The sequence below is a fragment of the Protopterus annectens genome, chromosome 3.part1, assembly GCF_019279795.1.
Source record: "Protopterus annectens isolate FY-2018-M chromosome 3.part1, PAN1.0, whole genome shotgun sequence".
Lineage (NCBI taxonomy): Eukaryota > Metazoa > Chordata > Ceratodontiformes > Protopteridae > Protopterus > Protopterus annectens.
Window position 1 is genome coordinate 1618099273 of NC_056732.1, and position 144179 is coordinate 1618243451.

Sequence of the window (144179 nt, forward strand, 5' to 3'; positions counted from 1 at the left end):
GGGACCACCAGATTGGCTTCCTTTTTTTGGACGAGAGTGTCTTGGTTCTATTTGTTATGGCAAGTTCCATGCATTTGTGTATGTGTTCATACAGTGCATTGGTGTATGATTCTGCAATCGTGCAGCTATTTTCCACTGCCAAGAAGTTAGCCACCTCTGTTTTCAGGAGCCCAAAGTTGGCTTTAGAGAAGTTTTTCAGGGTGGTCACCTAAGCAGGGGTTGTAGGTGAGATGGAAATTTCCATGGTGATCAGTTTGTGGTTGGGGTTAACCAGGGAGGAATTGACTATAGGTGTGGAGCAACGGTCTCCCATGTTGGTGATAACTAGTTCGAGGATGTTGCTTCCTCTAGTGGGGGTCAGAATGAGCTGGTCCAGGGCACTGAAAATGATAAATTCCAGAAAGTGTTGGGCCTGTACATTGGTACTTGAATAGTTTTCCGAGTTGATGGAGGGGTAGTTGACGTCACCCAGTATGAGAGTATTGGGTTGGACCTTGATAGACTCCACGGTGCTTAGGAACTTGGAGTGAGATGGATATATTTGGGGTTCTGTAGCAGGCTATGACTTGTATTGCCATCTTACCCAATGTTAGTTGTACCTGAAGTATCTCTGAAGCATTAAGCTGGGCTACCAGTCTAGAGGTGTGCGTATCCTTTAGGAAGATGGAGACACCACCGCCTTTGGAGCTTCTGGCCATATTCTGGGTCCAAAAATCATGGGATGAGTTGTAGCCTGGGAGCACAGGGGTTCTTTCTGCCTCTTTAAACCATGCCTCCCTTACAGGACAGATGCTGGCATTCTCCATTTTGAGGAGAGCTTCAAGTGAGTGCATCTTTTTTTTTTTTTAAAACAGGTTTATTGTTTTAACATACAAGAAAAATATCATAACAATTTTATACATGTAATTAAAAATAGATATGATTATAACATTCAACAAAACAACTAAAGTATTTACAAAGACATCCACTACAATCAGATCAATTAATTAAACTAAAATACCATGCTATTGAAGTTAAGATTTTTTTAACAAATTTTGTAAATTATCCCATACAATATAATAAGATGTTTTTCTAGTTGTTCTTGACCTAATTGTGTTTATTTCCATATGGAACACTATATTCATAACATTTTTAAATTCATTGAACGAAGGAGGTATATCTGAAATCCAATTTCTGGTTATTATTTTCCTAGCCACTGCTAGAATAGACCATAACAAGGGAAGCTTAACCTTTTTAACACTTTGAGGTACAGGTGTGTTGAATAATATAAGAGATTTAGAAATAATGAAATTATCTGTAAAAAGAGCCTGCAAAAATTCATTAATTGACTTCCAGTATTCTTTCAATTTTATACAGTCATAAAACATATGAGCCCAGTCAGCATTAATTTCTACATTACATCTTTTGCATAGATTATCTTTATTATTTATTTTATTCATCATCAAAGGTGTATAAAAAGATCTATGTAAAAATTTCCATGTATAAAGTCTCCAGACTATGGAAGACGTAGTTCTATAGGCAGATTCCAATATATATTGTTTATCTTGTTGATTTGGTGGGTCCCCATTAATAAAAGTGAAATAATTCCAGTATGTATCTACACTGTAAAAAGTTTCTTGTCTGATAATTTTATGTATGTATGAAAGCTTACCTTTATCAGAAACTTTATGTTGTAAATTTAATATCAAGTAATCAATCAGTGTTGGAATAGATTCTTTAACTGTTATAGACATTAGATCTATTTTATTAATGAGATGTTGTCTAAAGGTCTGAACCTCTAACCAGCAAGTTTCTCTTAGATCAAATTCTTGTTTTAAGAAATCTAGATTTTTAACTTTATTATCAGATATCAACTGATACCAGTACTTTAGATCATTGTCTATAGCTAAATGAGTTCCTTCAGAAGTAGATGACAAAAGCATACCCTGAGTATACATTATAGGGAATATAATAAAATTCCATTCCCTATATTTAGGGTGCATGAATATAAAGTTATGATAGCTAATAATAATATTTAATAGGTAACAAACCATATGTTTAGGAGTAATAGGTGAAGTACAAAATTCCTTTAGTAACCATAACATGGAGTTATTTACAATTATATTTTTATGTGTTAAGGAGATTTTCATGAAGTGCATACTAATTAGCTCCCAGTAATCTTTCCATTTTGCAACATATGACTGATCTATTAATAAAGTAATAACTTTTACAATAGAAGAGATAGTATATAAATTAAAGTCTGGAAAAGAAATACCCCCTTGAGACCAGCTATTAGTATGTTTCTTTAATGCAATCCTAGGTCTATTAGGTGCCCATAGGAAATTTAACATTAGTGTATTCAGTTTCTTGATAATTATTTTTGTAGGTGGAAGTATTATTGATTGTATTAAGTATAAAATCTTGGGGAATATTATCATTTTAATAATTGTAAGTCTCTCCTCCATAGTAAAAAACATATTATTCCAGGAATTAAAAAGATTTTGTATATTAAGAAAACAGGTATTATAATTATTATATATAATAGATTTAATATCTTTAGATAGTATTATACCTAAATAAGTTATCTGACCTGAATTGGGTACATATTTAGTAAAATCACTAATGAGAATATTTTTTCGTGTATATATAGGTAATATTTTAGTTTTTTCTTCATTGAATATTAAACCAGAAATACTTTTAAAATTCATCATTTTATCAAATAGAGACTGCATAGAAGAATTAGATCCTGCTGATGTAATTAGAATATCATCTGCAAAAAGTTGAATTTTGGATGTAGTATTTTCATCTATTTCAAAACCCTCTATGTCAGTACTGTTTCTGATCAAATTAGTCCAAGGCTCCATTACTAAAGTGAATAATAGTGGAGAGAGTGGACATCCTTGTTTTGTACCTTTAAAAATGGGTATTTTTTGTGAAACATATGTTCCTACCTTAATATAGGTCAATGTTCCTTTGTATAAATGCTCAATTAGATTTACAAATGCATCTGAGAAGTTTGTGCACTTCAGTAAGGTAAACAGATAATCCCAAATTACTGAATCAAATGCTGAACTTATATCAAGACTAATAAGTGTTAAATCTTTCTTTTTCCTATTTGCAAAATCAATTAATGTTAAAGTTCTTCTTATATTATCAAAAGTATTTCTATTTACAATGAAGCTTGTCTGATCTATATCTATAATGCCGGGGATGATTGTCTTCAATCTATCAGCAAAAATACTCATAAACATTTTATAATCAACATTAAGTAATGAGATGGGCTGATATGAAGTACATCTAGTTGGATCTTTATTAGGTTTTAAAATTGGCGAAATAAATGTATATTGCCAAGATGGGGGGGGGGGGGGGGTTATTAACTCAGTTTGGGCCAAAATAAAAACTTTATGTATTAATGAATATGTACTTTTAGAAAGGATTTTATATATCTCTGGTATAATACCATAATTACCCGGTGCTTTGTTTGATTTAAGCTTATTTATTTGTGTAATAACCTCTGTATAAGAAATACTTTTGTCCAATAGTTTAATCTGTTGTTTATTAAGCTTTTTATTCATGTTATCCCTAGGTGGGCTGCTGCGTCTCCTTGGTCCTAAGGGTAGATACCTGTCTTTCTGCATCTTACTACACAGATTGTGCACCAGGGTTCCCATCCATAATTAACCTAAGAGGCCCTGTGGACATCTCAATATCTCCAGTATCCTGAATAGGACTCTACATCCTTAAAAGCAAGGACTGTCCTCCCTGATATTTGTTGAAACTTACTACACAGATTGTGCACCAGGGTTCCCATCCATAATTAACCTAAGAGGCCCTGTGGACATCTCAATATCTCCAGTATCCTGAATAGGACTCTACATCCTTAAAAGCAAGGACTGTCCTCCCTGATATTTGTTGAAACTTACTACACAGATTGTGCACCAGGGTTCCCATCCATAATTAACCTAAGAGGCCCTGTGGACATCTCAATATCTCCAGTATCCTGAATAGGACTCTACATCCTTAAAAGCAAGGACTGTCCTCCTGATATTTGTTGAAACTTACTACACAGATTGTGCACCAGGGTTCCCATCCATAATTAACCTAAGAGGCCCTGTGGACATCTCAATATCTCCAGTATCCTGAATAGGACTCTACATCCTTAAAAGCAAGGACTGTCCTCCCTGATATTTGTTGAAAGTATGTCCTATTACTGTATTAATTAAATACTACTCACCGGGACATTTGTTTTACCCTACCCAGGTAAACCAGCAGCCCCCCCCCCTATTTTAGTTTTGGCCTTTTTCCCCTCTCGGTCACACCTCTGTACTGCCTTTACCCTGACCTCCCTGTTTCCTGCTCTTCATACTTAGTTTACCTCCAGTTTCACTTGTCTGTTTTATTTCTTTCTTTTACCTGGCCACTAGGTGGCGCTCTTGTCATTTCATTCTCCTACTTTCACTATCTTTAGTAATTCCTACTGCTCTTCTTAATGTTCTAACCTGATTTTTATCTTGTTTTCTTTCTTTCTTAAACACATCTTTTTACCCTATACAGCATTTTATTACTAACCCCACACAAGTCTTCCCTACCTTTCTAACCCACCTTTACTTTTCCACCTGTTCTCTACCTCCTGACTGATTGTTTTCTGCTACTGGTCATCTTGTTCGTGGCCCCAGCCTCTTTCTGCCCGCCCTACCTACACACACTTGGCCCCCTTCCCCTCTCTTCTTATTTTATTTCATCTGTCTATCCCTCCCTTAACATCTTCTTACATTCTCTCTCTATCTGCCCATCTCCGCTACCTTCCTTAGTGTGTTTTCACTTCTCCGTGCCCTCCCCTTCTTAGCATCTGCTGCACAGATTCTTCTGTACCTTCCTAACCTCTTTCCCTTAACCTGTCCCCTCCCCCTCCTACTCTACTTCCGTTTCCATAGTATAAATTTACCCATCCCTCAGCCGTTTCCTCTCTATAGGTTATCCCTAGGTAGTGTGCTGCGTCTCCTTGGTCCTAAGGGTAGATCCCTGTCTTTCTGCATGTGAGTACTGTGTTTTTAAGCAATGTTGTACTGTTATCACGGCTGTTGTTGTTAATTGTAGTTCACGGTTTTTCTTTTGGGTTTACTTTACTTTAATTTACTGTTTGAAATATCAGTTGATAATGCTGTGTTTTATTATGTGGCAATAACTGTTTTTACCTGTGCTGCTGTACTTTCACCAATTACGCCACTGCAGAACACGTGGAACGCCATTACCACTCTGGGACCGTGTAAGCGGTTTTCCCCTCATCTCTCCTTCCTGCTTGGTCGCTCCTTTAGGGGATTATCTCCTGCTTTTTATCTGCCATTTAAGCGCTAACAGCGCTATTACTGGACTTATTCCCCTTGGCCTTTAATTATTTAATAGCGCCTTTACGTGGTATTTTTTGTGACGCCTGTACCATTCCCTTACCTCTTTACTTTACTAAGCATCCAGCCCAAATGGCGGCTTACTCCGCACGGGTTGTTGCTCCCATTTAAACCTTTGTTATTACACTCTCTAATAACGCTCCCATAACGCGCCTATGTGTATTTAGAGATTAACTTCTCTGCCTGAAGCTCTGTCCCATTCTGTTGTTGCACTGATATATCCCATGTGTTTCAACTCAGTAATTGAGTCATTTTAATCTGGCCATACACCCTAGCGCTCCATTGCCGCTAGTAAAAAGCGGAACCTTAAGGAGTGTCTTAAGGTGCCATCTGCAGCTTTCTTCTTAAGCTTCTTAATCCTATTTGTTTGGCCTTGGCCCCTCCACCTCCACTAGGCAACCCTATTCTCCTTGCTGCTACATTCCGGTAGTGCTGCCCCCCCCCCCCAGGCTAGACTCCACGTGTTCTCCCCACTGGAGCTCTAGTGCTGTAATACTCCTGTCTCAATATCTACAGGTGTTTATTAATCGTGTACGACGCATTTTGATCATTACTTAATGTATAGCTCCTCTTGCTGGCTTCTGCTTAGTATGTTATAATACTGTTTTAGATCTTAGATCTTATTCTGCTGATGTATTTTTGTAATGGCGTCTTGTGTACTAAGTCTATAGTCGCTGAATGAGTACGCTAAGATAAGGTCCTGCTCTCTTAGTATTGTATGCTGAAGTATACTGGTTTTTAAGCCTCACTGCTGTTTATTTAAATGGAATACTGCTAAATGTAATGTGCTTTGAGGAATTTTGTACTGGCATTTTAGTCCACTAAGTCTGTAGTCTCTAAGTGTGTACGCTAGAAATAGGGACTGCTCTCTGATACTTTGTAACCTAGTGAATGCTGGAATGTTCTGATTATTAGGCCCCTGCTGATGATTTAAAAGGGATTTTGCTAAATGTTATGTGCTTTCAATATCACTGAATAACCATTTCTCTCCCCTGTGCTTGTTACTCTCCTCTCTCTACCTATAGCTTACTACACAGATTGTGCACCAGGGTTCCCATCCATAATTAACCTAAGAGGCCCTGTGGACATCTCAATATCTCCAGTATCCTGAATAGGACTCTACATCCTTAAAAGCAAGGACTGTCCTCCCTGATATTTGTTGAAAGTATGTCCTATTACTGTATTAATTAAATACTACTCACCGGGACATTTGTTTTACCCTACCCAGGTAAACCAGCAGCCCCCCCCCCTATTTTAGTTTTGGCCTTTTTCCCCTCTCGGTCACACCTCTGTACTGCCTTTACCCTGACCTTGAATTGCTTATATATGAGCATTTTACTCATACTCATTATTGTCAATAGAATAAAATATTATATTTATAGAGATTGTTATAAATCATACTGTATAGTTATGCAAATTCTCAGAAACACTTGCATTATTGTAAAGAAAGCCATCTGTATTTTGTATGTCTATACTGCTGCTTTAAAATATATCACATGACAATTTCTTCCAGAATAGAGTTATAAAGTTATTTATGCTTGTCATTCAGATGAATTAAATGAGTCATAGTAATGTATATGTTTGGAACATAAATCTTTAACATAAATTAGTATGCTACAGTCAAGTAGACTTTCAAAAACACTCGAATAAATGTTTCATTTTCTATGCCTTTTAAAATAACACATTTACTTACTACAAGAAACTGCATCATTTAAAATCATTATAACTGACATATTTTATAAATTATAACATAGATACTTAAGTAATTATATAAAATAACTCACATTTAAATGTTAAAGAGTTCATTTTCCTTCACATAGTCGCATTTGCATCAGTTCTACTTCCTGGTAGAGTGTTCTTCCTGAATCTGCGATGTGTCAGTGTGATTTTTGGGTCAAAGGTCAAATTGACTGCTTTCAGCTTCTCTGCGTGAATTCTGAGAGTTGAAGCTTTTAAAACAACTCGAGGACACTGTTCACGAGATAGCCCACATCCCAGATTGTCTCCCTTAACATTTTGGCGGGAAACTTGTTAAAAACTAGTGACAAACATTCATTTAGCAGTGTAAATGCATCTAAACATGACAAAACAATCGCAATGTATTTTACAGGTTATTACAGCCTCTATATAAGTGAAATTAAGCCCAAAGTTACCAACAAGTAACAAAACTCAATATTTTTGTTCCGACTCAATTTTTATGCAAATCTTATTATTTACTGTGTCTGTATGATCAAAAGCATTTCTATATATTAATATGAAAAAAAATAAAGAGAAAGAATAAAGAAAAGAAAAAGAGAGTAGAAAATAAAAGAGTGTAAAGCAGAAATATAAAAAATGTAAGAGAAAGCTATAAAAAGTATATACAATGAAATATTACTTACTATTTATATTAATAGAATTAAAAATAAAACATATTATTTACTATTTTTTAGTTCTAATTATTATTAATTAAAGCATGACAGATTATTTGCAAACAAGCATAAGCAGTATAATCAAGAAAGTATAATTAGGAATAGCATTTGAAGAACATATAAACTTTTTACAAGGAATAAATATGTTATTATTCCATTTATCATATTTTCATTACTCTTCTCTCCCTGCCCTCCCCCACCATTTACCCACTACATAATCTAAATAGAATGTCATTGTTTAAACAAAGAAAAGAAGAAAAGGAGAAAAAAAAGAAAAAAAATGTATCAAATTACTAACCTTACTTCTCTTTTTCAGAAAGAGAAACAAATTGAATAATAGCTTGTTGTTAGTTCCTAAGATATTTTGACTGGTTATGAAACAAAACATTTCTTTGCACACAGAGAATAACTTTGATTAAATCTTTTTCAAAATATTTGTGGCTTTCTGGAAATGCAGGAACTATATATAAAAATATTAATAATGAAGTAAAATTATGAGAGAAAAAAAGAAAAAAAACATAGAACAAATCATTTGTTTTTTAGTCTCTTCTTCTTCTCTGAAGTCTTCCACGAAGTTTCAGTTGCCAGTCTCTTTAATGAAGAACTAGCCCATTCCATTTCCTCTATTTTATCCAAAATCTTATTTTTTTTGATAAACAGTAAAGCAGAGTCTAAGTCATCAAAAATTTTAGGACCATCAGGAAGGAAGATTTTTAGCTTGGCAGGAAACAGGAGGTATGTTTTAAACTGTGCTTTTTTAAGCTCCCTTATTAGTGGCAGAAAAACTTTTCTTTTAGCTATTACCAAGGAAGAATAGTCATTGTCAAAACGCACAGTTGTCTCATTAACCTTAACAGGAGCTTTAGCCCAAGCAGATTTAAGAACCATCTCTTTATCAAAAGATGATAGAAATCTAACTATAACTGATCTAGGATAGTTTTTGTTAGAGTTAGTATTAGCTATATATCTATGTGCTCTTTCGATACCAAAAGAGAATGCTTCTGGTAAGTCTAAAGTTTTAGGGAGCCATGTTGTTAAAAAAGAAGTAATATTGTTACCTTCAATATTTTCTGGCAGTCCAAAAATCCTAATGTTATTGCGCCTAGATCTATTTTCCAGGTCATCCAGCTTTGTTTGTAAATGTGTATTTTGTTTCAGCAGAAACTCAATGTTGATTTCCTCTTCTTGGATTCTATTTTCCATGTCATTCACAGCTTCTTCTATGCCTGTCATCTGGATCTTCTGTTGTTACAAGTCTATATGTAACAAGTCTATTTGTTTAGTAGTTTTTTCTATGAAGGTATCAATTTTAGTATCCATTTTATCCATCTTAGCAGTAAGTTGTTGGATTATAGTTATCAGAGACTGAAGTTCTTTCTTGATGCTGGTGTCTTGAGAATTTGTCTTACTGGAACTCATTTCAATCTGATAAACTGACAGGAAAATTTCCAAAGTGATTTCTGACAGGAATATTGTTAAAATGTCCTTTCTTTTTTAGATATAGTTCAAGAACTATATAAAACAAACATATTTAGAAAGAAAATTACTTCATAAATTAATTTTTTAAGTAATTAATTCCCGTTAGTGTAATGAAATTGGTGGAGCTGAAGAAATCTGCTGCTATCCTGTGTTCATCCTTGGCCACGCCCCCAAAGTGAGTGCATCTTGAGATTTAGACTTCTGGCATTGAGCAATATGACCCTCAGATTGCATTTGTTTGTAGTTGTTATGGTGAAATTTTGGTCATTGGAACACTGCCTAAAAAAAGGTACTAGAGGGGTGGCAAGAGCCTTAACCAGTACACAGAATCCCAGGGGTGACAGATCTCAGGCAGACAGATACTAGATCCCCTTAGAATGAAACCAGAAACTTAGCCAATTGTTGAAGTCAATTATTTTCTGCTCGTACTGTGGTATCATTCTTGGTGATGGTAGAATACTGCTCAGGGCTAGGGTCATACCTACCCGATCCACATAATCTTAGAGTTCCATCGCATCTCTTTTAATGTAGTCCAGGAAGGTACATCTCAGGTCATTCACATCCACAAGGACAATGACTAAGTCATATTTGTACTTGTTGTGGAGTGACCTGAGTGTACATGTTATGTGGAGAATCTTGGCACCTGATAGACAACTGACTGCCACCTACTCCTTGATCAACCTAGTGAGTGAGACATCAGTGTGCCTCACAATTGACTGTCCTATGATTAGTACAGTGGGCAAAGTGTTTTTTCCTTAAGGGCTTAGGTTGAGAGGCACACTGTGGTGATGAGCTATGCATTCTGGGGTTGGTGTTGTGTTGTGGTGGTGGAGTGCATTTCTGTCTCAGAGGTCTCTGTTGTTTGGGTAAGTTTTTATTCAGATCCTCCATGAAGGTGGGTGCATGGTTTGTGTTTCTATGTGTGGGTTGTGATGGTTGGTGTTTTGGAGGGCTGTGTGTTCTATGTAGTGAGTTGCAGGTGTTGACCTTCTCCTCTTGACCAGCTAGTCCAGTCTTGGTTGGAGTGTTCACTGCTTCCAGTTTGGTGATATAAGTGCATCTCTCACATGTATGAGTATTAAGAGGTATGAGGAGAGGGTTGTCTGTGTACATTAGACAGTTGTCACACTGACTGTGAATGCCCAAGTGCACCAGGTTAGCAGGAGAAAGCAGAGGAAATTGCCCTACAATCCTACCAGGAGGGGTGGTCATAGGTTCATAGGTAAGTACTAGGCTATCTGCCCAAGGGCATTTATAAGTCTAGCCAGAATGTGCTGGCTTTTGCCACCCCCTTAGATTAGTTCCCTGTGCCTCTGTGCAGCAGAGCCATTAGTTCCCTGCGCCACTGTCCAGCAGAGCCAGTGCAGTGATCCCCGGGGTAAATTTTCTGTTTCCCATCTACCCATCAAGGTTTCTCTTGAAGAGGCAGAAAGAACCCCTGTGCTGGCCTGATGTATATTGGAATCCTGTTCCAAAGCATGGGGAGTCTCTGGGATAGGAAACTATCCCTCCAGCATGTCCTATTTATCGTTGTGGTGAGGTTTATATCTCTAGCGCGTGTGGCTCTCTGGGATTTGTTTTTTTTTAGGTGGAGCATGTCCATCAATTCTGGGTTGGACATGGCCTTGTATGTCAGGCAGAGATCACCTCTGAATAAGTGGTATGCAACTGAGTACAGCTGGAGTTTCTTGAGTCGGGCTGCAGAGGGCATCTGTTTGAGGCCACTGATCCTCTTGGTGAGGTACTTTTGTGGCCTTTCCAGCTGTTGCAGGTGTCTTGTAAGGTACATCCCAAATGGGGCCTTGTATTCTATGATGAGTCTAATGAGTGATGAGTAGAGAGGCACAATAACCACTTTTGTTCTAGATATGAACCCTTTTGTGATTAGGTGGGCCACATAGAAGGATTTTCTAACCACCTTGGCAATATGATTATCAAAGGAGAGATTACTATCTACTTGGGTCCCCAGATCCCTTATTACATTTTCTGTATTTAGGGGACTACCATCTATGTGGTAGTTCACGGGTATTTTGTTTTTTTCCAAAGGGGATGACTATGCACTTTTTGGCATTTAGCTTGAGGCCATGATTTTGACACCAGGTATCCATCTCAGTGAGACCCATCTGAAGGGTTTCTGCATCAGCCAGAGAATCAATTATGGCCCCTAGTTTGCAGTCATCTGTGAACTTGGTCAACCATAGTCCTCCTATGCTTGCCTGTACCTCTGAGAAGTATATACCGAACAAGAGGGGTTCTAGGACTGAGTCACTTGTAACCGGTATAGAGTCAGACGTAGAGACTGCAACTCTCACCATGTGGGTTCTATCCATGAGCCAGTTTGCAACCCATCTCATGAAGTAGGGGTTTATGTTCAAGCTGGTGAGCTTGTCTATAATACTAGATTGGGGAATGGTGTTGAAAGCCTTTGCGAGGTCTAGGTAGGCTGTGCGGACCTCTTTCCCTCGTCTAATGCCTTGGTAACCATCTAGAAGAAGCCCACCAGGTTTAGGAGGCATGATCTGCCCTTAACAAAACCAAACTGGGTAGGGTCCAAGGTTTGGAGGTTCCCAATGTCTCTATTAATGAGTTCCATGATGATGCGTTCCATAGCCTTGCAGACCAGGCTAGTCAGGCTTATAGAGCGAAAGTCCCCGGGGTCCGTTGTGGCTCCACCTTTGTGGAGCGGGATAACTGTTGCTGTGCTCCACTCTATGGGTATGTAGCCTATAGAGAGGCTGAGTTTGAACAGTGTGTTTAGGTGAGGGGTTAGTTCATTTTGGAGCTCTTGTAAGACACAGCTTGGGACTCCGTCCGGTCCCATCGAAGCTGTGGTTTTGGCTTTAGATAAGGCTGTTTTAACCTGTGCATCAGTGATTGACAGGGCCCTACATTCTTCTGGTATGCTTATGGGCCCTTTAGGGGATGAGAGTGGGGTGAAGTTTGCACTAAACCTGTCTGCCAGAATGTTTGCAATATCAGTCGGTTCAATGTATTTTGTGCCATTCTGCACTAACTCAGAGCAGATCTGAGAGTTTCCACTTAGGTTCTTGACATAGCTAAAGAATGCTTTGTGGTTATCTTTGGAGTCATTGGCAATTTTTCTTTCGAAACTAGCCTTGGATGATTTAATGAGGGATTGTAGTTTCTTGCTGATACTGATCAGGAATGTCTTTCCTTCTTGGGAATTTACTCTTTTCTGTACTAGTTTTCTCCTTCTGTTATATGGCTTGTTTATGGCAGGGGTCCACCAGACTGGTTTCCTATTCTTGGAGGAATGAGTCTTGGTTTTACTTGGGATAGCATGATCCATGCATTCCTGCAGATGCTCATAGAGTGCCTTTGTAAAGGTTTCAGCAGCTTGGACAGCATTGTCCTTTAGCATGGGGGCTGTGAACCTTTCCACCTCGGTCTTAAGTAACGTGAAGTTTGCTTTTGAAAAGTTTTTTATGGTGGTTTCCTTGATTGGGGGTGGGGGCTGAATGTGGATATCCAGAGTTATTAGTCTATGGTCTGATCTAACCAGTGAGGGGGTGACCTCTGGTGTGGAACACCGGTTGCCCATGTTGGTGATGACCAGGTCCAATATGTTGTTCCCTCTGTTGGGGGTATTGACCAGTTGATCCAGGGTGTTCGAGTTTATAAATTCTAGGAAGTGTTGGGCAAGGGAGTAAATACTTGAGTAGTTCTCCCAGTTTATGTTTGGGTAATTGAAATCACCCAGTATTAAGGTGTTTGGTAGGACTTTCATATCTGCCAGTGTCTCCAGAAATGTGGAATGGGGGTCCTGGGCCATGGTGGGTGATCTGTAATAAGCTACAATTTGGATTGCAGTTTTGCCCATTGTTAGTTGCACAAGGATGATCTGTGATGCATTGTGCTGTGCCACTAACCTGGAGGTGTGGATATCCTTCATGAATATGGATACACCCCCGCCTTTTGTGTTTCGGTCCTCATTCTGTGGTCGAAAGGTATGGTATGAGTTATAGCCTAGTAGTGCTGGGGTGCTCTCAGGAGCCTTAAACCAGGTTTCTGTTACTGCACAGATGTCGATGTTCTCCATACTGAAGAGTGCCTTGAGTGCGTGCATTTTGAGGCTTAGACCTCTGGCGTTGAGTAGCATTACCCTCAGTTTTTGGTTACTTGTGCTATTAATGATGGTGGGTTTGTCTTTTGAGCCTTGCCTAAAAAGGCACAATGGGGGTGGCAAGAGCCTTGGCCAGTATTTGAAAGCCTAAGGGTGACATGTGCAAGCCATCTCTTGCGAAGCAACGTGGCTTGTCGAGCATGTCATCCCAGGCGGACAGATACTGGATCCCCTTTGAATGACACCAGAAACTTAGCCAGTTGTTGAAATTGATAATTTTTTTCTTTATACTGTGGCATCATTCTTGGTGAGGACAGGATGCTACTAAGGGTCAGGGTCATACTGGCCTGGGCTACATGATCAGAGAGCTCTTCCATGTCCAGGGAGGTACGTCTCAGGTCATTTACACCAACATGGACAATGACAGAGTTGTATTTGTACTTATTCTGGAGTGACCTGAGTGCTTGTGTTATGTGGCAGATCTTGGCACCTGACAGGCAGTTAACTGTAACCTTCTTCTTGTCCAGCCTAGTTAGTGGGACATCTGTATGCCTGACTATAGAGTCACCTATTACTAGTGTTTTGGGTATGTTATTTTGTGTTAAGGGCTGTGATTGCATAGCACACTGATTATGTGAAGTATGTGTTTCATGGTTGGTGATGGGGTGTGGAGGTTGCTTGTATGTCTGCTTTGGAGGTCTCTGTTGCTTTTTCAGATTTTTATTTAGAGCCTCCGAGTATGTTTTCATGTATTCATGTGTGTTATTTGCCGGTGTTGGTTTATTAGGTCTATGTGAGACTGGTGGTGTGTTGCAAGTATTACCCTTCTCCTCTTGACTATCAGTTCCAGTCTTGGGTTGAGAGCTTTGCCTTCTGTTTGGCTGTATAATTGCATCTCTCGCATATATTAGTGTTTGGTGGTAGGAGGAGAGGGTTGTCTGTGTACATGAGGCAGTTGTAACATTGCTTCAAAATGCCCAGATTCACCAGTTGGACTGGAGAGTACACCGGAAACTGCCCTTTGGACATGCCTGAATAGGTAGAGTAAGCTGTTTTTATGATTGGCTGGTGGGGACGAATAGAGAGCCTTGTCCTGCCGGACAGTATAGGGGAGTCTAGTGCTAGGGTTAATTAGTGCTTGCTATGAGTTTTAAGCAAGTGATTGGCTATGAAATGAATGGTTTGAGTGCTAAAGTTGAAGGTTTGTCTAGTTCCAAGGGAAAAATTGAAGAGTAGACTTTGTGGAGCCAAGAATAGTTTAACTCTAGCTAAATGGTGCTGCCTGGTGGACAAAACCACACAAATGCGGGTTTTATAGCAGGGAAGGGAAAGAGATAGAAATTAGCCCAAAATGGCTTATAAACTACTAACTTCCTGGCTGAAACCACTCCTCCAGGGACAGATGGGTGGGCGGTTGGCGTAATGGTTAAGGTGCTTACCTTAAAAACACAAGGTGCAGGGTTTGATTCTGACATGGGGTAATTGGCTAGGCTTAAAAATGGCTCATAAGGGCAGTTAGCCTAGTACTAACCTATGAACCTATGAACCTATAAGATAGGCTGCTCAAAGCTCCCCTCTCTCACAGGTGAACAGAGAAACTTCCTTCTATCCAAGTAAGATATGGGTAACACAGAAACTTGTAACTCAGCCCTGGATTCAGCAATAACCTGAAAATTGGACTATACTAGTTCAGAAAGGTGGGTAAAAAGTTTTTATTTTTTTTTCAGAAAATAGAGTAGATACAATCAAAACAACACTTTAAATGCATGGAAAAGGCTATCGCACTTTAGTGTGTAGCCTACAACAGTTAAACAGATTATTTAAACACAAAAATGATTTAATTCAAGTGCAGGCAGCAAATAAGTACAATATGTAGCAATAACAAACTTTTTAAATCACAGAGTCACAAAAAAAACTGGCATTTTAGGCGGAATTAGTTAAGACAGCAAGAAAAGCAGAAAAGTGATTCTTAATCACTCCAAAGTTACTCCTTTGTCTCTCTGCTGCTGTAGACTCTGCAAAACACCTGGAAGGCACTTGCTGAGCAGAATACAAGCGTAAAAACTGCGCAAATTAGGTTTTTATAGCAGGGAAGTGAAAGAGATAGAAATTAGCCCAAAATAGCCAATAAACTACTTACTTCTGGGCTGAAACCACTCCTCCAGGGACAGATAGGCTGCTCAAAGCTCCCCTCTCTCACAGGTGAAGAGAAACTTCCTTCTATCCAAGTAAGGTATGGGCAACACAGAAACTTGTAACATAGCCCTGGATTCAGCAATAACCTGAAAACTGGATTATACTAGTTCAGAAAGGCAGGAATCAAGTTTTTTTTCAGAAAATAGAGCAGATACAATCAAAATTAGCCCAAAATGGCCAATAAACTACTAACTTCTGGGCTGAAACCACTCCTCCAGGGACAGATAGCCTGCTCAAAGCTCCCCTCTCTCACAGGTGAACAGAGAAACTTCCTTCTATCCAAGTAAGGTATGGCAATACAGAAACTTGTAACACAGCCCTGGATTCAGCAATAACCTGACAACTGGACTATACTAGTTCAGAAAGGCGAGAAACAAGTGTATATATATATTTTTTTCCAGAAAATAGAGCAGATACAATCAAAACAACACTTTACCCAATTAACCAGTTAAAAAGCTTAAAACTGAGCCCTGTTCCAGCAGTCTTCAATCAGACAAGTTCTAACTGCACAGTCCTGCCACTAGGGTACAGAGAAACCTTCTCCAAAAAAGACGGCCTGGATCAGTGCACAAGTTATACAAACAAAGTTAGATCCAGCCGGCCTGAATCTAGTCTATGCTACAGAAAACAAGGCGTACCAATTTCTGAAAGAAACAGTTCAAGTAAGCATGCGCAATAAGCCTTTAACCAGAAATTTCCAGCTCAGAAGGGCAGAATCTAACCTCTCCTCCCACAAGAGTGCAGACCACAAACCTTCTTAATGTAAAATAACTGGCCTGGAGCCCAAGTGCTTAACCCAGAACTAATACACTTTTAGAATAACAGACACTGAGGCTTCAAATAGCATTTCCCAACTTAGAAGGGTGTACGCTACCTGTCCTGCCACAACAGTGCAGACCACAAACCTTCTTAATGTAAAACAACTGGTTTGAAGCCCTAGTGCTAAAACCAAGGGCTTTAAAATATCAGTTACAATTTAATCAGGCTACTAACAAGCAGTAATAAAGGCAGTAGAATAAATTCAACTGAGTACTTTTAAGAAGAGGAAAAAGCAAAATAAGGTAATAAAGTAGGAAGAAACACAAATACAGTAAGGCAGATGAAGTGCAAATTTTTTCTTTTTTTGAGATGGAGGAAACAGAGCAGATTAAGATACTATAGGGGAATATCCTTCCCAAGTGCTCTCTCTGTACACTGCAGAGGAGATGGGACTGGTAGGAGTATCCAAAATCAAAATATGATCTCACTGTACTCAGCTGAGTGAGCAAATGAGATGGGTCCGGAAGGAGTGTGCAAAAAGAGATTTACAGCAGGGGCGGGCAATTCCAAAGCCACCAAGATTAACACCACAACAGGAAATGGGGGGGGGGGTAAGGAACTAACTGCAGAGAGACAGAGACATAATATTTACTGAATCAAAGACACACAATATTTACTGATTCAAATCTTAAATAAGTGCAGAGAAAAATATATTTAAATCAGCTTGTGTCCAGTTGATATATGCAGATAAGTCTCAGTAGCCATCAACTCGATTTAAAATGATTACTAGAAACTAATAAGTACAGTTTCTGTTACTGCTGAAGCTCTGGATGCTGCAGACCTGTATTTAAACTATGCTACTCAATTTTAAGGTTAAGAACTCAGTAAGAAAAAACTCACGGTGAAGCACAGATTAATCACTTATATTCAAAAGAATAGCACTTGCAGTATGAAAAAAAACAGTTAAACAGTAATGAAATGTGGTAAAATGCAGTTAAACAGTAATTAATTGCAGTAGATAGCAATGAAATATAGTTAATCAGTAGATTGCTTTGAAACAATAACTCACAAATCACAACAGTAACAGACAGCACTAATAAAGCAGCGATTCACGAGAACACCGTCATCAATTTAGTGAGGCTACCAACAAGCAGTCAAAAATATGGCAAACAGCAAAATGAATTAGAAAGAAGTACATTTTTTTTTGCAGTAGAAAGTGAAGAGACAGAAGATAATGCGATAATTCAAGGTTCAGAAGCTAAAGGGTGGGCCTTTACTAAGTACTCACTATAAACAGTAGAATCAGCTTATATAATGTGACTGGGGGAGTGTCCAGTATCAACTTTATACCAGAGGCGGGCAACTCAAAGCCATCAGGATTTAACACCACCACAACTGGGTAGATGGGTGGGATAAAAAAAAACAGTTGTAAAGATTACAGAGATATGTAGTAAAGTGCAGAAAACAATTGAAAATCACTATCACAGCAGGGGAAATGGCAGAGGGCCAGTCTCTCACCATCTATGAGCAGCTTGAGCAAACAAGTATAACTGGTTTAAAACATTGCCTATTAAAGGCAGAGAAACAGAAACCAGCCCAATTATCCAATCAAAGATAACAGTTCTGCAGGAATGCTTTTAGCTAGATTAAACCAGACTGATTACTTTCTGCCACAAAGAAAAACAGCTAGGCCTCTCTAGACAAAAGATCTCACTACAAACTGAAGGGTCACAAACTGTAACAAATATCAAGCTCTATCAGACAACAAAGATAACAGTTTTGCGGGAATGCTCTTAGCTAGATTAAACCAGACTGATTACTTTCTGCCACAAAGAAAAACAGCTAGGCCTCTCTAGACAAAAGATTTCACTACAAACTGAAGGGTCACAAACAGTAGCAAATATTCAGCTCTATCAGACAACAAAAAGGAGACTAAAACAGTTGTACTGATTGCAAAAAACAGTTGTACAGATTACAGTGATATGTAGTAAAACAGAAGTGAAGAAAACAATTGAAAATAAACACATCTTTTTCCAATATCACAGAGCGGAAAAGGGAGAGGGACAGTTTCTCAGCAGCTATGAACAGCTTGGGCAAACAAGTATAACTGTTGTTTGCCTTTTGAATAAATTGTAAACCTGAGTTCATAGAATTGCATTCTCTAATTATTAATTTGAAGGGCTCTAATCCCTTTTTATAATGATGAAGGAGGCATCTTATATAGATGGCTTAAAGTTTTTTTTCATTTTTCTTACAGAGTTTGTCAATATGGAGTTCCACTATATGAGTTTAGTTCTAAATCTCCTAAAACACTTACATTGGATGGGTACAAATGACTGTATACATCTGTACAAGAGGGAATACAATTCAGAAGACTAGGTAGCAGGTAGATAGTTTACTGCAGAGTTCTCCAGTATTACTAAATTTGATAAATCACAAGCATTCTTTCTGGAATGTTCCCTGAATGCAGATGAGTTATTAGGGGCAACAAAGCAAGTAGGAGGTCAGAACAGGTTAGTCAGATTCTACTAGGAAGGAGAGAACAAGAATTGAGGTGCAACCAGGGGAATATTTGTGAGGATAACATTTAGAAAATTGCTACCTCTTGTGGGCATGGAAGCAGTTTAGTCAAGTGCATTGTCATGTATGAAGTCCACAAATCTTTGGACATATGCTTGTAGGTAGTATATAATTGACAGTTTAAGGGAGTATTTATTTATTTATTGACATTAGATTTATAGGAAAGTCCAACTGGGTAGGAACCTAATTTTAATGAAGACCTAGGGAGAAAAACTCTGAAGTATTACTAAACATTTTAAGAACAATAATTTTGCAGTCTTTAAAATAATACAAAAAACAAATACCATGTAAATAATTATACCAAATTAGACATAATACGAAAACATTGGTTAAGAGTAGATACAAGTTATAAGACAATGATCTTATAGTCAGATAAATTTTAGCCAGTTTAAAGAGAAATTAAAGGTAAGTTAATATAATACAAACAGGAACAGGAAGTGTAGATGAATGTATCCATAAGAAAGGCATTTGCTTTGATGGCTAATTGATTTTGGTATTCTCCATGCTGTGATGGGGGCATAAGTGAAATCTTGTGATTGGATGTAATGTGATCATTAATTTGGTTTAGTGTATCTAGATTTCAGACAGCCCCAGATGTGTTTCATGGAAATGTGGTTAGAAATAACTATGATGTTCACCCTTAGTTGCAAGTGGACCTGAATGCATGATAGATATTTTATCTGGGAAGAGAGGAAGTGTCATCACTACACTGGAGCCAGGTTACCAAAATTACATAAATTATTCTGTCTTCAAGGGAAATTAAAACCTCACATTCAGATATATTTTTATGGATTCTGGCATCCAGTAGAGCTAGCTTGTTATACAGATTATGATTTGCTATGTTGGAATGTCCATCAGGTGAACTCAGTCTAATGAGTCAGTATTGCATTATCAAAGGTTTTAGCCACAAAGCAAAATCTGAAGCAAGAGGGGTGCAGGCTATCCCTAGCAAAGTGTTAAGAGATATAGACCATTTTACCCCATACAAGCACACACCACACACACACACACACACACACACACACACACACACACACACACACACACACACACACACACACACACACATTCCTCCTAGGCTGACACCAATTTCCTAGCCAATAATAAAATGGATGATTTTATCCTTCACTGTAGGTGTCAGACATTTTTGACTATTGTTCAGTGCCAGGGCCTTGCTCTTTTCAAAAAACCTGAGTAGAGAGCTCAGCAATGCCTTTCTGCATCTCCAAATGGAAAACTACAATGTCATAATTATATCTGGGGTACTCTAGAAGTAAAATGGCCCTAAAGATATCCCTAATTCTAACAAAAGAGAGGTAGTGCACTTTCTCCTGTCCTTTGTCAACCTAAAACTGTTGTGTCAGTCTATTTAGCAGTGGAGTCATCAAGTCATCAGTGATTAAGACATTTATGGGATATGATACACATGTAGGGAACTTAAGGGTACAGGCTTGCAGTGTAGGTAACACCCAATGTAAGAAGGCAGGGCTTTGGGTGTGGCAATGTTTTTACATGGCTACTGTAAGCTAGTAGGGTGCCTAGGAGGACTAGGACAATTAAGAAAGGACTTCTTTACTACTGCAACAAATGTAGGCAAAATGTGGTGGTGATATGACAATACACTGTCATTGTGGGGCTGTTTACTGACTGTGAGTGGAACAGCAAGACTAGACAACAGTTTAAATAAATAAGCACACCTTTCTCATGCAGAAATAATATGCATTAGAAGAAGTAAATTGTCAGAAGACATGATTCAGTTACTGCCCTGCATCTGAAGATCACGTGCTGATTGGCTGTAGAAGAATGAAGCTAAAGGAAGCTGTAGGACTCCATGGTGGCAATTTTATTTTTGTCAGTTAATAACACTGATAACAGTTAATAGAATATACATTACATATAGATCTAAAATTATTGCAAAATAATGATGATTGAGCATATGCAATGTATAACCAACTAGGCACAGTAGTAAGGTGATGGGGAGTTATGAGTAAGATATTTTTCTGTGAATAACTGGCTACATCTGTATTTATGTATGAATAGTCTATATTCTCAGTCTCTGGAACACAACGAGAAAGCAAATAACTTTAATTAAATGTAACTGCATTCATATTTATTTATTTTATTTTATGTGTGTTTGTTTTCCAGGGTGAAGCATTGATCTCCATGGACCTTTTTCAGACTCAGTTCAGGAGCAGTGTTTGGTTATGTGACTTATTCAGAGTTACACACTAAGGCCACAAGGAAATCAAACCTTGCACAACTTAATTACAACAAACAGCTCATTAAAAGCTCTTTAATCCTCTAAGCCAACTGCCAAGCATAAAATAACATTGTTTGTATTTATTAACAACTGCCTGTGATAAAGGAATAGAAGGGAATTATTTGGTCAGATTAACACAAGGGGTAGCTATCTAAAAATACACTGAGTTTAAGAATACAACAGGAAAAGGTGGTTGAGTGATAAACATTTCACACTCAGCAGTCTGTTATGTGGCAAACCTGTTCATTTGATCATTCTCATAAAAATATTGACTTTGATTTATTTCCCCATAAATAAAAATACAAATCCCAGCTTATACCTCAGTACATGGATAATTGACATCTTATAATTCCTATAACTCACTAAGAAAGAGAGATCTTTATTATCACTACTTACTAAAACTTTTTAATATGCAAGGGTAATGACATAAAACACCGCAATCAAATAGATATTGAAATAAAATAAGAAAACATCATAATAAATGCAATAGTATATCATACGGCAGAAGCTGTTCAAGTGAGCTTTCTCAACAAAAAAAAAAAGAAACTCCAATTTCACTGTTTTGACCCACAGCGCTTTTAAATAATCTTCAAACAAAATATTACTTTGCACCTGTCTTACTTTAAATGCAACATCTTCGTTATTTACTTGTTCTCAAAATTTCTTGTCATCAAACTTACTTTCACTCTTTTCTCATTGTTCTGATTCATGTTTAAACTTAATTGTACCTACATTTATAACCACATTGAGAAGCCGAGGCTTGAAAATGAAGTCTGCCTCAATTTTGTTTCCTCTTATCTCCAATACTTTTACAGTGCATTCTCACTTATCTAGTTATTTCATAAACATTACTGAGACTATATATCCTGATGTTATTTCTCTTTTTTACTCATATTTCATGTGCACACTCCTCAGTTAATTGTTTTACTGCTATACCAGTATTCTATTCATCCTCTACTTTTGATAATGTTACCTTTCTCCTAACTAAATACAGACAGCACAGATTGCAGTGTTTTTCTTAAATATGCCTACAGTACTGGCTTTATGGGCTGTACTGTCCTATTCTAGCCAGTAGCACATAGAAGATAAACCAAATACAGCACCTGCAGTCTACTGTAAATTAATCATGGTACTGAATTTGTGGTGTTCACTGCTGTAATTAAGTGCATTAACTGTGAGAAAATGACTTCATCTGAAAGAAATTAAATAAATGCATGTTCAGCTAGAAAGATTTTCTCACATTTATTTATATCTTTGTTTTTGTACTCTCAGCACCAGGTAATTGCTGTCTAGGATGCCAACAGCTGGAAATGTGACACGTAATTAACTGAAAGTTATTAGGTGTTAAGGAGTTAAAGTCTTACCCTTGTCTCTGTATTTCTTATATCACACACTAATCTGTATGTTATCAATAAACCATGGTATACACCACATTCACAGTGTTGTTGTTGGTCTTTTCGGCTTTTCCTGGTTAGGGGTCACCACAGCGAAACTCCAGTCCGCTAATGATTGGCAGTAGATTTTTATGGTGCCGAGTTGCCAGCCTGATGCCCAACCTTCAGCGAATACATGCCCATTCACACATGTCTTTTGAATGCCACTTGACCGTGGGGAGGACATGCAGACTCCAAACACTTGGCACTCCAGCCGAGAATTGAACAGGAGAACCTCTTGCTGTGAGGCAACAATGCTACCGCTGCACCACCGCAGCTCATAACACATTCACAGTGTTAAGTTTTATATTTCAGCTTAATGATATGCAGTCACTCTGGTTATAGGTGTCCTTATTAAAGAAAAAAAAAATAGTGGCAAATAAGTATTTTCTTTCGATATTCACATCATGGCTGAATATATCTGTTATTGCTGTTATTTCACCTTTGTTCTCTTCCTGAGAAGTAAATAACTTGAATATATTTAAGGCTCCTTCCCCAGTAACATGCAGTAATGTTGCACACTACCATTTCAGGCCCCTCTGCTAATCCATTTACATTGGAGAATAAATCAAAGATCTGTACCCACAGTTTTCTACAAAGTTTCTGTGCAGAAAGAGAATGCCTGGTTGTTGTATATAGGCCACATTTCCAGTGAGACCTATGCTTTTTACTTCTGGACACGTACAGTTTTGAAAACAAGTATATTATATTTCTTTGGCACAAACTTTCTTTCACTCTAGTCCACTGGATATTTATAAGTAAGTCATGACAATTTATTAATACCAAACATGCATTATTGATGGCGATTAGCCTCCAGTTCATATTTAAACATAATAAACTCTATAGATGGGGTACGTATTAAATGATTACATTTTAGCTGAAGTCTTTGTTTGGCCTGCTTGATGTACTCTGCCTGAATATTGCTGATTTCTGAATGCATTTTATTTTGAATTAATGCTTTTCATTTAAGGTTTGGTCACTTCTATTGTGTATCTTATTCTTGTATTACATTTGTTTTGTTTTATGTTTTGTGTTCTGTTGGAGTTTTAAGAGGTCTTGGCTAGGGACATTTAGAAAAGTTAGCAAAAAATTCCTTTGCAAACAGTGACTAACATCAGTTAGTTAGTGGGAGATGAGAAACAGCATTCCTCTTTTAGTTAGAAATATCTCTGTTTAGCTGAAGTGTTTGACCTGCTTGCTGTATTCTGCCTGAATATTACTGATCTATGTCTGCATTTTATTTTTCCCTCCCAGCTGCCCAATTGTTGTGTTCTTAAACATGATGGCTTTTGAGTTGACCACCCCTATTACAAATCTGATTTTGGACACTCCACCCAGTCCTATCTCATTAGCTCATTCTTCTGACTACAGAGAGATAATTTGGGAAGGCCCGCCCCCATTATTTTCTCAATCTTTACTTATCTTCTCTTTTTGCCCTTCCAACTTAACCTAAAAATGTACTTTATTCATCTGCTTTTACTGTATTTCTGTTTCTTCCTACTTTATTACTTTATTTTGCTTTTGCTGCTTGTTCTTAAAAGCACTTAATTGCATTTATTCTGCTGCATTTATTACTGCTTGTTAATAGCCTGATTAAATTGTAACTGTTATTCTAAGCCTTTTGGTTTTGGTTTAAGCATTTGAGCTTCAGGTCAGTTGTCTTATATTAGGGAGGTTTGTGGTCTAAACTCTTGTGGCAAGAGCAATAGCTTACATCCTTCTAAGTTGGTAATTGCTGGTTGACAGCTTAGTGTGTCTGTTCCTCTAAAAGTGTCTTATTTCTGGTTTAAGCACATGGGCTTCTGGTCAGTTTTTTTTACATTAAGAAGGTTTGTGGTCTACACTCTTGTGGGAGTACATGGTAGTTTTTCCCCTTCTGTGCTAGGAATTGTTGTTTGAAGGTTTATTGTTCCTGCTTGTTTGAACTGTCTTTTTTTCTGAAATTGGTGCACTTTGTTTGCTGTAGCATAGACTAGATTCAGACCTGCTGAATCTAGCTTTGTTTGTATAACTTGAGCACTAAACCAGACCATATTTTGTCAGAAAGGGTTCCCCTGTACCCTAGTGACAGGAGTGTGCAGTTAGAACTCATCTGATTGAAGGTTGCTGGAACAGCACTCAGTTTTAAGCTTTTTTATTGGTTAATTTGTTTAAGTCAGTTTTATCTTGTTTGCTACATAAGCAAATCCAAGCCTTCTGCTGATCTTGGAAAAACTTAAGTAGAATTATTCACTGTATATTGCACTTTTGAAATGCATTTTTTACCATATCACTGCTTATTTGAACTGATTTTTTTTAATTGTTGCACTTTGTTTGCTGTAGCATAGACTAGAATCAGACCTGCTGAACCTAGTTCTGTTTGTATAACATGAGCACTAAACCAGGCCATCTTTTGTTGGAGAGGTTTTCTCCTGCACCCTAGTGGCAGGAGAGTGTGCAGTTAGAGCTCATCTGATTGACGGTTGCTGGAACAGGGCTCAATTTTAAGCTTTTTTATTGGTTAAATTATTTAGATCAGTTTTTGCTCATTTGCTTCTTAGTACCACTTTTGCTCATTGCACACTGCCACTCAGAGGTGGGTACTGTTGGTGGTTATAGAGGCAAATACTTTTGTCTACATATTTTTCCCTTAGTACCCTGCTAGTCCTCCATCAGTGAGTTCTTGTGATTGTCCCCCACTGACAAGTGATACATTCAACTAACCATCTGAGGTACCAACACAAATCCTGCCCACTAGCCCTTCGTATTTTTTGTCCAGTTCTCCTGTCCTCTACTTTACCTAGTCGTTCCTGTCCTCTCCCTATTTTCTGACCACAAGTTACATAGCATTATGGCTGTACAATTTCCCACTATTTCTCTAGCCAGCCTGGTCGACATGGGCATTCTGAGGCAATTTAGCAATTGCCTCATGCTCACTGAGAACCCACTTATTCTAGTCTACACAAATTCATTATGTGAGAGATGCATCGATATCAAGAACCTAGAATCCAGGCTCTCTCGCTCACCAGTCAGTTCTAGGGTTGCCACCCCTCTGTTTTTTTCTGGACTATCTGGAAAATGAACTGATTCTCCTGTAATCCAGAAAACACTGTACAAACTCCAGTATTCTGTTTCAGAAAGGAAATAGACTATCGGAGTTCGTAAATCAACTGATTTACTATTCTTTTTTACAGAAAAGCATAGTAATTCAGCCTAAAAGAGGCAGCTGGAATGGAAAAAGAGGGTGTTTCCCATCATGTGAAGTCATTGTGACATCACAAAATGGGTGGTATGTGGGTGGGAGAGGGGTGGGGTGGGTGGGGTTACTGGTGATGTGAGGGGTGTGGCTTTACTCCGGTTATAGCCACAACAAAAGGTGGCAACCCTAGTCAGTTCATTTGATACTAAGCAGGTTGTCAGCATGCACACCTCACCTCCTGCACCTACCAAGCCAACAGCACATAAACATACATATGCAGATGTCCTTAAGAGGAGCTTACCTAAACATCAGAGACCTCAAAAATACAAAGAAAAGCACACTTCATATAATTCACCCTCTGCAGAACATAGTACACATAATATAAACCACACCAGTGTCTCACCAGTAAAGCTCATAAGATATAACACAAAAACAATCATCTTAGTCATAGGTGACTTGGTTTTGAGAAACACAGATGTCTCTCTCACCAGACTAGATAAAGAGAAGGTCACAGTCAGCTGTCAGGTGCCAGGATCTGCCACATCACACATGCACTCAAGTCTCTCAACAGAGACAATGTTATGACTCCATCATAGTCCATGTTGTTGTGAATGACTTGACGTACCTCACTGGACTATATGAAGAGAGACATGACTGAGCTGTCTGATTATGTGTCTCAGACAGGTATGTCCCTAGCCTTAAGCAGCATTTTACCTTTGCCTAGGATGATGCCTCAATACAAACAACAAAATGATTGAATTCAACAATTGTCTTAGTTTCTAGTGTCATTCAAAGGGGATCCTGTATTTATCAGACTGGGATGAGATGATCAACAGACATCGATGCTTGGCCAGAGATGGTCTTCATCTGTCACCCTGGGATTTCGGTTACTGTCTAAGGCTCTTTTATAACCCATAGTGCCTCACTGGAAGCAGTCTTCACCCTAGAAGATGATGACATTTGTGCTATCACTGAGACCTGGTGTAAGGCTGCAAAGAGTACCCCAGCTATACCAGATTACATTTCCTTCCACACATTCAGATCACAGACTGAAGGCATGAGAACTAAAGGAAGTGGTGTGTTAATATTCATTAAAGATAAATACACCTCTAGATTGGTCGAATAGCAATGTTCCCTTGAATTACTTCAAGTGCAGTTGACTGTAGGTAAAGCCCCTCTTTAGGTCTTTGCCAGCTATAGGAACCTCTCCATAAATCAAGACATCCACTCAGTCTACTTGGATCTACTAGAGTCAATCAAGATATAACCTAGCACTCTGGTTTTGGGTGACTTTAATTACCTGTCCATAAAATGGGTAAATTATACATGTTCTATCTCACTTGCCTAAAGGTTCCTAGACTTCATTAACTCCAATGCCTTGGACCAGCTGGTTGACACACCCACAAGGGGCTCAAACATCCTGGACCTGATGCTCACCAACATGGAGGACCGCTGCACCACCCCCAGTATCTGGCCATCCATGGTAAGATCTGACCACAAATCAGTCTCACTAGAAATAACTATAACACAAGACCCCCATTTAGCAACAACTAGACTAAAACACTTCTCCAAGGCTGATTACAACCTCTTACATGACGGCATAAATAGCGTCATAGCCCCTCTCCCCACTGATGGAACAGGCACCTGTGCTGATTTATACACCAATGTTTTACACAAGCACGTGTACAATTGTATTGATTCTGCCAACCTGATAGAACCAAAGCAAGATCTTCAAGGAAAAACAAACCTGCCTGGTGGACAATTGTCATTAATAAGCTGTATAATAGGAGAAATAAATTGCTGTCTAACAATAGGAAGGAATGGTCTCAAAACTGGAAAGACACCCTCCTCAACTTAAACAAGCAAATAAGACTCCTAGTGAAGTCCTCTAAATCTAACTATGAATCAAAATTTGCTTCCTTAACTAAGGATAACCACAAGGCGTTCTTTGGTAAGATCTGTAACCTCAAAGGAAAGGCCCTGATTTGTGCTGAACTAATAGTTAATTTTACTACATATATAGAACCTGTGGATATAATAAACCTGCTGGCTGACAGGTTCAGTGAGAACTTCACTCCCCTGTCCCCACCACAAATACCACAAAGCATCCCTAACACCTGTCTCCCAACTAGTATCTCCAAAGAGCATGTCTTAAATGCCCTCTCCAATGCCAAAAACACAGACTCTATAGGACCAGACAACATCCCAGGCTGTGTTCTACATGGGTTAAAACAGGAATTAGCATCACTATTGAGCATTGTTTTTAATCACAGCCTGAACACTGGCTTTGTCCCAGCAGATTGGAAAACAGCTACTGCCATCCCTTTGCACAAAGGGGATGTATTCACAGACACTGGGAAATATAGACCCATTGGCCTGACCAGCCTTATCTTCAAGGCCAGTGGAGTGAGTCATCATGGACCTTATTAACAAAGATATAGGAAATATCTTAATGCTCGACCCCACCCAGTTTGGCTTTGTCAAGGGGACATCACGAACTGCTAAACTTGGTGGACTTCTTCAAGACAGTTACCAAAGCCCTAGATGAGGGCAAATCTGTGCATATAGCCTACCTTGATTTAGCCAAGGCCTTTGATACAATCCCCCACTCAGGTATCATTGATACACTCACCCAGCTGGATATCAACCCATATATTGTCAGGTCGGTTACAAACTGGCACACTGATAGAGCTCATACGGTCAAAATAGGGAAGTCCACCTCCTCCAGCAGACCTGTAACCAGTGGTGTTCCACAGGGACTGGTTCAGGCACCTTCATAATCTACTTCTCTGAAGTGCAGGCTAAAACTAAAGGAATGTGACTGACAACGTTTGCTGATGACTGCAAACTGGTAGCAATCACTGAAACCCCTAGCAATGTCAACATCCTGCAAGAAGGTCTTATGCAGACTGACTGGTGCCAAAGTAATGGTCTTAAACCTAATGCAAAAAATGCGTTATCAATCCCCTTCAGCAAGGGTGATATTCCTGCAAACTACAACATCAATAGCAATACCCTAAGCACACAGTCAGTGGTGAGAGATCTGGGCACACAGGTTGACAGCAACCTTAACTTTGATCACCATGTCTCCACAGTGGTAAGAAGGGCATTTCATGTTGCTCATCTCATAAATAAGGGCATTGTCTCCAGAACAAAAGAGGTTATAACCCCCTTGTACTCTTCCCTCTCCAGGCCAATAATATATTACAACGCTCCCTTTGGTATGTTCTTTTCCAAACACCTGCAACAATTGGAAAGACCACAAAGGTTCCTTACAAAGAAAATTCAGGGTCTTCAACATTTGTCTTATGTGGACGGAAATAAACCATTGTCACTTTACTCTGTGTTGTACCAACCTCTTAGAGGCAACCTGTGCCTTGCATATAGAGCAATCTCTGACTTAGTTTTAATGGAAATTCTGCACATTCACAAGTCAAATGGCACACAGGTCACTCTCTCAAAGGACCGTAACCTGGTATGTGACATCAACAGTACTTGCTGGAGAGACAGATTTGTCTCACAGAGTTTGTCCCACCTTTGGGACAAGTATCCTATTCATTTTAAACAATGCTCCTTATTGGCCCTATTTAAGCATAATTTGAACAACTGGATGGGTAATCAGATATTTACCCCAAGGGTTCCACCTGTGTCCCTCTTGTACAGGGGTAATAGGTATTGATTTTAGTGTCTACCTGAACCAGACACCCTTGGGAATACGGGTTGAACTTGGCTAGGCTTGTAAAGCCCTGGGGTCATTAGCCTAGTAACCTCCTATGATCCTATGATCCTATGATCCTATGATATACAGCTTTCTGTAGTGGCCAATTGACTGTATAGGTAGATTGACATAGATAGATAGACAGATAGATAGATAGATAGATAGATAGATAGATAGATAGATAGATAGATAGCTAAATAGATAGATAGATAGAAACACTAGAAAGAGCATTAAAAAGATCATGGAAAACCACAGTCTTTATTGTGTATTACCAGAGGCAACCTTTGAAGGAGGTTCATGAGAAATATGCAATGTACACTTAAAGACATACAAGTGTTCCAGCTATATCTTTAATACTTCTAAATACTCACTGAGCTTTTTTTATTCTTAAATCTTTATAAAGGAATTCTGGATGAAAAAGCCAAATTCTATTAGTTATGAACATGACATGTTTTAGCCATTTTATGGGCTGCTCACTTTAGCATAAGTGGATAGTTTGGCCATTTTTTTCTGAACCAAATCCTCAAATAAAAAAAAAAATAGTTAGAATAACTACAACATTTCCCCAAAGCAAGCAAAACCAGAAGCACAGAAAAAATTGCCAGACCAAAATATCAAAATAGACACTTGTGTACCAGAATCTTTACTGTGTAATACCTTAAACCACCTCTGAAGGAGGCACATGGTAAATATGGAAATGTCTCCCTAAGGGCAAACAAGTGTTCATGACTTCTGAATACCAACTTACGATTTACTTCTTTAAGTCTTATTCAATGGATTCAGGCCAATAAATCCTTACTCCATTAGCTATAGACATGGCATGTTTCACCTCTTTTTATGGGTTCATGAGAACAGCACACATGGCTAGTTTGACCATTTCCCGAAATGCAGTTATCTTTTAAAAAAAGTATGTACATAAAATTGGTGTGACTCCACAATTTTCATGGAAAAAAAGTAAACAGCATGAAAATGTTCCACAGATAAAAACACACAGGTAAAAACATCAAGAAAGTCCATGGCAAACTGAGCTTTTGCTACATAATACCTTAAATCTCATTTGAAGGATGCACATGGGAAGTATGCCAATGACCACTTAAGGACATAGAAGTGTCTCAGCTACTTGACATCTGACTTCCCAATGATGTTTTACTTTTTAAATCTTTATTCAGGCATCCAGGCTAATAAAAACAAATTCTACTAACTGCCGACATGACATATTTCACCATTTCTATGGACATATCAATGCAATATAAGTTTATAGGTTCATAGGTCCATGGATAATTACTAGGCTAACAAGCACAAGAGGCCTTTTATAAGCCTAGCCATACTTCACAAAAATCAACCCCTGATGTAGACCATTTGGCCACTTTCTGAAAACACTCAGCTAATAAAAAAAGCTGTACAACCATAACATTAGGGTGACTGCAAAATTTCCCTAAAACCAACATAAATGTGCAATCTTGTAACTGTCTAGCATTCAGTACAGAAGGTTACAGCTATGGACTGTAGTTTCTGTGATACAGGGTTTGATTCCCTTAGCCATCATTTCCTTAATGTGTGACCTTGAGAAAGTAATTTAACCAGATGAGGCAGTTGGGAATTTGGGCTAGTTGCCTTAATGGTCCCTGGACTATAAGCCTTATAACTACTTATTAACCCATCTAGTTTTGAAGAAAGACAAAACTATGCTGTAGCTCCTACAATGCAAAGAACATCATACAATAACTTGCACTAATCACTGATGGCCTGGAAATAATGGAAAATCATGTTTTTGTACAAATGATGAAAAGGGTACATCCCAGTATGAACTGTTAGGGGACTCCAAACAAGAAATGTCTCTGGAGGAAGTAAGGTTACATTGCACACTCCACCTTTATAAATAAATGCAGACTCACTAGAATGGAAGTGTAGTTATTTTTTTTTTTCTGCTGGGTGCAGGTAGAAAAATGGATAGATGTACCCATTTTAGATAAATGACACAGAGCATTTCATTAAAATTTGTGCAGTAGCTCTTTCTTACTCTCACATCTAATTTTAAGGTACTTCCCCACACTTGAAAATTAAATTTTTGTATTGAATAACATTTTTTTCTGGAATTAAATTCTGGGTACAACTGGAAGTGAAACTATTCCTGCATCATATTTTGTCTTGTTGTATCAGCCAAACTAAAATACAGATTTTCCAAATGTTTGATCCATCCTAGTGTTGCACATTTTACTCATGAAAAATAATTAGGACTATTTTAATTGCATGTTTTTAGGTAATGCAACTTATTCCACCAGCACTTATTTAGGAGAACCTGCAAAAATGAAGCTAGGTTTAAGATCAAGAAATATGTTAATGTTCAACAGGGTTTGTATGGAATATTCCACTGCAAAAATAAAATGCCTTGCAACCAGAAACCTACAAGCCCTTAACTGACTCCATTTATTGAGCAATGTAAATGCTTCAGTAGTTTTATGTAATGTTAATTTAATATTCAACTGATTATAATGTTGCTTTTCTCATTTAAATTCCTCCTATAATCTGTATACCTAGGTATACACTACATGGTTTACAAAACAACACGTGTGTGTGTGTGTGTGTGTGTGTGTGTGTGTGTGTGTGTGTGTGTGTGTGTGTGTGTGTGTGTGTGTGTGTATTTCTTTAAAACATTTAATTTAGAGGAGTATTTGGAGCCTTATGATTATTTTGTCTTACTTGCACCGATATTTAAGTATTTCAATCTGCACGTTATGTTATTGACTACTTGTATCCTATGTCTTTTTTTCATGAAGTAAGCAGTTAAAGAGTAAAAGATGTGTAGCAATTTAAAATCTAACCTTTTCACCAGTTTAACTCTTGCTTAGTGAGACCATATATGACAACTTTGAATATGGATAAGTTGCTTAGGATCATTTTAAACTAAGATATAAATCAGTCCATGAACTGCCAGAAGAAGCAAGGCAGGATATAATTAACTTCAGATAAGCTGCGGTGGTGCAGCGGTAGCGTTGTTGCCTTACAGCAAGAGGTTTGTCCATTCGATTCTTGACTGGAGCGCCTTCTGTGTGGAGTCTGCATGTCCTCCCTGCAGTTGAGTGGCGTTCGAAAGACATGCGTAGAATGGGTGTGCCTTTATTGAACATTGGGCATCAAGCTGGCACCTTGGCACTGTAAAAATCTACTGCCAATCATTAGTGGACCAGAGTTCTGCTGTGGTGACCCCTAACTGGGAAAAGCCGAAAGAAGAACAACAATATTCTGTTGCCTAAACCGGGTGAAATAATGCATCATATTAACTGGGCTAAATGAAGCTCAAGGCTTCTGCCTTCTGTCACACATCAGCTACACACTTTAAACTGCCGTGTAGTAAGGCAGAAGCAATAAAATTTTCTTTAACTAGGGAATACAGAATCAATGTTGGCTTTCCAGTTCGCATAACTATTTCATCTATTTAGAAAAACAAAGGAGGCAGAACACCATATATGGTAGAAAAACAGACAGGGATGTAAAGGTGCACATGTGCATACACACACATGCGGGCACACACACAGACACACACACAGACACACAGACACACAGACACACAGACACACACACACACACACACACACACACACACACACACACACACATAAACATATACACACACACACACACACACACACACACACACACACACACATATGAGTGCACATGCATGGACACAATGCCACACACACACACACACACACACACACACACACACACACACACACACACACACACACACACACACACACACACTCAGATATTGCAAGCATCAGTTCATTTTTGCATATTGCAGACAACTTCAATGCTAAGTATGAAAAGCTGCCACCATGCATGAAGTTTACTAGGCAGAATTGGTCACAGAAGTAGATTACCAGGCCTTTCTGCTATATTACACACGTAGTACTTGAACACCTAACCAATCCTCCGAAGACATCTCTGGGATGCTGGAGAAAACTAGATTACCCAGAGAAGACCCATGAAAATAGAAGGAGGACATGCAGAATCCATGCAGAGTGCACCCCAAACAAGAATTAACCTGCAGAGCCTGTTGCTGTGAGATGACTGCTACTGCCTATTGCTAATTTAGAGTACCACAATTATATTGAGTAACGTAGAAAGATGTGAGATCCTCTGGTAAAAACTCACATCGACACAGGAAGAACATGCAGAAAATACACAGAAGGAAGCCATCTGGGAGCAGAATCAGAAAACCAAGCACAGTAAGGTAACAGTGTTAATGATGCATAACCGTGTCATGATATGTGCTGATTATTGGCTGTATACATACTACTTTTCCCAACTAACTTCCTTCATTGTATTGTGCATTGTACATCTTTAGGGAGTGTTTATGTACAGTCATTTCAGATCCTTCACATTACACAGAGAAGAATATAACCTGTCAGTTCTTAACAAAGACTTTAGCATAAAGAACGGGTTTGTGGATACTTAATCTAAGAATCCACTGGTCCACTTCCGTATCTAAATATTAACACTTTATTAGAACAAAAATTGCACTTCTCATATTAGTGTGAAAATACATTCTAAGAATATGGTTGTCTTTGTGTGACAACTGCATGATCCATCCATACCTTTTAACATCTTTGTGCAAGAATGAAGAACAAAAGTAAAAATAATGGTTAGGGGGAATAGGTCCAAAATAAGGGACAATTCTTAAATATTAATCTAATTTATTTAACTTGTTAATAGAATAACATTTTACAATGGTATGTGTTTTATGCACAATAAGGAGTAAGAAACTCTTACGTCTGGCATTATTGACTGACTTTAATCCAAAGTGATTTTCCAGAAAAACAAAATTTTTATGACTTACATGGCAAAAGGCAGAACCAGGGACTTATGAGAGCTATGGGATCATGGGATCATCAAAGCTAAGCTCAGTGGAACACAGTTCAGTGAACACATTTTACTTTAATGTATGTGATGAAAAGGGACCAAATGTGTAAGTACCAGATAGAGAGGTCCTAACATCACCCATGTAGCTGGCTTTGTCAGTGTCACATTTAAATGGCAGTTGGTGCTTCTTCATCCAGCTTAGGCTATTGGTAAAATTTGTTTGGCAACTTGTCTTTTAAAGTAAGGTGGAAAGAATGGAAAAGGAATTAGCTATGAGAATATAAGAATGACAGTGAGGATGACATCTTTTAAGCATTCTGTGGGAATTCCCTCATTTAAATGGTATGAATCTGCATGGAGAAACACACATAGCTATTTTATAATGCCGATACTGGTGGCAATACTTGACAACATACAGAGTGTGTAATACTGGACACAAGACTTAGAACATGATGCAAATACAAACATTAGGTATGTGTGTGCGTGAATGGGTGTGCCTTCTGTGAAGGTTGGGTGTCAGGCTGGCAACTTGGCACCGTAAAAATCCACTGCCAATCATTAGCAGACCGGAGTTCCCCTAACCAGGAAAAGCCAAAAGATACTCTAGGGAAACTTTGCAAAAACACCTTCAAATATTGAAATATTAGAAAGCAGACTGTCAAACTGCTTACTTGCTTTTGTAATTGCATCCAATATTTAAATGCTGTTGTCTGTTGACCTTTTTCAGATAATACCTCCTTCAGAAATCAGCAAGTTGTTTGAACAAATCAAGTCTATTGCATGGATATTTGCTCAGAACCCTTTCTGCTGGTGATTGGTGCAATTTGGATTAGTAAGACATTAAATAAAAAACAGATTAATCTTGTCTCTGCATTTACTATGTGCAAACACTTAATTCTAGTTTTGAATATTTGCACATGCATATGTACCACTTCATTAATAACAATGGTCCAAGTGCGGGATACAATTTTCCTTCATGGATTGTTAATATTCTCCAGATGTGAAATGAGTGTCACTGCCACTTATTATGTGATCTAACAAACTGTAAGAGAAAAGCTGCCCTCTAAGCATTGAAATGCTGACTAAAGGCTTGACCTTTGCCAGTCGAACACCTCTAATAAATCTGAATTCATATGTGTAACCACAACTACGAGTGTAGCTAACTAGGCTAAATCTATTTTTGATGGTGCATCTCTACAATTCTATATCCATATTAAGTCTGAGTGCTTGTCAGAAGTCAGGATCAAACCTTGTACATTGTGCAGGGAAGTGAAGACCTTAATCATTATGCCAACTGGTGAGGGCTTGTTGAGTATAGAGCTAGAATTTCATTCTAACTCATTTCTAATATTCATATATTTCCATATCTCCAGTGGATAGAAAAATCAAGCAATAATTTACCAATAAATATGTGCAAACAACTGTTAGGAAACAAGGCACCTCTAGTGTTTCGAATATTTTGAACAAGTGACACCACGGAATCTTAACTAAGGTAAGCAATAAAGGGGGTTGCACAATGGTGTCAGTTAAGAGGCTGCCAACACCCTTGCTTTGACTAAGACGTATGTGGTCAATATAAGAGAGACTAACCAGTCTAATTGAGGTTGTTTTAGATGCAGGCAGTGAGGCTTTTGCTAGTGCCCTTGAAACTCAAGATGACAGAATTTACTGCTTGTTTATTTCAGAGCAAAATAAGTGATTGTCTGATCCATTAAAGCTTGACTGGTGTGGTGGGAGTATTTCTGCTAAACACTAAACAAAGAAATCTAGCTCTGATCATCTCCAGAACAGAAAATTAAGAACTGTTTTGCACTTGGTTAATCTCTGGCTTGTTGTAAGTAAAATAATTTGACTTTTTGTAAGTAAATGTTTTGTTTCTTTAGACTAATCTGCCTTTTTAAAAGTACCTAACATGCCTATGAGTCAGGAATAGTTTCAGTGAGAGAGAAATGACTTTAATGATTGGAGTTCTAGTTTAAATTGTATTATTGTTGGTTCCCTAAAGCTTTCTATCTCTGTCCCTGGAATTTAATGTGGTCATTAAGGCTTGATTGGGATTGTGGGAGTATTTCTGCTAAATAATAAATAAAACTCATTATTCCAAAGCTGCTAATAGTTTGGTGATAACACCAAAGACTTTGAGAGATGTTCCAAACATCTGAAGCCATCCTTGGCAAAACAAATGAAATTAAGTATTATTTTATAGGATCATAGGAGGTTACTAGGCTAATGACCTCAGGGCCCTTACAAGCCTAGCCAAGTTCAACCCATGTTCCCAAGGGTGTCTAGTTCAAGCAGCCACTAAAATCAGCACCCTAGTTGCCCCTGTCCAAGAGGGACACAGGTGGTAGCCCCGGAATGAATTTGCAATTACCCATCCAATCGTCCAAATTGCACTTAAATAGGGCCAATGAGGGGCTTTGTTTAACATGAATAGGAAGTTTGTTTCAAAGGTGGGGCAACCTCTGTGAGACAAATCTGTCTCTCCAGCAAGTTATATTGATGTCATATACCAGGTTATAGTCCTTTGAGTGAATGAATCATGTGCCATTTGACTTGTGAATGTGTAGCATTTCCATTAAAGCTGGGTCAGAAATTGCTCTATATGCAAAGCACAGGTTGTCTCTAAACAGTCTGTATGACAGAGTAAAGGGGTAATGATCTCAGTCTGCCCCCATAAGACAGATCTTGAAGACCCTGAATTTTCTTTGTAAGGAACCTTTGTGGTCTCACCAATTGCTGCAGGTGTTTGGAAAGGAACATACCAAAGGGAGTATTGAACTTTATTATTTGCCTGATGAGGGAAGAGTACAGGGGGATTATAACTTCTTTTTTTTTCTGGAGGTAATGTCCTTACTTATGAAATGAGCAATATAAAATGTCCTTCTTACCACTGTGGAGAAATGGTGATCAAAGTTAAGGTTGCGGTCAACCTATGAGCCTAGATCTCTCACCACTGACTGTGTGCTTAGGGTATTGGTATCTTGTAGGAAAATCACTCTTGATAAAGGTTCATAGGTGTGTACTAGGTTAATGGCCCTGGGGCCTTTCAAGCCTAGTCCCAAAATATTTCCCAGGCACCATGGGGCCCGATGTTAACTCACAAAGGGGATGATAATGCATTTTTTGCATTAAGTTAAAGACCACGACTTTGGCACCAGTCATTACGCAACTCACAGGATGTTGATATCATTAGGGGTTTCAATGATTTCTCCCAGTTTGCAGTCATCAGCAAACTTTGTCAGCCACAGTCCTTTAGTTTTAGCCTGTATTTTTGAGAAGTAGTTTCCAAACAGTGGGGATCCAAGAAATGATCCCTGTGGAACACCACTGGTTACGGGTCTGCTGGAGGAGGTAGATTCCCCTATTTTGACCATATGAGTTCTATCAGTGAGCCACTTTGCAACCCATCTGGAAAGATATGGGTTAATACCCTGCTGAGTGAGTTTATCAAGGATGCCTGAGTGGGGGATTGTGTCAAAGGCCTTGGCTCAGTCTAGATAGGCCTTATGCACATATTTGCCCTCATCTACTGTTTTTTTGACTGTCTCAAAGAAGTCCACCAAGTTTAACAGGCATGATCTCTCCTTGACAAAGTCAAAATGAGTGGAGTCAACATTTGGAGAGTTCCTCTATCTTTGTTAATATGGTCTTTGGTGATTCATTCCATGGCCTTGCAGATAAGGCTAGATAGGATCATGGGTCTATAGTTCCTGGGGTCTGTGGATGCACCCCCTTTGTGCAAAGGGATGACAGTAGTTGTTTTCCATTCTGCTGGGATGAAGCCAATGCTTAGGCTGTGATAGAAAAGCGTGTTCATTGGTGATGCTAATTCATGTTTTAACCCATGTAGAACACAGCCCAGGATGTTGTCTGGTCCCATAGAGGCTGTGTTTTTGGCCTTGGAGAGGGCATTTAAGACCTGCTCCTCTGAGATAATATGTCAGGGATAGGTGTTAGGGATGCTTTGATGTATATGTGGTGGGGACAGGAGAATGAAGTTTTCACTGAACTTGTCAGCCAGCAAGTTTGCTATATCCACGGGTACTATATATTGTATTTAGTACCATTAGCTATGAATTCAGCACAAATCTGGGCCTTAACTTGAAGGTTATGGATGTTACTAAAGAATGCCTTGTGGTTGTCCTTAGTTAGGGAAGCTAATTTGGCTTTGTAGTTATCTTAGGAGGACTTCACTAGCAGTCTTATTTGCTTGCTTAAGTTGAGGAGGGGGTGTTACCAGTTTTGAGACAGCTCCTTCCAACTCTTAGATGACAATTTCTTTCTCCTATTGTATAGCCTATTAATGGCAGTTGCCCACTAGGCAGGTTTGTTTTTCCTTGAAGATCTTGCTTTGCTTCTAACAGGTATGGCAGAGTCAATACAATTGTTCAGGTGCTTGTATAAATAATTGGTGTATAACTCAGCATAGAAGTCTGTTCCTCTATCAGTGTGGTGGTGGGGGTGGCTATGAAACTATTTGTGCCATCACGTAAGAGGTTGTAATTGACCTTGGAGAAGTTTTTTAATCTAGTTGTTGCTAAGGGGAGGGCTCTTGTGTTATAGTTACTTCTAGTGAGACTGATTTGTAGTCTGATCTCCCCAGGGATGGCTGCACACTGGGGGTGGTGCAGCCGTCCCCCATATTGCTGAGCACCAGGTCCAGGATGTTTGAGCCCTTTGTGGGTGTGTCAACCAACTGTTCTATGACATTGGAGTTAATGAAGTCCAGGAATCTTTGAGCAAGTGAGTTAGAACACATATAATTTACCCAGTCTATGAATGGGTAATTAAATTCACCCAAAACCAGGGTGTTTGGTTGCATCTTGATTTACTTAAGTATATCCAAGAAGGCAACGTAGATGTCCTGATTTATGGAGGGAGTCCTAGAGCTGGCAATGACCTGAAGGTGGGTCTTACCTACAGTCAATTGCACCTTAAGTAATTGAAGAGAATCATGCTGTTTAACCAATCTAGAGGTGTATTTATCTTTAATGAATATTTATAGACCACCTTCTTTAGTTCTCACACCTTCAGTTTGTGGTATGAACATGTGGAAGGACATGTAACCTGGTATAGCTAGGGTGTTCTCTGCAGCTTTAAACCAGGTCTCAGTGACTGCACAAATGTCAGTATCTTCTAGGGTGAGGACTGCTTCCAGTGAGTGCAGTGTCTGGTTTGGACTCCTAGCATTTATCAGCATAACCCTGAGATTGTTTTTAGAGGGTATTTTTATGTCGGGAATTTTGTTCTTATGACATTGCCTAAAAAATGAACTATGGGGATGGCAAAAGCCTTAGCCATTATCTGAAATCTCAGGACGACAATGAAGACCATGTCTGGCAGAGCATCGAGGTCTGTCGACTATGTCATCCCAGACCGACATATACTAGATCCCCTTTGAATGACACCAGAAACTAAGCCAATTGTTGAAGTCAATTATTTTTCACTTGCTCTAATTGTTTTCATTATACTGTGAAAGACTGCTGTTTTATTTATTGTTTTCTACCCTTCTTTAAGGTTTAAAAGTTGCATTCTCTAAGTGCAGTAAGGGCTGCTGTTCTGCATTTAAATAGACTATATCCTGTGACTTTTAGATAGTATTAGGCATCTGTTTGTTGTTCCTTAACACTTGGGTTCCAAACCAGTCGTTTTCCATTAAGAGGGTCAAAGTCTGGAAGGAGAGGGCTGATTTCACCTATATGAGCTGGGAATTTCTGGTAGAAAGCTCACTCCATGCTTAACTGATTGGCCTTAGGGCATAGTTAGTGGAAAACTTGCTTTCTTTTAATCATATATAATCCTTGAACAGTGGTGGCTAGTAGTGCCTTGTATACATTAAATCACCAGAAGTTGAAATCTCTCAATCCTGCGCTACTCACAGGACAACTAGCATGCATGGTGAGCAGCATAAACACATTTAGTTAGGACTATTTAGGCCTACATTACATTATTACAGCACCCATGATTATTGCTGTTTAAAGATCACCTGATTTGGGCATTGGGCAGCCTTGCTGGAGAGGTTAGCTGTAGATTACACCAAAGTAAACACCCATCCCCATCTGGTTACAAAGACCCTCCACTTCTCTCATTTGCAAAGTACAATTTAGGACTTGCAATCATGGATAGGCACTTATCTCTGCAACTAGCTTGGTGGACATGGGCATCCTGAGACAATATAGCAGTTGCCTTATGTACACTGACAGCCACTTAATTTTCTGACAGACAAATACAGTATGTGAGAGATGTAGTTACACATTTACACTGGAGGCCAGACTCTCATGCAGGCACAAAAAGAAACAAACAGGTTGTCAGTGACACACCCACAACCCCCCCCCCCCCACCACCACCACCACACACACACACACACCAATCATTGCACCATCAAAGGGCCAAACACATAACTCTGCATATGCAGAGATGCTCACATATAACTTACCCAAAATTAAAGAACCTGTCAAGAGCAGTCCTCTGAAACTCTGCATGCACACAAACAAGACAATTCCCATCACAACACATAAAGCCAAATCTCATTTTGTATCAACCACCAAGCCCATAAGGCAAAACACCCCACAAACCAATATGTTCATCTTAGGAGACTCCATTGTGAGACACACTGATGTCCTTCTTAACAGGCTGGCTAAGGAGAAGATTACAGTTAGCTGCCTGTCAGGGGTCAGGATCTGCCAGATCACACAAGCGCTTAGTTTACTTAACCACAAGTACCAGTATGACTCTGTTATAGTCCATGTGAGTGTGAATGACCTGAAATGTAAGTCCTTGGACTGTATGAAGAGAGACATAATTGAGCTCTCAGAATATGGTTCACAAGCAGGTATGAGCCTAGCATTGAACAGCATTTGACCATCTCCAAGGATGATGTCAAAATATCAACAGAAAATTATTGACTTTAACAATTGGCTTAAATACTGTGTCATTCTAAAGGAGTGCACTGCTTGTCATCCTGGGAGGACATGGTTGAAAGGCCATGCTGCTTTGCCAGGGATGGTCTTCACCTGTCACTTCTAGGCTTTCTGATATTGGCCAAAAAATTATTCACCCCTATAATGGCTTTTTTAGGCATTACCAAAATGGCAAACCTTCCAAAACAGCAAAACATACTCAGGACCAGCTAAAGGTGTTATTGTTCAATGCTTGGAATCTTAACAAGAAACTGCCCTCCCTAGAAGTGTTCCTCACCCTGGAGAATGCTAAAATCTGTGCTGTTACTGAAACATGGTTTCAAAGCCATGGAAAACATTCTGGCTGTTCATGGCTATAATGCCTTTCATACGATCTGAGCACCCAATACACAAGAAGGAGCAAAACACAGAGGTGTATCTATTTACATAAAGGATAAGCATATTATAAGGCCAATCAAGGAATATGACATGCTTGAGCTACTCCATGTCCAACTAACTATGTGAAAAATCCATTACCATATTCTTGCTAGCTACAGGTCTCCCGCTATGAGCCAGGAAATTCATACATCATACCTGAAGTTACTAGAATTGCTCACCATCCAGCCTAGTACCATTCTCATGGGTAATTTTAATTACCCTTCCATTAACTGGGAGGCATACATGGCCAAAGACATATAGGCCAAAGATTTCTTGACTTTGTAATCTCAAATTCTCTGGAGTAGCTAGTCCGCACCCCCGCTAGGGGTACAAATATCCTATATCTGGTACTTAGAAATATGGGTAAGAGCTGCACCCCAAATGTGATGTATTCACTGGTAAGATCAGATCACAAAGTTGTCTCCCTTGAAATAAAGGTAAAACTAGACCCCCCACGCTTAACTCCATAAACTTTAATAACTTTTCTAAGGCAAACTAACTCCTATTACGTGCTGGTATAGCTAGCTCCCAAGCTCACCCAAAACCAGAAAACACAAAAGTCTTTGCAGAGGTGTACACAAAAGCCCTGTATGACCATAGAAACAACTGCATAGAAATGGCAGTACTGGATTGAAATAGGCCTAGGTCAAACCACAAAAACAAGCCACCCTGGTGCAACCCTAGTATTAATACATTGTACAACAAAAGAAATAAAATCCTGTCGAGAAGTAAGAGGGAATGTGCACAACAAAACAAAAAGTTTCTCATTAGTCTAAACAAGTGAATTAGGTAACTAGTCAGGACTCTGAAAGTAGACATTGTGGCAGATATAGCCTCCAAAGCTAAGGATAACCATAAGGCATTTTTTCAGCTACTGCGGTGGTGGTGCTGTGGTAGTGTTGTCGCCTCACAGTTAGACGTTGCCCGTTCAATTCTCAGTTAGAGCGTCTTCTGTGTGGCGACATGCATGAATGGGCATTCCTTCGTTGAAGGTTGTGCATTAGGCCCGGCAAGCCAGCATGTCAAAATCTACTTCCAATCATTAGCAGACCGGAGTTCCGCTGTGGCGACCCCTAACTGGGAAAAGCCGAAAGAAACAAACAAACAAAACAGAAATCTTAAGGACAATACCCAACAATGTGCAGAATTAGTTGTGAATGGTATAATTTATACTCAGCCAGAAGACATAGCAAATCTGCTAGCTGATAATTTCAGCTCACATTTCACCTCCCCATTACCCCCAGTTCTCCCCCAGGAAGTATGATCCACCATTCCCCTGCCAATTATCACTAAAGAAAAGGTTGCCACTACATTCTTTAAAGCTAAAAACATGGCTTAAATGGGGCCCAGTGATATATCAGGTTGCCTTTTAAACAGCTTGAGTCAGGACCTGTCAGACCCATTAGGACCTCTGTTTAACCACAGCCTTCAGACTGGCTTTGTCCCAATAGAATGAGGACAGCAACAGTCATTCCTATGCATAAACTGGGACCATCAACTGACCCAGGTTATTACGGACCCAAAAGTTTGAGTAATCTTATATGTAAAGCCATGGAAAGAATAATCATAGACCTGTTAAAATAATAACATAGCAAACCTCCAAACATGGGACACAACCCAATTCAGTTTTGTCAAGTACAGGTTATGTCTACTTTTTTGGAAAAGTCACTAGGGTCAAAGATGAGGATAAAATAGTGCATACCATCTACCTTGTTTTGGAAAAGTCACTAGAGCCAAAGGTGAGGGTAAAATAGTGCATACCATCTACTTTGACTTGGCCAAGGCATTTGATGCAATCCCACACTCAGGTATTATAAATAAACTCACAAGACTGGGCGTAAATCCCTACATCACCAGATGGATAGCCAGTTGGCTCATGGATAGGACACATGTGGTTAAAGTGGGTTAATCCAGTTCCACCCATGTTCTGAATATACTTCTCTGAAGTCAAGGCTAATGTGGAAGGACTCTGGATGACAACGTTTGCTGAGGACTATAAGCTGGGGGGGGGTCATTGATGTAGATATATTTCAGGAAGGTATAAATCAGACAAATGATTAGTGCCAGAGCCATGACCTAAAACCTAATGGAAAAAAATCATTATCATACCCTTTAGGAAGCTAAAGACCCCTACAAATTACAACATTAATAGCACACCCCTAAGAGTAGACTTAGATGTGAGAGATCTAAGTACGCAGATAGATAGTAGACTGAATTTTGATCATCATGTGTCCACAGAGATGAAGAAGGCATTCTATGTGGCACAGCTTATAAGTAAAGGTATGGCATCCAGATCTAAGGAAGTTATAGTCCCACTGTACTCAGCTCTCATTAAACCAATTAGCAAGTACAATGTGCCACTTAGCATGTACTTGACTAGGCACTTACAACAGCTGGAATGACTCCAAAGGTTCTTCAAAAAGAAACTTCAGGGTGTTAACAACATGTCCTATGCAGATAAACTAAATGCCCTATCCCTTTACTCTGTCTTCTATCAACAATTAGGGGGTGACCTATGCTTAACCTTCAGTGTGCTCACAAGTTTAGCCCTGATGGAGCTACTACACATCCACAAAGCAAACAACACAAGGGTCACCAGATCTAGGAATCTAAATCTAGTCAGTGACTCAAACAAAACATGCTGCAGACACAGATATATGTCATAGAGATTAACCCGTCTTTGGAACAGGATTCTTTTTCATTTAAAAAGAATCCTTCTGTAGCCCTCTTCAAATGCAGTTTGTATACATAATAGGGGAAATCTTAAATTCACACCTGGGGTGGTGCCTATGTCCCTTATGGACTGGGGTAATCTGTAAAATACTCAGGACATATGCACAAACCTATACCATCTTCTTGGTCCTAGGGGACACATATTGGGTAAAATCAAGTTATACAGGCTAGGCTTGTAAGGGTTCTTAAGCCATTAGCCTAATAATCTGGTATGAACCTATGGTATGTTCTGTTTTGCGGAGGTTTCCTTTTCATAATTTTGTATAAGTGTGTAGATGGTATATATAAAGCTGAATGGGTTGTGGTGGGCACTCATATTGATTTCCTCTATTCCATTTCACATAATGGGTGGCATTTCAGGTGTTATGTTTGAAGAAATGAGATATAGGGGATTCAGTTATAGGTTCATAGGTTCACTGATGGTTGCTAGGCTATTGGTTTAAGAGACATTTTAAGTATAGCAAAGCTTACCCCAAATTTACCAAAATATTGCTGATGTGTGAATGCCGCCAGAAAATTTAAGTTACAATATAGGCTTGTACACATCAAGCATTCACGGACTGCCTTTATTCATTAGGGACATAGGTGTCAAACCAGAGTTAAATTTGTAATTTTTTTTCTACTGGTCCAAGTTACATTTCACTAGGGTTAGGAATGAGCATTGCTTTACATGGATAGAAAGCCTGCTCCAGTGAAATGGTAATCTTTGAGATGCATACCTGCCCCTCCAACATAAACTGCTTACATCACAGATGAGGTTTAGGTCCTTATATCAGGTATTTCTAATGTTATTTGTTTTGCAGATGTGCAACAGATCCATCAGCGTGTGATCCAAGAATGCCTTGTAAGTAGGCATAGATTGTCACACAGAGTATATGGATAGGGCTTTGAGATATCCTTGAAGAGGGTCTAAATCAGACAAATGATTGGTGCTAGAGCCATGGCCCAAAATTAAATGCAAAAAAAAAAACATTATCATGCCATTTGAAGTCAAAGACCCCTGCAAATTACAGCATTTAATAGCACACCTCTAAGAGTAGACTCAGAAGTGAGAGATCTAGGTATACAGATAGATAGTAGCCTGAATTATGATCATTGTGTGCCCACAGTGGTGAGGAAGTCATTCTATGTAGCAAAGCTTATATGCAAAGATATGGCATTCAGATCCAAGGAAGTTATAGTCCCACTGTACTCAGCCCTCATTAGACCTCAAGTACAATGCACCATTAAGCATGTAGGTGACTAGGCACTTACAACAGCTGGAACAACCCCAGAGGTTCTTCACAACAAATCTTCAGGGTGTTAACAACATATCCTATGCAGATAGACTAAAGGCCCCATCCTTTTAATCTATCTTCTATCAACTATTAAAGTGTGAGATGTGCCTAACCTTCAAGGCACTGACAAATCGAGCCCTGATGGAGATGCTACACATCCACAAGAAAACCAGCTCATAAGACTTGTTGTTTACTCCCTATATTCATTTTGTGAGGAACTTCTGTGTTCTCTCAAGCTATTGTGAGTGCCTGGTTAGGTACATGTTGAAGGGTGCATTGTATTTGATGACTGGTCTAATGAGAGATGAATACAGAGGAACAATGACCTCCATGGACATGGATGCCATACCATTCTTTATAAGTTGGTCAATGTGGAATGATTTTCTCACCACAGTATACACATAGTGGTCAAAGGTCAGGTTACTGTCATCATGTATTTGTAGATCCCTGACCACTGTGTTTGCTTTTAGGGGTGTATTATCAGTGTGGTAATTTACAGGGTGGCTGACATTCCAAAGGGTAAAATTATGCAATTGTTCTCACTGAATTTTAGTCCATAGCTCTGGCACCAGTTGCTTGTTTGAGTCAGGCTCTTTTGAAATGTAGCTGCATCTTTTAGGACTGCAGTGACCACACCTACTTTGCAATCATATTCAGACTTGGTTAGCCAGAGGCCCTTGATGTTTGCTTTGAGTTCAGACAAGTAAATGCCAAAAATAAAGATCCCAACAGTGATCCCTGTAGGACTCCACAAGTGATTGACCTCTAGGTGGAAGTGGATTCTCCTTCGTGTGTCCTATCAATGAACCATCTGGCTATCGGGTGACAAATGGGTTTATGCCTAAATTTGTAAGTTTGTCTACAATGCCTGAGTGAGGTATTGTTTTAAACCCCTTATCCAGGTCAAAGGAGGCAGTGTGCACTGTTTGTCATTGTCCATACCTTCAGGTACTTTATTTATTTAACATTTGTTTATCGGGAAAGTCCGACTTGGAACAAAACCAATTTTCAGTGGAGGCCCATGTAGAAACACTTCAGACACATGTCTTTGAAACATGGGAGGAAACTGGAGCACCAGGAGGAAACCCACACGAATGCAGGGAGGACATGCAGACTCCACAGAGAAGGCATTCCAGCTGAAAATCAAACCAGTGAACCTCTTGCTGTGAGGCGACAATGCTACTGCTGCACCACTGCGCCATCCATATTCTCAAAGAAATCCACTAGATTCAGTAGGCATGACCTGTCTTTAACAGAACGAGATTGGATAAGGCCCAGTGTCTGCAGGTTTCCTATTTTATTGCTTATTAAATCCATGATATTCTTTCTATGACCTTGGATATGAGACTAATTAGGCTTATGGGTCTGTAATTCCACAGGTCTGTGGAAGCTCCCATCCCCCTTGTATAGAGGGATAACTCTTCCAGTCCTGCATTCTTTTGGCACAAAGCCAACACAGAGGCTATGGTTAAACAGAGATAGTAGCGAGTCTGACAGGTCATGTTTTATGATATTGGCATCCTGGAATATTATCAAGCCCCACTGATGCAGTGTTCTTGACCTTAGAGAGTGCAGTAAGGACCTGGTTCCTAGTGGTAGTTGATAGAGAAATGATGGAAGGTATTTCCAGGGTTTTGACTGGGGTAATAGTGGATAAAATTGGAGCTAAATATATCAGCCAGCAAATTTGCAATACTCTTATTGTTGGGTGTTGCCCTTAAGGTTGCTGGATGTAACTGAAGAAAGCTTTATGATTGTCCTTAGCTTGTGAGGCTATTTACATCTCAAATTTGTTCTTGGTGGACTTGAATAATCCCCTGATTTGCTTATTCAAATTGATGACAGAATTTTTACCTTGCTAGTCAATAACCCTTCCTTTTTTTGGATATGATTTTCTTCATTTTGTTATTATCCAACCCATTTATACGTGGATTCCACCAGCATGGCCTGTTTTTGGAAGACGTCCTCTGTTTATTTTGCGTAGTTACAACTGTCCTGTGCAGCTATTTATACATTATTATACAGGGTTTCTGAGAACAATTCTACACTGGTAGCTGTGTTCTCAGGGTTAGGGAGGACTTAGAATTTTGTAAAACTGTTGCTTAGTAGGAAGTAGTTAGCCTTGGAATAGTTTTTAAATGTTCCAGGGTTAGCTGGGGTCCCAGGATTAATATTTACTTCAAATGACACAGCTTTTTCATGTAACCTGACCAATGAGGACTCTACACTAGGGGGGCACATCATTCTCCCATGTTTGTGAGAACTGGGCGAGGGATATTTGCAGCCCTGGTGAGCATGCAGACTAACTGTTCAAAGGTGTTTTTATTAACAAAGTCCAGGAATCAATGTGTCTGTATGTTTGAGGTCATGTATGATTTCTTGTTAATGATGGTGAGACAAAAAATATATAAATAAATAAATAAATAATAGAGATCAGTTGCTATAATGGTTAAGGTCTTTGTCTCCCACGCACAAAGTGCAAGGTTCGATCCTGACCTCTGGCCAATGCCTGATTTGGATTTTCTGTGTTCTCCTTGTGTCTCTATGTCTGAGAGTTTATATGTCAAACTCACCAATGAATGGAGCTGTGGGCAGCAGCACAGACTCTACATGGTACCCTATAGAGCCAAGAGTTGTACATTCTGAGCATCTACTGTGGTGTACAGTATCCTCAAGATAGGAGATCACAGATCACAGACTGCATGCTGTGGCAGACTAGCCACTTGATGGTCTAAAACATGGCTCTAGGTGATTTGGTCATGTTGAATAATGTCGCCAAAGTTACCAGTGATAAGAGGGTTGAGGACTTGACCTAGTCCAACCTATACCAGGGAACCATGCTAACTATGGGAGAGGTGTATGTGCTGAATTATAAATACCAGCAGCACGATAGAGGTGTATGTGCCACTATTGGACTGTGTGTGCCTGCCATAAAGCCCAGCAGCCCTGGGTCAATAAGCTACTGGCTAGCTGGGGTTCAGTTGCCCAGCCTGAGTTACTGGGATAGTTCTGTTGAATGAAATCTGGACGTAAAACCAATCAACCTGCCAAACATGAACTAAGAATTGCTACACTCAGTGTAGGTTCACTGACAGGATGGAGCTTGGAGGGATGTCATCAGAATTAGTGATAGACTCATGGCAATAAGACTCCAGTGTAATGATAGGGCAATATTCATAATTTCAGCTTATGCCCCATAGAAGGATTGTGACAGTGAGGAAAAGAATGCATTCAGACAGCAGTTGCAGAATCCACTAGATAAGCAGGATAACATGAATTGGTACTGATAATGGGTGACTTAAAATTCACATATTGGGAGAGACAGAACACATATGAGGAGTGCCTGGATCCACATGGGTGTGGCATCAGGAATAAAGAAGTAGAGGTCATTTAGACTTCTATCTGGCAAATGGCTTGCTAGTAGCCAACACATGGTGCAGAAAAAGAGACGATCACAGGATCATATATAAGTGTAGCCAACATTCAACTTACATAGACTTCCCCCTAGTTAGGAAAGGGCATTGGGGTAGAATCAGTGATTGCAAAGTCATTCCCAGTGAAACAGTCCACCCACAGCATAAACCACTGGTTGCCACAGCAAGCTGCAAGCAGTGGTCAGAAAAGGATATAAGGTCAATAGACACCAGGCTGAAAACCTGGAAGTAGACTGGAGAGAATGTACAACAGTTCAAAGAATTACTCTGGGCTCTAGTACCCCAAGAAGAGGAGGAAATTGGTGGAGCTGAAGAAGAATGGCAGCACCTTGAAACTGCATGTGTGAGGACTACAGAACAGATATGTGGCTGAGCCAGGTATGGAAATAAGGTGCATGAGGAAAGCTGGTGGTGGAATGCAGAAGTCCAGGAAGTCATCAAAAGAAAGAAGGAGGGCAGGAAGAAGTGGGAGACAGAAAAGACTGACCAGGCTAGGAAGGACTACTGGCTGGCTAACAAAGAAAGTAAGAAAGGCATTGCAATAGCAAAGAACAGGGCATTGGAGGCACTCAACCAGATAATGGAGAGTGACTCAGTAAGTGGCACAAGGAAACTATATCAGGTAACAAGGCAAAGATAAAGAAGATAGTCAGTAACCCTTCATAAGGGATGCCAGCAACAACCTGCTCACCAGTCCACAGGACATCAAAGGAAGATGGAAGAAAGGACTTCAAGCAGATTCTAAATGAAGAAGATTTATTACCTCAGACACAGCCTATAATGAGAGAAGAAGAGGAACCCAGCCTAGAAGAAGTAAGAATAGCAATAAGGAAACTAAAGTCAATGAAAACAGCAGGCACTGATGAGGTCATAGCAGATATGATAAAGATGCTGGGTGAGATAGGGGAGAAATGGTTCCTGAGGTTGCTCATAGGAATGTGGAGAGAAAGGCATATCCTATATGAATGGAGAATAAGCATACTTGTGCCAGTGTACAAGGGACAAGGGGACATCCACAAATGTGGGCAGTACAGAGGTATCAAACTCCTGCCCCATTGCATGAAAGCTTTGAAGATTGATAAATGGATACACAGAGTAGCAGAAAGTAAGATGGGAGATGAGCAGTTTGGATTCAGATCAGGATGCAGCACAACTAACCCAATATTTGCAATGAGACAGATAGTCAAGAAGAAGCTAGAGATGAGGAAAGAGTCCAAGTTGGCTTTCCTCAACTTGGAGAAAGCATATGACAAGATCCCAAGAAAGCTGATATGGGCAGTAACATTGGGAGAATTAGTGCAGGCTATGTACAAGGACCCACTGACTCAAGTATGAACAGTGTTCAGTCTCACAGAGGGTTACCAGTAGGAGTGGGTGTACAGCAGTGTTCAGTTCTGAGGCCACTGCTGTTCATACTGGTGATGGACTACATCAGCAAACAGGTCGGAGGGGACAAATCAACAAAGTTGCTGTATGCAGATTATGTGGCATTACAGGCAAACTCTGAGCAAGAACTTCAGCAAAGGATAGGTGACTGAAATGCAAAACTGAACGGACATGGCATGAAACTAAGTTCAAATAAAACAGTGGTAATGGCAACAAGTTGGAGAAATCAGAAGAAGCAGGGAAATGAGATAGCAGGGAAGACAGTGGAATAGGTTAATAGCTTCAAGTATCTTGGAGGGGTGGTTGAGGAGAAGGGAAGTCTGAATGAAGAGGTCAAGGCTAGAATCAAAGGGGCTGCAGCCAGCTGGCATAGAGTGTTAGGTGTAGTATATGACAGAAGATTGCCAAAGAAACTGAAAAGTAAGGTGTATAAAACAGTGGTGCAACCAGTACTACTGTATGGTATAGAAACCTGGGCAGTAAAGGCAGAGCAGATGGAAAGCTAGAGGTGCTGGAGATTAAGTGCCTGAGATGGGCAGTACAATGCATACTGTGGAGCAGACTAAGACGAGCAGGAGCCAAAGTAACTCCAATTGCAGAAAACATCAAAGATAATAGATTACAGTGGATCAGGTACATGTGCAGAAAAGCAGAAAGTCTGGTGAAGAAGATTTGGGACCGACAGAAAGAAGGTAGGAAGAAACAACGGCATCCAGTGAAGAGGAAGAAGGATTGTGTGAGAGAAGATCTGCGACAGTCAGGCATGAGTGACAAAGAACGCAGGAGTGTGGCACTGAATCGAGAGGGATGGCGACAGTTAACACGACACCCTGACCCCACGTAGAAAATGGGAAAAAGGGGGCTGATGATGATTTTATTTTATTTATTTTACATTTGTTGACCGGGCTAGTTTAACTGGATACATGTCCATTTTCAGTAGAGGCCCGGGGAGATAAGCTCCGTGAGAACAAAATGAAAACATCTCTTATAAACAAAATCTCATAAACAACTATTCATATGTACAATGTACATTGTAGGTATAGTACAGAGATTATCAAGGCGGGTAGACATTCCAAACAGTACAAAGAAATGCAAGTACAATACAAAAACTGCAGGTTAATACATAATATAAAAAAGAAAGCAGGTTATAATATAATTATTTAGTAAAAAAAACGTTGTCACAATCATAAGTTTCTAGGAGATGGAAGTAAGAGTATATAGTAGGATAAGGGTATGTTATATTTAAGGAAAATAGGATTTTATTAATGAGAAGAAGAGGGTAGGCAGAAGCAAGATTAGAAGAGCTAGTTGCTTAGTCAGGCTTAGTACAGAGGCACAACCATTGTGTTCTGAGGAAGCGTTTTAGTTTGCTTTTGAAAAGTGATATAAAGGGAAGTGAGAAGAGTTTACTGGGAAGTAGCTTCCAGGATTTTCCAACAGTATTAGAGAAGAGAGAGTCCCCAGCTCTGCTGTTTGATTTTGAAATATCTATAAGAAGTTTATGTGATGATCATAAGGTCTTCAGATTGGTATAGGGGATGATGAGGGTAGATAGTACAGGAGTAGTGGTAGGGTGGTAAAGGGTTTTATGGGCAATGGTCAGTTGGTGGAATTTAAGCTGATTTTGCAGTTCAAGCCATCCTAGCTGATTTAGATTATAACACTGGTGGGTTCTGAAAGGGTTTCCTGTAGCAAATCTGGCTATGTTATTGTAGGAATGTTCCATTTTATTGAGGTTGTTTTTAGATAGATTTGTATATATGGGTGAGGCATAGTGGACATTAGAGATTAGATGAGTGTGAGCAACAATTATTCTAGCCAAAGGAGAAAGGAAGGGTTTGATCCTGTAGAGAGAGCCTAGTTTTCTGTTAACAGTTTTTAGAGTATTATTGATATGGGTGTCGAAGATGAGGTTGTCTATGGTGATACCTAGTAGTTTGGATGTAGGTTCTGGGGATACGAGAGGACCGCTATTGGATGTTACAGTGAAATCTATTGAGGTGGACTTACGTGTAGGAGTAAAAAGGAGGAGTTTAGTTTCTTGGGGGTTCAGGAGGAGACAGTGCTGTGTAAACCATTGTTCAACTGTGTTAAACACTTTTTGGGTAAGGAAGTGAAGTTCAGATTTGGTTGTGGATGAGCATATAAGAGTGGAGTCATCTGCATATTGAATACATGTAGCTTGGAAGATTGCTAGGTGAAGGTCATTGATAAATATAGGAAAAAGTAAGGGTCCTAATATGGATCCTTGAGGGACACCAAGGTTAACAGGCAGGTAGGTAGATAGAATATTGTGCCAAAGCACAGCCTGTTGTCTGTTATCTAAGTAGGACGTGAATCATTTTATAGCAAGTTTATCTAGTGACAGGGATTTAAGGATATTTAAAAGTATCTGGTGATTTACCATATTGAATGTCTTGGACAGATCAATAAACAATGCAGAGGAAAGCATATTGTGGTTGCGGTTTCTGTTGATGCAGTCAGTAAAGGAGTGGAGGACAGTAGTAGTGCTGTGGGATAGTAAATTATTTTGGATTAGGTGGTCTAGCATTTGCCTGTGGATACATTTTTACATGATCTTTACCAAAGGAGAAAGTAGGGCTATGGGACGGTAGTTGGAGAATTCAGTAGAGCTTCCGCCCTTATGTAGGGGGATAATATGGGAGACTTTCCAGATACTAGGGATGTGTCCTTTATTGATGGTTCTATTGATCAAGATGGAAATGGGATAGGCAATGGATTTGGCTGCTTTTTGTAGATATTTAGCAGGTAGTTGGTCTGCTGAAGGAGAGGATGGTTTCAAGTTTTGGATAAGGGTAAGAATATATATTGTTGGGACTGATTGGAAGAGAAATGGGGGGGTTGAGTAGAGTTACAGATAGATATAGGAAAGCCTTGAGATGATAACTGACTGGCAAGTGTTTGAATGGCTTCAGTGAAAAAGGTATTAAAGGCATTGGCAAAATGCTTGGGATTTTCCTGGTCTGTGCCTTGTGGGTTTGGTGTGACAGATTGACCTGGGTGTAATAGTTGGTTTATACTCGCCCAGAACTTTTGAGGTTTATTATGGTGAGTCAGCTGAAATTGTAGGTAGTAGCTTCTTTTGTCAGAGAGTATATCTTTTTTAGTGTAATTTCTCAGGTGTCTGAAATTTTGTTGGTCTACTGGGTTTTTAGTCATTCACCATTTATTCCAGTATTTATTTCTGAGATGAATTTTTTGCTTGGTTTCTTTTGAAAGCCATGGGGCAGATTTAGTTATGATTCTGATAGAGCGGGTTGGAACATGGTGGTCAAGTATAGCTAGGAAGTTAGAATTAAAGTATTTAACAGCATCCTCCAATGGGAGGTATTTTAAGGGAGACCAGTTACATGCTTTTAGTTTGCTTTGGAAGAGATCAGGGTTAAAGTTTTTCTTAGTTCTAATTGTCCTACAAATGGTTGGAACGGGTAAATTGGTCTTATGCCTGATGATGTAGGTGAGTGAGTGGTCACTCACATTATCAGGGAGGGTTCCAGCTTCATAGGTCTGGGGAAGATTATTTATGAGATTCCAATCTAAGGTACTTTCTTTTGTATTAGGCTTGTTTATCCTGGTAGGGGAGGCAATGGCTTGAGAGAAACCAAATAGGTTAATATGGGTGGTAGGGTGACTACCGCTGTAACACTTCCAATCAATGTTGAAATCCCCTTGGATTATGGTTTCTTGGGGTAAGTTTTGAGATAAACAGAAAAGCATATCTTCTATGGTGGCACTGTTATTGCCAGGAGGTAGATAGATGCAGATAATATAAATGGATTTGTAAGTGTTGATTTGAAGTTTGGAAATAAGAATTTCAGCTTTAGAGGTTAGAAGTGGTTTATAATCATAGGTAGTAATTTGTAGGCCTGATTTAAATAAGATAGCAATCCCACCACCCTTCTTAGCTACACGGTCAAGTCATAAGATATTATAGCTGGGTGGGATGACTTCATTGTCTTTAGTAACAGGTTGTAACCAGGTTTCTGTTAAACATAGAATGTCAAAGTAGACTTCCAAGACAGAATGGAGTTGTGCAGCTTTGTTATTAATACTACATACATTGAGGTGAGCTATTAAGAGTGAGTTTGGTGGTTTAGTGAGGGAATGAAAAGTAGAGGGATTGGGGTTGAGGAGTTGAGTGGTAGTAGTAGTTGTTGGGCCTGGGTTTGGGTGAATGTCTCCATCTTTTATAGAGAGGAGTTGTATTTGAAATCTAGGATTTGGGGATTTACAGTATAGGTTTGGAGATCTCCTGGGATTGAGAGATTTATATCTAATGTGGGCTATTCTATGATATTTACACAGTAGATAGCTGGGCGTAGATGTTATATTAACAAGGTTAATGAGAATAGGTAGAGAAGGAGAGGTGGTTAGCTTATTGTGGTATTGAAGGTGTGGATATAATGAGTGTTCATAGGAGGTATGCAGGTAGGCTAAAGTTAAAGGAGGTAGAAGTATGAGTGTGAGTAACAACTGTAGGTGGACTGAGGTGGGTAGTTTGTACATTTGGATGGGTTAGTTGTAAGGTCTTTGTTATAGGTATGGAAGTAAAGTAGGTGTAGATAGGGAGAGGTGGAAGGTGTGGTAGGAGAGGTAGGGTGTGATAGGTGAATGGAGGTAATAGGTGATTGATGGCAAATGTTAATGTTTGTAGTGATTGGTGGGAAGGGGGAAAGGTGTATGGTTAAGTAGTATAAGAGTAGGACCCCTGGGGGTGGGTGGGAATTGGGGGTAGTTATATTCACCCAAGAACATTGTGTTGGGTTGAATGGGAAGTGTGTCTAGTACTTTTAAGTAGATGGTATGGGCTTCCTGGGTCATGAAGGAGAATCTATAGCTTGCAAGGATGTGCTATGGGACTTTCTCTCTCTATAACTGCACAGATGTGAGCAGAGCTTGTAGTGAGTGGAGTTTCCTGTTTAGACTCCAGGTATAGAATAGTAACACCTTTAGATTATTCTGAGTAGGTTTATCTATGATGTTAGGTTTATTGGGTTGGCAGTATGGGGATGAGCAAGGTTTTAGCCAGTATTTAAAAACATAAGTGGGACAGGTACAGGCCATTCCTGACAAAGCAGTGTGGTCTGCCTACAATATCCTCCTAGGCAGACAAATATATACCCCCCTTGGCATGACACCAAAAACAAAACTAATTGTTGAGGTAAATTATCCTTTGTTACTACTATGGCATCATCCTTTGAAAAGGTAGAATGCTGCTCATTGCTGTGCTCATAACAGACTGGGGTACATAGTCTGAGAGCTCTATCATGTTTCTATTCATATAGTCCAAGGAGGTATGTCTCAGGGCATTATGACGGAGTTATACTGCTACTTGTGCAATAACATGAGTGCCTTCATGATCTGGTGGATCCTACCCAATGACAGGCAGCTTGCTGTGATGTTGCTTATGCTCACCCTCATAGGATCATAGGATCATAGGAGGTTAATAGGCTATTGGCCCTGAGGCCCTTATAAGCCTAGCCAAGAGTTTAGCCCATGATATCCCTCATGACTGTGGCATCTGAGTGTCTGACAATAGATTATTCTATGACTAAAATATTGTGTTGCATGATATTTTGCTTTATGGGCTTAGAATCTGAGACACGTTGTGATGATGCTGTCTGTAGTTTTGTGTGTGTTGTCCAAGCAGAGTGCTTTAGAGTTTGCTGAGGATAGTTGTTTTGTGTTTGTGATGTCCTGGAGGCCTTTGATGTTTTGTTAGATTTTATTTAAGAGCCTCATCATATGGGGGTCTATATGTCTTGTTCATACTATGAGTAGTGAGTGCAGTGTGTATTACACTGACAACCTGTTTGATGTAGTTTGTATTGGTGAGATCTGTCCCTCCAGCCGTATTGTGCAACTACTTCTTTCACATACCATATCAATTTGCTGTAGAATTAGGTGGCTGGTAGTAAGATACTTTGCCTCATAAGACAAAATCCACCAACATGGCTGCAAAGATAGTAGTAAAATGCATATCCATGTTTATGAAACCTTACTTTGTGCTTTTATTCAATAGGGGTTTATGGCCAGCTACTAGGTTGCTACTTGCACTTGCAGGGCTGTACACCTCAATGAAAAAAAAAAAACAATTGCTCTTCATGCAACTAAGTACTGGGAAGATTTCTGAGGTTGTCTATTAAAGGAAATATTTTAATTCAAATTACTTAAACTATACAGGGCAGTGAGAGGTGTCACTGTACATGGAGCAGTGAGATGCAAATGTGTCAACTTTATAGTAGCACAGAAATCAACTAAAAGACACAAAATGGCCCAATGGCCATTCACCAAATAACACCACAGGCCAATCAAACTGATTCTCAGTTTAGATATAGATTAGACTACCTTCCACTGCCACTGGAAGGCAGATCCTGCCTATTAAATCTTGTGGATTTTTTTTTTTTGAAAATATGACCAGAGCCATTGATGAGGGCAAATATGTACACATAGAATACCACAACTTGGCAAAGGCTTTCAATGCAATCCCACACTGGCATTACTGATGTTGTTGTGTCTTTCGGCTTATCCCGGTTAGGGGTCGCCACAGCGGAACTCCGGTCTGCTAATGTTTGGTAGTGGACTTTTACGTGCCGAGTTACCAGCCCTGATGCACAACCTTCAACGAAGGCATGCCCATTCACATATGCCTCCACACAGAAGACGCTCTAGCTGAGAATCGAATGGGACAACGTCTTGCTGTGAGGCGACAACACTACCGCAGCACCACTACCTGATAGAAAACTGAATGTAAATCCCTTCATTATAAGATGGGTTGCTAACTGGCTCACAAATCAGGCACACATTATTAAAGTGGGTGACTGCACATCAACCAGCAGATTTGTTACCAGCAGTGTGCCACAGGAGTCAGTGTTGTGCCCCCTACTGTTTTGGTATATACTTCTCAGAAGTTCAGGTTAAAACTAAGGGGTTGCGGCTGACCAAGTCGGCAGACAACTGCAAACTGGGTGCAAATATTGAATCCCCAAATGATGTCTGTATGCTCCAGGAGGGTCTTATGCAGATCAAAAACTGGTGTCTTAGTCACAGTCTCAAACTGAATGCAAAAAAATGCATCATCATTCCCTTCAGCACAAACAATGTCCCTTCACATTATCAAATCAACAACAATAGCCTAACTACCCATGAAGTGGTAAGGGACTTGGGTTCACAAGTTGACCGTGACCTTAACTTCAGCCACCATGTTTCTACTGTAGTAAAGAAGGCATTCTACATAGCACACTTGATTAGTAAAGGCATCACCTGAAGAGCAAAAGAGGTTATAACCCCTCTATACTTGGCACTAATCCAGCCCATAATTGAGTATAACACCCCCATTTGGCATGTATCATAAAAAACAACTGCAACAGCTGGAGAGACCTCAGAGGTTTCTGACCAAGAAGATCACAGAACTCCAGCACATGCAGTACTCAGACTGACTAAAGTCCCTGTCACTTTACTTTGTATCATATAGACTTCTTATAGGAGACTTATGGCTGGCTTATAGAGCAATCTCAGACCCAAACCTAATAAACTTGCTGCATATGTATAAATCAAATGGGTCCAGGGCCACCTGTTCCAGGCAACTAAATATAGCCTGTGACTTAAAAGGAACATGTTGGAGGGACAGATTTATCTCCCAGCGATTGCACATCTTTGGAATAGGCTACTTATTCTTGTGAAACAAAACACCTCTGCGACACTGTTCAAAAGGAACCTGGATGAATGGATGGGGTACAGTAAATTCTTAATGGGAATAGTGCCCACAACCCTCCTGGACATGGGCAGTCATTACTAAATACAATCTTGAGTATTAACTAACATTTCTATGATATTACATTGGAATGAAATGGCTAGGCTTGACATGACCTCCTGGTCAATAGCCTAGTAATCTCCTGTGAACATATGACCCTCTTAATGAAGAATCCATTTAGTAGGGCCAAAAGTGCAGAAATATAATTAAGTACCAGCAGCAAATACAATGTAGTAAATAATACAGTATCACTGCCAGTATGACTTCTCAAAATTGCAGATCCCAGGAATCAGCAAGCAATGCAAAATTTGGGCACTTTAAAATGATGTAAAGTGAAAAAAAAAATCAGCAAATAGAGCAAAAATTAAGCAGCAGCACTCTAATTTAAATGAAGTGCAAAACAGTAAAACAAAACACCTCCATATCAAGGATGGGACATGATTAATTAAGAACCCTCTTAGAGAGCGTTGTGAAGATTCCCAGCAAATGGGAGCTCTATGAAAATGAGTCAGGCACAATTTGTAGTAAGGGAGGTTAACTCAAGGGCAATACTGGTTTGCTGGGTGGCTGTCTGTATAATAGATCTATGGAAAACAATGAGTGGGAAAAGTACTTATTTAGCTTACATAGATGACAGTAGCAGTGAAAGGGGGGAGGAAGGGACATTGGCTGTCAGATTATCATAAGAGGCAGTTGCTGGTAGAATCTCAAAGATGATCCTGACCTCATTTAATTAATTTAACTTTTTATACCTTCCTGACATTCATCAAATTAACTCTCTTTCTAAACATCAGTAGAGCTGGTTCTCAATTGCTGAAACTCGTGCTGCACTACAATAGCTGTATAAAACAATTTGACACATAGATCTATGGGGCTCAGTGATCCTGATATGGGGCTACCACTACATAAAGCTGGAGAGAACCATTATTCATTTTGCAGAGTAGGAAAACAAAGGGATTAAGTGACGTTCAAATTTGACATTATGTGTAGAGGGCTCATTGATTCTTGAGGATTTCCAAACTCCAAAGCAACTGGGCAAGGACATGTTTTTGAAATATCTCCAGATGTGATTCTTGATAAGCAGGTTTTCATGCTTAAACTGGGTTCACAAAGTTCATTTTCCAATGATTAAGCTGATTGGTAAAAACATAGGGGCCTATTCTAGGGATCTAAGTATAAAATGTTCACAGATCTATAACCTGATTATAATTACTGAGTTCAGTATTACTGTCAACAATCTTAATCACTGGAAAAAAGAAAGTGTTTCATAATGTCCCTCTAGGTTATATGATACTGCCTAGAAACAAATTAAGGCAGATACCTTTTGCCCATGAGAAAACCATATTTTTCATAGATTGTGGATATTGGACACCACCAGATAGTGTCCAACTAGGTCTGAGTAAGCATGCTAAATGTGCTGTTTGCAACTCTCTGAACTTTAACTTAGACCATAAGTTTTGGGACTGCCACCCTATTTAAATGTTAAAGTTAAATTTTAAACCAAGTAACATTATCAGTCAGTCTGAACTTAAAAACTTAAATACAAAATATGTTGAAACTCTAAATCATAAAGTTTCAATAAAACTGCAAAAACAAAAACTCCAGGTATATTCAGTAAACCCTTTAAGCTTGCATAAACTTGCTCTTAAATCAAAGAAAATGAATAAACTAATTCATATCAAAGAAATGATAACAAATATAAATAATAAAAAAGAAAGTAGAGCAGATATTAAAGGTATTCTTGTGGGCTTTAAAATATTTTATGAAATTATAAATAATAATACTTATAAACTGGATAATGAACTTTTCTAAGGGAAATATAAATAATAAACTAACAAGCGAACAAATAAAAAATTGATAGACCATTCACTTTAACAGTAATAAAAAGTAAAAAAATAATAAGGCATCAGGTTTAGATGGTGTTATATCAGAATTAGATAAAATACTACTGGATGATGCAGTTAAAATATGAGATCTATAAAGAAATAAAAACAACTACAGAAGTCTTCCCATAATGGAAGTATTCCCTTATATTACCAATTTTAGAACAAGATAAGAATCCTACAAATTGTCCCGTCATACAGATCCATTTCCCTTTTAAATGTGGATTATAAGATGTACATGTCCATTTTAGCTAACAGAATTAATCTACTTATACCTAAACTAATTAACAATGATCACATTGGGTTTATTTTAAATAGACAAGTACATGTTAATACAATAAGAATGCATACATTAGTAGACTATGCAAATAAAAATAAATTAAGAACTTTCTTTCATTAGTCTCAGTTTAGATAAGGCTTTTGATACAGTTAATTGGTTGTATCTGCTTACAACACTTAAAGTGCATAATTTCTTACCTGAGCTAATTTCATTAATTTCTAAGTTATACAATAATGATTGTGCTTATTTTAAATAGGTTATTTTATTTCTAATTCCTTTAAATTACAAAAAGGCACAAAACAGGGCAGCCAGTAGTACAACAGTTAGTGCTGTCACCTCATAGCAAGAGGTTTTCTGGTTCAATTCTTTTCTGGGGTGCCTTCTGTGCAGAGTCTGCATGTCTTCCCTGTGTTCATGTGGGGTTCCTCTGGATGCTCTGGGTTCCTCCCACCTTCCCAAGACATGCTGATGGTGGATTTGACACTATAAATTGGCCCTAGGTGTGAGTGTGTGCATGTGTGTGCCTTCTGTGGAAGGTTGGGCACCAGGCTGGGAACTCAACACCGTATAAATCCACTGCCAATCATTCTGCAAATGGATGTTCTGATGTGCAACCCCTAATGTGAAAAGCCAAACGAAGAAGAAGACAAAAAGGCACAGAACAAGGGTGTTCATTATAACCTTTACTTTTTGCATTAGCTATAGAATCCTTTGCTAATAGTATTAGATCTAATAAGAACATTAATAGTATCAAAATAAAAGATTTTGAACTAAAGTTTCAGCTCTTTGCTGATGATATTTTACTAACAATAGGAAATATGGAAAATTCATTAGAACATATAATTAGTTCTATGAGTTGGTTTGAAAAAAATCTCAAACTTAAGATTTAATCATAATAAAACAAGTACATTATTAGTTAATAAAAGTTAAAAAATTCATACAAAAATATTCTAACTTCAACTGGAACAGCAATCAAATGAAATACCTTGGTATAACCATTATGTATAATAGTAAAGAAATGATACAAACAAACTTTCAATAGGTTGTTGGTAACATTTTAAGTTTATTCACAAATTGGAACAAATTCTTCTTTACCATGGAAGAATAATTAATGCTTACTAACATAGTAATTCTCCCTAAAAATAATTGTTTGTCTTACAATCTTTAGTACTATCTCCACAAAAAAAAATGATGAAGAAGATAAATAATATTCTGCTTAATTTTTTGGCATCCTAATAAACCAAGAATTCCCTTTGATTGGCACAGAAGAGGTTGGGATAATGATGGAACAGGATTCCCTGATATTGAATTGTTTATAGGTTCATAGATTGATACTAAGCTTACTGCCCTTGTGAGCCATTTTAAGCCTAGCCAATTATCCCTTGTGAGACTCAAACACTGCCCCTTGTGTTTGTAAGGCAAACACTTTAACCATTAGGCCACTCTCCCAACACTACTTCAACAAGTGTAAAAGTTATAGGCTTGTGGATAAATTCATCTTATGATTCAAAATGGAAACAAATACTTCAAGAAATATTATTAGTAAATAATAAATATATCACAATATAAACAAATAGTGCCTAATAGTTTTATCTGGTTATTAAAATATTTTTGTTTAAATGATATTGAACCTTCTTCTCAAATTCCCTATGTAAATAACATAATTTCCTCTTTCCAAAAGTTCACATATTATAACCATTGCACTAAAGACTTAATATTTTCTGTTTTTCCAATTGCATATACAAATGGCTGCTTAGAAACTCTTAACTTCAACAAAATGGTAGCATTAACATAGTTAGACAATTCCTAGTGCAACTACTATTCTAAATTTAATAATGAAGATTTCTCTGAAGAACAAAAGAAGTTAACATTCAAATCTACAGATGAAATTACATCTTCATTATATTGAAAAATTTTCACTTGGAAAATTTTACGCAGAGCTTTTGTCACTCCTAACAAAAATACAATTATGAATAAATCAAATAGAATTAAATGCTGGAGACGTGATTCTGAAATAATAGCTGATTGGATGTATATGGTATATGAATGTGAAGTTATCTCCCCTTTTCGGAAATAATTTAATAAATGTATTCAATCTCTACAGTCAGACATATGTAATATTTCCAAATCTTCAGTTTTATTTAATGCACTGATTCCTGAGATAATTCCAAAAACCTAAGTGTGTTTTCTTTGGACTATTCTTGCTACAGCCTAAAAAGTAATTGCTAAAAATTGTAAGAGGAAGCTTACCCCCTCTAGTTTGGAATTTATTAGCAAGGTAAAAATTGCTTGCAGTAGTGAACTGTATACTATAAAGATGAGAACTTCTACTATCACACATTTATATACATCTTGGCTTAAACTTAAAAGACTTGCTTGAAAAATATTAATTGTTGTTGATGTATAACTTTGATGTGTTGCTCAACTGTGGACCTATTCATATAGTTATTTGTTAGTTTTATAATTGATTTATTTATTTATTGTTTTAAAAAACAAATAAAGCAAATTAAAAAAAGAAAATACAAGCTAACACAAAACTTGTTATTCAAGCAATAATGTAAGCTTATTCGAGCAATTTTTGGGCCTGATGAGGTAGGTCTATCCCTGTCTGATTGTACTAGATCCTTAAGCAGCTATATGCACGTGCACTCGTGTGTGTGTGTGTGTGTGTGTGTGTGTGTGTGTGTGTGTGTGTGTGTGTGTGTGTGTGTGTGTGTATATATATATATATATATATATATATATATATATATATATATATATATACATATATATTTAATAACGTACTAAGTGAATTTGGTCTAAAAACTGTTTTTAACCATGACATGGGCTAACTGGTAAAAACAATTGATAGTATATTTATATAGCTAAATTAATGCAAACATTTTCACATCTAAGTCATTTCATTTAAAATCACAACTAGCATAAATGGTGTTTCTGTATAACAGTGCAATGTATGTACACAAAATGAATATTTGCCAAAAAAATATATTCAGCGTAAATGTAGTTTGTGTAACACAATACCTGATAATCAAGGTGCATAGTTAGCAATCAGTAACAGCAGAGCTGTAAAACTGATGATGTTGTATCATGCCATGTCATGTCATGTCAATAATAATCCAACTTAAAAGCAATCATATCACATTAATTTCATAGCTTGTAAGAACTTAGAACTGAGCAAGTTGAATATAAACATTCTATGGTATAACTAACCTCAGTTTCACAAAGCAGCAGAAAAATCCAGCATGGTTGAAAAACACATTGTGAATGAACTTTTCACAGTAAACAATGCAACCCATATAACATGTACAAAGCATAATATTAGTACAGCAAAGCAACGACATATAGGTTCATAGGTTCATAGGATGTAATTAGGCTAGCAGCCCTAGAACCTTTGCAAGCCTAGTCATGTTAATCCCACATATCCCCATTTGTTCTTTTTGGGTTGTGTACAGAACAAATTTATGAACAGAGAGGGTCTGTGATCAACACTGGCTACCCCTGTCCATGAGGGATATGGGTGCCACCTCAGGGGTAATTTGTGGTCTCCCATCCAGTTTTCTAGGTTGCATTTGAATAGGGTCAGTGAGGAGCCCTGTTTTACATGAATAAGGAGTATATTCCAGAGAAGCAACAGTCTCTAGGAGACATATCTCTCTCTCCATCATGATCTGTTAATGTCACAAGCTAGGCTGACATCCTTAGACTGAGTGACGCTTGAGCTATTTGACTTGTGGATATGCAGTATTTCCATGAGGGCAGGGTTGGAAACTGCCCTATAGGCCAGGCACAGGTCACCTCTCAGCAGCCTATAAGATACAGGGTAAAGTGACAGGGCTTTCAGCCTATCAGTGTAAGCCATGGCTTGGAGTCTCTATATTTTCTTAATGAGAAACCTCTGAGGTCTCTCTAGCTGCTGCAGGTGTCTGGTGAGTACATGCAAAAGGGTGCATTATACTCTTTTAGTGGTTTGATGAAGGTCAAGTACAGTGGAGTTATAACATCCCTTGACCTGGATGGTGTGCCCTTGCTTATGAGGTGTGCTATGTATAAGGCTTTCCTTACCACTGTGGAAACTTCTTGGTCAAAGTTCAGATTGCTATCAACCTGTGTCATCAAGTCTTGCACTTCTGGGTAGGAACTCAGGGGGTGTGCTATCAATATTGTAATTTGTAGGGAATTCTGTTTTGTGAAAGAGAATAATAATGTATTTTTTGCATTTAGTTTTAGACCATGGCTTTGGCACCAATTATTTGTTTGCCTTAGCCCTTCTTGTAATATGTTGACATTGTTGTGGAACTCAGTGATTGCTCCCAGTTTGCAATCATCAATGAACTTGTTGAGCCAAAGGCCATTTACTTTGGCCTGGACTTCTGAGAAATAGATGCCAAACATTAAGGGGCCCAGCACAGATCCCTGTGGCACTCCACTGGTGGTGGGTCTCCTGATGGAGGTGCAGTCACCAATTTTGACAGTGTGTGCTCTGTCAGTGAGACAATTAGCAACCCATCTAGCAACATAAGGGTTAATGCCTATCTGGGAGAGTTTCTCATTGATGACAGAGTGGGGAATTATGTTGCAAGCCTTGTCAAGGTTGAGATAGGCTGTGTTCACCGTCTTACCTTTGCCCATGGCTTTGGTGACATTCTCAAAGAAGTCTAGCAAGATTAATAAGTATGATCTACCCTTAATGAAGCCAAACTGGGTTGGGTCCAGCATTTGGAGTTCACCTGTTTCCTTGTTGAGAAGGTCCATGAATATATCAGCCCAGTTTGCACTAAATTCCTCTTCATAATGCTGGACAATGTCACCAACCCCCCAGCTGGAAGTCAGAGAACTTAGATGGCAGGTGAAACTCCAGGCTGACACGCCGCCAGGCTTGAATAGGAACCTAAATGTAAAAAGCTTACTAAAATGGATCAGATAAGGTGGAGCTAACCCCTCCCCCTCAATAGCCAGAGAAAAGTCTTAAATGCATGAACCTGCAAGTTAAGAATCGTATTTCTGAAGAAGTTCAACCATGGAGCACTACCTAATGAATGCAAGTGCTCAAATACCTTATGATGTTTTTATTTTCTTGAATAAAGCTTTGTAAAATTCGGGTTGTAGTTCCATATTTCCTCCAGATCAAAAGGATTTTACTCTCATGATAATTCTTTCTATGGCCTTACAGATGAGGCTGGTTAGACTTATGGGTCATTAGTTTCCAGGGTCAGTTGGCAGCCATGGTGGTGCAGCGGTTAGCATTGCTGCCTCACAGCAAGAGGTTCTCCAGTTTGATTCTCGGCTTGGGTGCCTTCTGTGTGGAGTCTGCATGTCCTCCCTGTGGTTGCATGGGTTTCCTCCGGGTGCTCCGGTTTCCTCCCACATCCCAAAGACATGCTGTAGGTGGATTGGACACTCTAAATTGGCCCTAGGCATGAGTGTGTGCCTTCTGTGGAAGGTTGGGTGCCGGGCTGGCAACTCGACACCGTAAAACTCCACTGCCAATCATGAGCGGACAGGTGATCCGCTGTGGCGACCCCTAACTGGGAAAAAGCCAGAAGAAGAAGAAGTTTCCAGTGTCAGTTGGGGTCTATATCACTTTGCAGAATAGTCTATTCATCAAATCACTATTAATCAAACTCACTTAAGTGAAAAGTCATTTCAGCAATTTTTTTTTCTCAGGAAAAGGAAGTAGTTGGCCATCTTTGGGAATTTGCCTTTCCCCACTGTAATATAATCTTGGAGTTGGTATATTTAGCGGGGTGTGGGGGTGGGGGTGAAGCCCCCCCACTTTGCTGAGTTTTTAATTGTGTAGTGTTTGTTACTGTTGGTAGCTGGCTCACTATTTTTTTTTTCCCTTGGAGAATTTTTGCTGGAATGATCATTTGCTGAAATGAGCTTTCACATAAGTGAATTTGATTAATAGTGATTCAGTGAGTAGACTATTCAACAAAGTGATATAGACCCAGTCAGTTGATGGCCCCCCTTTGTGCAGGGGGACTACTCTTGCTGTTATCCATTCCACTGGAACATAGTCAGTTCTCAAGCCGACTCAAGAGAATGCCTAGTTGGTCTGCTAGGTCTTGCTTTAGATTGTTTATTAAATAATCTGGGATAATATCTGGTCCCATTGAGGTAGTGTCTTTGGCCTTGGCAAGCGAAGAGATGACTTGTTCTCTACAGATACTAGGCAGAGGGCTGATGTCAGTTATGCTTTGGGATATGGTAGGTGGGGATAGGGGGGTGAAGTTTGCGTTGAATCTGTCAGCTAGCACATTGTCGATATCTTCCAGTGTAGTATGAGTGATCCCATCTACAACCAGTTTGGCACAATAGCTGTACATTCCCTTTTAGACTTCAGATGTAGTTAAAGAATTCCTTATGATTATTCTTGGATAGCGATGCAATTTTAGTTTCATAATTTGCTTTAGAAGACTTTACAAGGCTTCTGATTTTCCTGTTTAGGCTTAGGAGGGAACTCTGCCTCTGCAGAGTGATATCCCTCTTGCAGAGTGATATCCCTCTTGCTTTTGGACAACAGTTTCTTCCTCTTCTTATAATCTGTTTATACTTGAAGTCCACCACTGTGGCTTGTTTTTACAGGAAGACCTGGTTTTGATCCAGTCAGGTACAGCAGAGTTTATGCAGTTGCTTAAGGCATTTGCATCCACTTCTGCATAATGATCATTGGTGTCAGGGATTGTGGATGGCATGAAGCTTTTTTATGCAATGATTTAGTAATCTGTAGTTAGCTTTGGTAAAGTTTTTCATAATTTTTGTTACTGTGAGGGTGTCGGTTTCAGTACTTACTTCAAATGATACTGATTTGTGGTCTGACCTAACCAGAGAGGGCAGCACACATGGGGAAGTACAGTGACCCTCCATGTTGTTGAGTACTATGCCCAGAACATTAGAGCCCCTAGTGCATGTGCAGACTATTCGGTTTCAGAGCATTTTTGTTAAAGTCCAGGAACCTCCAGGCAAGCATGTTTTTTCCTCATGTATGTCCCCCAGTCTATGAAAGGATAGTTGAAATCTCCCATGACTAAGGTATTGGACTATATGGTGAGCATATCTCTCAACCTGGAAAAATCAAAAATCTGGACAAGGCCCACGAAAAATAGGGACAAATCTGTATGCTGATTAACAACTAATTTGCATACATAATTACATAACCCCATCTACTCTAATGGAATTGTGGGATACCAACTTTCAAATGCAAACTGAAGACAACCAAAACATGGCACCAGAGTCCCTCTGCAGCCATTCCAATGTTCCATTACCTGGCTATTTCACCCCATTTACCATAAACACTAATGTGTGCATACTGCTTTACTTCTACAATGATTATTTGGATTTTATTTTTACATTTTGCAGCACAAACACTAACAGACATCTGCTAAACAAAGCAATACTGTCTTGCAATGGAAATAGACTTGGTTGCTCACACTTCCACAGGCACTGACTCTGAACTTAAAATGCAAGATCTACTCAGTGGGGACACAGTTTTTTCCATATAGATGGTTTACTCTACAGCAGACGTGATGACTCCTTCTCCTCTGACAGGCAGAATAATAGGTAGCCCCTCCTGACAGAAAGTGCTCTATAAATATAAATCCTTCCTTCCATCAAGCTTACCTTCCCATAGTAAGCATGTACCTCTGTCTGAGCTTTCTTGGCACAATGCAGTGACATCCTTTCTTTTACCAAACATTTTATGCCACATAGCTCATACTACTTGCTGTTAGACATGTCTTCATTAACTTTCTCCATGCATCTGTTGTCAATTTCCATTGCACCTACCTTCACTGGACCAGCATATCAGCTTCCACAAGAATTCTCTGTTTTTCCATTTGATGTCCGACTACAACCTAGGAGGTATTTCCTTCTTTATGTACACAAACCAGAATCCCCAAAAGGAAGTGGACATGAAAAGGCGCCTTTTTCCCATTTTAATTATCATTTTCTGACATGACAGTGCAGCATAAAGGCACACACATTATGAAAGAAACACATTTAGTTATCACCTCTTCCTCCATGCTGCCCGTTTGTGCAAAAGACAATGTAAAGGAACATCACACTGAACAACTCCAAAGCAAAGAATGGAAGAGCACTTGGTGTGCTACAAGAGTAGCTTTTTATGACTTTCTCAAAATTTTCCAGTTCTAGTTTCACCATAGATCCTGCTTAAGATTTAATCCTGCTTAAGGTAGAATAAAGTCATGCACATTCAGCTCAAATGGATACAGGTACCACTCAAGTGAAATCTATTAGTAATCCAAGAGACATTTCGTATACCATCACCATGACAACACTATAATGTGTGGATACAGTTGGATTATTTATTTATCTGATTACTGTGGAACACCTTCTATCTTAAAACATATAGAGCAAAACAAAGATCACTAGAAACATCATTTTCTCAACTCTAATTCAGAATTCAGACATAAAAAATATCCTAGCCAGGATCTCTTAACACTGCAAGCTTTATCCAGTCCCCCTCAAATCAATATTAAAAAATAAGTACAAATCAGTGTCAGTCTTTTAGAACTTCAAAATGTATTTCAGATAGCACATAAACTGGCAGTTAGCACAGAGGGATAAGGCTATGAGCTGTGCATCTTCAGATACATGGTTTGACTTCCTCAGCCATCATTTGCCTATTGTGTAACCTTGAGGACAAACACTTAACCGGTCAGTGCTTTGGGACATTTGGGCCAGGCTCCTTAGTGGTCTCCTGAACTGCATGCCTAGTAATGACCTATGTACCATTTTATCATAGACAGAATTCCATTACGGCCAGAGGCTATGCCAGCATATAATTTTGACAAGGCAGAGAACCAATGCTTCACAGTAGCTCATTCTGCTGCAGGGCATAAATAATGTACACATACATTCATATGGACAATACTACAACTTTAGGCAGATCGATATATCAACAATTCACCTATCTGTCTTTGGGATGTGTAAGAAAAACATGGACCTTGGCAAAAATCCACATGGACTGATTCTGCAAAGAAGCCACACCAGACAGGTGCTAAACTGTAGAAATAGGAGCTGTGAATAATAACTCCTGTACCACTGAGTATTTCATGTGAACAACAATGGTGCCTAACAAAATGCCCATGGAATTGTTAAATGTCACAGAAGAACAAGGTTGAACCTTGTTTATATTCGCTTCTTCTCCCCACCTAAATACACACACATACTACATTCATAAGTTCATAGGTTCATACTAGGTTACCTGCCCTGGGGCATTTACAAGCCTAGCCAGAGTGTGATTGGCTTTTGCCACCCTTTGATTTTGAGTTTACTGTGCCCTTTTTAAGGTTAGTTTACTGTGCCTCTGTCTAGTAGTGACACAGAAGTAATCCCTAGGGTAAACCTACGATCCCCCATCCACTCATCAAGATTCCTCTTGAAGAGAGTCAGTGAGGGGCTCTGCCTGACATGGACTGGAATTCCATTCCAGAGTGAAGGGAGCCTCTGGGTTATGAATCTGTCCCTCCAGCATGTCCTATTTATTTTTGTGCTGAGGTTCAAGTCCCTCGAGCGCGTGGCTCTAAGGGATTTGGATTTTTTGAGGTGGAGCATGTCCATTAATTCTGGGTTGGACATAGCTTTATATGTCAGGCATAGATCGCCTCTAAGTAGCCGGTATGCAACTGAGTAGAGCTGGAGTTTCTTTAACCGAGTAGCATATGGCATCTGTTTGAGTCCCTTGATCTTCTTTGTGAGGTACTTTTGGGGTCTTTCTAGTTGCTGCAGGTGTTGTATAAGGTACATCCCAAATGGGGCATTGTATTCTATTATGGGCCTGATGAGGGATGAATAAAGGGGCACAATGACCTCCCTTGATCTAGATGTGAATCCTTTCATGATAAGGTGGGCTATATAGAAGGTCTTTCTAACCACTTTGGCAATGTGGTTGTCGAAGGAGAGATTACTATCAACTTGGGTTCCCAGGTCCCTAATTACTTCCTCCGTAATTAATGGGTTACCACCTATGTGGTAATTTGTGGGCACTTTGTTTTTGCCAAAGGGTATGACTATACACTTTTTGGCATTTAGCTTTAGGCCATGGCTCTGGCACCAGTTATCCATCTCTGTGAGACCTTTTTGAAGAATGCTCATGTCAGCTGGAGAGTCAATTATGGCACCCAGTTTGCAGTCATCTGCGAACTTGGTCAGCCTCAGTCCTCCCGTGTTAGTCTGTACCTCGGAAAAATATATACCGAACAAGAGAGGTCCCAGGACTGAGCCTTGTGGGACACCACTTGTAACTGGTTTTGAGTATGACATGGCTCCAGCAATTCTGACTCTGTGGGTTTTGTCTTTGCGCCAGTTTGCAACCCATCTTATGACATAGAGGTTTATATTTAAGCTGGATAGCTTATCTATGATACCTGAGTGGGGTATTGTGTCAAATGCTTTTGCGAGGTCCAGGTAGGCTGTGTGGACTAACTTCCCTTCATCTATGGCCGTGGTGACTGTTTCAAAGAAGTCGACCAAGTTCAAGAGGCAGGATCTGCCCTTGACAAAGCCGAATTGGGTAGGATCTAGTGTCTGTAGGTCCCCAATGTTTTTGTTTATGAGTTCCATGATGATCCTTTCCATAGCCTTGCAGACTAGGCTAGTCAGGCTTATGGGGCGATAGTTTCCAGGGTCCGTAGATGCACCACATTTGTGGAGTGGGACCACTGTTGCTGTACGCCATTCTTTGGGTACATATCCTGTAGTAAGGCTGAGATTATACAGCAGTTTTACGTGAGGGTTTAGTTCTGCTTGGAGTTCCTGTAGGATGCATCCCGGGACACCGTCTGGTCACATTGATGCAGTGTTTTTTGCTTTGGAGAGGGTGGCTTTCACCTGAGCATCTGAGATGTTAGGGAGGCAGCACTCTGCTGGGATAGATATTTGCTCTTTTGGGGGGAGGGGTGGGGGAGGTTTGCACTAAACCTTTCTGCCAGGATGTTGGCAAGGTCTGTGGGTTCAGTGTATTTTTTTTCATTTTGGATCAACTCTGAGCATATCTGGGAGTTGCATCCCAGGTTCCTAACATAACTAAAAAAAGCCTTGTGATTATCTTTAGTGCCCTGTGCAATTTTTCTTTCGAAGCTGGCCTTGGTGGATTTTATGAGGGATCGTAGTTTTTTGCTAGTACTGATCAGAGATGCCTTCCCTTTTAGGGATTTTGCTCTATCATGTAGTAGCTTCCTCCTTCTGTTGTACAGCTTATTTATGGCTGGGGTCCACCAGACTGGATGCCTGCCTTTGGAAGATTGGGTCTTGGTTTTGTTTGGGATAGCATGATCCATACATTCCTGGAGGTGTCCATAGAATGCGTTTATGTAGGATTCTGCAGTTTGGGCCGTAGTTTCCACTGGCCCGGGGGACTTGAAGGATTCCACCTCAGTTTTGAGAAGTGTGAAGTTCGCTTTTGAGAAGTTTTTCACTGTGGTTTTCTGGACTGGGGGTGGGGTTGGGATGTGGATATCCATGATATGAGATTAATTTATGGTCTGATCTCACCGATGAGGGGTATACCTCTGGTATGGAGCTTAGAGTCCCCATGTTGGTAATGATCAGGTCAAGTATGTTTTCCCCTCTTGTGGGAGTGGTGACTAGTTGTTCCATAGCATTTGAGTTTATAAATTCCAGGAACCTTTGGGCTTGGGTGTTGGGGCTTGAGTAATGCTCCCAGTCTATGTTTGGGTAGTTGAAGTCACCCAATATAATGGTGTTTGGAGAGATCTTCATATTCTCCAGTGTTTTCAGGAAAGCAGAGTGGGATTCCTGATTTTGAGAGGGTGGTCTGTAACATGCTACAAACTGAAAAGCAGTTTTGCCCACTGTTAGTTGCACATGGATGGTCTCCGATGCTTCGTGCAACGGCACTAACCTGGAGGTGTGGGTATCTTTGATAAATATGGATACTCCCCCTCCTTTTGTGGTTCGGTCCAAGTTTTGGGGCCGAAAAGCATGATATGAGCTATAACCTGTTAGTGCTGGGGTGCTCTCTGGAGCCTTGAACCAGGTTTCTGTCACTGCACAGATATCAATGTTCTCCATACTGAGGAGGGCTTTGAGTGCATGCATCTTGAGGTTTAGACTTCTGGTGTTTAGCAGCATTACCCTTAGTTTCTTATTCATTGTGTTGTCTATGGAGGTGGGTTTGTCTTTTGAGCCTTGCCTAAAAAAGGCACTATGGGGGTGGCAAGAACCTTTGCCAATATCCAAAAGCCCAGGGGTGACAGGTGCAAGCCATCCCTAGCGAAGCAACGTGGCTTGTCGAGCATGTCATCCCAGGCTGACAGACACTGGATCCCCTTTGAATGACACCAAAATTTTAGCCAATTGTTAAAATCGATCATTTTGTCTTTATACTGTGGCATAATTCTAGGTGAGGGTAAGATGCTGCTCAAGGTCAGGATCATACCGGCCTGGGCTACATGATCAGAGATCTCCTCTATGTCTCTTTTCATGTAGTCGAGGGGGGTACTCTCAGGTCATTCACACCAGCATGGACAATGATTGAGTCATATTTGTAATTGCTTTGGAGTGACCTGAGTGCTTGCTCTATGTGGTGGATCCTAGCGCCCGACAGGCAGCTCACCATGACCTTCTCTTTGTTCAGTCTGGTGAGTGGGACATCAGTGTGTCTGACTATAGAATCACCTATTATGAGTGTATCAGGTGTGTTATTTAGCCTTAAGGGCTGTGACTGTTTGGCACACTGACTTTGTGAGCTATGTATTGCACGTGTTTTGTTTTGGGGTAGCATTTGCTTGGATGTCCACTTTGGAGGTCTCTGCTGCTTAGGCAGGTTTTTATTTAGAGCCTGCAAGTATGTTTTTGTGTGTTTATGTGTTTGGTTTGTTGTTGTGGTAGGACTATGTGAAACTGGATTTGTGTTGTGTGAGGTTACCTTCTCCTCCTGACTGGTTACACCAGTTTTGAGTTGAGAGAGCTCAGCCTCCAGTTTGGCTATGTAGTTGCATCTCTCACATATATTTGAACCTGTTTGGAGGAGGAGAGGGTTGTCCATGTGCATGAGACAGTTGTAACATTGCCTCAAGATTCCCAGATTCACCAGCTGGACTGGAGACCAAACCATTAGCTGACCTTTGAACATGCTAGAATAGTATAGGGAACTCCTTTATCACTGAATCAAAAAGGACCAATAGGGGACAAGGTAATCGTAGAGAGTAAATGAGGATGTAGTGCTTTTAGTTTACTAGTGCTAAATTGTAAGATTGCTTATTTGAGCAAGTGCAAGGCCTTAGAATGAGAGTAGGGTGTTTAACTTGAGAGATAGAGCAGTTCTAAGGGAAAAAGTGAAGAGCAGACTTTGTGGAGCCGGGAATAGTTTAAACCCGATTAACCGGTGCTGCCCGATGCTGCGCTATGCGCACAATCGCACAAAGCTGCTTTAAAGTGGGTTTTTCTGCAGGGAACTTTAAAGAGCTAGAAATGGCCCAAAACAGCCAATTAACTACAAGATTCTTGTGTTGAGGTCACTCCTTCAGGGACAGATAGGCTGCTCAAGGCTCCCCACTCCCACTGGTAAGCAAAGAAACTTCCTTCTATCCAAGTAAGGAAATGGGCAACACAGGAACTATTCAAAAGTCCAGAATACAGCAAAGCCTGTATAAGGGACAATTCTAGGTTAGGAAAGGCGGGAAACAAGGATATATATATATATATATATATATATATATATATATATATATATATATATATATATATATATATATATATATTTCTTTTTTTCACAAAAACAGCAGGAGAAGTGCAGTAAATTCAATACACAGGCTAGCACACTTGAGTGGGCAGCCTCAACAGTTAAATACAAACAACAAACTTTAAACAAGTGCAGGTATTGTAAAAAAAACACAGAAAACAGGCTTAGAGCAAGTAAATCAGCAGTTTAAACTCGCATTTCGGTGAGGAAGGACGGTCGCACAGATAGTAACAGAAAAATTATACTTAAATCTTGGAAGCAGTCACTCTTTTCATTTCTCTGCTGCTAGCACCACTCTGCAGGACCACGAGGAGCTGTTGCTGAGTAGGATAAGCGACAAAATAGCACCAAAGCGGGTTTTTATGCAGGGAACTTTAAAGAGCTAGAAATGGCCCACAACAGCCAATTAACTACAAGATTCTTGTGCCGAGGTCACTTCATCAGGGGCAGATAGGCTGCTCAAGGCTCCCCACTCCCACCGGTGAGCAAAGAAACATCCTTCTATCCAAGTAAGGAAACGGGCAACACAGGAACTATTCAAAAGTCCAGAATACACCAAAGCCTGTATAAGGGACTATTCTAGCTTAGAAAAGGCGGGAAACAAGGATAATTTTTTTTTTCTTTTTTTCACAAAAACAGCAGGAGAAGTACAGTAAATTCAATACACAGGCTAGCACACTTGAGTGGGCAGCCTCAACAGTTAAATGCAAACAACAAACTTTAAACAAGTGCAGGTATTGTAAAAACACAGAAAACAGGCTTAGAGCAAGTAAATCAGCAGTTTAAACTCGCTTTTCGGCGAGGAAGGATGGTCGCACAGATAGTAACAGAAAAATTATACTTAAATCTTGGAAGCAGTCACTCTTTTTGTTTCTCTGCTGCTAGCACCACTCTGCAGGACCACTAGGAGCTGTTGCTGAGTAGGATAAGCGAAAAAAACGTGCCAAAGCAGGTTTTTATGCAGGGAACTTTAAAGAGCTAGAAATGGCCCAAAACAGCCAATTAACTACAAGATTCCTGTGCTGAGGTCACTCCTTCAGGGACAGATAGGCTGCTCAAGGCTCCCCACTCCCACTGGTGAGCAAAGAAACTTCCTTCTATCCAAGTAAGGAAATGGGCAACACAGGAACTATTCAAAAGTCTAGAATACAGCAAAGCCTGTATAAGAGACTATTCTAGGTTAGGAAAGGTGGGAAACAAGGATATATATATTTTTTTTTTCACAAAAACAAAAGGAGAAGTACAGTAAATTCAATACACAGGCTAGCACACTTGAGTGGGCAGCCTCAACAGTTAAATGCAAACAACAAACTTTGAACAAGTGCAGGTATTGTAAAAACACAGAAAACAGGATTAGAACAAGTAAATCAGCAGTTTAAACTTGCTTTTTGGCGAGGAAGGACGGTCGCACAGATAGTAACAGAAAAATTATACTTAAATATTGGAAGCAGTTATTCTTTTCATTTCTCTGCTGCTAGCACCACTCGGCAGGAGCGCAAGGAGCTGTTGCTGAGTAGGATAAGCGAAAAAAACGTGCCAAAGCGAGTTTTTATGCAGGGAACTTTAAATATACATATACATACACAGACACACACACACACGCACACACGCACACACGCACACACACACACACACACACACACACGCACACACACACATGCGCACACACACACACACACACACACACACACACACACACACACACACACACACACACACACACACACACACACACGTTCTGCCTCAAGAGATGGAAAGTTTTCTCCCCTTTGCTGTGATAAATCACTGCCTCATGCACACTTCCTCCCAGTGTCTGTCAGCACAATCACACACTTTCTATGTCCACAGCCTTTTGCAGTCACATTCATACAACTAACAAATTTGCTCTGTAACACAAGCAATTCATATTACTTTGTTTTCATGTCATAAAGGCAGTTGCAGAACTTTGTCTTTAACATACTAATAGCAGCAAAAACTTGTTTGGGATTTAAAATAAGAGCAACGTCGTTGTATGTCTATGTATTGCTAATTCATCACATTACAAGTCCACCATTATAAATGAGCTACATGTGTGTAACACAGGCTGTAAACTGAACATATTCAAATTCTAGAGATGGCATATAAGTACAGTGATCTAAGTAATTTACCCGTATGCCCTAGTTTGTGTTACACAGTAAGGAAGCAGATATGAGAACAGCAGCCATGGCACACACACATGCACACACACACACACTCACACACACACGCACACACACACACACACACACACACACACACACACACACACACACACACACACACACACACACACACACACACACACACACATATACACTGACCCCAGTCTTCTTTCTGGCTGGAAAGACTGTCTTACTTACATGCTGAGTCTTCTCCCACTCGCAAACTGCTGCTGTTCCATGCTGACTCTGTTTCTTCTCCCACTCGCAAACTGCTGCTGTTCCATGCTGACTCTGAGTCTTCTCCCACTCGCAAATTGCTGCTGATCCATGCTGACTCTGAGTCTTCTCCCGCTTGCAAACTGCTGCTGTTCTGAACAAAATAATCCAAATGCTACTGTTCCCCGAGTGCTGCTGTTCCCGCTTGCAAACTGTTGCTGATCCATAAAATAATCCAAATGCTGCCATTCCATTCCAAACAAAATAAAATAATCCATTCCATTCAGTGCTGCTGTTCCTGCTCATATAGCAGCCAGGCTAGCCGGAAATGCAACGTGAGCTCTTTGAGCTTAATTCTGACTGGCTGGAAGCCCTGACAGTGCTGACGTCATTGTGCACGTGATGACGTCGGCAGAAACAGTGCAAAAATTAAAAAAAAATCGGAAATGAAGGGGTGCCACTCGGGAATCATGGCACCCCTTCATTTGGACCCCAAAACTCATTTTTTACCAAGTAAATCAGTATGGTTGGGAGGTATGATGGTGAGGGATTCCAATACATCTAGGTAGGCATTGTGCTTATCCTGGGTAATGGTGAGGGATCTATAGCTAGCAATGATGTGGTATGCTACTTTCCCACTAGTTGATTGAACATGGAGCAGTTTGAGAGAGTCATGCTGTTTGACCAGTCTAGAAGTGTATTTTGTTTTAATGAAGATGGATACACCTGCACCTTTAGTTCCTTCATGGTCATTTTGATGTCTGAATGTGTGAAAGGCATCATAGCTGTGCACAGCCAGGGTGTACTCAGCGACCTTGAAACATGTCTCAGTAAATGCACAGATGTGAGCATCCTCCAATGCAAGGAGTGCTTCCAGGGAGTACAGTTTTGTTTTTAAACTTGTAGCATTAAGCAGTATGACCCTGAGTTTTTCTCAATTAGATTTTGTTACATTGGAAAATTTGCTATTTTTTCAACATTGCCTTAAAAAAGCACTGTGATGGAGGCAAGGGCCCTTACCAGTATCCAAAAGCCTAGGGGGGAATAGGTGCAGACCATCTCTAGCAAAGCAGTGAGGTATGTCTATCATATCCTCCTAGGCTGACTGATACTGGATCCCCTTGGACTGACACCAGAAGCTGAGCCAATTGTTAAAGTCAATCATTTTGTGTTTACATTGTGGCATTATCCTGGTTGAGGGTAGGATACTGCTTAGGGCTAGGAGCATACCTGTCTGGGACACATAATCAGAGAGTTCCATTGTCTCTTTCTTCATATAGTCCACAGAGGTACAGCTCTAGTCATGCACTCCAACATGGACTATGACAGAGTCATAATGGTACTTGTTGAGTGACTTGAGTGCATGTGTGATTTGTCAGATCCTGGCACCTGATAAGCAGCTAACCATGACCTTCTCCTTGTCCAGTCTGATGAGGTGGACATCTGTGTGCCTCACTATGAAGTCACCTACGACCAAGACATTTGATGTGTTTTGCCTAAGATTCTTATTTTTTGAGACGCAGATGTGTGTGTTGATATGTGTAGTGGTTTCTTTATGTTTAGTGGTGAGTGTGGGTGGTGTGTGTTTGGAAGTTCTCTGTTGCTTTGGTAGACTTTTAGTGAGTTCTTCTGAATATGTGGGTTTATGTGTCATGACCTTATTTTGTGTGAGAGGTGAGATTATTTGATGTCTAGTTCCTTTTTACGTGCGATAATTGACTCCAGTTCCACAGTGCATTTGCATCTCTCACATAGGTTGTTAGTTTGCTTTTGGAATAAATGATTGTCAGAGTACATGAAGCAATTGTTACATTGCTTCATGATGCCCATATCAGTTAAGGTGGCAGGAGAAATGATGGGAAACTGCTTGTCCATTGTGGCAGGATTTTTCTGAATGTGGTATTTGGGAAGGAAGTGGGTTAGCTGGACTTGATTTCAAACAGCAAAAATGAAGCAGCAATTTAATAAAATACAGTTAACAAAATGCAGTGCTGGCTTAAAATATAATTAGTTTCATTTTTGTTCACTGGATGAGTTGGATTTCAGTGCAGATGCACACCAGACCTCTGGCTAAAGTTGCTAAACATTGAGCAGCTCCAGTAACTGAGCACAAACCCACGCAAATGTAATGCTTATATACAGGCACATTTAAACAGTTTTAACACAACTACCAATGGGATAGCCCCAAACTCTCTCCAGCAATCCTGAACTCAGATGGGTCCTGAGCTACACACTTCTGCTACAAGGGTGCAGGGAGACCCTCTTAATGTAATGATAGCTGGTTTAAGAACACAGTGATATCAAACAGTCTAGATTCAACAGGTCTGAATCTAGCCTGTTATGTAAGGCAAGGAAATGCAATTTCTAGATGGGAGGAAGTAAGGGAGAGTCACATAAAGGTCAAAGTGAGTGTTTATTAGTATACTATTAGATGTCCTGCAGTGGTACCACCTTCTGCAAAAACTGGCCACTCTTTGAGCAGCCATGAACAGTGGGAGACTATGGAGAGCATTTCCTATAGAGGATTTTAAACTGGAGAGGTTTGCTTTTATGCAAGCTCAGTGAACCGAGTTTTTGCAATGCACAAATGTGAGGCTTTTATATGAGCAGGTTGAAAGACTTTTACAAATTTAATCCCTCAGGCCAGTCACATAAAAACATAATAAGCTGTTGACCAATAGTTCCCACCGTGGATGGGTTGAATTTAGCTATCTGCTCCTACCAGAGTGCAAATGAACTCTTCCAATGTAATACAAACTGGCTTTTAGCTCAAGTGCAGTAACAAATGCTTTACAATACATGTAAGAATTCCTGCAATATCAGGAATCATTGGAAAAAAGTTCACTTGTTGTTGTGTCTTTCGGCTTTTCCCGGTTAGAGGTCGCCACAGTGGAACTCTGGTCTGCTAATGATTGGCAGCAGATTTTTTACATGCCGAGTTGCCAGCTCTGACACACAGCCTTCAACGAAGGTACTCCCATTCACACATGTCTCCACACAAAAGACGCTCTAGCTGAGAATCGAACAGGACAACGTCTTACTGTGAGGCAACAACGCTACCGCAGCACCACCACTGCAGTTATTGGAAATAAGTTCACTAAGCCACTTACTCTCAAAATTACTCATCATATTTTTAAGAATTATAGAACTTGTCTATGACCCATTCTGTGTATGAAGAATGCCTTAATCGGTTAGAAACGTTAACTATCAAACCTTTTTTATGGGTGCATTTAACTATTGTCATATTAACTGGCAAACATATACTATCAATAATATGTCAAACTTCTCAATCTTTTTCTCGCAAATGTTTCCTTGTGTTGTCCCATGCCACTTGTTACCACGTCCTTACTCAAATCTGACCACCTTGGCATGACCTTCTTCCCGAAGCTTGTGTTGCAACTTCTGATAACTGCTTCAGATACGGAGAGTACGAAAAAACAGTTACTTAAAATTTACTGATCTTATTGATAATGTTTTTTAGTTTTCTTCCACATTTGTTAACTAGGTAAGCCCATGTACCCCAAGTGTCCCTTTTCAGGGGTGATCTGAGAGCACTGTCTGGTTAAGTGATTTGATCAAAATCCAGCAGCAGGAATTAAGGCAAGTAATCCTGGTTAAAGGAAGCAGGTCATTAGCAGTTCAGAGCCTTAATCATCTTTGCTAAATGCCAGGCAAACACAAAATCCTCTGTACTAACTGCTAGGTAATCACACATGGTATCGCTCCCAAGCTGCTGCATGCTTTTTGGAATTTTTGCTCCCTCTTAGGTAGATGCATTGAGGCTCCTATGCCAGTCTGATATAAGCATAATATTAAGTTAGAACTAAACCTATATGGTGGAACTACCATATAAACAAAAAGAAAAAGATTTTGGCCATCTCTAAAAAGATCTCTTCTTCATCATCATAAAAGGGATTTAAAATGATAATTAAGTCTCTCAAACTTACCAGAAGAAACTTCAAAACCCACTATTAACTTAGGGATGCAATTAATTCAAAAGACAATCATAAGGTTTCCTTAGCTATATTAGTAAACTTGGAAGTAATCAACAATTCTTTACTAAATGTATCTGTAATTGTGCCTTTTTCTCAGATCTTGTGAATAAATAATTTTCCAGCTTCATCCTATTCATCTACCTGTCTTCTTCATTCTGCCTCACACCTTCATCCTGAAATCACTTTGGACCAAGTTCATCTGGTTATTTCTAAACTTAAAAATAACAGCCTTATGGGTCCTGGCAATATCTCTAGTTGTTTGCTGAGAAATAATCAACCCCATATAGAAAACCCCTCCATCAACTCTTCACGAGTCTCTCTACTGCCTATATTCCATATTATTGGAGAACAGCTGCAGTGGAGTCCTTGCATAAAGGTGGCCTCTCTGTTGACCTTGGGACCTGCATGCATATTAGTCTCAGTAATATTATTTACAAGGCTAATGAACATACTAAAATTAAGCAAATGAACAATGACTTAGGTCGTTATATATTTGGATCCACACCATATTCGATTTGTAAAAGGCAGATCTTGCCAGCTCAACCTGATTGAGCTGTTTGAAAGAATTAATGAGGCCACTGATAAAGGGCATGCAGTCTGTATTGTCTAACTGGACCTTCCCAATAATTTGAACACTATTCTCTATACTGTTATTATTAAGAAAATCTTTCAGTGCATTAGTGAACACATATTTCACTGGATATGTAACTGGCTATCTGATAGGGACCCAAAGACTGAAGATACGGTGTGTTTGTTCTAGAATGAAAAGTATCACTAGTGACATCACACAAAGAATTGTGCTAGATTTCCTCCTGTTTGGTTTATATTTCTCTGGGAAGAAAGCTGCTATCAATAGAAAATAGTTGACTAATTTTGCTGATTGTGGAAATTGGGGCAGTTATCAAATCCCATTCTTATAGGTTCAAAGGTTCATAGGTAGATACTAGGCTATCTGCCCTAGGGCATTTATAAGCCTAGCCAGAGTATATTTGGCTTCCACCTCCCTATTAGATTAGAGTAGCCTACTGTGCCTCTGTAAAGTAGGTCACAGAAGGTACCCTTTTAAGATTAGTTTACTGTGCCTCTGTCTAGCAGGGACACAGGAGAGATCCCAGGGGTGAATTTGTGACTTCCCATCCACGCGTCCAAATTTTGCTTGAAGAGGGTCAGCGAGGGGCTATGTCTAACATGAATTGGGATTCTATTCCAGAGTGAGGGGAGCCTCTGGGAAATGAATCAGTCCCTCCAGCATGTCCTATTTATTTTTGTGCTGAGGTTTAGGTCCCTGGAGCGTGTAGCTCTAAGATACTTGGATTTTTTGAGGTGGAGCATGTCCATTAGTTCCGGGTTTGACATGTCTTTGTACGTCAGGCATAGATCGCCTCTGAGTAGGCGGTAAGCAACTGAGTAGAGCTGGAGTTTCTTTAGTCGAGCTGCATAGGACATCTGTTTGTAGCCCATGATCCTCTTGGTGAGGTACTTTTGGGGTCTCTCCAGTTGCTGCAGGTGTCGGGTAAGGTACATCCCAAAAGGGGCACTGTATTCAATTATGGGCCTGATGAGTGACGAGTAGAGGGGCACAATGACCTCTCTTGATCTAGATGCGAACCCTTTCGTGATAAGGTGGGCTATATAGAAGGTCTTTCTAACCACTTTGGCAATGTGATTATCAAAGGAGAGATTACTATCTACGTTGGTCCCCAAATCTCTTAATTACTTCTTCCGTACTTATTGGATTACCACCTATGTGGTAATTTGTGGGCACCTTATTTTTCCCAAAGGGGATGACTATGCACTTTTTAATATTTAGCTTGAGGCCGTGGCTCTGGCACCAAGCATCTGTCTCTGTGAGACCCTTTTGGAGGATGCTTGTGTCAGCTGAAGATTCGATTATGGCCCCCAGTTTGCAGTCATCTGCGAACTTTGTCAGCCATAATACCCCCGTGTTAGCCTGAACCTCAGAGAAGTATATACCGAACAAGAGAGGTCCCAGAACTGAGCCCTGTGGGACGCCACTTGTAACTGGTTTGGATTCGGACATGGCACCTGTGATTCTGACCATGTGGGTTCTATCTCTGAGCCAGTTTGCAACCCATCTTATGATATAGGGGTTGATATTTAAGCTGGTAAGCTTATTTATGATGCCCGAGTGGGGTATTGTGTCGAAGGCTTTTGTGAGATCCAGGTAGGCTGTGTGGACTACCTTGCCCTCATCTATGGCTTTGGTAACTGTTTCAAAGAAATCAGCTAGGTTTAAGATGCAAGATCTGCCCTTAACAAAGCCGAATTGGGTAGGGTCCAATGTCTGGAAGCTCTCAATGTCTTTGTTTATGAGTTCCATGATGATACACTCCATAGCTTTACAGACCAGACTAGTCAGGCTTATGCGGCGATAGTTTCTGGGGTCCGTTGTGGCACCACCTTTGTGGAGTGGGACCACTGTAGGTGTACGCCATTCTTTGGGTACATATCCTGTAGTAAGGCTAAGTTTGAACAGTGACTTAATGTGAGGGTTCAGTTCTTCTTGGAGCTCATGTAAGACACAGCCTGGGACACCGTCCAGTCCCATAGATGCTGTGTATTTTGCTTTGGAGAGGGCAGCTTTCACCTGTGCATCTGTGATGTCAGGGAGGTTACATTCAGTTGGGATAGGCGTTTGCTCCTTTGGGGGGGAAGAGGGGGAGAAGTTTGCACTGAATCTGTCTGCCAGGATGTTGGCTATGTCTGTAGGTTCGGTATATTTTGTACCGTTATGCAACAATTCAGAGCATATCTGGGAGTTTCCACCCATGTTCCTGACATAACTAAAGAAGGGCTTGTGATTATCTTTAGTGTCTAGGGCAAATTTTCTTTCGAAACTGGCCTTTGATGATTTTATGAGGGATCGAAGTTTCTTGCTAATACTGATAGAGATGCCTTCCCTTTTTGGGATTTTGCTCTGTCATGTAGTAGCTTCCTCCTTCTGTTGTATAGCTTATTTATGGCTGGGGTCCACCAGACCGGTCTCCTGTTTTTGGAGGAGTGAGTCTTGGTTTTATTTGGGATAGCACGATCCATGCATTCCTGCAGGTGCTCATAGAATGCCTTTGTAAAGGATTCTGTGGATTGAGCTGTATTATCCTCTGGCCCAGGGGCTTTGAAGGATTCCACCTCAGTCTTGAGAAGTGCAAAGCTGGCTTTTGAGAAATTCTTTACAGTGATTTCCTTGGCTGGGGGTGGGGACGGGATATGGATGTCCAGGGCAATTTGTTTATGGTCTGATCTTACCAATGAGGGGTTTACCTCTGGTGTGGAACATAGAGTCCCCATGTTGGTGATGACCAGGTCCAATATGTTGTTCCCTCTTGTTGGAGTGGTGACCAGTTGTTCCATTGCATTAGAGTTTATAAATTCAAGGAACCATTGGGTGAGGGTGTTTGGGCTTGAGTAGTTTTCCCAGTCAATGTCTGGGTAGTTGAAGTCACCCAATAGCATAGTGTTTGGAGAGGCCTTCATATTCTCCAGTGTTCTCAGGAATGCCAAGTGGGGTTCCTGTAATAGGGAGGGTGTTCTGTAGCAGGCTACAAACTGAAAGACAGTTTTGCCCACTGTTAGTTGCACATGGATGGTTTCCAATGCTTCGTGCAGTGCCACTAACCTGGAGGTGTAGGTATCTTTGATGAATATAGATACTCCCCCTCCTTTTGTGCTTCAGTCCGAGTTTTAGGGCCGAAACACATGGTATGAGTTATAACCTGGTAGTGCTGGGGTGCTCTCAGGAGCCTTGAACCAGGTTTCTGTTACTGCACAGACATCAATTTTCTCCATACTGAGAAGAGTCTCGATTGCATGCATCTTGAGGTTTAGACTTCTGGCATTGAGTAGCATTACCTTTAGTTTTTTTATCTTTAGGTTGTCTATGGAGGTGGGTTTGTCCTTTAAGCCTTGCCTAAAAAAGGCACTATGGGGGTGGCAAGAGCCTTGGCCAGTATACGAAAGCCTAAGGGTGACAGGTGCAAGCCGTCCCTAGCGAAGCAATGTGGCTTGTCGAGCATGTCATCCCAGGCTGACAGACACTGGAATCCCTTTGAATGACACCAATACTTTAGCCAATTGTTGAAACTGATCATTTTGTCTTTATACTGTGGCATCATTCTTGGTGAGGGCAAGATGCTACTCAAGGGCAGGGTCATACCAGCCTGGGCTACATGGTCAGAGAGCTCCTCTATGTCTCTTTTCACGTAGTCCAGGGAGGTACGTCTCAGGTCGTTCACACCAGCATGGACAATGACGGAGTCATACTTGTACATGCTTTGGAATGACCTGAGTGCTTGCATTATGTGGCGGATCCTGGCACCTGACAGGCAGCTTACAGTGACCTTCTCCTTGTTCAGTCTGGTGAGTGGGACGTCAGTGTGCCGGACAATAGAGTCCCCTATAACAAGTGTATTTGGTGTGTTGTTTGGCCTTAAGGGCTGTGACTGTGAGGCACACTGATTTTGTGAGATATGTGGTTTGTGGGTATTGTTGAGGGGTGGCTGTTGCTTGGATATCTGCTTAGAAGGTCTTTGCTGTTTAGGCAGATTTTTATTTAGAGCCTCTGAGTATGTTTTTGTGTGTTTATGTGTTGGGTATGCAGATGCAATAGGTCTGTGTGAGACTGGATTTGTGGTGTGGGTGGTTACCATTTCCTCCTAACTGACTGTGCCAGTCTTGGGTTGAGAGAGCTCTGCTTCCAGTTTGGCTGTGTAACTGCATCTCTCACATGTATTAGAGTTTGTTGGAAGGAGGAGAGGGTTGTCTGTGTACATAAGGCAATTGTAACATTGCCTCAAAATTCCCAGATTCACCAGCTGGACTGACTTGAAACTGACCCTTGGACATACCAGATTAGTATAGGGAACTGTTTTTTTACTGATCAGATTAGGGAAGGGAACTGATTTTCCACTTGATCAGGAAGGATCAATCGGGAGTCTAATACTTATGAGAAGTCAAGGAGGGTGTAGTGCTTTAGTTAGTTAGTGTTTCCTTATAAGAGCTGAGCAAGTGCAGGGCTTTAGAAAGAGAATAGAGTGATTACTTTGAGATTTTGAACAGTTCTAAGGAAAAAAGTGAAGAGCAGACTTTGTGGAGCCTGGAATAGTTTAAACCTGTTTAGGCGGTGCTGCCCGACGCTGCTCAGTGTGCAAAACCGCGCAAAAAGTGAGATGTAGGATTTTAAGAGAGAGATCAATTAGTTTAGAATTGACCCAAAATGGCCAATAAAACTATAGCTTCTAGGTAGTAACCACTCCTCCAGGGACAGGCAGGCTGTTCAGTGTTAACCACTCCCACTGGTGAACACAGAGACTTCCCTTTAGCCCAAGCAAGCACTGGCCTTCTAGAAACTTCCAAACAGTTCAGAACAGCAAATCTGTAACTAAACTTTCTTAACTTTCAGAAAGTGGGAAAAAGCAAATTTTTTTTTCTTTTTGTTGTAGTTTAAAGGTAGCAGAGATACACAAGCAGCAAAATAATCACAACAGTGCAATAAATGACCCCACACTTGAGTGCTAGACCAAAATCAGGTAAAATGCAGTTTTTAGAGAAAAAAACGATTTTAAATTAAGTGCAATACAGGAAATGCAGTAAACAGGCTCTAGATGTGTTCCAAGTACTGTTACTGTTACAGATATAAACTTTAGCAAGCCAGAAAATGCCAAAAAGTAGGCGGCAAAGCAGTAAAACTTAACAAAAAATCAGAAGAAAATACTTAAAATCACAAAAGTGGCTCCTTTTCTTCTCTCAGCGTTTTCTCCCCTTGGTAGGTGCTTCAGCAACAACTAGCAAGCCTGAAAATTTGCCAAAACCACGAGTCAGCCTGGTTTTAAGAGAGACAGATCAAGGAGTTTAGAACTGACCCAAAATGGCCAATAAAACTACAGCTTCTAGGTAGCAACCACTCCTCCAGGGACAGGCAGGCTGTTCAGTGTTAACCACTCCCACTGGTGAACACAGAGACTTCCCTTTAGCCCAAGCAAGCACTGGCCTTCTAGAAACTTCCAAACAGTTCAGAACAGCAAATCTGTCACTGAACTTTCTTAACTTTCAGAAAGTGGGAAAAAAGCAAGATTTTTTTTTTGTTTTTTTTTTTCTTTTTGTTGTAGTTTAAAGGAAGCAGAGATACACAAGCAGCAAAATAATCACAACAGTGCAATAAATGATCCCACACTTGAGTGCTAGGCCAAAATCAGGTAAAATGCAGTTTCTGGAGAAAAAAACTATTTTAAATTAAGTGCAACACAGGAAATGAAGTAAACAGGCTCTAGAAGTGTTCCAGGTACTGTTATTTTTACAGATATAAACTTTAGCAAGCTGGAAAATGCCAAAAAAGTAGGCGGCAAGGCAGTAAAACTTAACAAAAAATCAGAAGAAAATACTTAAAATCACAATGCCAAATTTTTCTGCAAGGTATAGATTAAACAAATTCTTGATGTACTAATCATGGGCTTACTCTCAATATTAAGAAATACATTATAGTTTATTTTGGTAAATCTAGCATTCCTTCCATTTGTCATACAGACAATGCTCTACCTAAATTTGGCACAGCTGTTAAGGACTGTAGTACCTTAGCTGGCAACAGACTTTCTTTGACCATTACGTCTCTGTGGATGGTTAGAGAACTCTACTACCTCACATAGATTATCCCTCACGGTATCCCTATAAGGTCCAAGGAAGTTGCAGTCCCACTTCATTCTTCCCTTATTAGTCTCATTATTGGAAATGGTACTCCCTCTGGCATGCAGCATGTAAACAGCAAAACCAACCCAATAAACTTCAACGTTTCCTCATCAAAACAATTAAAAGTCTCAATACCATTATTTATTCTGATGTATAAAAAGAAATCTGATTCTAATTAGTACCATATAGTCACTACAGAGAGGTGACCTCTACTTAGCATTCCTTGCTATAAATGATCCAGCACACTTTAAACTCCTTCACCTAGAATTAGTAATACAGAAGAACCAGTTCCAGAGACATGCACCTCTACAAACACATTAACGACAGATGGTACAAAAGATACCTAAAGCAACATATTTCTCAGTTGTGAAATAGGCTGCCCTAACATATCATAGTACTGCCCTATTAAACTTTAAAGCCAGTTTGGATGACTGAATAAAAAGAAATTTTCACCAGAGACATTTGTGGAAAATCTACTTAATATGGAATAGTGTTAATCTCCCACCTGTCCCACACGATGTCACTGAGCTTTTCAATTTTTTCCTTAGCTGTAAGATTACTAGTAACCTATGAACTTATGAAGATGCACAGAAATGCACACACACTCACACACACATATGTATTTATATATATATATATATATATATATATATATATATATATATATATATATATATATATATATATATATGTATATGAAATTCTCATGGACAAAGAGAGAAAAATATGTTTCTCTGACATTACATTGAAACTGCCTTTTATCCTTTGTGAATTCTCAATCATACCACAGCAAGACATCTCTGTAAGCAGGACTTAAGATATTTGGCAATGTCTGTCATTTCACCATTCGACAAATTATTATTTCAACATTTACAACAATATAACACATCTCTCAATAAAAGAAGATTTCAGTATAACCAGGGAATCATATATATATATATATATATATATATATATATATATATATATATATATATATATATGAATAATAAAGTAAAAATTCTGTGATTGTAGAAGAGTACTGCAGACATCAAAGGCTGAAGCAATAGTAATTTCATGAACATAAATCATATCCTGACTTAGGATGGGGTCCATTACTGACACAATATTAGAAACCACAAACAATTAGAGAAATTTAAAAAAAAAGAATAGATTGATTTTGGCCACTAGCCTACATGCAGTTCTTCATTATTTCAGACATTTTGGGATAATTATCTGCACATGTGAGATATGTCACTTCTCTGTAAAGAAACATATCTGTGCCCACTGTGCTTTATAGATTAAGATGTTCCTCACTGCCGGCATGTCCATGGAATGTATCAATTAACAACTCTTCTTGATTATTACTGTGGTTTGAAATACAAATCGCAAAGCTCTGAAACTGCTTGTTCTGCCTTGATCAGCCTTCCTGACCAATACATTATATCTGTTGCTCTTTCGTTTCACTTTACTGTTTCATGATGTGCCAAGTACTTTCCTTATTCATTGATTTGAAAGGTTTTTTTTATCAGCGTTAAAAATTCAAACTCTAGCGACAATTTATTTTTTACTCAAAAGAAAAATAAAATCATATTTCTTTTTTTTGGTCATGAGTTTTGCTTAGGCCAGATGCTAACTATAAGTTCATTCAGTAACAGCTTCTACATCATTCCCTAGGATTTATAGAGAAGCCTCTCAATCGTGTAAATTGCCTGCTACAGGTAGGTCAATTAACTTGATCCACAAAAAATTATATTCAGAGATATACCTCTCAACCTCTTAAAGCAAAAAACCTGGACAAAGCCATAAATAATGGTGGGACAAATGCCCAAAAATAGGGACAGTTTTTAAATTTTGGTCTTACAAACATCGAAAGTTGATGGAATAACAGGTTTGCATTAGCATGCATTTTCTGAATGGAATGAAGCCTGAAATTCAATTGCCTGACTGTCATTATTTTCTGATTTCAATCCTCTATTGCTTGCCCATGATTTGTTAGAAAGCCAAAATTTTATGAGAAACAGACCAAAAATATGTGGCAAAAATCTGGACATTCTGCGAAAATCTGTACATTTGAGAGGTATGTCAGAGATAGCAGTACAATTAGGAAAGCCTCATTATCAGTTCATTTGCATGTCTCTGTATGACATTTTTCTACTTCTTGTGCTGACAGCACTTTATGACACTAGTGTATCCTGGAAGTACTTGTATCTATCATGATGGCACAGACACCCTCTAACACACACACATAGTTGTACACATTCATTTCAGACATTCATACACACACACACACACACACACACACACACACACACACACACACACACACACACACACACACACACACACACACACATACTCATGTGCACATGCGCACATGCGCACATGCGCACACAGGCAGACACACACGCACACACACACACACACACACACACACACACACACACACACACACACACACACACTGCTACATGCATTCATGTACTCACATCCCCCATCCCATGTGTGTGTGTGTGTGTGTGTGTGTGTGTGTGTGTGTGGAGGGGGGGTTAGGGTGGCTGTAAAACTTCCTCACTCTCATAGAATAATGAAAAGAGTATGCAGCATTGGGTGGGGAGAATCGCTACATAAACACAATAAGGATTGGAGCAAGGGAAACACCAGCCACTAGGGATAACTCTTTCAATGAGTTCCTGAGTGGCACGTAAGCAGAAAAAGATTTGGGGGGGTGGAGAAACATTAGAAACTGAGGGTACAGAATACAACATACCTTAAAGGCACAGATTTAAAAGTAAATATTCAGGGAACCGCTGAATACCTGCAATAAATAGCGTGCCTTGATAGACTTTAACAGGATTCAAACCATGTTACCTCCCGCTAAGGATATTAGTTAACTGTGCCACTACTAGACATCAGGGATAGACTTTAAAAAAATAAATAAATAAATAAATAAAGTAGGGGGAAATAGATCTGAGCTATGCACCCTTAGCTCAAGAGACCACTGCATAGGCCTTTTACACTTATAAGTTAGTGCAGCAGGATTGTTTTAGCATATTTAATGAGGGTCTTGGGCATTATGCAATGGTTGCAATATTGTGTAATGTGTGATGGAGAAGAAACATTAGGTATACCTTGCCATCCTTGTAGGATAACAGCTTTACCCTGGCATGCATTTACTGATGGATATGAAGTATGAAACTCAAACGAATGGCATTAATGACTAGCTATAATCATCCATTATTTTCCATGACAAGGGAAAAAGAGACATTGTGGATGCTCTAACAAAAAGTACAGTTGTGAGATATGTGGTGTGTAGGCATCTATCTGTTTTACTGTATGCTTGTGTGAAGGAGAGTGACTGAGGGGTGAGAGGTGCCTCTGTTAACATTGTGCAGTTTGCAGTGTTTATTATTGCAGGAAGTGCTGATATGCACTTTATGGTAGTTAACTGTGATTCATTTATTAGGCAATAATGAGGTCTTTCTACATTGTGGCTAATGTGTCTCTGAATTGCAAAATACTTCATTGCAGAAAGAGTGCCTTTTTACTGCAGCCCTTATAGCCCATCGTGAGGTTCATTATGAATCATTGGGTGGGTCATGGCCCACAGCAACTGATTTATTACTTCCTTATACCATTCTGAGTTTTGTTTACTTGCAAAACAAATAGGTCAGTTACTGCAGAGTATTTTAAAATAATGCATCTGTAACTCCTTTCTTGAACATTTCAAAATGCTTTTCATATTTATAACTCCATTGCTAGGTTGCATCATTCTCCAATTGCTTCCTTAATGCTATAGTTGTTTCAGACATCCTGGGAACATACTTTGCCAGATACTGCATAATTCCTAGAAACGCATGGCATGTGTTTGCCTTTTGGCATTGATATTTGCACAACTGCTCTAACTTATTCTGTCTTAGTCTTCAGTCTCTGACATTAGACTGTGATCTATGTATTTCAGAATAGTTACTCATTGCTTGTTTATGGTGTTGCAATGCTTTTAAAAGGTGGATCATTTCTTGTCATGATTTTCTTGCCTCACAGTCCACACTATATATATACATATATATATATATATATATATATATATATATATATATACATATATCATTGCATCAAAATTAGGTCAGCACTTATGCTTCATGCCCCTATAGGGATGTTACATGGCTTCTTTCTCTTGCTGCAACTGTGCAGCTTCGAGGCTTGTGCTCCTGGCACAATCATTACTGCTGCTTGTGTTTCCTTCTGACTGCACCATAATCCTGCACAGTCTTCCAGTCTCTGCTGTGGAGGTAGACAGGATATTTAATGAATTGCTTATCAAGTGCACGTGCTTGGCCCCATTCATTATTGATAAATATTGCAGCTCATCACACATGCATACAGTAAAAAGAGGAGAGGTGGCCCAGATCACGGCTACAATGTTTCTGAATCGCAGGTAAAGCATTCTGTTATTTTTTTTGTTTTAACAGTTTTTACATTTGTTTGCTGAAAAAAGGAAATAAGTAGGTATTATAGTGCATCTTCAGTTGTAGATTCTTTTTTTCTTTTTCTTTTTTTTTGTTCCCACATCCACACTGGGTCTACTGACATTGTCCTAACACCCCCCCTCCCAGATTACTTTGGCATTGTATGGGCTAGTTGTGAATCTTAAGGGTATCCCAGGGGCTTGGCAACCTGTGTTTCTGTGCATTGTTGCTGTTTTTTTATTTTTATTTTACGTCTTACCCATTTTTCTCCTTTCCTAATCCATGCTCACTGGTTGCATCCAAGATCTCTGTGGCCCATGTCTTCCCTTTTATGCAGCATCATCACTGAGTCCTATCCCTCCCTGCTGCTCTGTCAGTTGCCTGAGCTGCTAATTAAAACTGAGCATGCTAGTTTGTAGCTACAGCCTTATTGCTCTATGCCAGAGGAGTTGAGTCAGTAGTAGATGTTTGGACATGTTAATCACTGCATATGGCTAGTATTTTGTGCAATACTGTAAACTGCCCCATACCATGATACATAAAACGCAGAGCACACCAGCTGTACTTGATCTGATACAGAGTACAGGTCCTGCATATCAGTGGCGGATTTAGGCTTTGGCGCAGGGGTGCGCGCCTCCCCCTTTTTAATCTGATTCTGTAGCTTGGCTAGGACATCGGAAAGCAGTAACATAAAGTAGCTTTTTTAAAAAAAAAAAAAGTACGTACATATTTGGTGTTGGCTCCTTTAAGGAGGACACCAGCCACGCGGACGTGAGCTCATGGTATGTCCGGCTGGCTGCGAGCGGGAAGTGTGCAGTAATGAGCGAGCGAGTGGAAGAAAACAACAGTTGCAAATCATATGGATTATCGCTGCGAGCGGGAATTCCGAAATGTAGGGACTTGAATCACTTGATCAGGTAAGAGAGTGTGTGGATTATGCTTTGTGACATGAAATCTCTAAATTCTGTAAGTCTGTTTAATTGCTTGTAACAGCTGAAGAAATTTTTCTGCATCTCAATGCTGAGCTTAAGGATTACTGTGTTTTAATGAGTGAAACAGTGATGAAGGTTAAGAGAGAAGAGAGACAGGAAAATGGACAGAGAGGTCTGCTTTTGTACGTTTGGTAATAATTTGAGTCAAATGACTTTGTGGTCACTTGAGTACTAGCAAAATGGATGGTTTGGTATGGAGTGATCTGCTTTGAGGTAATTGTGCTATAATAGCTGTATAGCATACTGTATGTTTTATTAGTTTATGTGACGTGGACATTTGAAATTATTTGTTGATGGACTATAACTGTTGTACAGTGTATTGTGATGGCTGTGATGTGTTAAAACCCTTAGTGTTGTACTATATGTTCGTGCAAGTTGCAAATCTTTAGAAGCTGTTTAATGGGTGACATTCTAAGGAGATAAAACGTGCAACTAACTGCATTTTGTATACCTTGGAAATACCAATGCACTTATTTATACCACACTGCAATATTATACAAATCCAATGCTGGAATTCCCTGTGCATTTTAAAAGTGGTTGTGATCCATTTTGCTGAATGCGACTCCCTTGTCTAACTTTAAAATACAGATAAAATTGTCATTGCTTTTGGCAAACCTCATTAGCCCTTACAAAATAAGGAATACGGGGATTGTTTAGATATGCATTAGTGTCTGTCCACAAATGCAGAGCATCGTTTGTACATGATTTCATCTTTTTGCTTTTAGATTACATTTTTTACTTATCAGTTTAATTCAGCAATTCTGTAAAAAATTAATGTATGCCTTTGAAGGACTTTCAGGGGAAATGTGTTGCTCTATGTCTTGGAGGCTTAAACTTTGGATCAAGTAAGCCCCCACCCACCCATATGAAGCAGACTGCAAGAGATGGGTGCTCTGAAATTATGCAGAAGCTAATGCACTGCTTATCTCAGATGTGTACTGCCCCCATGACCCAGTGATTGCAACACCTCCTTCTGCTGGTTTCATTGGCGTGGCCCTGTGTGCTTATTGTGGAATTCTAAAAATTGGTTAGCACTCTTTTCTGTATCTGAAGTTGTTAATACCCTGTGCACATATTTTAGCACACTTTTCAACATCTGAAGTTGTTAACATCCCATGAAAATCACATATGCCATGTGTATAGTAAGTGAAAAATGACATTATTGCAAAGTATATTGTCTCCTTTCCTTCTGTCCAGTAGCTGTGTATCTCTTAAGCATCTTTGTAGATTATTTGTCACTTGCGCTGTGTGACCAGTTATACTTATCAACTGCTGTCAGTTTTGCCCTCATATGTCGTGTTGCTTCTCATAGATCTACTGATTTTCTTTATAGGGTCAGAACCATTTAAAGGTACCCATTAAGTACACTGTATGGGTATACTGCTTGAATACTCTGAAAAGTAAACAAAGAAGTGCTCTTGTTTTTGATCACATACTTCACTTTTAAAGATCATTGTATTTGGACGATTAGAGGTTTTAAGATAACACAACATTTGGCGTAAAGCACATGGAGAAGATGGAATTAATAATGACATGAAATTTACAGCATTGTATCAGTTATTAACTAGGCCATTTTAATATTGAGAGATTTCAAGATTGGAGACACGCATTTGTTAAATCTAACTTAAAGGGAGGTGGGTAGGACAGACCTAGAACCATACAGACCCATAAGTTTATTTTCAAAATTATGGGGAAAATAAATGGAAAATGGTTATTTTGGATAAAATGTTATATTAGAACCACTAGAGCGGGAGACCCTACCTTGACCCGGCCACACATAGAGCGTGCTGGAGAGGGATAGATTCATTACCCAAAGACTCCCTATGCTGTGGAACAAAATCCCGTATATGTGAGGCAAAAAGCACGCTGGCTTTGTTCAAGAGAAATCTTGACCAATGGATGGGTGATCGCAGTATACCCCCAGGGATTACTCAGTGTCACTGCTCGACAGAGGGCACAGCAAAAAATGGGCACAGTTCCCCAAACAAAAGGGGGGGCAGGGGCGAAAACAAAAACTAGGAGCTTAGGCTTAATGCCCCTCGGGCAGATAGCCTAGTATGAACCTATGAACCTATGAACCTATGAATATGAACAGCATGTACTTTGAAGTCATATATCAACATGCATATGTTGAAAATAGATCTATAAATAGCTTGTAAAATGATGTTCTATAACAATACAGTAGCTGTAAATGAAAAAGTGTGCTCTAATTTAATTTATTTAGATTTTAAGTTCAACATTTGATAGGGTCATACACAACACTGATCAATAAATTAGAGCAACTAGATATTGATGTATTCTTGATAAGATGGATAGCTGCATCACTTACAAATAGGACATGGCAAGCATCATACACAAATTGAACAGGTAAATTTCTAGGTTACTGTTAGGGTATCCAACAGGAATCTGTCATAACTCCATACTTGTTTAGACTGAATCTTTCAGATTCATCTTTTTTATCTGAGATGTTCTACAGTCTATATGCAGATAATTTGTAAATGGGTAATCTGATTATGTGGTTACAGATAGGGCATGTTTACAAAATAATTTGACTAAATTGACCATTTGGACCCAGGAGATTAATGTACTGTTAAACTAAGCATCTGAGATTTACCAGAAGTAGAAGTAAATACAGCACACATTGATTGATTGATTGAAACTATAGCATCATTTAAGGATCTAGGTATATGGCTAGATCCAGCTTTGAGTTTTTCTAATCATATCAGCAAATTGGTTAATGATAGATATACAACTGTAGATTGTAGAAAAATGGTTATAAAGTCTAGGAAATCAGAAATGATGAAATCCTTGTTAATTACATTAGACCTAGACTTGAGTATAGAATAACAATATGGAAACCTTATAAGAAAACAAGCATCAGCAAATAGGAAAGAGTGCATTAGAACTATACCAATGACATTAATGGGTATGAAAATTTAAGTTATTATGAAAGCCTAAATCATCTGAACTTGTACTGTATCACACAGAAATTCAAGAGGAAAGTTCATTCAGTATAGGGCATTTAGAACATATTATCTATAGGAATGTTTGGAGTTATCAGAAGTAGTAGAGAATCATCAGAAAATGTATGTAGAAGATTTTGTAGGAATGGGAAGTGTATTCATTGTCTTTCTGAGAGTAGCTGATGCATGGAACAGATTACAAAATTACATTAAAGCAAGCACTAGTTTAGATATTAAGAACAACCTTGACACTTGTTATGTGAATAACTGTTTTGGTATATTGGCAGGCTAGAATGGCATTATTGCCCACACTTGAAATATTTCTGTGTATGCAAAATCTAAAATGGGAGAACAAAGGCCCAGAAATCGGGGAAATATTTAAATATCACTTTTTTAAACTTAGAAAGATGTTGGGATAAGTGGATATGTGTTAGCATGCATTTTCACTGTTTAAGCGAAGCATTTTTTTCCATGTTTAGGATTCTAAAGGCTGCGTTAGTGTACATATGGTCAGTCTGATGCCAACTCAAACTGTAGAGAGGGGGGTTTATTTACATTTGACAACACATTAAAATCAGTGGCTTTCCAAGGAGTATTTGAATGTTGCAGCTGTTCATACCAACAATTTTATATATGAGTATTTGAATGTGCAGCTGTTCAAACCAACAATTTTATATATGTGTGTAGAAACAGTCTGGTTATCACAGACGTGGCGGTCTGTCTGGGGATGGAAAGGCAGCATAGCTCTTGACGGTATCTCATTATGAGGAATGTTCTTCAGTTTGTGAGTGTTAGCTGTTGCCATGGTATACAATACTGAATCATGTTAAAACAGGAAAACTGTTAAATAAAATAACTGTTTTCTCATACTTATGCTATGAGCATCCTAGATGAGGCTGTTAGTAAATGTTTGCCTCTTGCTCCATATTGTCACATTATGTTCTATATTTTGGAGATGAGGGGTTGAGAGCTATGGGAGGCAATCAGTGGAAGAAAGCAAATGGCAGACTTTAGTCTGTGTAGGACATATTGTTTAGCCCTAGTATCCTTTTAGTAAGGCTTCTTTGTGGGCATTCCAGTTGCATGTGTCTGGACAGATACAGGCCAAAGGGGGCATTATGCTCAATGACTGGCCTAAGGAGTGCTGAGTAAAGGAGGGCAGTGACATCCTAGATCTAGACATAACCCATTTCTTTAAGCTGTTTAATATAGAAGCACTTTCTTACATAAGTAGACATACTGGTCAAAATTTAGGCCACTGTCCAGATAAGTTCAGAAAACCCAAACACGTCTCTTCTTAAGGTCTTATTGTCATCATAGTTGTTTTCCTGAGGTAGATGACTTCCAAAGGATACAATAATGCATTTACTGGCATTTCATTTTGGCCCATGATTGTGGCACCAGTTGTTTGGGACAAACCGTCCACTAGGATGGCTGTGTAATTTGGGGTTCAGTGACTGCTCCTAACTTGTAGTCATGTGCAAACTTAGTCATTCAGAGCCCTTTGGTATTGGCTTTTACGTCAGAAAAGTAGATGTTAAACAGGAGAGGCCCCAGCACAGAACCCTTGGGACTCCACCAGTAGCTCATCTCTTTCTGGAGGTAACTTTGTCAATTTTGCTTTCTTGCATCTCATCTGTGAGCCATGTGGCAATCCAGTAGGTGACCATAGTTTATTCCTAGTTTATTTAGCTGTTCTACAATGCCTGAGTTGGGGATTGTGTCAAAAGCTTTAGCTAGGTCAAGGTATGCAATGTGTACCATTTTGCTTTCCTATATTGCATTGGTGACCTTTGCAAAAAAGTACATTAGATTTGGTAAGCATGACTTGCCCTTGACAAATCCAAACTAAAATGGAAACAGTATTCGGAGGGTTGCTGTTTCCTAATAAGGCTTTCCATGGCTTTGCATATTAGGCTGGCCAGACAAAGTAGACTTGTGTTACTGTCCATTGGGAAATGCTAAAGTACTTAAATTTGGTTTTATACATTGCATATAATTTAACTGACTGTTTTTAGGAATTTTTTCATAAAATGTGTATTTCTTAACTTGCAATGTTCTTTAACTAACTGAACTTCACTAGCACATACAAAATTATTTACATAAATGAACTTTGCTGGTTTCACATAAATCATTGTTTACTTAAATTACTTACATTTGCTATGGGTCTTGGGGTGATATCACCTTTACTGGGATTCTTTGCTATGTTATCATAATGCTTATGTCAGGTATGCCATATAAAAGAACTACTTCATATGGGCAACCAAACATATCCTCTAGGTATGTCTTGAAACAACTGGTAATGTTTGTTAATATGCTGTGTGCTGGATAGGAGTTATGTACCTCCACTAACACAACCACACCAGGTTCACTGGATCATACGAGAATATTAGGCTAACTGTCATGAATGGTAATTATAAGGCTAGCTAATAAGCTGAGATCAGAATCAAACCCAATACTTTGTGTCTGAGGTGAAAACCTTAACCGTTGTGCTCACTCGACCCACCACCCCCAATGTTTTGCAAATGACTGTATGTTGCTGTGTTTTCACACATCCTGGTACAATATCTTAAGGTGATCCTTCCACATCCCCCTTCCCCAGTGTTTTGCTTTCCTGCCTCCCCACCTCACTTGTCGACTTTCTAGACTGCGCCCCCCCCCCTTTGTAAAACCCTGGATCCGCCACTGCATATGATATGTAAAATCAATGCAAATGAACAGGAATGCATGAATGCTGAGGATACTGCTGTCTACTGAAGATATGGTAGTGTTTTCAGAAGACTGGACAAAGGATGATTCTGCTTTATGTATCCTTCATGATGGCTTTGAAAGATGCTCTGTTGTCTGAGTTTATTGCAGCTAATGCTGTGGCCAGGGATGGTCTTGACAAATTGGAAACTCACCCATTTAGAGTGTTTAAGTGCTGCCAGAGGTATCTGAGCACTAAGGTACAGATATCAACATCACAGCTACAGGCACTTAACCTGAAGCCCCTTTGGGAAGAACTGTCTGTGCATGAATTCATCTGTGCCTCTCTTTGCTGGGCACAGACGTTCTTCAAACTTAAGATTCTATATACTTTGGCATTTGCCAATACCTCCTTCTAAAAAATGATTGGAGAAGCTTATAGAGAATTTTATTTGAACTGGACGTAGAGAAAAATTCACTAAGGCAGCGCTTTATTTCCAGGGTAAGGCAGATTGAATAGGTTAATTTGATTTGCATATTATGATGATGCTTTCACTATAGACACCTTCTTATCAGATCATCTGTCACTATGGCCATGTCTCCTTATGGAGATTGATAGTAATAAGTGTCACCTGAGTTGGCATTGACATATTGGTGGCTTACCTGCACATCTTAAAGAGTGGTGTTGTATAATAACACCTCATGATGTGGAATACTCTTTTCAGCAGAAGACATTGTGTAAGCATATTTGTGGGACAGCTGAGTTGAAGACGCAGAGAAGTAGGTTATGTAGCCTATGTGACTGAAAGTGGAAATTTATACAGTTGTGAACATGCTGTAGGTAGTTGATGGAAAGCAAGTCCTACTATCTTTTCAGACGATAAGTACTAGGTTTGTTCTACCTTCGAAGGGGTTATGCATGTTATTATTTTAACACTGACATGGTATATATACTCCCCATCTTAAGCAGCTTACCATTCAGTACTCACCATCCTTTCTGAGTTCACCTGGTAAGCTTCCATCTCCTATGCATGAGAGCACAGTATACATGCTTTGGCATTATGTGCCATATTGTAAGACAGGTATTGTAAGTGGAGCCAACTCCTTCATGTAATATGATTCTGTGAAAGTGCGTACTTCCAAACAAAATGGAAGGCATTAGATCTTCAGTATTATTACTTAAGTAGTATCCACATATTTTCTGACAGCATGTGTGGCTCAGTGGACTAGGGAAGTTAGTATGGCTGATGGCATAAATAGTTCTAATCTGGAAGTATCAACATCTCAGAGGGAGGTTGGTATAATGGTCAAGGTGTTTACCTACAGACACAGAGTACGGGGTTTGATTCTCACATAAGATAACTGGCTAGGCTTAAAATGGCCCACAAGGTCAGTTAGCCTAGTACTACTCTATGAATCTATAAGGCATCTGTCCAGATAGCCACAACTGAAGCAACATCAGTTCAAGCTAGCTTAGGAAGGGTACTGTACTCCATGGCATAGCTGGAATATGAGATATATGGGTACTTCTGAATTTAGCAACTATGAAGCCACAGTAGCAGGCATCAAACACAAGTCTCAAAGCATCCTAGAGTCCTTGAAATCTTGCATGTAGCTTATGAATTACTGTGCAAAGTCTGCAAGCTGGTTAGCTGTTTTTTTGTTTACTCTCCTGAGTATGGATTTTAGTAGATGTTTCTTATGCACTTGGGATTTCAAGAGCTACTTCACAAGAAGGAATCTTATTAGGAGTAGTAACACAACATTACACAGCTTTGAAATGGTAAGGCTTACTTCTCATGAGCAAGAAGAATTATAAGGGCTGGTTTGGGGTGTATGTTAAGACATCTGTGCTTATTAGTGAGAGCATTGTATCTATTCTTGCTGGGAGACTGCCATCATCTAACAGCATGTGGAAGAAGTTCTATTCCTGGTTAAGGGAGTCAATTTAATTCATAGTTAAGTACTAGATTAGTTACCTTTGTGGGCAATTTTAATCCTACCCAATTCCCCTTAGAGGTGAGAATCAAATACTGTACCTTGTGTCTGTGAGGTAAACACATTAATCATTATGCCAATCCACAACCCCAGATATTGGAGGAAGACATGCAATACAGAGCATTAATATTTGGAAAGCAAGCAATGCCTGTGAATAAACAATGACATACTCGACATCTGCATCTTACCAGACTTAAATGTATGCCAGGACTGATATCAGAAAACTGCATGGGTTATGCTAACCTATATACATGTCATTGAATATTGCTGATGATAATTGTTCAGCCACACTTACTGACAATCTCAATGTTTGGTCTGTAGCAAATAGGCTTTATTATATTAGCAAGAGTGTATTAATCAGACAGATACTTGTTTTCTCTTTTCTGTTTCGGTTTTTCTTCTATTCTTTGATAACTTACAACTATGAATGTTCAACGTTTATAAATCTGATACATTGTCAATTTGTTGATATTGGTTTAGTTTGCCTTTTGTGTTATGAGTTTGCAATTATAGAAAAGAAAAGAAGAGAAATGCATGAATATCATTGGTAACACAATAACAAACCAGCCTTATAAAGCACCAAAGCTATCATAAAAGGTTTTTTTAATCATATTTCTTTTATAGAACATATTAAATCCAGTTTATATATGCATAGCATCATGTTATATATCAGGCATTGTTGTAAACATATAAAACTCCAATGAAATGGGTTAACAGCTAAGACATATATTTCCAATCTCCACTTAATCTTCGCTTATAAGATGACCCATCCCTAAAACTTCCACACCATATTTCAATAGTAATTTCCAAGTAATAAAAATTATTCAAAGTAATAACAAATATCAGTGAAAACTACACATTAACTCATCCTTAAATCTCTTGCCATGAGTAAAATGTATTCTTAATTTAACCATTTATTCTTATACAAAACGTTTTATTTTTATGCAAAAAAAAAAAAAAATCAGGCATCACTTTGAACAAGGCTATCACTAGAGTTGTAGGTTGGATTTTTGGAACTGAACACCAACTTCCAGAAAGTAATCCCCTCAGTCTCCAACTGTAAAAGTCAACCATCTCAAATAATGCAGGTTTTTGGGCAGCATACTTTTTAATATTGAAAAACTCCTGACATCCCAGGATTAAGTGAATGTATATGCACACACTCGCATCTATTTATCTGTCTCTCTCTTTCTCTCTCTCTCTCTATATATATATATATATATATATATATATATATATATATATATATATATTTAGAGTGACAGAGACATGCTCACACACACACACACACACACACACACACACACACACACACACACACACACACACACACACACACATATTAAGAAAAATGTATGATGGAAATAAAATGTACATTTAAATTACAACTGATTTAAAATGGTATTTAAAACCAACTGGTAGAATAAATTAAATAAAATTAGTCAAAAAAATAAAATAAAATAAAATTAGTCATGTAAACAATGTGGCAATACATGCCTAATTTTATTTTATTTTATTTTATGCTACCAGTTGGTTTTAAATACCATTTTAAATCAATTGTAATTTAAGTCCATATTTTGCTCCATCATCATACATTTTTTCTTAAATTTATTTTTTTCTTTTTCTGGTTCTTTTTTTCCACTTTATTCAAAATGATGTGTAATAACAATACTAACTAATTATACAATAATATTTTTATAGATAGTTTTTAGGGTTCTTCTACACAGACCTGAAGAAGTCTAGAAGGACAAAAGCGATTTTTTTAACAATAAGTTATGGAAATAGAATATGATTTTTACAATTGATCTTTTACGTGCAAAGTGTATATGTATATATTTATATATATTTTTTGATTGCCAGATGGACTAAGGCTGATATATTTCCAGCCATGTAGTATATTGTCTTGGATAAAATCACAGACTTAATTATCTACTTAATAATCTTGTTAAATAAGAGGTACCACACCATTACAGATTTTATTTAAAGTACACAAGGGTTATATTATTATGACAGCTACTAAGAAGGGCAGGAACAGCTGAAATGTCACATTGATGGGGGAAGGGATGTGAATTTACCATGTGCACCGATAATAATAAGCATGATAAACCACTCCTTTGCCTGATAAAAGTATATATATATATATATATATATATATATATATATATATATATATATATATATATATATATATATATATATATATATATTTATATATATATAAAATTTAAAAAGCTTGTGAGAAAACTATTACTCTATTTTTGTTTTACTTGGATCATTTGTTCATAGGTTCATAGGTAGGTACTAGGCTATCTGCCCGAGAGCATTTATAAGCCTTGCCAGAGTGTGCCGGCTTTTGTCACCCCATGGATTAATTAACTGATCCTCTGTCAAGGAGAACCAATGAAGTAATCCCAGGGGTGTATTTTCTGTTACCCATCCACTCATCAAGGTTTCTCTTGAAGAGTGTTAGTGAGGAGCTCTGCCTAATGTAGTTTGGAATTTTGTTCTAAAGCATGGGAAGTCTTTGTGACAGGAATCTATCCCTCCAGCATGTTCTATTTATTGTTGTGGCGAGGTTTAGCTCACTAGAGCGCATGGCTCTCAGTGACTTGGATTTCTTTAGGTGGAGCATGTCCATCAATTCTGAGTTGGACATGGCTTTGTAAGTCAGGCAGAGATCATCTCTGAGTAAGCGATATGCCACTGAGTACAGCCGGAGTTTTTTCATTCGGGCTGCATAGGACATATGTTTGAGGCCAGTAATCCTCTTGGTGAGGTACTTTTGCAGTCTTTCCAGCTGTTGGAAGTGTCTTGTGAGGTACATCCCAAATGGGACATTGTACTCTATGAGGGGTCTAATGAGTGGCAAGTAGAGGGGCACTATAACCTCTTTATTTCTAGATGTTAACCCATTAGTAATAAGATGGGTCACATAGAAGGATTTCCTAACTACTTTGGCAATATGATTGCCAAAAGGAGAGATTACTATCTACCTGGGTCCCCAGATCTCTTATTACCTCTTCTGTATTAAGGGGGCTGCCACCTATGTGGTAATTCGTGGTTGTTTTGTTTTTCCCAAATGGGATGACTATGCATTTTTTGGCATTTAGCTTGAGGCCGTGACTTTGATACCCGGTGTCCTTCTCAGTAAGGTCCTCTTGGAGGATGGCCATGTCAGAGAGTCAGTTATGGCTCCCAGTTTGCAGTCATAAGTGAACTTGGTTAGCCATAGTCCTCCTGTGTTTGCCTGTACTTCTGAGAAGTATATGCTGAACAGTAGGGGTCCCAGGACCAAGCCTTGCAGGACACCATTTGTGACTGGTTTAGAGTTGGACCTGGAGCCTACTATTCTTACCATGTGAGTTCTGTCTCTAAGCCAGTTGGCAACCCATCTCATGATGTAGGGGTTTATGTTCAGGCTGGTGAGTTTTTCTGTAATACCCAAGTGGGGAACGGTGTTGAAAGCCTTGGCAAGGTCAAGGTAGGCTGTGTGAACCACCTTTCCCTCATCTATGGCCTTGGTGACTGTCTTGAAGAAGTCAACCAGGTTTACTAGGCACGCTTTGCCCTTAACAAAGCTGAACTGGGTTGGTTCAAGTGTTTGGAGGTTCCCAATGTCTTTGTTAATGAGTTCCATAATGATGTGCTCCATAGCCTTGCAGACCAGGCTAGTCAGGCTTATGGGGCAACAGTTATCAGGGTCAGTTGTGGTCCCTCCTTTGTGGAGAAGAATAACTGTTGCTGTGCGCCATTCTATGGGCATGTAGCCTGTGGAGAGGCTGAGGATGAACAGTATGTTTAGGTTGGGGGTTAGTTTGTTCTGTAGTTCGTGCAAGATGCAGCCTGGGACACCATCTGGTCCCATTGGTGCTGTGTTTTTGGCTTTTGAAAGGGCTGTTTTCACCTGTGCATCTGTGATTTTTGGGACACTACACTTTTCTGGTATTATTGTGGGCCCTTTTGGAGGTGAGAGGGGGGGTGAAGTTTGCACTGAATCTATCTGCCAGGATGTTGGCAATATCAGTAGGTTCAGTATATTTTGTGCTATTTTGCACTAGTTCAGTGCATATCTGTGAGTTGCCACTTCTTGTCTGTGTACTTAATAAAGGATTTTCAACTGAAAACAGACTGCCTGCCTTGCTTGGATTACTTTCAAATACTTAGTAGTTCTGTACAATATTTCAAATTATATATTTTTTATTATTTATTTTTGACTTAAGACAAGTTTAAGTTCACTACTTCTACTTCTATTGTCTGATCTGATTAATATACAGTGACTAATTAGAGATATATGGACTGAAAATCTTCCACACAGAAAAGTTTCTTAGACTGTTTTGTTTTTTGACCCACTGTTTAGTGGGTTGTTTTGAGACTTCAGGGATACTATGGAGATTGCTTGTTTTTTTTTTAATATATATTAAAGACATACACACTTCCAGGCTGGTCAAACTGTATGATGCATAGGAGACTCTCCAGGTGCAGTTAACCATTGACAAGACCCCTGTCTAAATCATCGATATTGGCAAAGGCTCTTGCCACCCCCATAGTGCCTTTTTTAGGCAAGGCTCAAATTCTAAACCTACCACCCTAGAACACAAAAAAGGAAAAAAATTAAGGGTAATGCTGCTCAATGCCAGAAGTCTCAGTCTCAAGATGCACGCACTCGAGGCCCTTCTCAGTATGGAGAACATCGATGTCTGTGCTGTGACAGAAACCTGGTTCAAGGCTCCTGAGAGCACCCCAGCACTATCAGGTTTCACCTCATATAATGCGTTCCGGCCCCAAAATCCAGACAACACCAAAAAAGGAGGGGGGGGGGTGTCCATATTCATAAAGGACACCCACACCTCTAGGTTGGTGGCAATGCACGATGCATCAGAGACCATCCAGGTGCAATTAACCATAGGCAAGACTGCTCTGCAATTTGTAGCGTGTTACAGGCCGCCCTCTCAAACTCAGGAACCTCACATGGCCTTCCTGAAAACACTGGAGGGGATAAATGTATCTCCAAACACCATCATACTAGGTGACTTCAACTACCCCAATATAGACTGGGAACACTACTCAAGCCCAAACACTCTAGCCCAAAGGTTCCTGGAGTTCATAAACTCAAATGCCATGGAACAACTAGTCACCATCCCCACAAGAGGAGAAAACATACTTGATCTCATCATCACAAACATGGGATCACAATGTTCAACACCGGAAGTATACCCCTCACTGGTGAGATCAAATCATAAACTAATCTCACTGGAGGTCCTCATCCCGCCCCCACCTGAAATAAAAAAGACCACAGTGAAAAACTTCTCAAAAGCCGACTTCACACTTCTAAAAACTAGTGTGGTCTCCTTTAAGGCCCCTGAGCCAGTGGTAAACATTACTCAAACTGCTGAATCACTTACAAATGCCTTCTACCAGCACCTACAGGACTGCATGGATCAGGCAATCCCAAACAAAGCTAAGACTCTTTGTACCAAAGGCAAGCGTCCAGTCTGGTGGACCCCAGCCATAAACAAGCTATACAACAAAAGGAGGAAGCTACTACAAGATAGAGCAAAATCCTTGAAAGGTAAGACACCTTTGATCATTATAAGTAAAAAACTAAGAGCTCTCATAAAATCATCCAAGGCAAATTTTGAGAGAAAAATCACCAAGGACACAAAAGACAATCATAAGGCCTTCTTTAGCTATGTTATGAACCTAGGAGGAAACTCCCAGATATGCTCAGAATTAGTTCAAAACGATGTGAAGATTACTGAACCTACACACATTGCCAACATACTGGCTGACAGGTTCAGTGCAAACTTCTCCCCCCCTCCACCCCAAAAGGAGAGATATCTATACCAGAGGATTGTAGCCCCCCAAACATCTCCAATGCCCAGGTGAGAACTGCTCTCTCCAAGGCAAAAAACACAGCATCCATGGGACCGGATGGTGTCCCCAGCTGTGTGCTCCATGAACTCAATGAGGAATTAAACCCACAGTTAGGACAGCTGTTTAATCTTAGCATCACCTCAGGATACGTACCCAAGGAGTGGCGCACGGCGACTGTGGTCCCACTTCACAAGGGCGGTGCCTCCACCGACCCTGGAAATTACCGTCCCATTAGCTTGACAAGCCTTATCTGCAAAGCCATGGAGAGGATCATAATGGAACTCATAAATAAAGACATGGGGAACTTGCAGACTTTGGATCCAACCCAGTTTGGCTTTGTCAAAGGCAGATCATGCCTTTTAAACTTGGTTGACTTTTTCGAAACAGTCACCAAGGCCATTGATGAGGGAAAGGCAGTCCATACAGCCTACCTCGACCTGGCAAAGGCCTTCGACACAATACCCCACTCAGGTATCATCGAAAAACTCATCAGCTTGAATGTAAACACATACATCACAAGATGGGTTGCAAACTGGCTAAGTGACAGAACCCACAAGGTCAGAGTTGCTGGAGCCATGTCAGACTCAAAGCCTGTCACAAGTGGTGTCCCACAGGGCTCAGTCCTGGGTCCACTCTTGTTCGGCATCTACTTTTCTGAAGTACAAGCAAACACAGGAGGGTTATGGCTGACAAAGTTTGCAGATGACTGCAAACTGGGCACCATAGTCGAAAACACTTCTGACACAGATATCCTTCAGAAGGGCCTCACAGAAATGGATAACTGGTGCCAGAGCCATGGCCTAAAGTTAAACGCCAAGAAATGCATAGTCATACCCTTCGGGAAAAACAAGGTTACCCCTAGCTACCATATAGGTGGCAATCCACTGAGCACAGAAGAAGTCATCAGGGACCTGGGGACCCAGGTTGACACTAGCCTTTCGTTTGACACTCATGTTGCTAAAGTAGTCAGGAAAACCTTCTACATTGCCCACCTGATCATGAAGGGATTCACATCTAGATCAAGGGAGGTCATCATCCCCCTATACTCATCACTCATTAGACCTATGATTGAGTACATGCCCCATTTGGAATGTATCTGACCCGACACCTGCAGCAGCTGGAAAGGCCCCAAAAGTTCCTCACCAAAAGGATAAAGGGTCTCAAAAATATGTCTTATGCTGCCCGACTGAAAGAACTCCAGCTCTATTCAGTCTCATACCGCTTGCTCAGAGGTGACCTGTGCCTGACATATAAGGCCATGTCAAACCCAGATTTGATGAATATGCTTCACCTCAAAAAATCTTGATCCCTCAGAACCACAAGGGCGGGAGACTTAAACCTTGACACGGTTATTAATAGAATGTGCTGGAGGGACAGATTCATCACCCAGAGACTCCCTATGCTGTGGAACAAAATTCCGGTACATGTGAGGCAGAGCACCTCGCTGGCCTTGTTCAAGAGGAATCTTGACCAATGGATGGGAGATCGCAGATATACCCCAGGGATTACTTCAGTGTCACTGCTTGACAGAGGCACAGCAAAATAATAGGCATAGTTTTATTCAAACTAAAGGGGTGACGAAAGCCACATAACTATGGGCTAGGCTTATAAATGCCCTTGGGCAGATAGCCTAGTATGAACCTATGAACCTATGAACCTATAGCTAGCTGCAAGCCCCCATATCTGACCCAAGCTGCCCAAACTGCCTATCTAGACCTTTTTGCATCTATCAAGATTCAACCCTTTACCCTGATTCTGGGTGACTTTAACTACCCAAACATAGACTGAAAGTGCTACTCATGCCAGAACACAAATGTCCAGAGATTCCTTGATTTTGTCAGTGCAAATGCTTTGGAACAGCTAGTTGGTACCCCTACAAGAGGTGATAATATATAGGAATTGGTATTAATCAACATAAGTAACCACTGCAACATCCCTGCAGCATCATCCTCCCTTTTAAGATCAAACCATAAAGTGGTCATGTTTGAAGTCACCATCTCCCACAACCCCCTTCTAGCTACAGTCAAACAAAAAAACTTTTCCAAAGCTGATTACAGCCTCCTGAGGGATGATATAAACAGCTTCACAGTCCCCTCCCCCTCGCTAGGAACTGGCACCAGTATCCAAAACTATATCAAATTACTATATGAACATTTATATAGATGCATGGAATCAGAAATACCAGACAGGACTAAATCATCCTCCGCACGGAAGAGTAAACCTGTCTGGTGGACATCTGCAATAAATAAACTCTATAACAAAAAAAAAAAATTGCTGTCCAGGACCAAGAAGGAGCAGGTGCCCAAATGGAAGCAATCTCTCCTTCACCTAAACAAGCAAATAAGAGCACTATTTAAATCCTCCAAAGCAAGCTTAGAGTCCAGATTGGCCACATCTACTAGAGACAATCATAAGGCCTTCTTCAAATATGTCCGCAAACTCAAAGGTAGAACCCAGACCTGTTTAGAACTGGTGATCAAGGACACCACATATACAAATGCCATAGATATAGCAAACCTGCCTGACCGATTCAATAAAAAATTCACCCTTCTGTCCCCCATCAGTAAATCATTACATTCCCAGTACCTGCCCCCTTCCCCTTATATCTAGGGATCAGGCCATCATTGTTCTCTCAAAGGCAAAAAAATACAGCCTCCATGGGACCCAATAACATCCCAGGCTACATCCTGCATGAACTCAGGCAAGAACTTGCAGCAGCATTAGGTGCCCTATTCAACCAAAGCCTGACTACTGGCTTTGTCCCAGCTGAGTGGATGACAGCCACTGTCATCCCCTTACACAAAGGTGTAACATCCACCAATCTGGGGAAATTATAGACCCATCAGCCTAATTAGCCTGATCTGCAAGGCCATGGAATGGATTATCATGGACCTCATTAACAACGACATCGGCAACCTCCAAACATTCATTCCCACACAGTTTGGCTTCATGAAGGGGAGGTCATGTCTATTACAGTTGGTTGACTTTTTTGAGACAGTCACCAAAGCCATGGATGAGGTGAAGACAATGCACACCACCTACTTTGACCTGGCCAAAGCCTTTGACTCTGTTTCCCACTAGGGCATAATAGATAAACTCTCTCAACCAGGCATCAATCTGTATGTTACCAGATGGGTAGCTAACTGGCTCGCTGATAGAACCCACCTAATCAAAAAATGGAAAGCCACCTCAATCAGGAGACCTGTATCGAGTGGCGTACCCCACGGTTTGTTCTTGGGGCCTCTATTATGTGGAATATACTTTTCTATGGTACAGGCCAAAACCAGTGGGCTATGGCTGACCAAGTTTGCAGATAACTGCAGGCTGGGAGCTCTCATCGATTCCCCTAGTGATGTGGACATACTCCAAGAGGGTTTTACCCAAACAAATGACTGGTGCCAGAAACATGGCCTCAAGCTGAATACATAAAAATGCATCGTCATCTCCTTTGGGGAGCGTGATGTCTCCACAAATTATCCCATTAATAACAATGCCCTAAGCATGCATTCAGTTGTGAGGGATTTCGGCACCCAGATTGATAGCAACCTGACTTTTGACCACCATGTTGCTTCCGTTGTACAGAAAGCTTCCTATATGGCCCACCTCATAAGTAAGGGTATCTCATCCAGGGACAAGGAGGTCATAACATCCCTGTATGCTTCCCTTATAAGGCCCATTATTGAGTACAATGCCCCTTTCAGCAGGTAACTCGCAAAGCACATGCAGCAGCTGGGGAGACCACAGAGGTTCCTCACCAGGAGAATCCAGGCCCTCAAAAATCTACCATACAAAGATAGGCTAAAAGACTTATCCCTCCACTCTGTGTCATATAGACTCCTCAAAGGTGACCTCTGTCTGGCATACAAGGTGATCTTGGACCCCACCTTGATGGGACTGCTGCACATCCGCAAGTCAAGCTCCACTTGAGTCACCTGCACAAGTGGACTCAACCTAGTCTGTGACATCGAAAGGACTTGTTGGTGGGACAGATATGTGTCCCAGAGACTCCGCCATCTATGGAATAGACTACCTCTCCACATCAAGCAGAGTACCTCTTTACCCCTTTTTAAGTGCAACCTGGATAACTGGATGGGAAATAGGAAATACATCCCTGGGATTCCACCTGTGCCCCAGCTGGACAGGGCATTGGGTGCTGATTTGTCTATACGTGGGCTAAACTCTTGGCTCAGCTTATGAAGCCCTCAGGGCCAATAGCCTACTAAGTTCCTATGATTCTATGATCCTATGAACCTGTCAGAGTCTGATCCTGTAGGATGTAAGGCAGGTGCAGGAGAGTGAGCGAGCTTTCAGGTGCAGGGCTGCAGCATTCTTGAGTCCCGGGTCATGGATGGACTCCTTGTGAAGAACCATGATGACAGACTGCTTCAGAGCCAATACCAGGGCTCAGAATACAAGTCTGAGGCCTGGGACCATTGGGCATGTGAGCTCACCAGTGCCACTGGCATCCCCTGAAGTGGTCAGCAGGTCCGTCATCATTATGACAAACTGAGATGAAAGAAGGGGGTACTCTTGACCTGATGGACCCAAGATGCTCTGGCTCAGAATGCCCCAGATGTTTATAAGTATATCTACAGTTGATATATCAAATTATAGTATAAATATCTGGTAGACAGGTATATATAATGGTGTGTTTTCTCCCCACAGCTGCAGAGGAGAGAGCTCGTAACATGGTAGGCCACGCAGAATGTCTAGTACGAGACTGTAATACATGGAGACTGCAAATATATGATGAAAAAATGTGCATGGGTCACGTATGCAACCCAGCAGCCTGCTATGGTCTGTATAGATCACACATAATAACATCCACTATGGGTTAAATGTGTACAGCTGCATGCAAAGTAGTAATACACAGTTCACTATCTATCACACATGACACTGTGACACTCCACTTATATTACAAGGTCATAATGTGTGACCAAGTGAGTTGTAGGCAGAAATCAGTCATGCAGTAGGCAGCAGTGCCCCAGTAGCTCAGAGTGATGAGAAATGCATATATCTCTTGTTTAATTTTGCACATACAGAACACGGTTTGGATCCATGGACTGGTATGAAGATGTGTTCATATTGACGCACAAGTAATCCTGAGTATTAGTAAAAGCTGTCATGTAGTTTTAACAGATATTTTCTCCACAGGGCTCACAGGTAAAGATGATTGTATTAGCTGTATGAAGGGTATCCTAATAAACTGTGTGCAAATGTTCCAGTGCCCAGCCCCATGCCAACAAATGACAGCAGGATAGTTATATACACCATGCACTCTTCCCAATACATGTCTCTCAAGTGTCACACTGTCACAGCTACTGAACACTGTTGCCAATAACCTTGCACACACATATAAATCCAGTAGAAGTATGCCATTAGCACACTCACACAATACCAGTGCAGGGTACACCTTGTTAGTCATATATGTAACCTTGACATGTACAAGCCCCCTCTACTCATGTACCTACAGTTGTCACAGCTTGTCCCATAACATTCCAGGTCAACAGATTAATGGATATGTATGTGCTACTGTAGCTATAGACCTCAGGTAGATGTAAAGTGAGTTCAGACCTGTAGAGTCTATACAGTTGGTAATGGACTGATTTTCTCTCAACCCACTCCTTATCTGCTTTAATAATTATTATTCATATACTATGGGTCTGTTGTTCTCAAAACCTAATGTTGGGACATTTGATCAATTATTGTTCATATATTTAAATGGTTCAATACTAACATACCTTGTTGAAATTCTATTGTTGGTGGCCTGTTGCTGTAAATGTTACTGGCATGCTGTTACAATAATGACTGTTATTCCATGTATGCATGTGTGCTGTTTGCATGAAATTTCCACAATTCTATTGTTCTGGGTTAATTGGAACACCCATGGATGCTGTTATAACTAATGTTGAAATGTTTTGTTCATGACTAACCAATACACCTTGAAAAACCTTAACATCATCGCATGTTTGGGTCAGCAGATGCCAGTGGATTTGCCTGTCCCACCTCATATGGCCAGCGCGTCTGGAATCCAACCTCGAACTGCCTCCTCCACTGGTCCTGCACCACCCTCATGTGGAACTGTGTCACTGGACGGGGCCACCCAGCTGCAACGGTGGAGAGGACCTTGTCATCTATCACCAGTTCCAAGGTATGGTGCACAGGGTCATCCAAAGGGACTTGGATGTACACCTGAGCCAGATCGAGGGCAGACTGGTGCACCTCAAGGAGTAGGCTGGTCCCGTTGTCCAGCCCCCAGCACAGCCAACTTCAGGGCCATGAAGGGGCAGTGGTGACTGTCATGGGTGGGGAACTCAGGCCAACTGTTTCCATCTGGGGGCACGTGGCCCTCATATTTCCAACCATCCTCCTTGTCCAAGGTGTTTATCTCCCTCATGTGTCATAACCGCCCCTGTCTGCTGTCTTGTCTGTCTGCAAATGCAACCTCTCCTACCCAACTTACCTCTCCAAACATATCTACAACATCCCACTCTCACCTTAAAAAATAAAAAGGGCCATCTGTCCCCACATAATCTCGTCAAATACATAGCTCTCCATTTCGCCCCCACATACACTGTCATGAATCAATCATCCCACCAATTAATTAACAAACTTATGTCCCACACACCCCTATGTGTGGGGTGTGAGACTTCAAATTCCAAATTGTCCACATCATTCACAGCTGTTGATGGCCAAGAAATGAAGAGCTATGGTACTTTACTACACTGGTCCTGCACTGCTTGTCCCCATTTCACCACTTTTCTGTCACCCCTTTTTCTTTTCTTTTTTTTTGAATTAGTGTTGTTTTAAGTGAGAGTAAGCACCGCTAAGCAAAGCTAAGGGAAGATAAGAATCTCTTGGAACCACTTAGCATCATGCAAAACTGCACACACCCACTTAAACCTGCTTAAAACTGCTTTAATCACCCTATCTCATTCATCAACTGTTCTGCCCAGCAACAAAATAACCAGCCCTGCCAGGTCTTAAACCCAGGACCCTGTGCACAGCAGTGATAGCAACATACCACTACACCAAATCTGCTTTGTGAATTACTAATGCTTTTGTAAATATATCATGCATTACAGTCATTTAACATTAGGGAAAAATGTCATTGCTGCCAAGTCTTGGTCCCAGTAACCTGTGCACTAAAGTCAGAACAACACACCAATACACCAAACCAGCTGTGGAATTGAGCAAAACTTTTGTAATTATATCATGCATCACATCATTTAATATTAGGGAAAAAAAAGTACTCACTGCCAACTCTTGATTGCAGGACCCTGTGCACTAGTGTCAAAGCAATACACCACTACACCAAATCTCATGTAAAATTTACAAATGCTTTTGTAAATATGTCATGTATTACAGTCATCCCTGATCAGTATCAGCAAGAAACTACGATCCCTCGTAAAAATCATCAAAGGCTAGCTCCAAAATAAAAATTGCCAAGGACTCCAAAGATAACCAAAAGGCATTCTTTAGCTATGTCAAGAATCTAAGTGGCAATTCTCAGATTTGCTCGGACTTAGTGCAGAATGGCACAAAATACACTGAACCAACCATTATCACCAACATCCTGGCAGACAGGTTCATTGCAAACTTCATCCCCCTTCTCACCCCCAAAAGGGCCCATAACCATACCAGAAGAATGTAGTGCCCCTGAAATCACAGACACTCAAGTTAAAACAGCCCTCTTCAAAGCCAAAAAAACAGCAATGGAACTGGATGGTGTCCCAGCCTGTGTCCTACTCGAGTTCAAAGATGAACTAACCCTTCACCTAAACACACTGTTCAAACTCAGCCTCTACACAGGCTACGAGCCCATAGAGTGGCACACAACAATGGTTATTCCGCTCCACAAAGGTGGAGCCACAACAGACCCCAAGAACTATCGCCCTATAAGCCCGACTAGCTTGGTCTGCAAGGCTATGGAGTGCATTATCATGGATCTCATTAACAGAGACATTGGTAAACTCCAAACACTGGACCCTACCCAATTCGGCTTTGTTAAGGGCAGATCATGCCTCCTAAACCTGGTGGACATCTTTGAGACAGTTACCAAGGCTATAGATGAGGGAAAGGTGGTCCACAAAGCCTACCTAGACCGCCCAAAGACCTTTGATACCATTCCCCCTTCTGATATTATAGACAAGCTCACCAGCCTGAACGTAAACCCCTACATCACGAGATGAGTTGCCAACTGGCTCACGGACAGAGCCCACATGGTAAGAGTTGCAGGAGCTAGGTCTGACTCTAAACTGGTTACAAGAGGTGTTCACCGGGGCTCAGTCCTGGGACCCCTCCTGTTTGACATATACTTCTCAGAGGTACAGGCAAGCACAGGAGGACTACGGCTGACCAAGTTCGCAGACAACTGCAAACTAGGGGCTATAATTGTCCCTCCAGCTGACACAGACAACCTCCAAAAGGGTCTCACTGAGACAGATGCCTGGTGTCAAAACCATGGCTTCAAGTTAAATGCCAAAAAGTGCATAGTCATCCCCTTTGGAAAAAACAAAGTACCCACAAACTACCACATAGGTGGTAGCCCCCTTAATACAGAAGACACAATAAGGGATCTGGGGACCCAAGTAAATAGTAATCTCTTCTTTGATAATCACTTTGCAGAAGTGGTTAGAAAATCCTTCTATGTGGCCCACTTAATCACAAAAGGGTTTACATCCAGATCAAAAGAGGCAATTGTGCCCCTCTACGCATCACTTGTCAGACCCATCATAGAGTACAATGCCCCATTTGGGATGTACCAGTTGTCTCAGGTTTCAAGTTCCTGTTACCTAAGAAGTTAAGTTTGTGAGTGTTTCTGCCATTTCACACTGAGCTAATTGAAGGAAGGACACTGAGCAAACTCAGATCTATAATATATAATATTAAGTATCCTGTTTTTTTGCTTATTTTTTCAAGTTATTTATAGCACTTTGTCTACTGCATACTTTTCTAGATAGTTTCACTGTATCTGAGGTATCTGTTTGGGTTGTTTGATTCTGATCTCCTGCCAAGGAGAGTGTCATATAACTTGTTTGCAATTAAAAGCTTTCTCTAGAGGTTCCTTTATCTGCTTAAAACCTTCATTTAAAGGCTCACTGCTGCTTTTCTGCTGTAAGAAACATTTTTGCAGTTTATTTCCAACCCTCACTCCCTATTTGTATGCTGTTCTTATAGTTGGTGGCTTTGCAGTTGCCCGCCCCTACTGTAAATTTGATCTGGGACACTCCTCCCAGTCTAGTGTTATTATCTCATTCTACCTAATACAGGGAGAACATTTGAGAAGGTCAATGCTCCTCCTTTCTCTCTTTACACTAACAAAAGAAAAAAAATCTAAGCTTGTTTCCTGCCTTTCCTGTGGGTAGTCTAGTCTGGATATAGATTTGCTGTGTCCAGGACTGTTTGTGGGCTTCTGAGCCCCCAAGCCTATCTGTGTTGGAAGGAAACCTTCTAGCTTAATTTTGTTTCTTAGAACTAGCCAGTTTTTTAGTTTCAGCACTCAAGTCTGTTTCTTTGCACTCAGCACTTGTTCAGAACTCATTGTAAGCACTAAATAAGCTACAAATTACTACAGCACACAACTTTGCTCACTTGTCTAGAGGAAAACAGTTTCTAGTACTTAACAAATAATCACATATCCAGGCATGTCTAAGGGTCAGCTCCCAATGTATTATACTGTCTACCTGATGAATATGGGCATCTTGGGGCAATGTAGCAATTGCCTAAGGACACAGACAACCCTCTCCTCCTACCACCCAACACTACAACCTGTGAGAGATGCACTTATATAGCCAAACTGGAAGCAAAGCTCTCTTCACCCAAGACTGGACTAGACAGTCAAGAGGAGAAGATAAACACTTGCACTGCACCACACTCATCACATAGTCTCTCAAAACCTACACCACCAAAACACATACATAGAAACACAAAACACACACCTACATTTATGGAGGCTCTCAGTAAAAACCTGCCCAAGCAACAGGGACCTCCAAAGCAGAAACACAAGCAATCTCCACCCCCCCCCAACACAACCCAAATGACACATAGCCCATAACCTCAGTGTGCTACTCAACCACAGCCCATAAGGCATAACAACGTACCCAGCACTCTAGTCATAGGTGAATCTATAGTCAGGCACATTGGTGTTCTACTCACCAGGCTAAACATGGAGAAAGTTACTGTCAGCTGCCTGTCGGGTGCCAGGATCTACCAGGTAATGCATGCACTCAGGTCACTCCACAAGTACAAATATAACTCTGTCATTGTCCATGTTGGTGTGAATGACCTGAGATGTACCTCCCTGGACTACATGAAAAGGGACATTGAGGAGCTGTCTGATCTTGTAGCCCAGGCAGGTATGACCCTAGCCCTGAGTAGCATCCTGCCATCACCCAGAATTATACCACAGTACAAAGACAAAATGATTGACTTCATCAATTGACTAAGCTTCTGGTGTCATTCTAAGGGGATTCAGTATCTGTCTGTCTGGGATGACATGATCGACAAACCACGATGCTTTGCCAGAGATGGCCTGCACCTGTCGCCCCTGGGATTCCAGATACTGGCTAAGGCTCTTGCCACCCCTATAGTGCCTTTTTTAGGCAAAGTTCAAATGACAAATTCACCACCATAACAGGTACAAGCAAGCAGAATCTGAGGGTATTGCTACTCAATGCTAGAAGTCTAAACCTCAAAATGCACTCACTCAAGGCATTCATTAAATTGGAGAACATCGACATCTGTGCAGTGACAGAGACATTGTTCAAGGCTCCAGAGAGTACCCCTGCATTACCAGGCTATAATTCATACCACACCTTTTGGCCACCTAACCTGGACCGAAACACTAAAGGTGGAGGCGTGTCCATATTCATTAAGTTATCCACACCTCCAGGCTAGTTGCTCAGCATAATGCATCCGAGATTATCCAAGTGCAACTAACTCTGAGCAAGACCGCAATCCAAATTGTAGCTTGCTACAGATCCCTCACCATGCCCCAGGATTCCCACTCCTCATTTCTTGATACAATAGAAAATATTAGGGTACAACCTAACACCCTAATAACGGGTGATTTCAACTACCCCACCATTAACTAGGAAAACTACTCCTGTACCAACTCTTGTGCTCAACGTTTTTTGGAATTCATAAATTCAAATGCCTTGGAACAACTTATTCACACACCCACGAGGGGCAGCAATATCCTAGACCTGGTTATTACCAACATGGGCAACCAGTGCTCCACACCAGAGGTCAAGTCCTCATTGGTCAGATCCGACCACAAGCTAATCACACTAGACATCCACATCCTTCCCCCACCCCTCATTAGGGAAACCACCATAAAACATTTCTCCAAAGCCAACTTCATGCTTCTTAAGACAGAAGTGGCAAACTTCACGACACCGATGCTGATGGACAATAGAGGTATGACTGCTGAATCCTACACAAATGCACTTTATAAGCACTTACACGAGTGCATGGATTGTGCAATCCCTAACAGAACCAAGATGCTATCCTCCAAAAAAAAGGAAGCCAATCTGGTGGTCCCCTGCCATAAACAAGCTCTACAACAGAAGAAAGAAACTGTTGCAAAAAAGAGTAAAATCCCATGATTGGAGGAACTCCCTGGTCAGCCTCAGTAAGAAGCTGAGATTCCTTGTAAAATCCTCCAAAGCTAGTTATGAAAACAAAATCACAACTGATGCTAAAGACAACCACAAAGCATTCTATAGCTATGTCAAGAATCTCAATGGCAACATTCAGATCTGCTCTGAGTTACAACACAATGGCACTAAATATACAGAACCAACTGATATTGCCAACATCTTGGCAGATAGGTTCAGTGCTAACTTTACCCCCCTCTCAACCCCTAAAGGGCTCATCTCTATACCGGAAGAATGCAAAGTTCCTGTAATTATGGCTGCACAGGTAAAATATGCACTCTCTAAAGCCAAGAACACAGCATCCATGGGACCTGACAACATCCCAGGCTGCGTTCTACATGAACTACAGAACAAACTGGCACCCCACCTAAGTACCATGTTCAATCATAATCTCACCTCAGGCTATGTGCCCACTGAATGGTGTACAGCAACGGTTATCCCACTCCACAAAGTGGGAGCCACCACAGACCCCGGAAACTACCACCCTATTAGCCTGAAGAGCCTGGTTTGCAAGGCTATGGAATGTATCATCATTGAACTTATAAACAATGACATTGGTAATCTCCAATCTCTGGACCCCACCCAGTTTGGGTTTGTAAAAGGCAGATCATGTCTCCTAAACCTGATAGACTTCTTTGAAGTGGTCAACAAAGCAGTAGAAGAGGGTAAGGTGGTTCACACAGCCTATGTAGATCTTGCCAAGGCTTTCAACACCACCCCCCACTCTGGAATAATAGATAAATTCAATAAACTAGGTATAAATCCCTATGTCACAAGATGGGTTGCCAACTGGCTCACAGACAGAACCCACACTGTGAAAATAGCAGACTCCAAATCCAACTTCAGACCAGTGACAAGTGAAGTACCACAGGGTTCAGTCCTGGGTCCTCTCCTGTTTGTTATCTACTTCTCTGAAGTATAGGCTAACACAGAAGGTCTTTGGCTAATGAAGTTCACAGATGACTGCAAACTAGGAGCCATAATCAAAACTCCAAAAGATGTGGACATCCTACAAAAGGGCCTCGCTGAGACAGATGCCTGGTGTCAAAGCCATGGCCTCAAGCTCAATGCCAAAAAGTGCATTGTCATCCCTTTTGGTAAAAATTTTGTACCCATGAACTACCACATAGGCAGTAGTCTACTTAACACCGAAAGTGTGATAAGAGACCTTGGGACACAGGTTGACAGTAGTCTCTCCTTTGATAATCACATCACCACAGTAGTCAGGAAATCTGTCTATGTGGCACACCTCATTACAAAAGGTTTCTCATCCAGGAAAAAAGAGGTAATTGTTCCCCTCTACTTGTCACTCATTAGACCCATTATAGAGTATAGCTCCCCTTTTAGTATGTACCTTACAAGACATGTACAACAACTGAAAAGGCCGCAGAAATACCTCACAAAGAGGATTACTGGCCTCAAACAGATGTCCTACGCAGATCGTCTCAAAAAACTGCAGCTTTACTCCATCACATATCACCTACTCAGAGGCAAACTCTGCCTAACACACAAAGCTATGTCAAACCCAGAGCATTTGGACATGCTCCACTTAAAGAAATCCCAATCCCTCCGAGCTACATGCTCTATGGACCTAAACCTTGTCACAACAATAAACAGAACATGCTGGAGGGATAGATTCCTGTCCCAGAGACTTCCCATACTCTGGAACAAACTACCTATCTATATCAAACAAAGCTCCTCATTAGCACTCTTCAAGAAAAATCTTGATGATTGGATGGGAGATAGGAAATTCACCCTGGGGCTCACTTCTGTGGCTCTGCTCAACAGTGGCACAGGAAAATAATTTTCTTGGATGGCGAAAGCTAGCGTACCTATTGGCTAGGTTTATATAGGCCTTAGGGCCAATAGCCTAGTACCTACCTATGAACCTATGAACCTTACAAGACACCTGGAACAGCTGCAAAGACCACAGAAGTACCTCACCATGAGGATCACTGGCCTCAAACAGATGCCCTATGCAACTCGACTGAAGAAACTCCAGCTGTACTCAGCTGCATTCTGCCTACTCAGAGGTGATTTCTGTGTGACATGCAAGGTTATGTCCAACCCAGAATTGATGAACATGCTCCACCTAAAGAAAACCATATCCCCTCGAGCCACACGCTCACCATAACAATAAATAGGAAGTGCTGGAGGGATAGATTCCTGTCCCAGAGACTTGTCATGCTCTGGAACATGATTCCAATCTACATTAGGCAGAGCTCCTCACTAACACTCTTCAAGAGAAAACTTGATGAGTGGATGGGAAACAGAAAGTTTACCCCAGGGATCACTTCAGTGGCTCTGCTGGACAGAGGCAGAGAGAACTAATCTAAGGGGGTGGCGAAAACCAACACATTCCAGCTAGGCTTATAAATGCCTTTGTGCAGATAGCCTAGTATCTACCTATGAACCTATGAACCTATGTAACATTAGAGAAAAAAAGTCAGCACTGACAGGTATTGAACCCACGCTACTGTGCGCTAGAGTCAGAGCAACACACCATTACGCCAAATAAGCTGTGGAAATTAGTAATGCTTTTCTGAACATATCATGCATTACAGTAGGGAAAAAGATAAAGCTGCCATGCTTTGGACACAGGACCTTCTGAACCAGAGTCACAGCAAAACAACACTATACCAAATCAGCTCTGGGGAATTAATAATGCATTTGTAAATATAGCATGTACTACGGGATATAACTTTAGTGAAAAAAGACATCAGTGACAAAGTTTGAACCCAGACACATCTGAACTGCAGTCAGGGCAACTGTTTTTACAGGCATATCCTGATTGCCAGTCACACACTACGCCTATATATACTGGCCCAAATGACAGTGTACTTGGGCCTCTGACACAGACATAGAGCCAGTACACAGACAAATAAATGCAACTGGATGTATGAGAGGTCTGCAATATTTGGTAGAACTGACAACTGCACAGACTGTTGTTGAATATCCACAGTTGTGTCCCCTATTCATGGCAGGGTCCTCAAAGAACCTACTCTGTGTGCACACATACTGACAAGACAGTGCAGATTGGGGTTACAAAAGCATGCCAGACAGCTCAGTGTCACACGTCATACTCATCAGAACACACATGTCCATGCTAATCCTGTTTCACACATTGTATACATACACATATGTCTTACAAATATACCTGCCATATGAATGACTTCGTAGCTCCATCTGTTACAGTTCCAGCATATGTCACATGTATAAACCCACAGTCCTGGCACACAGCCCAGTTTGTGGCATGACAACTACATGCATGTCAATACAACATAGTAATAATGGAGTCTTGCAATGTCTAGCAAATCTGGTTGCTCATACTGCTGTCACTGCCACCTACAGTAGCATGTTAAAGCCCTGCAGGATGGGACACATTTCACAATTATGAATATGTATATCACATGTTGACTAACACTCTGTAGATGGCACTATTACGTAACATATTCACCACAGGCACATGCCTCACCTGGACTGTTGTGGGTACCCTCAACCAGGCTATGCTGTAACACAATAGCTGGCACTGCACTGTCACTGGCAGTTACAGCTTGCTCTCCCTCAATGTCTTCGCAATCCCTAGTCTGACTCCTGGCCAGAATGCAGCAGCTGTGGCCTGCTACAGATGCATCAGTATGTCCAACTACCTGCTACAGACCTGACATTGCTCCCAAATACATAGAGCAGGGCATCCACCCAACAGCCAAACATAAATGGTTGTGGGGGGAACATTGAGACTTTAAGGGACATGTCTCAGTCTGCCCCTATAAACATACACAGCTGATAGACCAGCAACAATTGTAGCAGCATACAGAGTCAGATAGAAGAGGCTCTATGCCACTCTCATTTGCTTGTCTCCTTATGCACCACAACACACATGTACACAGTACACTGCTACAGAATCTGAAAGTCTGTTAACAATGGCCAGACATACATACCTCTCAACTGTACAGATTTCCACAGAATGTCCGGTTGTTAACTCATAGTTTTGGCCTGTTCCACATAACATTTGTGTTTTTCTGCCAAATCACTAGGATGATATGAGCAATGATGTCACTAAATGATGATATACATTTGAGTTGCAGACTTCAAATCCCTCAGAAAATGTATGTCAAAATAAGCCCTGTTACTTTAGCAAATTTTGAAGATTATAGGAGCAATATTTAAAATCTGTCCCAAGTTATGGCCCTTTGTCCCCCCATTTTGTCATGGTTTGTCCAGATTTCTGTGCTAAGAGGTTGAGAGGTATGACTGAGCTTCAGGAGTGTAACCACAGTGTACCATACTGGCAAAGAACAGAAATGTATATAAAGTATTACCTGTGCAAATGTATGTATTAATAGTAGAAGCCTCAAACATACAAACATAAGTTGTAAAACTTCAAATAAATAAGCTGAACTTGTTTTACAAATGTGTTATCTCAGTATCAGTACAGAAAGCAGACATAAATATCTGCAGCTAGAGGCTTTTGTATTGTGTTGAAACTTAAATAATTACTAGTTTGAAAATGTAAAAGTGTTTAACTGTGTTGACTTCCAGTTCTACACAAACATCAGACAAATATGTACTTCTGACAGAGATGTTAAAGTGTATGATAGTTGCTGTTAGCCTGGGAAGTGACAGCTTTGGCCAGCTAAGATATAGCTGTATTCAATTGGATGTATAAGAGAATTTAAGTACCTTTATCTGCACTTTTTTCAAAGAATACAGTATTTAAATTGATTTAACGGTGTTGCAGGAATATGAACTGAACTGGAAGTTTTGACTCTGCTCTTTAATCAGTGCTTGCTGAATTTTATTATTTGTTAGTAATTGCAAGTGTGGGGGTAGCCACATTCTTTGATTTCCTGTCCTTGCCTATTTAAGTGGTACAGTTTGAAATATTTTTACTTAAAAAACTCAGTTTTGGCCACCTAAGATCTAGCTGTATTCAACTGGATGTATAAGAGAATTTAAGTACATTTATCTGCACTTTTTTTCAAATAATACAGTATTTAAATTGATTTAATTGTGTTGCAGGAATATTAACTGAACTGGAAGTTTTGACTCTGCTCTTCAGTCAGTGCTTGCTGAATTTTATTATTTGTTAGTAATTGCAAGTGTGGGGGTAGCCACATTCTTTGATTTCCTGTCCTTGCCTATTTAAGTGGTACAGTTTGAAATATTTTCTGCTTAAAAACCTCAGCTTTGGCCGGCTAAGATCTATCTGTATTCAACTGGACGTAAAAGAGAATTTAAGTTCATGTATCTGCACTTTTTTTTCAAAGAATACAGTATTTAAATTGATTTAACTGTGTTGTAGGACAAATAACTGAACTGAAAGTTTTGACTCTGCTCTTCAGTCAGTGCTTGCTGAATTTTATTATTTGTTAGTAATTGCAAGTGTGGGGGAGCCACATTCTTTGATTTCTTGTCCTTGCCTATTTAAGTGGTACAGTTTGAAATATTTTCTGCTTAAAAACCTCAGCTTTGGTGGGCTAAGATCTAGCTGTATTCAACTGGACGTATAAGAGAATTTAAGTACCTTTATCTGCACTTTTTTCAAATAATACAGTATTTAAATTGATTTAACTGTGTTGCAGGAATATTAACTGAACTGGAAGTTTTGACTCTGCTCTTCAGTCAGTGCTTGCTTGAATTTTATTATTTGTTAGTAATTGCAGTTGTGGGGGTAGCCACATTCTTTGATTTCCTGTCCATGCCTATTTAAGTTGTACAGCTTGAAATATTTTCTGCTTAAAACCTCAGCTTTGGCCGGCTAAGATCTAGCTGTATTCAACTGGACGTATAAGAGAATTTAAGTACCTTTATCTGCACTTTTTTTCAAATAATACAGTATTTAAATTGATTTAACTGTGTTGCAGGAATATTAACTGAACTGGAAGTTTTGACTCTGCTCTTCAGTTAGTCCCACCCACCTTCCCTGTTTTTGTTTTGGTGTTAATCTTAGTGGCCTTGAAACTGCCCGCCCCTCTTGTAAATTTGTGTTTGGATACTGCTTCTGGACCCATCTCATTTGCTCACTCAACTGAGTGCAGTGAGATCATATTCTGATTTCAGGCACTCCTGCTGTGTACAAAGAGAGCATCTGGGAAAAGGAAGAAAAAAAAATTAAGCTTGTTTCCTGCCTTTCCTGTTAAGTGGTATAGATTGTTTGTAGGCTTCTGAGCCCCCAAGCCCTTCTGTGTTGGAGGGAAGCTTTCTTGCTTAGTATTTTTTTTCTTAAATCTAGCCAGTTTTCTAGTTTCAGCACTCATATCTGTTTCTTTGAACTCAGCACTTGTTCAGAACTCATTGTAAGCACTACATAAGCTGCAAATTACTACAGCACTCAACTTTCCTCACTTGTCTAGTGGAAAGCAGTTATTAGTACTTAATAAATAAGCACTTATCCAGGCATGTCTAAGCGTCAGCTCCCAGTGATTTATCCTGTTTACCTGATGAATCTGGCAGCTTGGGGCAATGCAGCAATTGCCTCATGTACACAGACAACCCTCTCCTCCTACCACCCAACACTAGAACCTGTGAGAGATGCACTTATATAGCCAAACTGGAAGTAAAGCTCTCTTCACCCAAGACTGGACTAGACAGTCAAGAGGAGAGGGTAAACACTTGCACCACACCACACTCATCACATAGTCCCTCAAAACCTACACCACCAAAACACACACATAGAAACACAAAACACACACCTACATTCGCGGAGGCTCAAAATAAAACCTGCCCAAGCATCAGGGACATCCAAAGCATAAACACAAGCAAACTCCACCCCCAACACAACCCAAATGAGACATAGCCCACAAACTCAGTGTGCCACTCAACCACAGCCCATAAGGCATAACAATGTACCCAACACTCTAGTCATAGGTGACTCTATAGTCAGGCACACTGGTGTTCCACTCACTAGACTAAACAAGGAGAAAGTTACTGTCAGCTGCCTGTCAGGTGCCAGAATCCGCCACATAACGCATGCATTCAGGTCACTCCACAATAAGTACAAATATGACACTGTCATTGTCCATGTTGGTGTGAATGACCTGAGATGTACCTCCCTGGACTACATGAAAAGAGACATGGAGGAGCTCTCCGACCTTGTATCCCAGGCAGGTATGACCCTAATCCTGAGTAGCATCTTGCCATCACCCAGAATGATACGACACTACAAGGACAAAATGATTGACTTCAACAATTGGCTAAGCTTCTGGTGTCATTCTAAGGGGATCTAGTATTTGTCTGCCTGGGACGACATGCTCGACAGTCCACGATGCTTTGCCAGAGATGGCCTGCACCTGTTGCCCATAGGATTCCGGATACTGGCTAGGACTCTTGCCCCCCCTATAGTGCCTTTTTTAGGCAAGGTTCAAATGACAAATTCACCACCATAACAGGTACAAGCAAGCAAAATCTGAGGGTAATGCTACTCAATGCTAGAAGTCTAAACCTCAAAATGCACTCACTCGAGGCACTCCTTAAAATGGAGAACATTGACATCTGTGCAGTGACAGAGACCTGGTTCAAAGCTCCAGAGAGCACCCCTGCATTATCAGGCTTCAATTTATACCACACCTTTCGGCCACCTAACTCAGAAAGAAGCAATAAAGGCGGAGGTGTGTCCATATTCATTAAGGATATCCACACCTCCAGGCTAGTTGCACAGCATAATGCATCTGAGATTATCCAAGTGCAACTAACTCTGAGCAAGACCGCAATCCAAATTGTAGCTTGCTACAGACCCCCCACCATGCCCTAGGATTCACACTCCTCATTTCTTGATTCACTGGAAAGTATTAGGGTGCAACCCAACACCCTAATAATGGGCGATTTCAACTACCCCACCATTAACTGGGAAAACTACTCATGTATCAACTCTTTTGCTCAATGTTTTCTAGAATTCATAAATTCCAAAGCCTTGGATCAACTTATTCACACCCCCACCAGGGGCAGCAATATCCTAGACCTGGTCATTGCCAACATGGAAAACCGGTGTTCCACACCAGAGGTCAATTCCTCGTTGGTCAGATCCAATCACAAGCTAATCAGCCTAGACATCCACATCCCACCCCAGCCCCAATTAGGGAAACCATCATAAAAAACTTCTCAAAAGCCAACTTCAGACTTCTTAAGACAGAAGTGGCAAACTTCATGACACCCATGCAGACGGACAATAGAGGTATGACTGCCGAATCCTACACAAATTCACTTTATAAGCACTTACATGAGTGCATGGATCATGCTATCACTAATAGAACCAAGATGTTATCCTACAAAAAAGGAAGCCAATCTGGTGGTCCTCTGCCATAAACAAACTCTACAACAGAAGAAAGAAACTGTTGCAAAAAAAGAGTAAAATCCCATGACTGGAGGAACTCCCTGGGCAACCTCAGGAAGAAGCTGAGATCCCTCATAAAATCCTCCAACGCTAGTTACGAAAACAAAATTGCCACTGACTCTAAAGACAACCACAAAGCATTCTATAGCTATGTCAAGAATCTAAATGGGAACACTCAGATCTGCTCTGAGTTACAGCGTAATGTCACTAAATATACAGAACCAACTGATATTGCCAACATCCTAGCAGATAGGTTCAGTGCTAACTTTACCCCCCTCTCACCCCCTAGAGGGCCCATCTCTATACCGGAAGAATGCAAAGTTCCTATAGTCACGGCTCCACAGGTAAAAAACACACTCTCCAAAACCAAGAACACAGCATACATGGGACCTGACAATATCCCAGGCTGCATTCTACATGAACTACAGAATGAACTGGCACCCTACCTAAGCACCATGTTCAATCATAGCCTCACCTCAGGCATTGTACCCACTGAATGGCACACCGTGACAGTTATCCCACTCCACAAAGGGGGAGCCACGATGGACCCCGGGAACTACCGCCCCATTAGCCTGATGAGCCTGGTCTGCAAGGCCATGGAATGTATCATCAAGGAACTCATAAACAAAGACATTGGTAATCTCCAAACTCTGGACCCTACTCAGTTTGGATTTGTAAAAGGCAGATCATGTCTCCTAAACCTGATTGACTTCTTTGAAGCAGTCACCAAAACCATAGATGAGGGTAAAATGGTTCACACAGCTTATCTAGATCTTGCCAAGGCTTTCAACACCATCCCCCACTCTGGAATTATAGATAAGCTCACACAACTAGGTATAAATGCCTATGTCACAAGATGGGTTGCCAACTGGCTCACGGACAGAACCCACACTGTGAAAGTAGCAGATTCCAAATCCAACATCAGACCAGTGTCAAGTGGAGTACCACAGGGGTCTTGGGTGCTCTCCTGTTTGGTATGTACTTCTCTGAAGTGCAGGCCAACACAGAAGGTCTTTGGCTAACAAAGTTTGCAGATGACTGCAAACTAGGAGCCATAATCGAAACTCCTAATGATGTGGACAAACTACAACAGGGCCTCACTGAGACAGATACCTGGTGTCAAAGCCATGGCCTGAAGCTCAATGTCAAAACTCTGTACCCATGAACTACCACATAGCTGGTAGTCTACTTAATGCTGAAAATGTGATAAGAGACCTTGGGACACAGGTGGACAGTAGTCTCTCCTTTGATAATCACATCGCCACGGTGGTCAGGAAATCCTTCTACGTGGCTCATCTCTTCACAAAAGGATTCTCATCCAGAAAAAAAGAGGTCATTGTTCCCCTCTACTCATCACTCATTAGACCCATTATAGAGTACAACACCCCTTTTGGTATGTACCTCACAAGACATCTACAACAACTGGAAAGACCACAGAAATACCTCACAAGGAGGATTACTGGCCTCAAACAGATGCCCTATGCAGACCGTCTCAAAAAGCTACAGCTGTACTCCATCGCATATCGCCTACTCAGGGGCGATCTCTGCCTAACATACAAAGCTATGTCAAACCCATAGCTGTTGGACATGCTCCACTTAAAGAAATCCCAATCCCTCCAAGCTACACGCTCTAGGGACCTTAACCTTGTTACCACAATAAACAGAACATGCTGGAGGGATAGATTCCTGTCCCAGAGACTTCCCATACTCTGGAACAGACTACCTATCTATGTCAAACAGAGCTCCTCATTAGCACTCTTCAAGAAAAATCTTGATGATTGGATGGGAAATGGGAAATTCACCCCGGGGCTCACTTCTGTGGCTCTGCTCAACAGTGGCACAGGAAAATAATTTTCTTGGATGGCGAAAGCTAGCGTACCTATTGGCTAGGCTTATATAGGCCTTAGGGCCAATTGCCTAGTACCTACCTATGAACCTATGAACCTTACAAGACACCTGGAACAGCTGCAAAGACCAAAGAAGTACCTCACCATGAGGATCACTGGCCTCAAACAGATGCCCTATGCAACTCGACTGAAGAAACTCCAGCTGTACTCAGCTGCATTCTGCCTACTCAGAGGTGATTTCTGTGTGACATGCAAGGTTATGTCCAACCCAGAATTGATGGACATGCTCCACCTAAAGAAAACCATATCCCCTCGAGCCACACGCTCACCACAACAATAAATAGGAAGTGCTGGAGGGATAGATTCCTGTCCCAGAGACTTGTCATGCTCTGGAACATGATTCCAATCTACATTAGGCAGAGCTCCTCACTAACACTCTTCAAGAGAAAACTTGATGAGTGGATGGGAAACAGAAAGTTTACCCCAGGGATCACTTCAGTGGCTCTGCTGGACAGAGGCAGAGAGAACTAATCTAAGGGGGTGGCGAAAACCAACACATTCCAGCTAGGCTTATAAATGCCTTTGTGCAGATAGCCTAGTATCTACCTATGAACCTATGAACCTATGTAACATTAGAGAAAAAAAGTCAGCACTGACAGGTATTGAACCCACGCTACTGTGCGCTAGAGTCAGAGCAACACACCATTACGACAAATCAGCTGTGGAAATTAGTAATGCTTTTGTGAACATATCATGCATTACAGTAGGGAAAAAGATAAAGCTGCCATGCTTTGGACACAGGACCTTCTGAACCAGAGTCACAGCAAAACAACACTATACCAAATCAGCTCTGGGGAATTAATAATGCATTTGTAAATATAGCATGTACTACGGGATATAACTTTAGTGAAAAAAGACATCAGTTACAAAGTTTGAACCCAGACCCATCTGAACTGCAGTCAGGGCAACTGTTTTTACAGACATATCCTGATTGCCAGTCACACACTACGCCTATATATACTGGCCCAAATGACAGTGTACTTGGGCCTCTGACACAGACATAGAGCCAGTACACAGACAAATAAATGCAACTGGATGTATGAGAGGTCTGCAATATTTGGTAGAACTGACAACTGCACAGACTGTTGCTGAATATCCACAGTTGCGTCCCCTATTCATGGCAGGGTCCTCAAAGAACCTACTCTGTGTGCACACATACTGACAAGACAGTGCAGATTGGGGTTACAAAAGCATGCCAGACAGCTCAGTGTCACACGTCATACTCATCAGAACACACATGTCCACGCTAATCCTGTTTCACACATTGTATGCATACACATATGTCTTACAAATATACCTGCCATATGAATGACTTCGTAGCACCATCTGTTACAGTTCTAGCATCTGTCACATGTATAAACCCACAGTCCTGGCACACAGCCCAGTTTGTGGCATGACAACTACATGCATGTCAATACAACATAGTAATAATGGAGTCTTGCAATGTCCAGCAAAACTGGTTGCTCATACTGCTGTCACTGCCACCCACAGTAGCATGTTAAAGCCCTGCAGGATGGGACACATTTCACAATTATGAATATGTGTATCACATGTTGACTAACACTCTGTAGATGGCACTATTATGTAACATATTCACCACAGGCACATGCCTCACCTGGACTGTTGTGGGTACCCTCAACCAGGCTATGCTGTAACACAATAGCTGGCACTGCACTGTCACTGACAGTTACAGCTTGCTCTCCCTCAATGTCTTCACAATCCCTAGTCTGACACCTGGCCAGAATGCAGCAGCTGTGGCCTGCTACAGATGCATCAGTATGTCCAACTACCTGCTACAGACCTAACATTGCTCCCAAATACATAGAGCAGGGCATCCACCCAACAGCCAAACATAAATGGTTGTGGGGGGAACATTGAGACTTTAAGGGACATGTCTCAGTCTGCCCCTATAAACATACACAGCTGATAGACCAGCAACAATTGTAGCAGCATACAGAGTCAGATAGAAGAGGCTCTATGCCACTCTCATTTGCTTGTCTCCTTATGCACCACAACACACATGTACACAGTACACTGCTACAGAATCTGAAAGTCTGTTAACAATGGCCAGACATACATACCTCTCAACTGTACAGATTTCCACAGAATGTCCGGTTGTTAACTCATAGTTTTGGCCTGTTCCACATAACATTTGTGTTTTCTGCCAAATCACTAGGATGATATGAGCAATGATGTCACTAAATGATGATATACATTTGAGTTGCAGACTTCAAATCCCTCAGAAAATGTATGTCAAAATAAGCCCTGTTACTTTAGCAAATTTTGAAGATTATAGGAGCAATATTTAAAATCTGTCCCAAGTTATGGCCCTTTGTCCCCCCATTTTGTCATGGTTTGTCCAGATTTCTGTGCTAAGAGGTTGAGAGGTATGACTGAGCTTCAGGAGTGTAACCACAGTGTACCATACTGGCAAAGAACAGAAATGTATATAAAGTATTACCTGTGCAAATGTATGTATTAATAGTAGAAGCCTCAAACATACAAACATAAGTTGTAAAACTTCAAGTAAATAAGCTGAACTTGTTTTACAAATGTGTTATCTCAGTATCAGTACAGAAAGCAGACATAAATATCTGCAGCTAGAGGCTTTTGTATTGTGTTGAAACTTAAATAATTACTAGTTTGAAAATGTAAAAGTGTTTAACTGTGTTGACTTCCAGTTCTACACAAACATCAGACAAATATGTACTTCTGACAGAGATGTTAAAATGTATGATAGTTGCTGTTAGCCTGGGAAGTGACAGCTTTGGCCAGCTAAGATCTAGCTGTATTCAATTGGATGTATAAGAGAATTTAAGTACCTTTATCTGTACTTTTTTCAAAGAATACAGTATTTAAATTGATTTAACTGTGTTGCAGGAATATGAACTGAACTGGAAGTTTTGAATCTGCTCTTCAATCAGTGCTTGCTGAATTTTATTATTTGTTAGTAATTGCAAGTGTGGGGGTAGCCACATTCTTTGATTTCCTGTCCTTGCCTATTTAAGTGGTACAGTTTGAAATATTTTTACTTAAAAACCTCAGCTTTGGCCGGCTAAGATCTAGCTGTATTCAACTGGATGTATAAGAGAATTTAAGTACCTTTATCTGCACTTTTTTTCAAAGAATACAGTATTTAAATTGATTTAATTGTGTTGCAGGAATATTAACTGAGCTGGAAGTTTTGACTCTGCTCTTCAGTCAGTGCTTGCTGAATTTTATTATTTGTTAGTAATTGCAAGTGTGGGGGTAGCCACATTCTTTGATTTCCTGTCCTTGCCTATTTAAGTGGTACAGTTTGAAATATTTTCTGCTTAAAAACCTCAGCTTTGGCCGGCTAAGATCTATCTGTATTCAACTGGATGTAAAAGAGAATTTAAGTTCATTTATCTGCACTTTTTTTTCAAAGAATACAGTATTTAAATTGATTTAACTGTGTTGCAGGACAAATAACTGAACTGAAAGTTTTGACTCTGCTCTTCAGTCAGTGCTTGCTGAATTTTATTTGTTAGTAATTGCAAGTGTGGGGGTAGCCACATTCTTTGATTTCCTGTCCTTGCCTATTTAAGTGGTACAGTTTGAAATATTTTCTGCTTAAAAACCTCAGCTTTGGTGGGCTAAGATCTAGCTGTATTCAACTGGACGTATAAGAGAATTTAAGTACCTTTATCTGCACTTTTTTTCAAAGAATACAGTATTTAAATTGATTTAACTGTGTTGCAGGAATATTAACTGAACTGGAAGTTTTGACTCTGCTCTTCAGTCAGTGCTTGCTGAATTTTATTATTTGTTAGTAATTGCAAGTGTGGGGGTAGCCACATTCTTTGATTTCCTGTCCATGCCTATTTAAGTGATACAGCTTGAAATATTTTCTGCTTAAAAAACTCAGCTTTGTCCGGCTAAGATCTAGCTGTATTCAGCTGGACGTATAAGAGAATTTAAGTACCTTTATCTGCACTTTTTTTCAAAGAATACAGTATTTAAATTGATTTAACTGTGTTGCAGGAATATTAACTGAACTGGAAGTTTTGACTCTGCTCTTCAGTTAGTCCCACCCACCTTCCCTGTTTTTGTTTTAGTGTTAATCTTAGTGGCCTTGAAACTGCCCGCCCCTCTTGTAAATTTGTGTTTGGATACTCCTTCTGGACCCATCTCATTTGCTCACTCAACTGAGTGCAGTGAGATCATATTCTGATTTCAGGCACTCCTGCTGTGTACAAAGAGAGCATCTGGGAAACAGAAGAAAAAAAAATTAAGCTTGTTTCCTGCCTTTCCTGTTAAGTGGTATAGATTGTTTGTAGGCTTCTGAGCCCCCAAGCCCTTCTGTGTTGGAGGGAAGCCTTCTTGCTTAGTATTTTTTTTCTTATGTCTAGCCAGTTTTCTAGTTTCAGCACTCATATCTGTTTCTTTGAACTCAGCACTTGTTCAGAACTCATTGTAAGCACTACATAAGCTGCAAATTACTACAGCACTCAACTTTCCTCACTTGTCTAGTGGAAAGCAGTTTTTAGTACTTAATAAATAAGCACTTATCCAGGCATGTCTAAGCGTCAGCTCCCAGTGATTTATCCTGTTTACCTGATGAATCTGGGCAGCTTGGGGCAATGCAGCAATTGCCTCATGTACACAGACAACCCTCTCCTCCTACCACCCAACACTAGAACCTGTGAGAGATGCACTTATATAGCCAAACTGGAAGCAAAGCTCTCTTCACCCAAGACTGGACTAGACAGTCAAGAGGAGAGGGTAAACACTTGCACCACACCACACTCATCACATAGTCCCTCAAAACCTACACCACCAAAACACACACATAGAAACACAAAACACACACCTACATTCGCGGAGGCTCTCAATAAAACCTGCCCAAGCATCAGGGACATCCAAAGCATAAACGCAAGCAAACTCCACCCCCAACACAACCCAAATGAGACATAGCCCACAAACTCAGTGTGCCACTCAACCACAGCCCATAAGGCATAACAATGTACCCAACACTCTAGTCATAGGTGACTCTATAGTCAGGCACACTGGTGTTCCACTCACTAGACTAAACAAGGAGAAAGTTACTGTCAGCTGCCTGTCAGGTGCCAGAATCCGCCACATAACGCATGCATTCAGGTCACTCCACAATAAGTACAAATATGACACTGTCATTGTCCATGTTGGTGTGAATGACCTGAGATGTACCTCCCTGGACTACATGAAAAGAGACATGGAGGAGCTCTTCGATCTTGTATCCCAGGCAGGTATGACTCTAATCCTGAGTAGCATCCTGCCATCACCCAGAATGATACGACACTACAAGGACAAAATGATTGACTTCAACAATTGGCTAAGCTTCTGGTGTCATTCTAAGGGGATCTAGTATTTGTCTGCCTGGGACGACATGCTCGACAATCCACGATGCTTTGCCAGAGATGGCCTGCACCTGTTGCCCTTAGGATTCCGGATACTGGCTAGGACTCTTGCCCCCCCTATAGTGCCTTTTTTAGGCAAGGTTCAAATGACAAATTCACCACCATAACAGGTACAAGCAAGCAAAATCTGAGGGTAATGCTACTCAATGCTAGAAGTCTAAACCTCAAAATGCACTCACTCGAGGCACTCCTTAAAATGGAGAACATTGACATCTGTGCAGTGACAGAGACCTGGTTCAAAGCTCCAGAGAGCACCCCTGCATTATCAGGCTTCAATTTATACCACACCTTTTGGCCACCTAACTCAGAAAGAAGCAATAAAGGCGGAGGTGTGTCCATATTCATTAAGGATATCCACACCTCCAGGCTAGTTGCACAGCATAATGCATCTGAGATTATCCAAGTGCAACTAACTCTGAGCAAGACCGCAATCCAAATTGTAGCTTGCTACAGACCCCCCACCATGCCCTAGGATTCACACTCCTCATTTCTTGATTCACTGGAAAGTATTAGGGTGCAACCCAACACCCTAATAATGGGCGATGTCAACTACCCCACCATTAACTGGGAAAACTACTCATGTATCAACTCTTTTGCTCAACGTTTTCTAGAATTCATAAATTCCAATGCCTTGGATCAACTTATTCACACCCCCACCAGGGGCAGCAATATCCTAGACCTGGTCATTGCCAACATGGAAAACCGGTGTTCCACACCAGAGGTCAATTCCTCGTTGGTCAGATCCAATCACAAGCTAATCAGCCTAGACATCCACATCCCACCCCAGCCCCAATTAGGGAAACCATCGTAAAAAACTTCTCAAAAGCCAACTTCACACTTCTTAAGACAGAAGTGGCAAACTTCATGACACCCACGCAGACGGACAATAGAGGTATGACTGCCGAATCCTACACAAATGCACTTTATAAGCACTTACATGAGTGCATGGATCATGCTATCCCTAATAGAACCAAGATGTTATCCTACAAAAAAGGAAGCCAATCTGGTGGTCCTCTGCCATAAACAAACTCTACAACAGAAGAAAGAAACTGTTGCAAAAAAAGAGTAAAATCCCATGACTGGAGGAACTCCCTGGGCAACCTCAGGAAGAAGCTGAGATCCCTCATAAAATCCTCCAATGCTAGTTACGAAAACAAAATTGCCACTGACTCTAAAGACAACCACAAAGCATTCTATAGCTATGTCAAGAATCTAAATGGGAACACTCAGATCTGCTCTGAGTTACAGCGTAATGTCACTAAATATACAGAACCAACTGATATTGCCAACATCCTAGCAGATAGGTTCAGTGCTAACTTTACCCCCCTCTCACCCCCTAGAGGGCCCATCTCTATACCGGAAGAATGCAAAGTTCCTATAGTCACGGCTCCACAGGTAAAAAACACACTCTCCAAAACCAAGAACACAGCATACATGGGACCTGACAATATCCCAGGCTGCATTCTACATGAACTACAGAATGAACTGGCACCCTACCTAAGCACCATGTTCAATCATAGCCTCACCTCAGGCATTGTACCCACTGAATGGCACACCGCGACAGTTATCCCACTCCACAAAGGGGGAGCCACGATGGACCCCGGGAACTACCGCCCCATTAGCCTGATGAGCCTGGTCTGCAAGGCCATGGAATGTATCATCAAGGAACTCATAAACAAAGACATTGGTAATCTCCAAACTCTGGACCCTACTCAGTTTGGATTTGTAAAAGGCAGATCATGTCTCCTAAACCTGATTGACTTCTTTGAAGCAGTCACCAAAACCATAGATGAGGGTAAAATGGTTCTCACAGCTTATCTAGATCTCGCCAAGGCTTTTGACACCATCCTCCACTCTGGAATTATAGATAAGCTCACTAAACTAGGTATAAATGCCTATATCACAAGATGGGTTGCCAACTGGCTCACGGACAGAACCCACACTGTGAAAGTAGCAGATTCCAAATCCAACATCAGACCAGTGACAAGTGGAGTACCACAGGGGTCTTGGGTCCTCTCCTGTTTGGTATGTACTTCTCTGAAGTGCAGGCCAACACAGAAGGTCTTTGGCTAACAAAGTTTGCAGATGACTGCAAACTAGGAGCCATAATCGAAACTCCTAACGATGTGGACAAACTACAACAGGGCCTCACTGAGACAGATACCTGGTGTCAAAGCCATGGCCTGAAGCTCAATGCCAAAAAGTGTATTGTCATCTCTTTGGCAAAAACTCTGTACCCATGAACTACCACATAGCTGGTAGTCTACTTAATGCTGAAAATGTGATAAGAGACCTTGGGACACAGGTGGACAGTAGTCTCTCCTTTGATAATCACATCGCCACAGTGGTCAGGAAATCCTTCTACGTGGCTCATCTCTTCACAAAAGGATTCTCATCCAGAAAAAAAGAGGTCATTGTTCCCCTCTACTCATCACTCATTAGACCCATTATAGAGTACAACGCCCCTTTTGGTATGTACCTCACAAGACATCTACAACAACTGGAAAGACCACAGAAATACCTCACAAGGAGGATTACTGGCCTCAAACAGATGCCCTATGCAGACCGTCTCAAAAAGCTACAGCTGTACTCCATCGCATATCGCCTACTCAGGGGCGATCTCTGCCTAACATACAAAGCTATGTCAAACCCATAGCTGTTGGACATGCTCCACTTAAAGAAATCCCAATCCCTCCAAGCTACACGCTCTAGGGACCTTAACCTTGTTACCACAATAAACAGAACATGCTGGAGGGATAGATTCCTGTCCCAGAGACTTCCCATACTCTGGAACAGACTACCTATCTATATCAAACAGAGCTCCTCATTAGCACTCTTCAAGAAAAATCTTGATGATTGGATGGGAAATGGGAAATTCACCCCGGGGATCACTTCTGTGGCTCTGCTCGACAGGGGCACAGGAAAATAATTTTCTTGGGTGGCGAAAGCCAGGGTATATTTTTTGGCTAGGGCCGATAGCCTAGTACCTACCTATGAACCTATGAACCTATGAACACACTGATGTAATCTGAGATAACCCAGCATTAATGCTGATTATTACTTTCAGACCTGTCTCATAGAAAGACCTTTGCATGTTGTATGTGTCTGTGTATCTGACAATATCCACTCATCTGCATTTGCCTTGCTAATAGTAAGGAACTAGGGAAATATAAAATTGTTTGCATATAGATGGGAGTAGAGTATATATCTGCCTGATGTCTGTATGGTCAGCAGTACTCTGACTATCAGGTATCTCTGCATTTAATGTTGATTTGAAGCCCTTTATCCAAAGTTTGATTCCTTCTATTTTGTATCTTATTCTAGTATTACATATGTTTTGTTTTAATTATTCTGTTCCACTGGAGTTTTAAAAGTTTCCCCTCCCACTCACACAATCCTTGTTGTGTTCTTAAATTTGGTGGCTTTTGAGTTGCTTGCCCCTACTATAAGTCTCATTTTGGGCACTCCTCTCAGTCCCATCCCATCATCTTATTCTATTGTGTAAAGAGAGTATTTGGGAAGCCCCCCCCCCCAGTTTCCCAAATGTAAATTATCGTGTTTCATCCCTTCCCACTTAATGTAATACAATAATTATACTGTATTTGTGTTGCTTCCTACTTTATTAGTTTATTTTGCCTTTGCTGCCTGTTCTTAAAAGTATTCACTTGCACTTATTCTGCTGCATTTAATATTGCTTTTTATTAGCCTGATTAAATTGTAACTGATATTCTAAGCCCTTTGTTTCATCACATGGGCTTCAGGCCAGTTATTGTACGTTAAGAAGGTTTGTGGTCCGCACTCTTGTGGGAGGACAGGGTAGATTCTGCCTTCCAAGATGGGAATTGGTGGTTAAAGGCTTATTGTTCCTGATTATTTGCACTGTTTCTTTCTGAAACTGGTGCACCTTGTTTGCTGTAGCATAGACTAGATTCAGACCTGCTGAGTCTAGCTTTGTTTGTATAACCTGAGCACTTATCCAGGCCATCTTTTTGGAGAGGGTTCCCCTGCACCCTAGTGGAAGGAACATGCAGTTAGAACATGTCTAAATGAAGTCCGCTGGAACAGGGCTCAGTTTTGAGCTTTTTTATTAGTTAATTGGTTAATTTGTTTAAATCAGTTTGTTCTTGTTTGCTACTGTTGTGTGCATCTGTTCTCCTATGTTAAATTGACCTAAACAGAGTTGAAATATCTTTAGCATAGTCTGGTTACATGTTTTGATGTATTCAGATCTGTTTGTGTGATTCCTGTGTTTTCTGCTACACCATCTTGTGTTGTCCAGGACCTGTCTGCCCTTAATGGGAGTAAATGAACTGTTTGGAACTAGTCTGGCATAGGGTATTGAGCTAAGAGCTCAGGGACAAGGGTTGGTTGGTCAGTTCCAGTGTCTTTATTTTACCTTTGTTTTTGTGGTATTTAAAACCAGCATCTGTGTGGGTTTGCGCTTGTTTGCTTGTTACACACTAGTGCTGTGCTGTTTTAACCCTTTGTGAGGTATCTCAGTTGTATTTTCCCTTACCAGCACTCCTCTATGAGGAAGGCCCTTGCCTGCAGCTACTGTACTGATTTAATCCAGCCATACTCACATCTATAGGTACTCTCCTTGGATAGTATCCACTCTACTATCCCTGACCTCTGTTCCACAAATTCTTTTTTTTTTAAACTTGTTTATTGATTTTAACATATAATCAGTAAAACATAGTAATTTATACAAGCAGTTAACAGGTAAGGAATTTTAACATTCATAAAACAACTAAAGTATTTACAAATACATCCACAATTTAATTACATCATCTAACATAACTATAACACATTGCAAAGGCTCCAAGCCTTTATTTAACAAACTTTGTAGAGTATCCCACATATTATAGCTGGTTGTTTTCCTGGAAGTTCTTGATTTAATGGTCATTAGTTACATTTGACATACCTCAATCAAAACATTTTTAAACTCATTAAAAGAAGGAGGGGGTATCTGAGATCCAATTTGTAGTTATAATCTTTCTAGCCACTGTTAGAATTGACCATAATAAGGGAAGTTTAACCTTTTTAACAGATTTGCATATGGAGATATTGAAGAGGATTAGGGATTTAGATATTGTAAAGTTATCTGTAAAAAGAGCCTGAAGAAAATTGTTAATTGATGTCCAATATTCCTTCAGTTTTATACAATCATGGAACATATGTGCCCAGTTAACATTTATCTCTGAAGTTCATCTCTTACATATGTTATCTTTTTTATTAATTTTGCTCATTATTAGAGGAGTGCAGAAAGATCTGTGTAAAAATTGCCAGGTATAACATTTCCATTTAATTGAAAAAGTTGTTTTAGAAGCTGATTCCAGTATATGATTCTTGTCTTGTTGTTTTTGCGGTTCTCTATTAATGGAATTGAAATAATTCAAGTAATTTTCTGGATAGTTGAAGGTTTCATCTCTAATAATTTTGTGTATGTGAGAGAGTTTGCCTTTATCTGAAACCTTCTGTTTAAGTTTAGTGTCATGTAATCTATCAGTATTGGGACATATTCTTTAGTTGTTGGTGATATTAAATCTAGTTTATTAAGAGAGATATTGTGTGAAAGCCTGAATCTCTAACCAACAAGTTTCATCCAAATCAAATTCTTGAATTAAAAAATCTAGGTTCTTAACTTTATTATCCTGCAGCATCTGATGCCAGTACATTAATTTATTCTGCCTGAATAGTAAAGTTTAATCAGGGTTAGATGATAAAAGTATACCTTGTGTATATGTTATGGGAAATAAAATGAAGATCCATTCCTTATATTTGGGATGTTTATATATAAAGTTACAGAAAGTAATAATAATATTTATTGGATAATTTGATGTGCGTCTCAGTGTTATCGAAACAGTGCAAAATTCTTTGAGTATCCATAATATGGGATTATTTATAGTAATATTTTGTATGTTACTGGTATATTGGTTAGTTCCATGACAATTAATTCCCAATATTTTTTCCATTTCACGACATATGAATTATCTATTAGTCGAGATATAGTTTTGACAATAGCAGAGATAGAGTATAGAAGTCAGGAAAGGCTATACCTCCTTGGGACCAATTATTGATGTGTGTCTTTAATGCCACTGTAGGTCTTTGATGTGCCCAGAAGAATTTCAACGTTAGTGAGCTTAATTTTTTAATGATTGTCTTAGTAGGTGGGAGTAATATTGATTGTATTATATATAGTATCTTCGGAAATATAATCATTTTTATAATTGTAAATCTTTCCTCCATGGAAAAAAAGGATATTATTCCAACTTTTAAACAGAGTTTGTATGTTTTCAAGATATTTAATGTAGTTATGTTGAATGATAAATTTAATATCTTTGCCAATATAATTCCTAGATACGTTATATGATATGAATTAGGTATATATTTATGATAAGCTTTTTTAACAATATTTTTACCTGAATTTATTGGCAAAAATCTTTGTTTTTTCTTTATTAAATGTCAGACCTGAGATTTTATTGAAGTCTGCTATTGTGTTAAATAATGACTGTATAGAAGAGTTGTTTCCTGCTGATGTAATTAGTACATCATCATCAAAAATCTAAATTTTAGATACTGTATTCTCATTTATTTTAAATCTTTCTATGTCATTGTTGTTTCTAATTAAATTAGCTCAGGGCTCCATTATTAAGGTAAATAATAAAGGGGAGAGTGGACACCCCTGTTTAGTACCTTTTAATATGGGTATCTTTTGAGAGATATATGTGCCAATTTTTATGTATGCCAGTGCTCCTTTATATAGATTTTCAATCAAATTTACAAATGCATCAGAGAAATGTGTATACCTCAGTAAGATAAACACGTAGGCCCAGTTTACAGAGTCAAAGGCTGAGTTTATGTCAAGGCTTATTAGTGTGAGCAAATAGGGAAGCTAGCAGGTACGGCTGGTGCAAGGCAAGCAAACTAGTTAGACCAAAAATAAAAAAATGCCAGCACCAAGAATGAATTAAGTAATAGTAGCTTTATTAAGCTGAAATTCTAGACGGGTTTCAGCACATGGCTTTCATCAGTAGATTGTTACACATAGAATGAGAAGCTCCTGCTATAAATACCTTTATAACCGGAAGTAGAATTACATCATTTCCTGTCTCGAGAAGAAAATATAATTGTTACATAAATAAACATAAAAATAAAAGTAAAAATAGATATTGGTATACATAATGTAATACAATTCAAAATGCATGTGCTTTAAAGATATACATATTCTAGCATCAATATTAAAGTCAAAAAAGAACAATATTTGAATTATGATAATTTGTCATTAAGTCCAGGGGAAAACAAACTCCCTAATTTCACTATCCATCTTTTCTCTTTGTTATTCAGAATATCATGCCATCCAGTTTTAAAAGCACGGTTGCCTATAATGTTATCAATGATAGTAAATGAAAACTTGGCAGTGGGATGATTCATAGTGTGTCTGTATAAGGCATTTGTAATCCTACCATTTCTGATATCCCCCAGGTGTTCAGATATTCTAATTCTGAACTGTCTGGATGTCTGTCCAACATAAAAAGCTTGACATGTGCATGTTGCAAGATAGATCATCCAATCCAAACTACAGTTACCAAAAAAACCAATATCATATAAATGACCAGTGTTTTTTTACTAGTTATGTTTATATAAAAATATACATCTTGATAAAATTTCAGTAGGGTATGATATATCGTGTTTTTTAAGCACATTATACTGCTCAACATTTTTGCTCTCCAGCAGGAATATATCATGACAGCACTCATCAATATTATATGACTATTTATATACACTGTCTAGGTCAGGCTTTGTATACTATTTATATATCTAGCAGTATCTAGATAGGGACACTCATGTTGTGGCTGGATTGATTATAACCTATGCAATTCTCATTTTTGGGCATTGCTTACAATTTAGGTCAATACTACAGATACTTGCTATGTTAATATAAAAATATACATTTTTGGTACAATTCCAGCAGGGTATGATATTTCGTGCTTATCAAGCACATTACATTGTTCCTTATTTTTGCTCTCAAGTAGCAGTTATTAACATTACATGATTATATTTCTCCACTATTTCTAAGTTCCTGGATCACCAGTTCAAGAAATTGTGGCCTAAAACTAACCACTTACTTAAAGATTCGTGGGAATTTTTGAAACAAGTAACCCCTGATTTAATGGTACCTAATCTAAAATTTCTGACCATAGATGTAGTGGACCTGTTTTCGGTAATTCCACATGAAACAGGTCTGCTATGGTTAGACGAAGCACTTACATCTTGTCCTAAAGCCAACAATCGGGACAATTTTTTGATTATGAATCTTATGAAACTAGTATTGTATTACAATTTTATTTACTTTGCAGGTGAATATTACAAGCAAACTTCTGGGGTTGCTATGGGGGCCAACTGTGCCCCCACATATGCTGATATTATTCTCTCTATTTGGGAGAGTAAATATGTACTTAATAGTCCTTATAAACAACATTGGGTCGCTTATTACAGGTTTCTTGACGACATCTGTATTTTTTGGACAGGACCAGATAATCTTATTCAGGAATTTATGGAGTATTTGGCCTCTACGACAGATTTTCTTACATTTACATACCAAGTTCATGAGAACAGGGTAGAATACTTGGATGTCCTGCTTAGTGTAGATAGAGAAGGAGGGTTTAAATCTACTGTCTATAGAAAGCCTACATTCTCCAACAGTTACATTCACTTTAAAAGTTTACATCCTATGTACCAGAAAAGGGGCATCGTCAAGGGGCAATTCGTCAGAATATCACGGATGACCTCCGACGATGAAGAATTTTTGTTAGAATGCCAAAAATTGAGTACCATGTTTCGGGACAGGGGCTATCCGGAAGATTTTATTAATAACATCAGGGACCAGGTGACGGCTGGTAGAAGGGATAGATTTACCCCAGTACTAGGTTCAGGGATTATTTCTCATGGCCAGGATACAAACGACAACAATTTAGAATTCCAGCAAGCCTTTATTACACAATACAGTACCAATTCTAGTTACATCAGGGATATTATCTCCCAGGAGTGGGATACATTTTTGGAAATTACTGATTTGCCCAATTTGCACGGTAAAAGAATGAGAACAGTTTATCATAAAGGGAAAAACATAAAAAGTATGTTAGAACATGGTCCTATTCAGAATAAATCTGCACGTACACGTAAGGGTACCTGTAGATGTGGGACTTGTGTACAATGTTCCCACATCTTACATGATGAACAAGTAACCCTTTCAGCTCTGAATAGAGTGATTAAATCTAGGGCATATTACAATTGTAACAGCCAATGAGTTATATATCTAGCTACATGCACTCAATGTCCAGCATATTATGTGGGCAAAACTGAGCGAAGTCTCAAACGTAGGATATATGAACATATGTATGATGTACAAAAAGAAAACAACAACAATGCCTTGTACAAACATATATCCACATGCCCCACAGCTAGATACAATTTTTTTGTTTTGGAAAGTATATATAGGGACCCTAGGGGAGGACCATGGCAAGCCAAGTTGGAACAAAGGGAGACCTTTTGGCAAATTTCCCTGGAATCTAATAAAAAACCAGGCTTGAACGATTATATATCCATCAAGCCTATTTTAAAATTAAAGGCTATTTCAGCTTAAACATATATATTTTTTTATATATATTTTTCATATATATTTTTTTCTTAAATATATACATATATTTTTTAACACGAACACACGGGAATTGTTCAATTTTAATAAAAATTTTGATATATTATTGTATGTTTTATACATTAAAATGTTTTTTTTTGTATTCTATCTATATATTTTATACATTATTTTAGTTGCAATATATGCAATTTAATGCTCAGTAGATTTATATATAGCACTATAGTATAGAATTTTTAGGGCTTGTTGCTTTAATTAGTTAATTGTTTTACCAGAGGGCTGGTTATTTAATGTATTTAAGCAATGTGAAATTTTCTTTATGCTATCTGAAGAAGTTGCATTCAGCAACGAAAACGTGTTGAACTGAGAGAACTGTCTGCGTTAATAAAGGAGAGTTTCTTATATCTAGGAGTGTTTTTGTTCAAGGATTGACCTTGTATCTACTGGATATTTATTGGCTTCATTTTTTCCCTGGTGCTGGTTTTGGTATTACTTCGTTGCTGTTTTACCAGCTTACCTTCCTCTTTTTTGGTGATTATATTTATACCTTATCATTGACAGAAATCTGAACAGTCTCCCTCTTTTGTTGGATGGGTTATTTCAGGGGGAACATTGATTAAAGCTAGCCACATGTAGGACTAATCTGACCTAAATATACTATATGAACATCTCATATTAGTATTATTGTTTAAATTGATATTACAACTAGAATTCTAGGTCACTTTGATAGCTAGGTCTATTTTTATCTTTATTCTCGGTCATCTATGGGTCACATGCTTTCGTCCCTGTCTGACTCAAACTGACATACACATATATATATCTATTTTTGGGATAGTGATACTGTTCCTGGTTTTTTGCTCAGGCCACATTTTTGATTGGCTTTGATTTGCAAGCAATTTATATTATTCTCAGGTAACTTATTGTCATGGATCTACAGAAGTTATTATCTGGCCTATGTGCGGATA